This window comes from Carcharhinus amblyrhynchos, chromosome 6 (assembly GCF_965287045.1).
Source record: "Carcharhinus amblyrhynchos chromosome 6, sCarAmb.v2.hapA, whole genome shotgun sequence".
In the NCBI taxonomy this organism is placed as follows: domain Eukaryota; kingdom Metazoa; phylum Chordata; class Chondrichthyes; order Carcharhiniformes; family Carcharhinidae; genus Carcharhinus; species Carcharhinus amblyrhynchos.
Genome location: NC_137329.1, coordinates 84,535,055 through 84,655,154, shown reverse-complemented (window position 1 = coordinate 84,655,154; position 120,100 = coordinate 84,535,055). Strand labels below are relative to the sequence as shown.

Here is a 120,100-nt window from a genome sequence, read left to right as displayed (position 1 = left end):
AAGGATGTTTGAGTGAATGAAATTCATCTTGTGGAGGGAAGATTTAAAACTGAGGTTCATTCAAATGTCCATGTGTTCCGATACAGATTACAATGAATTGAGTTCCAGATATCATGAATTTAGCCACCTTGGTTGAATTTGGATGCATCTATTCATTTAAAAGAATTTGCATATGTACGCTGTAATTGTTTGACAACACTTATTGATCAGGGAAGTTGGTTTGACTGGGTGTGGTAGCACCTGCAGTTTTGTAGGTCATGGTGATAATTCTTGTCCTGTGATAAACTGGTCTAAATTGAGCCTGCTCTGCCAAACAACATAATTGTGGCTGTTATATATGGATATTATAGTGGTGGACATAGCTGTTTTCAGAGCAGTTGACCTAGATAATAAGGCTGGCACAGTGGCTAGCACAGCTGCCTCAGAGTGCCAAGGACCTGGCCTTGGATCATTATCTATGCGGAGTTTGCACATTCTCCTTGTGTCTGTGTAGATTTCCTCCAGGTGCTCTAGTTTTCTCCCATAGTCGAAAGATGTGAAGATTAGGTGGATGCTAAATTGCTCCCAAGTGTCCCAAGATGTGTAGGTTAGGGGGATTAGCAGGGTAAATATGTGGGGTTATGGGGATAGGATCTGGGCAGGATGGTCTGTCACAGTAGGTGCAGATTTGATGGGCTGAATGCCTGCTTATGCACTGTAGGGATTGTACGATTCTTTGATTCTATGGCTGCACCCTCCTCATACCCCTTGTTGCCTTTAGTGTCCAGAAATTGATTTTCTTCTTTGTTTTTTGGAAGTTTGGAAAAAACAATTTCCTTGTTCACAAAATTTCCTGATTCCTTCTCAAACTCCCTGTCCCCCTTATAAATTGTTTTCCCACTTATTTTTATATCTTCAGTAAATTTGGCTACAATTTGGACCCTTTGTCCTGGTTATTAATATAGATAGTAAGTGGTTGATGCTCCAGCACCAATTCTTGTGCCACTTCACTATTTGCCTGCCAGGTAGGGAAATATTCACTTTCCCCCATCTATTGCCAACATCATACACTTTGCGAGTCAAGAATAGGAAGGACAAGGCGCCATAATAGCTTATTTCTTGTCTTAAAATCATATTTTCTTAGAACAGTATATAGTGAAACTGATCAGAGATTGTTTTATATCTGGTAATATTGAGATAATATTAATTAATAGCCCCATAGTAAAGGATCCTCTGGAAGATCACATGATGGAATTTAACATTCAGTTTAAGGTAAACACTTGGGTCTGAAGCTTGATGATTAAGCTTAAGTGAAATAATTGCAAGAAATTAAAGTGAACTGGGTAAATAGTTCGAAAGGTAAGATAGTAAATAAACCAGTGGCAGACATTTAAGTTTTTTTTCATAACTCTCAAAAAATTACTCCATTAAGAAAGATAGACTCTGAGAAGGATAAACATGGATTACTGAGGAAATTCACGAGGTCATCAAATGAAAAGAAAAAGCAAACAATGTTGTGAAGATTAGTCATTGGTCAAAAGATTGGGAAACCTACCAGGGATGATGAGAGGGTAAACTGAAGAGAGTAAACCAGTAAGAAATATGAAAATATGCAGCAAGATCAAGAACAAACATATAAAAGGAAGAGCAGCTTAGTAAACATTGGAAGCCTTAGAAGACAGGACTGGGGAACTATTAACAAGACACAAGGAAATGGCAGACACTGCATACAATTTTTCATCTTCACAGTTGAAGGCACAAAGTGTATCCCAATAATAAAAAAAGGACAAAAAAGCAGGAATTCATAACAATTATCACTAGCAAAAAAAACTAAACAATCTATGTCAACTCTGTATGAATGGGAAATTATATTTCACAAGTTTAGCAGAGCTCTTCTATGAAGTAACAAGCTCAGTGGTGTAAAAAATCATTGTATAATATTCTCATAAAATCCTTAGAAATGTACTGACAATTATAGGAATAGTTCTCTATCTCTGTCAAAGGAAGCCTGCAAAGCAGATGCCTGAGCTGAATAACACAGGACAACAAAGGGCAGGACATGTCTCTGCCAAGGACAAGACTTTAGCACAGGGACTGAAACTAGATATTGCCAACCCAGATAAGGAAGGGTGACATCATGACCCATATGTTAACCAACTCTCTGAAGGTTAAACAGAGGTCCCAACAAGTGGTGAGCCACAAGATGACTCAATGGGTTTCCAATAGAAATGGGGGGATTACATTGAATATTTACATTGAATTACTAGAGATCATGGTGTTGGGATTAATATATTAGAATTTGAGAACTGGCTACCCAACAGAAACAGTTGGGATAAATGCATCATTTTCAGGCAAATAAATTAGTGAGTGCCATAAAGATCAATGCTGGAGCTTCAACTATGATTTAAATGAAGGGACTAAGTTGTAAATTTTTTTTTTAAATTCTTTAACAGGATGCTGAATAAACTAGGCTTGTACTCGTTAGAGTTTAGAAGAATGAGGGGAGATCTCATTGAGACGTATAAGATGATGAATGGGATGGATAGGATAGAGGTGGAGAGACTCTTCCCGCTCAAAAAAGACAGTAGGACTAGGGGGCACAGCCTCAAGATAAAGGGGGGGCGGTTTAGAACGGAGTTGAGGAGGAACTTCTTCACTCAAAGGGTGGTGAATCTCTGGAATTCTCTGCCCGTTGAAGTGGTGGAGGCTGCCTCGCTAAATATTTTTAAGAAGCGGGTTGATGGGTTTTTGATAAGAGAGGGGATTAAGGGTTATGGGGAGAGGGCGGGAAAGTGGAACTGAGCCACGACAGATCAGCCATGATCTTATTGAATGGCGGGGCAGGCTCGAAGGGCCAGATGGCCTACTCCTGCTCCTATTTCTTATGTTCTTATGTTCTTATATGTGGGCATTGCTGGCCAGACCAGCATTTATTGCCCATCACTAATTGTCCTCGTGAAGGTAATGGTAAGCTGCCTTCTTGAACCTCTGTAGTCCATGTGCTGTACGCACACCCATGGTGAAGTTTTGGGATAAATTCGAGGATTTTGACCCACTGACTAAATATTTTTAAGACGCGGTTTGATGGGTTTTTGATAGGAGAGGGGATTAAGGGTTATGGGGAGAGGGCGGGAAAGTGGAACTGAGCAGCGACAGATCAGCCATGATCTTATTGAATGGCGGGGCAGGCTCGAAGGGCTGGATGGCCTACTCCTGCTCCTATTTCTTATGTTCTTATGTTCTTATGACAGTGAAGGAATGCTCATATAGTTCCAATCAGGGTGGTGTGTGGCTTGGAAAGAGCTTGTAGATGGTGGTGTCCCCTGCATCTGCTGCTATCGTCCTTCTAGGTGGTAGAACCCACTAGATTGGAAAATGCTGTCGAAGGAACCTTGATGAATTGCTGCAGTGCATCTTGTGCATGGTACATATTGTTGCCACGATGTGAAGGGAGTGGATGTTGAAGGTAATGGATGGGGTGAAGATACAGAAAGTGGAAAGCAATTTATAAAGAGGGCCAAGGAGATTGCAAGGGAACACATAGTATTACTGAGAAAAGACATTATCAAAACTTTTTATCTTGTACCCATTAGGACAATCGCAAGAATACCAATGTCAGGGAAAACACCAACATTATACCTTATATGAATAGTTCTAATTGGTTGGCAAGTAGACTGTAATTGGTCAAGGTGTCACCATGGAGAATGCACCAGTTGATGGTAATTGTCAGTCTAGATAACTTGACTTTGATCAAGGTAACGTTCTGTGGAATGAACCACCGAATGGCTGTCACTTACTTTGTTTAGCTGAAACAGATGCAACGAGTATACATATTATGTGTCTGCAAAGAACAGAGCCCTGTATGTTAATATATGTGACTTCCAGTGCACACAAATGTTCCACACTGCAAGGATGACTGACAATCTTAAATTCATTGTCAGCATAATTTCTAGCACAGTGGATTATTTAACAAATGCTGTCAATCAATTGCAGAATTATCTCTAATGTTGGATACTGCTTTGATTGGATAATTAAGTGGGCAAACATTTGACAGATGGAGAATGGGGAAAATATGAAGTATCCACTTTGGTAGGAAAATAATTAAATATTATTTAAATGGAGAGAAGATTGCAGAAAGATAAAGTAATCTTGGCATCCTTGTCGCTGAATCACAGCTAGCTGTGCGAGTTTTGCAAGTAATCAGCAAGTCAAATGGCATTTGTTCTTTATTGCAAGGTAACTGTGGCAAAATAGAGAGGGCACACGAGATTCCTGGGATGAAGGGGTTGGACACTGATTGGGAGGGACTGTTAGCTGGCAAGTCCACGGTTGGCAAGTGGGAGGCTTTTAAGGGCAGACTGAAAATGTTGCAGGAGGCATGTTCCGGTTAAGCGGAAGGATGGGAAAGGTAGGACTAGAGAGCCGTGGATTACAGGGGGTATCGAAGACTTGGTGAGGAAGAAGAGGGAGGCGTATGTTAGGTCGAAACAACTGGGTACGGAGAGTGCGCTGGAGGAATATAGAGAGAGTACGAGGGAGCTAAAAAGGGGAGTTAGAAGGGCGAAGAGAGGGCGTGAATTGGCTTTGGCTGATAGGATTAAGGAAAATCCAAAGGCATTTTATTCCTATATTAGGAGCAAGAGAGTAGTTAGAGGGAAAATTGGTCCTCTTAGGGACAAAAGTGGGGAGTTATGTATTGAGCCGGAGGGAATGGGGGAGCTCCTGAATGAATACTTTGCGTCGGTATTCATGAAGGAGAGGGGTTCGGTGTCGTGCGGTGTATTGGAGGGAGCTGTGGATCAGTGGCAGGAAATATCTATTACGAGGGAGGAAGTGCTAGGGCTTTTAGGGAGCGTAAGGACGGATAAAGCTCCGGGGCCTGATGGTATTTATCCCAGGCTGCTTAGGGAGGTGAAAGATGAAATTGCTGGGCCTCTGGTGCAAATCTTTGTCTCTTCTTTGGACACAGGTGAGGTCCCAGAAGACTGGAGGGTAGCAAATGAGGTACTGCTGTTTAGAAAAGGTAGTAGGGATAATCCTGGAAATTATAGACCGGTGAGTTTGACATCGGTGGTAGGGAAATTAATGGAAAAAATACTTAGGGGTAGGATGTATGAGCATTTGGAGCGTTGTGATCTGATTAAGGATACGCAACATGGCTTTGTTCGGGGGAGGTCTTGCCTTACGAATCTGGTAGAATTCTTTGAGGGGGTGACAAAAACGGTTGACGATGGGAGAGCCGTTGATGTCATCTATATGGATTTCAGTAAGGCGTTTGGCAAAGTCCCTCATGGTAGGCTGGTGGAAAAGATTAAGGCGCATGGGATACAAGGACAGGTAGCTAGGTGGATTGAGAACTGGCTGGGCAATAGGAGACAGAGGGTAGTTGTTGAGGGGACCTTTTCGGGCTGGAGGCCAGTGACCAGTGGTGTGCCGCAGGGCTCAGTACTGGGACCTCTCCTCTTTGTAGTATACATAAACGATTTGGAAGAGAGCGTAAGTGGTGTGATCAGCAAGTTTGCGGATGACACCAAGATGGCAGGGTTGGCGGATACTGAGGTGGAATGTCAGGTGATACAACAGGATATAGATAGGTTGGTACATTGGGCAGATAGGTGGCAGATGGAATTTAATCCTGACAAATGCAAGGTGATGCATTTTGGGAGGAATAATGCAGAGAGGAGCTACGTGATAAAAGGTAGACCGATTAGGAGTATAGAAATACAGAGGGACCTGGGAGTGCAGGTTCACAAGTCTATGAAGGTTGTGACACAAGTGGAGAAGGTTGTGAGGAAAGCTTATGGAATGCTAGCCTTTATAGGAAGGGGTATAGAGTATAGGAGGTGCCGTCTAATGCTTCAGTTGTACAGGACGTTGGTTAGACCGCATTTGGAGTACTGCGTCCAGTTCTGGTCACCTTACTACCGGAAGGACGTGGAGACCCTGGAAAGGGTGCAGAGGAGGTTTACCAGGATGTTGCCTGGCATGGAGGGACTGAGTTACGAGGAAAGGTTGGAGAAACTGGGACTTTTCTCCTTGGAAAGACGGAGATTGAGGGGAGACATGATAGAGGTATATAAGATACTGAAGGGAATAGATAGAGTCAATAGTGAGAGACTGCTCCCTAGACTGGGTACAATTACGAGAGGTCATGATCTAAGGGTGAGGGGGGAGAAGTATAATTTGGATGTGAGAGGAAGGTTCTTCACGCAGAGGGTCGTGGGGGTATGGAACGCGCTACCGAGTAGGGTGGTGGAGGCAGGAACGTTGGACTCGTTTAAGGTTTACTTAGATAGACACATGAGCGAAACGAGGATTGAGGGTTATAGTAGGGGGTATTAAATAGGGTCAGTGCCTCGGGAGACACCAGAAATGCAGACTTGTATGTTAACGTTTTTGTCTTTTTATTCCGCAGGTGGACGTCCACCTTGTTGTCAAACAAGGGGCATGCACATGATGGGTCGTGCGTGGGCTGCTCTTGGAGGTTCCGGGAGTGGCTTAGTACTTCGTGTCGGTGTGTGTGCTTGATCCTGGACCGGTAGACGGGCACCACAACAGCTCGGTGACTAGCACTGCTAGCTGTGCAGATACATGGATCTGGGCCTGTTGTCTGTGGGAGTTTGCGCATTCTCCCTGTGGTTGCGTGTGTTTCCTCCGGACGCTCCGGTTTCCTCCCACACCCCAAAGATGTGCTCTTAGGCTGATTGGTTTTACCAAATTGACACTATTCTCCCCTGAATCTGGCTAAGATAGGGGTTCTACTCGCAGACACGCAGGGTAGAGTAGGTGTAGGAGGATGCGGCGGCACAGGCTCATTGGGCCGAAGGGCCTGTTTCCCGTGCTGGGTTGTTCTTTGTTGCCTTAAAAGGGAAAGGTCAAGCAGATTGGGCCTATACTCATTTGAGTTTAAAAGAGTAAGACAGAGGTAATCTTATTAAAACATGTAAAACTTTGAGGGCACTTGCTTGGATAGATGAGAAAACATTTCCCCCTCATGGGATGAGTCTGGAACTAGGGGCCATAGTTTCAAAAAAGGGGTGCCCTATTTAAATCTCTCCGATTCCTATTTCTTATAGCTGTTGAGTAAGACTATAAATATGGTAAATTTGTTTATAGTTATTGGTAGTTTGCTGTACAAACCCACCCCACAAACTGGGCCAAAATCAATCAAGTTCACTACTTAACTCTCTTAAGTAGCAGTCAAAAGAGAGTTGCATCCATTTCACTATTCTCAATTCAAAGCCACATGAAAAGTTAGTATATATGTTGGTCTACCAATCTCTATTATTTATTTAGTTTCTGGATAAATCAGTGTGAGTTGTATACTAAATGAGGTAAACATTGTCATTTAGGTAATAATACAAAATAGAATGAATGGTGGTTAGCACGGCTGCCTCACAGCACAAGGGACTCGGTTTCAATTCTGGCCTCGGATAACTGTGTGTGGAGTTTGCATGTTCTACCCATGTCTGCATGTGCTTCCTCAGGGTGCTTCGGTTTCCTCCTACATTCCAAAGTTATGCAGGTTAGGTGGATTGGCAATGCTTAAAAAAATTGTCCCTGAGTGTCGGGGCATTAGCAGGGTAAATATGTGGGGTTACGGGGATGGGGATTGGTTGGGATTGTTGTTGGTGCAGGTTTGATGGCCAAATGGCCTTCTTCTGCACTGTAAGGATTCTATGATTCTGACTTTACTCTTGTTGAAAAGTATCCACTTGTAGTTTTATTTAAGAACACAAGATTATTACAAATTATATTGCCATTCTATATACTTAGATTGTTTTAATCGAGTTCTTGTTGGACACACATACTCAACACAAACCTGCAGTACTTTGGCTCAATTGCTGGATGGTGTGGTCCATAGAAAGGTCACAATCAGAGAGTGTATGCATGCAAAGAGGAGCAGTGTTAAATGAGATTTACCTTGTGCAAGTACTTTCCATCAAATACAGTTATGTGGAAAATAGTTAAAACATGAAAAATGGTTCTATTCTCTAGAATTGACATTCTTCACTTTGATATGCGCAAACCAATTAAATGTGACAGAGGCAATGCCACTGAGCCACATGATAGTGATGTTTCCAATCTTTACTTTCTTCCTCTTTACACAATCTGATGCCTCAGCCAGTTCTATAAACACACTCTAGTGGTTTCCTCACATTTCCTCTGTATTCACTAAATCATGTTACATGACAATTCTGCACCATAGCAAGTTTTTGATGATTCTGATGCTTTGTTTGTGTTCCTTTCAGATTTCCTAATGGCACAATAAACTCATACTGCTACTTCAAAACAGGTTTGATTCCCTCCCCCACCCCACTCACCCATAGAATTTTTCCAATTTTTCAATGGTAGTTATCAATTTTTTGAAACCACTCAGCAACTACTAGTCCACAGATGTACAATTAGAGAAGTAAACAATGAAACCTAGCCATGATGGCCACTTGTTAAATTACTGAATGCAAATTTCAAACTGCGTAATTGGTACTTTTACACTCAGGGGTTGGCCACTTGTGACAAAGTCTTTGCTGTTCATTCCCCTTTGGAGTTCATTATTTCCATGAAACTCCCTTGTAACCCAGCCTAAGGATAATCATGTATTAAAATTCCAATCTCAACTTTCAATCTCCACTTTAATTCACTTTTTTGATTTACGGTAATATTCTCATTGGTTTAATTTGGATCTTTCCTAGTACACAAATGTATTTTGGAAGTTAAGAAATGGTCTATTCGGGCATTTAGCTATGACTTGAGGATGAAAACAACAATCTGTAACATTACAGTCCTTAAAATGCACTTGAGAACAAAATTAACCTTCATGACAACAGTTCTGCCAGTTAAGAAGCTAACATCCCCATAACAATCAGGTAAGGAGTGAACTGGCTCTCCTCTATTCAATCTATCTGGTCACAATAAAGGTTTAAGTTTAAAAGCAAAATACTGCAGATGCTGGGGCTCTGACAAAGGGTCATCTAGATCGAAACGTCAGCTTTATTCTCTCTCCACAGATGCTGTCAGATCTGTTGAGATTTTCCAGCATTTTCAGTTAAAGATTTACATTTGGAGCCAACTTTGGACAGACAGAAAGAGCAAATTTGTTCATCACTATACTCAACAAAAATAAAACATGTCATCTCACATAAGTATCAGAGCCCAATAAAAAAGTTTCAATGTATAGTTAAATGTCCTGAAAGCATAGATTGTTAAAGTTTGTAGCTGATTGGCAAGTTTTGTATTCCTGCATTTGGATTAGCTAGTTTCATTGATGCTGTCAGATGTAGCAAATGTTGCAATTATGAGACACATATTGTAAGTTTCTAATAGTTGACTTCTCAAAAGGTGACACATACCTTTTGTGCGAGGGAAAGAGTGCAAATTTTCAGCCTGTTAACTCTGCTGAAAATCTTTGTATTTGTGTCACTTGCAATCTCTCTGCAGTTTGATCTGTTATACTTCACCCATTGTGTACTTCCAAGGGTCCATTTGTGGCAGCCATTGTTTCAATGTCTCTTCCTTAGACAGTGATAAGTTTCATGTTTGTTTGCTTTTCATCCTCATCTTAGAAGGTGGCCTTGTAATTTAAGTTGTTTGTTCTGTCGCATTTCAAATTGCAAACATTCCAGTCAGTTAAAAAATTATATTTTCAAAAATAAAGTGGTATTACCAAGTGAAACCCCAGTTTACAATTTGTTGTGATTTAAGGCATAATAGGGTTCAACTGATATTCCATAAGAAATTTATCAATAATGTGTGGGTCCCAAGAAAGGGCAGGAAGCAACTGACACTAATGTAATGAGAGGATAATCACCAAATTTCAGTGGAATAAAAGGTTACTGCCCTCCAGTAAATACCATGGATCTGACATTTCCCATGTATTTCAGTGGAGTATTATGATTACCAACATTAACAAATCCCTTAGAAATCTGCCTACATTATGTGAATAAATTAATAAAACTTATAAATGGGAGTCCAATGATTGAAGTCATACCATAAGATGGTATTATTTATCAATGGGACATTCATCACAGGCCTGGAACATCACTGCAGGAATCATCAGTCAAAACATTTTTAACTTAATTATATTTCCTCCATCATAAGGTTACAAATGAAAACATTAATTTAAAGGATCTTGTACAGGACAGTTTTTCCAAGGTGACCTCCTTTAGGATATCTTAAAATAAAGATGGTTTTTATAGAATCCTTAGTGAGGAAGGAGACCATTCAACCCATCGAGTCTGTACTGACCACAATCCCATCCAGACTCTACGTATTTATTTTGCTAACCCTCTGACACTAGGGTCAATTTAGCATGGCCAATCCATCTAACCTGCACATTTTTGGACAGTAGCACCCAGAAGAAACCGACACAGACACATGAAGAATGTACAACTCCACACAGGCAGTGACCCGAAGCCAGAATTGAACCCGGGTCCCTGACAAAGCAAGGCAGCATGCTAAACACTGTGCCACTGTGCTGTCCTCTTTGTCAGACTCAAAAGAAATAAATCACAACTCTTAAAAATCCCAACAAATACAAAGCAGAATTTAGTAGGGACTTTAAAATCAGGGGAATTTTGCTACAACTGGATTAAGTTCTGCAGATGTAAATTCCTCTAAACAGACATGATAAACACATGACCTCCCAAAAAAGTAGTAGTCATTTGGTAGTACAAAATTTGAGTATTGCTGAAAAGACAACATTTTGGTCAAAGCTTTTCACCTTGTAATGATCGGGACAATCGCAAGAATACCAATATCAGAGGAAACAACTTCATTTGCATGGCAAAAAGAATGCTGATTGTCAGCAAGTGGCCACTGATTAGTAGAAGTGTTGCCATGGAAAATGCACAAGTTATTGATGACTGATGGTCATCAGTTATTTATCAAGCATTGTTTGAAAATGAATCCCATTACCAATGTGATGCTAGGTATGTAAGTGATACATCCTAAACATCTATAAACAGCATGTCCCTCGCACTGTTTGCAACAGGTTAGGTACAGACCAGCCTGTACTTGCGAAACTCAAAAATGTTCAAAATTAGATGCGATTCTGCAATTCGACATTTACTATGTAAAATTCATCGTGCTAAAAATCAGACTGACAACCATTTTAAGATCATCTGTTGGGTTCACAATTTAATGTATTTGCATGTACTGGTAGATAATATAGTGCTGCATATTGCAAGTAATTTGTGTTACATGAGAGTCAGGCAATGAACATGTCCAACAACAGAGAATCTGTTGTTGGAGGATGTGTCTAGCGCGGTGGACAGAGGGGAACTGGTGGATGTGGTGTTTCTCGATTTTCAGAAGGCGTTTGATAAGGTGCCGCATAAAAGGTTGTTACAGAAGGTTAGGGGGCATGGAGTTGGGGGTAAGGTGTTAGCGTGGATAGAGGATTGGCTGTCAAATAGGAGGCAGAGAGTAGGTGTCAATGGGTGCTATTCGGATTGGCGGTTGGTGACTAGTGGAGTGCCCCAGGGATCGGTGCTGGGGCCTCAGCTATCTACCATTTATATAGATGATCTGGAGGAGGAGTTGAGTGTAGGGTGTCAAAATTTGCTGATGACACAAAGATAAGTGGAAAAGCAAATTGTGCAGAGGGTGTAGAAAGTCTGCAGAGGGATCTAGATAGGCTGAGTGAGTGGGCGACGACCTGGCAGATGGAATACAATGTTGGCAAGTGCGAGGTTATCCACTTGGCTGGAATAATAGTAGGAGGGACTACTATTTAAAGGGCGAAAAGCTGCAGCATGCTACGGTGCAGAGGGACCTGGGGGTCCTTGTGCATGAGTCGCAAAAACCCAGCCTACAGGTGCAGCAGGTGATCAGGAAGGCAAATGGGATGCTGGCCTTTATAGCAAGGGGGTTTGAATATAAAAGTAGGGAAGTTTTGCTGCAACTGTACAGGGCACTGGTGAGGCCGCAGCTGGAGTACTGTGTGCAGTTTTGGTCGCCGCACTTGCGCAAGGATATGTTGGCCTTGGAGGGAGTGCAGAGGAGGTTCACTAGACTGATACTGGAGTTGAGGGGGTTGAACTATTAAGAGAGGCTGAATAGACTGGGCTTGTACTCATTGGAGTTTAGAAGGATGAGGGGGGATCTTATTGAGACGTATATGATGATGAAGGGGATGGATAGGTTCTTCCTGCTCTGAAAGGACAGCAGGACTAGAGGGCACAGCCTCAAGATAAGGGGGGGTGGGGGGTGCAGTTTAGAACAGAGTTGAGGAGGACTTCTTCACTCAAAGGGTGGTGAATCTCTGGAATTCTCTGCCCGTTGAAGTGGTGAAGGCTACCTCGCTAAATATATTTAAGACATGGGTAGATAGGTTTTTGGTAGGCAAGGGAATTAAGGGTTATGGGGAGAAAGCGGGAAAGTGGAACTGAGCCACTTCCAATCAGCCATGATCTTATTGAATGGTGGGGCAGGCTCGAGGGGCTAGATGGCCTACTCCTGCTTCTATTTCTTATGTTCTTATTATCTAACCATCGGCCTTTTACATTCAATGAAATTACCATTGTTGAATCCTCGACCATCAACATTCTGGGGATTACCATTGACCAGAACCTGAAGTTGTCATACAAGCTGTGGCTACAACAGCAGGTAAGATCATAAGAAATAAGAGCAGGAGTAGGCCATCTAGCCCTTTGAGCCTGCCCCGCCATTCAACAAGATCATGGCTGATCTGAAGTGGATCAGTTCCACTTACCCGCCTGCTCTCCATAACACTTAATTCCCCTGTGTATCAGAAATCAATCTACCCGTGACTTAAATATATTTAGCGAGGTAGCCTCCACCACTTCAATGGGCAGAGAATTCCAGAGATTCATCACCCTCAGAGAAGAAGTTCCTCCTCAACTCTATTCTAAACTGCCCCCCCCCCCCTATTTTGAGGCTGTGCCCTCTAGTTCTTGTTTCCTTTCTAATTGGAAATAATCTCTCTGCCTCTATCCTATCTAGCCCCTTCATTATCTTATATGTCTCTATAAGATCCCCCCTCAGCCTTCTAAACTCCAACAAGTACAGGCCCAATCTACTCAATCTCTCCTCGTGAGCTAATCCCCTCATCTCCGGTATCAGCCTGGTGAACCTTCTCTGTACTCCTTCCAAGGCCAATATATCCTTTCGCAAATTAGGGGACCAAAACTGCACACAGTACTCTACTTGCGGCCTCACCAGTGCCCTGTACAGTTGCAGCAAGACATCCTTGCATTTATATTCTATCCCCCTCGCGATAAAGGCCAACATTCCATTCACCTTCTTGATCACCTGCTGCACCTGCAGACTGAGTTTTTGCAATTCATGCACAAGGACCCCCAGGTCCCTCTGCACAGTAGCATGCTGCATCTTTTCACCATTTAAATGATATTCCATCCTACTATTATTTCTTCCAAAGTGGATAACCTCACATTTGCCAACATTATGCTCCATCTGTCAGGACCTCGCCCACTCACTCAGCCTATCCAAATCTCTCTGCAGACTTTCTGCGTCCTCCATGCAATTCGCTTTTCCACTCATCTTCGTGTCATCAGCAAACTTTGTTACCCTACACTCAGTCCCCTCCTCCAGATTGTCTATGTATATGGTAAACAGTTGAGGCCACAGCACCGATCCTTGCGGCACTCCACTAGTCACCAACTGCCAACCAGAAAAGCACCCATTTATTCCAACTCTCTGCTTCCTGTTAGATAGTAAAAAGTGACAACACCAGGTTTCAGTCCAACCGATTTATTTGATAGTAAATTCACAAGCTTTCGGGTTAGCCCCTTCGTCAGGTGAATGGAGAGTTCTGGCCTCAGACAGAGCATATAAAGCACAGACAGTTTACAGATTACTGATTAGAATGCGAATCTTTACACCTAACCTGCTGTTCAAGTCTTAAAGTGGCTAACAATGTGTGTGGAAGGAGCACTGATCACAGGTTAAAGAGATGTGTATTGTCTCCAGACAGTACAGTGAGTGAGGTTTTGCAAACCCAGGCAAGTCACGGGGGTTACAGATAGTGCGACATGAACCCAAGATCCCTGTTGAGACCGTCCTCATGTGTGCCGAACTTGGCTACCTGTTAGACAGCCAATCCTCAATCCACGCTAACACTTTACCCCCAACTCCATGTACTCTAACCTTCTGTAGCAACCTTTTGTGAGGCATCTTATCCAACGCCTTCTGGAAATGTAAAGACACCACATCCACCGGTTCCCCTCTGTCTACCACACTAGTCACAGCTTCATAAAGATCCAGTAAATTTGTCAAACACGACTTTCTCTTCATGAATCCATGCTGCATCTGCTTGATTGAACTGTTATTTTCTAGGTGTCCTGCTATTTCCTCTTTAATGATGGATTCTAGCATTTTCCCAACTATGGACCTTAAGCTAACTGGCCTGTAGTTACCCGCCTTTTGTCTGGTACCTTTTTTAAACAGCGACATGACAGTAGCTGTTTTCCAATCTGCCAGCACTTCCCCAGAGTCCAGTGAATTTTGATAAATAACTACTAACGCATCTGCTATTACTTCTGCCATTTCTTTCAGAACCCTGGGATGCATTCCATCCGGTCCCGGGGACTTGTCTACCTTGTCTACCAAGCACTACCTCTTTAGTAACAGTAACTTTATTAAGGACCTCATCTCCTACCAATCCTCTATCTTTAATATTCGGTAAGTTATTTGTGTCCTCCACCGTGAAGACTGACACAAAAAAAACTTATTTTAAGTCTCAGCCATTTCCTCGTTTCCCACCATTAAATCCCCCCTCTCATCCTCCAAGGGTCCAACATTCACTCTAGCCACTCTCTTCTTTATATATTGGTAAAAACTTTTACCATCATTTTTTATATTTAGAGCTAGTTTAGTTTCATGCTCTATCTTTCCTTTCTTTATCGCTTTCTTGGTCATTCTTTGTTGTTTTATAAATCTTTCCCAATCTTCTAATTCCCCACGATTTTTAGCTGCTCTGTACGCATCGGTTTTTAATTTAATACTCTCCTTTATTTCCTTTGATATCCACAGCTGGTGATCCCTTTTCTTATAGTCCTTCTTTATCACCGGAATATATTGTTGCTGAGTACTGAAAAAAAAATCTCTTTAAAAATCCTCCACTGTTCCTCATCTGTCCTACCAACCAGTCTGCGCCCCCAGTCTACATTAGCGAATTCCGCCCTCACCTTATCATACTCCCCTCTGTTCAAGCACAGGACACTGGTTTGGGATCCTGCTTTCTCACCCTCGATCTATATCAGAAATTCAACCATATTGTGATCACTATATGAGATGAGGAATCCTGCCATGAGTATCTCATTTCTGGACATCCCAAAGTCTATCATTTGCGAGGCACAAATCACGAATTTGATGGAACACTCCCCACTTGCCTGGATGAGTGCAACTCCAATGACAATCAGGAGGGTCAACATTACCCAGGACAAAACACCCACTTGGTTGCTACCCCTTTAACATTCACTCCTTCCACCACCAATGCAGAGTGGCAGATGTGTGTACCATCTACAAAATGCAGTTCAGGAACAGACCAAGGCTCCTGAGATAGCACCTTCTAAATTAACAACCACTACCATCTAGGACTAATGTAGCAGATACATGGAAACACCACCATTTAGAAGGTCCCATCCAAGCCATCTTGACTTGGAAATATATCATTGTTTCTTCTTTGTCACGGTGTCAAAATGCTGGAACTTCCTCCCTAACAGCACTGTGGGTGTACCCACACACAGGCTGCAGCAGTTCAAGGCAGCTCACTACCACTTTTGCATGGGCAATTAGGGATGGACAATAAATGCTGGCCTAGCCAACACCATCCACATCCCAAGAATAAAAATACACAAGGCCCTGTTCTTTGCAGGCAGAAAGTACATGTTCACATATTGTCCCTGGGTCAGCTAATCAAATAACAGCTATTTGTTTGTTCATTGGTTGAGAGGTAAGTTTTTAGGTGTCCAGATCACCAAAAACCTGTCCTGATCCCTCCCTTGGTAACACTATAGTTACAAAAGCCCACCAATGCCTCTATTTTCTCAGAAGACTAAGGAAATTTGGCATGTCAGCTATGACTTTCACCAACTTTTACAGATGCACCATAGAAAGCATTCTTTCTGGCAAATCATACAACTAGGGCTGCAGATAGGGCTTTAAACTAAGTAGTGGCTGGGGAGGGCTCAGTCATATGGAGAATTAGAAAATCAAAGTTAAAGGAGAGTGTAGAAATGTAGATTAATGTTGAAGATTTTCAACTCATTAAAGGAGCCGAGGGCTCAGCAAGATTAGTAAAGTTTCAAAACCACGTAATAGAGTACAGAAGGTGGCAGGAATCTAACCTCAGGCAGAGCAAAAAAGGTGACAAGTATGAGAAGGGAGGTGGTCAATGCAGGACTGAGGGTGTTGTACCTAAACGCATGTTGTATACGGAACAAGGTAAATAACATTGAAATTGGCCGGTACAATGTTGTGGGCACATAGACGTGGCTGCAAGGGGATCAGGATTGAGATCTAAATATCCAAAGATATGTGCCCTATCAGAAGGACAGGTAGGTGGGCAAAAGGGACAGGGTTGCATTGTTAGTAAGGAATGAAGTTAAATCGATAGCAAGAAGTGAATAGCACCAGAGGGCATAGAATCTCTGTGGGTAGAGTTGAGGAATCACAAAGGTAAAAAGACCCTGATGGGACTTGTGTACAGGCCCCCAAGCAGTAGCCAGGATGTGGGGCAGAAAATAAAACTGGAGATAGAAAAGGCATATAAAAAAGGCAAAATTACAATAATCATGGGGGACTTCAATATGCAGGTGGACTGGGAAAATCAGGTAGGTAGTGGATTCGAAGAAAAGGAATTTGCGGAATGTCCAAGCGATGTTTTTTGGATCAGCTTGTGACAGAGCCTACTAGGGAACAGCCAATTCTGGATTTGGTAATTTGTAATGAGGCAGACTGGATTAAGGAACTTAAGGTGAAGGAACCCTTAGGGAGCAGTGACCGCAATATGATAGAATTTACCCTGCGGTTTGAGAGGGAGAAGCTGGAGTCAAATGTAATGGTATTACAATTAAATATAGGTAACTACAAAGATAAGAGGGAGGAACAAGCCAGAGGTGATTGGAAAAGGAGCCTAGCAGGAAAGATTGTGGAACAGCAATGGCAGGAGTTTTTGGGAGTTATTCAGATGGCACAACAGAGATTCATCCCAAGGATGAGAGAACATGCTAAGCAGAGGATGAGGCATCCATGGCTGATGATGGAAGTCAAGGACAGCATAAAAGCAAAAGAAAAAGCGTAAAAAGTGGCGAGGATTACTGGGAAGCCAGAGGATTAGGAAGCCTTTAAAGGTGAGTAGAGGACAACTAAAAAAGCAATAAGTGGGGGGAGAAGAAGAAATATGAGTGTAAGCCAGCTAGTAATATAAAAGAAGATAGGAAGATTTTTTTTCAATATAAAAGGTAAGACAGGGGCAAAAATAGGCACTGGGCCACTGGAAAATGAGGCTAGAGGATAACAGAAAACAAAGAAATGACAGAGGAACTGAATAGTTACTTTGCATTAGTCTTCATGCTGGAAGACACTAGTGCGATGCCAGAGCTCAAGGAGAATCAGGGGGCACAGGTGAGTGTAGTGGCCATCACTAAGGTGGTTCTGGGGAAACTGAAAGGTCTGAAACTGGATGTCACCTGGACCAGATGGAATACACGCCTGGGTTCTAAAAGAGAAAGCTAAAGAAATTGTGGAGACAATGGTGGCAAACCTTCAGCAATCACTGGAGGCAGGGAGGGTCCCAGGTGACTGGAAAGTAGCTAATGTAACACAGCTGTTAAAGAAGGGAGGAGGGAGCAGACGGGAAATTATAGGCTGATTAGCTTGACTTCGGTCATTGGCAAGATTTTAGAGTCCATTATTAAAGATGAGATCGTAGAGTGCTTGGAAGTGCATGATAAAGTAGGACTGAGTTAGCACACTTCATCAAGGGGAGGTCACATCTAACAAATCTGGTGACAAGAAAGTTAGATAAAGGAGAACCAGTGGATGTAATTTATTTAGATTTCTAAAAACCCTTTGACAAGATGCCTCATAAGAACATAAGAAATAGGAGCCATCTAGCCCTTCGAGCCTGCCCCGCCATTCAATAAGATCATGGCTGATCTGTCATGGCTCAGTTCCACGTTCCCGCCCTCTCCCCATAACCCTTAATCCCCTCGCTTATCAAAAACCCATCAACCCGCGTCTTAAAAATATTTAGCGAGGCAGCCTCCACCACTTCAACGGGCAGAGAATTCCAGAGATTTACCGCCCTTTGAGTGAAGAAGTTCCTCCTCAACTCCGTTCTAAACCGCCCCCCCTTTATCTTGAGGCTATGCCCCCTAGTCCTACTGTCCTTTCTGAGCGGGAAGAGTCTCTCCACCTCTATCCTATCCATCCCATTCATCATCTTATATGTCTCAATGAGATCTCCCCTCATTCTTCTAAACTCTAACGAGTACAAGCCTAGTTTATTCAGCCTCTCCTCATAGCTCAACACCCTCAACTCCGGTATCAGCCTAGTAAACCTCCTCTGCCCTCCCTGCAAGGCCAAAATATCCTTGCGTAAGTGCGGCGACCAAAACTGCACATAGTACTCCAGCTGCGGCCTCGCCAGTGCCCTATATAGCTGCAGCAAGACCTCCCTACTTTTATATTCAATCCCCCTCGCTATGAAGGCCAGCATCCCATTAGCCCTCCTGACCACCTGCTGCACCTGCAGGCTGGGTTTTTGCGACTCATGCACAAGGACCCCGAGGTCCCTCTGCACCGTCGCCTGCTGCAGTTTTTCGCCACGTAAGTAATAGTCCTTCCTACCATTCTTCCTACCAAAGTGGACCACCTCACACTTGCCAACATTAAATTCCATTTGCCAGTTCCTGGTCCATTCGCCCAGCCTATCTACATCCTTCTGCAGACTCTCCACACCCTCTGCACAATTTGCCGTTCCACCAATCTTGGTGTCATCAGCAAATTTCAACACCATACACTCCTTCCCTCCTCCAGATCATCTATATAAATGGTAAATAGCTGAGGCCCCAGCACCGACCCCTGGGGCACTCCACTAGTCACCAACCTCCAATCCGAATAGCACCCATTAACCCCCACTCTCTGCCTCCTATTTGACAACCAATCCTCTATCCACGCTAACACCCTACCCCCAACTCCATGCCCCCTTACCTTCTGCAATAACCTCTTGTGAGGTACCTTGTCAAACGCCTTCTGAAAATCAAGACAGACCACATCCACCGGCTCTCCTCTATCCACCGCCCTAGACACATCCTCATAGAACTCCAGTAAATTTGTCAGACACGACTTCCCTTTAATGAAACCGTGTTGCGTCTGCCCTACCAAGCAATTCCCTTCAAGATGCCTCGCAATTTCCTCCTTAATGACGGATTCTAACATTTTACCTACAACAGACGTTAAACTAACCGGCCTATAATTCCCCGCCTTTTGCCTGCCACCCTTCTTAAACAACGGCGTAACATTAGCTGTTTTCCAATCTTCCGGCACTTCCCCGGAATCCAGCGACGTTTGGAAAATAGCCACCAAGGCATCCACTATCACCGCCGCCATTTCTTTCAGAACCTTTGGATGCATTCCATCCGGTCCTGGGGACTTGTCCACAATCAGTCCCTCCAGTCTGTCGAGCACCGCCTCTCTAGTAACAATAATGTCATTGAGACCCTCCAGTCCTACCACCTTTCCATTGCTAACACCCGGCAAATTATTCACGTCCTCCTCCGTGAAGACCGATACAAAAAAGTTATTCAAGACCTCAGCCATTTCCCCATCCCCTACCACTAAGTCCCCCCTCTCATCCTCTAAGGGTTCAACGTTCACCCTAGCCAGCCTCTTCCTTTTTATATATTTATAAAAACTCTTGCTATCCTTTTTTATATTAAGCGCTAGCCCAGCTTCATAGTTTCTCCTACCCTTCTTTATCAACTTGTCAATCTTTGTGACATTTAAACCTCTCCCAATCCTCTCCTCGCCCACTACTCTTAGCTACTCTAAACGCTTCTGCTTTTAATTTAACACTTTCCTTCACCTCCTTCGTTATCCACGGCTTATAACCTCTCCTCCTACAGTCCTTTTTAACCATCGGAATAAATTTCTGCTGAGCACCAAGAAAGATCTCCTCAAAGATCCTCCACTGCTCCTCAGCAGACCTACCTTCCAACGCGCTCCCCCAGTCAACATTCGCCATTTCTTCTCTCATCCTACCGTACTCCCCTCTGTTCAAAGGACGCGTGTCCGGGAACCCACTTTCTCCTCCTCCATCTGCACCAGAAATTCCACCATACAATGATCACTCTCCCCAAGAGGATCCTTCACCACAAGGTCCCTAATTCTACCCGCCTCATTACATAACACCAGATCCAAGATAGCTCGCTCCCTCGTCGGCTCCAACACGCACTGTTCCAGGAAACTATTCCGGCAGCATTCCAAGAACTCCTCCTTGAGCCCACCGCATCCAACATGGGTCGACCGATCAATATGTAGATTGAAATCCCCCATAATTATCGCCATTCCATTCCTGCACGCTGCACTTATTTGCACGTTAACAGCCCGCCCCACCTCCAGATCATTATTTGGGGGCCTATAGACGACACCCAACAGCATCTTCCTCCCTTTGCTGTTCCTAATCTCCACCCACAACGATTCCACTTCCTGCTCTTTGGTTCCTATATCATCCCTTGCTACCACCGTGATGCTATCCTTAATCAGCAGAGCTACGCCTCCCCCTTTTTCCTCCCGCCTATCCTTCCTAAACACTTGATACCCCTGGACATTCAGCTCCCAGTCCCTGTCACCTTGCAGCCACGTCTCTGTAATGGCCACCAGATCATATCCATTTGTGCCAATCTGTGCCACCAGCTCATTCACTTTATTCCGAATGCTTCATGCATTCAGATAAAGTGCCTTCATCCCAGCCTTCACCTGGACCCTATTTGCCAGAATGCCACCAACCATACTCACGCCCCCTACTCCCTTTATTATTGGGACATCCTCGGCCTCTTCCCTTACCTGTACCCTCTCCTTAACTTTAGGCCCCGTAATGTCACCTACCCTCGCACCCTCCCCCCGCACTTAGTTTAAAGCCCTGTCTACAGTCCTATTTACACGATTCGCCAGGACTCTGGTCCCAGCACGGTTCAGACCAACCCCATCCCACCTGAACAGGTCCCACCTACCCCAATACTGATGCCAATGCCCCAGAAATTCAAACCCATTCCTCCCACACCAATCCCTGAGCCGCTCATTCACTTCCTTAATCTTATCAACCTTACGCCTGTCTGCACTCGGTTCAGGCAGTAGCCCAGAGATAACCACCTTGTCGGTTCTACTTTTTAAATTCCATTCCCAGCTTTTCATAGTCCCTCCCCAGATCCTCAGTTCGCATTTTGCCTACGTCGTTGGCACCCACATGTACCACAACGACTGGATTCTCACCCTCCCACTCCAGGTTCCTCTGCAGCCCAGATGCGACATTCCGGACCCGAGCACCAGGCAGACAACACACCCTTCTGTGCACTTTGTCATTGTGACAAAGGACAGTGTCAATACCCTTAACCCCACTATCCCCAATTACTACGAGGTTCCTTTTCACCTTCTCTTTGCCTATATCCTGCATCTGCATCACTGTACTGTGTGCAGTTTGCTCACCAACCTCACCTCCCTCGTTCTCGTCCAGACTGGAAGCAAGAACCTCAAACCTGTTATGCAGATTGAGAGGCTGAGGCATCCGCTCCCCACCCTCCTTCCTCCGCTCAGCAGCCCCCTCTTGTTCCTGACCCTTAGAGTTAGCCAGTCTAGGGGGGGGTGGATGTCTCTTGCACCCCATTGACAATGGCACCCTCTCTCCCCCTGATGAGCCTCAGTGTCTGAAGCTCAGAGGCCAGCTCATCTACCTTGAGCTGGAGCTCCTCCAGCAACCTGCACTTACTGCAGACAGGGTCACTGGGAAGGACCCTGGGGTCATAAGAACATAAGAAATAGGAGCAGTCCTCCTCAACTCCGTTCTAAACCGCCCCCCTTTTATCTTGAGGCTGTGCCCCCTAGTCCTATTGTCTTTTTTGAGCGGGAAGAGTCTTTCCACCTCTATCCTATCCATCCCATTCATCATCTTATATGTCTCAATGAGATCTCCTCTCATTCTTCTAAACTCTAACGAGTACAAGCCCAGTTTATTCAGCCTCTCCTCATAGCTCAACCCCCTCAACTCCGGTATCAGCTCCTACATCATACAGAAACAACACATCACATGCCCCTCTATTATTCACTGTAGTAATATTGAAAATTTCAACACGAACTTAACTGGCCCTTTTTCTCCCCAGCCCTTTTGCTCCTAAGCCCTAGTAGCTCACTCTGCTTCCCTCTCACTCCGCTGCCCGCTGTCTACACCAGGCCTCCTTTTAAACCTGGCGCTGTTTTAAAGCCTGCTCCCCCACAACTCCCTGCTATCCACTCCCTTAGAATTCTTAAAGCGGTAGATACAGAAAGCCCGCAATAATGCTTTTAAATGATTTAAACAGTTCTACAAGGTAAGTTCTTACTATGAAAGTGCTTTAAACTTATTTAAACAGGTTTTTAACAGGTAATTTCTTATCTGTCTCTCTGCTCCTTCACTCGTCTGCTCCAGCAAACAATGGCAGGCATAAGAGACTGTTAAATAAAAGCCCATAGTGTTAATGATAAGTTCATGGATAGAGGATTAGCTGACTGGCACAAGGCACAGAGTGGGGATAAAAGGATTGCAGCCAGTGACTAGTACTGTGCCTCAGCAATTGGTGCTGGGACCACAACCTTTCACAATATACATTAACAATTTGGAAGGAGGAGCTGAAGGCACTGTTGCTAAGTTTGCAGATGATACAAAGATATGTAGAGGAACAGGTAGTATTGAGGAGACTCGATGGGTCAAATGGCATAATTCTGCTCCTGTGTGTTATGGTCTTTCTGATCATATCACAGCTTGGTATGGCTCCTGCTTTGCCCAAGACAGCAAGAAACTGCAAAAGATTATGAATATAGCCCAATCCATCATGCAAACTAGCCTTCCATCCATTGACTCTGTCTATACTTACCACTGCCTCGGCAAACCAGCCAGCATAATTAAGAACCCCACACACCCCAGACATTCTCTTCCATCTTCTTCTGCCAGGAAAAAGATACAAAAGACTGAGGTCACATACCAACTGACTCAAGAACTGCTTCTTTCCTGCTGCTGTCAGACTTTTGAATGGACCTACCTTGCACTAAGTTGATCTTTCTCTACATCCTAGCGATAACAGTAAAATTACATTCTGCACTCTCGTTTCCTTCTCTATGAATGGTACGCTCTGTCTGTATAGCATGCAAGAAACAATACTTTTCAATGTATACTAATGCATGTGACTATAAAAAATCAAATCAAATCAAATCATTGCTCAGGACATGCCTTGACCAGAGTCAGCCTGCCTAGGTTAAAATTTCAAACAATACTTGGCAGTCAGTCACCATTAACTGGTGCATATCCAAGGCAATGCCTCTGCCAAATCAATCATACAGTACAAAGTCGTTGTTTCCCTAGGCATTGGTATTCTTGTGATGTCCTAATAAATGCAAGATGAAAACCTTTGACAAAATGTCTTTTTCAGCAATAATAAAATTTAAAAACTGAAGTAATGCATTTTGGAAGATCCAATGCACATAGGAATTATAATAAATGGTAGAACTCTTAGGAATATTGACAGGCAGAGAGATCTGGGGGCACATGTCCACCAATCACTGAAAGTGGCAATGCAGACAGATAAGTTGATCAAGAAAGCATGCAGCATACTAGCCTTCGTCGGTTGGGGCACTGAGTACAAAAATAGGCAAGTCATGCTGCAGCTGTACAGAACCTAGTTAGGCCTCATTTGGAATATTGTGTACACTTCTGGTCACCATACTACCAGAAGGACGTGGATGCTTTGAAGATGGTACAGAAGAGGTTTACCAGGATGTTGCCTGGTCTGGAGGGTTTTAGTTATGAGCAGAGGTTGGATAAACTCAGTTTGTTCTCACTGGAATGGCCGAGGTTTACAAGATTATGAGTCACATGGACAGAGTGGATAGTCAGATGCTCTTTCCTAGGCTGAAAAATCAAGTACTGAGGGACATAGGTTTAAGGTGTGTGGGGAAAAGTTTAGAGATGCACGAGGCTAGTTTTTTTTTACACAGAGGGTGGTGAATGTCTGGAATGCACTATGCTGGGAGGAGGTGGGAGCATGTACGATAGCAGCATTTAATGGGCAACTAGACGAATACATGAATAGGCTGGGAATGGAAGGATACGGACTATAAAGGCATATAGCTTTAGTATAGGTAGGCATCATGATCAGCACAGGCTTGGAGGATTGAAGGGCCTGTTCCTGTGCTGTACTGTCCTTTGTTAAACAAGAACTATTAGAAGTCCGAGAACCTTTATGTACCTACAGATAAGAAGTTATTTATTTGAGTACCTTTGTTGTAAATGTTGGATTGCATTAGGCTCAAATGTAACATTTTAAATGAAGCACATAACACAACTGGCAAGTGTACAAATATTGCTCAGTGCAAGACCAGTGGAGTTTAAAAAGGAAACAACAAAGTCATGTTGGTCACTAGTAAACATATTTATTAGAATAAATAATAGTTAATGTTTCTTAAGCCATGCATACACTAGGACATTTGTTCTTTCGCAGGACTATTGTCTCAAACTCCCAGTTTCTTTTCAACACCCATGTGACCCAGTACTGGATCTTTAAATGGCTGGATCACCTTGGCAATCAGTTAAGGAAATATTTTTAAATAATGCATGAAAAGTCTGTTAAGACTTGTGATTGTAACTATATTTCTTTTTTTAATAAGTAAAGGTAGGAATTATAAAATGGGAAATTTCTTTCTTCTCAAAGACATCAGATGCAATACCTGTAACTTGCTATATATTTTAAGAAAGAAAAACACAGTTTAACTTGTGTGCTATCAAACTGAAAGATATTAATACTTAGGAAAGAAATTCTTAACATCATAACTACTCTCAATGAAGTAAAGCACTGATTAGCTGCAGAATCAAGTTCTGTTATGCAGACACCTGTAGTTAATCCAAAGAACAAAACAATGTTTTCCATAATCCATGCAAGGTATCCTAATCCATGAGCAGGACTTGCTGTTCAGCATCAAATTGCATTCTTGTCAATTCACACTTAATAGGAACTAATGTACATTGCAACTGTCTGAACTCAGTTGGGGTTAGATTCAAATCCAGCTCCTAAAGGTGGATCTACAATTTCTTGACCTGCCACACAATCCCTACAAGAATGGTATACTTAAAACACCTTCCTGCAACACACGGTACAGCTAACAATATACCAGAATATAAATGAGGTTTTATGGAATATTGCCTGTCATATCTCAACAATTCTGTTACAACCTTTGCCTTTTTTTTAGAAGAGATTTGTACTTTATTTCTTAAACACCTAGCCATTTGTCCGATAGCTATATTACTTAAAGACTGGACTTGGACATCAAGCTAGAATCCTATGTTACTGACATTTACATTCTAATGACATTGCCTACTTTAAGAACGAGTAGTCTCAATCACAACACCTGGAGGGGAATAACCTTGACAATCCCTCTCCTATGTATGTTAAAGAGCACCCCCTAAAGTAGTGCTTAAGGAACTGATCTCACTTTTATAGAAATGGTTGCCCATGGACTCCTAGCTGGAGTGCACAAGAAGAACAGCAATAGGAAATTTAGGTGATTGCTACAATATGATGCTCCCTGAACAATGACAACACAGTGGATTCCAAGAATACCACTATGTTGACAATGATAGCAAATGTATCTTACCATGATAATGGAGTTTGAACTGCTTTAAACTCCAGTAACTGTTGCACTATTGTACAAGGAAGTTTGCTTAAAATGGTGCAATGCCAAAATACTAAAACCATATTGCAATACCATGCGATCTGTTCTATCTTTAGAATACTTCAGTTAGTCTGTTAGTGATAATGGTTCTTGTGTTTATTGCACTGAGATTTGCCCAGCAAAGTCAATTAGAATAAATTACAACTTGCTACACTACAACTATAATTAACTTTCTAAACAAAAGGCCAACTTTTTGCTCCATACTGCTTCATCTCACCTCGAGTGAGGTGAACTACATAGTCCAATTATTTCCTGCATAAAATCGTCAAAACTTTGATTATTACCAAACAGCTCAGGGTGAGGCAACTCAGTTGTCAACACACTGTTTATATGCATTAGTACCAATGCAGAAATTGTGAAGGGAGCTGTCAAATGCATCTTTGGAATCTGACAGGTGCTTCAGAAGATTTACAGTGAAATGGAGCTGCTACATCACTGTTACAAGATAAAGATGCAAATGTGCAGTTAGAGTCCAAGTTATAATCAAGATTATTGTTTAAATTATCCATTTAGAAAGGGTGATTCAATTTGAAATACACCCATGTCTAAAATTCTATTAATACTAAACATATTGTATTCGATCTTAAATATGAAAAGAACCATCTAACTTGCCTTTTTCTGGTAAGTCTCATTAGAACTGACACTACCCTGTGTAGAAGAACAAATATAATTTACACAAAATGTTTGGTTCAAATTGAAAGCAGATTCTTGGAGCTCACTTTGCTGCAATTTTCATTACCAGCTAGGTTTAGTTGCAAAAATTGCATCATGCTCTTGATGCCTGAAGCTTTTACATTTTACAGTGTTGGTGACACAGTTTCAATGATTTATCTACCATTGCTGTGAGACCAATGTTAAATTTATAGCCTTGCTACGAATTTCTACAGAATATACTGAATCAGTTAATAATTATTTCTAATATAAAGTTAAGGGTATTCTGAAGAAATTCCGTCATGTTACAACTACAATAAGGTGACCCATGGTCTAATTCTGGCAAGAGTGATCTTGTTCTTATATACTAGAATTAGGTAAACCGCTTGATAGGTTGGTTCATTCAGATCTTTGTCAATTAGGACAGGCCCATGACCTAAAATTAGCACATTGGGCCAGAGAAGAAGCAGAAGAGCACGGTGGCATCATTCAACCAAACCGGAGATCAATGTGGTCAAAGGGAAAACCTTCAAGTGGCTGAAGTTATAAAGGAAGACGTGGTTGGAGATGAGAAGGAATGTTATATTAGGTCAGCAGGTTCATCAGAGAAACATCTTGGAGGGCAAACATCATCAGCCACTTCTTCAATAACTTTCCCTTCATCATAGTTAGGATTAGGGCTCAATGATGATTCTGCGGTATTCAGCTACACTTAGAACTCTTTCAATAAATAAAGCAGCCCATCCCAGTCTGCAGCATGATCTAAACAACAACCAAGCAAAGCTATCAAATGGCAGATAAAATCTGAACCCTGTAAATGACAGACAGCAGCAACATTTGGTCAGAACCAAGACGTACAAAAAGTCCCAAAATGTTTCATGAGGATTATTCAAAAAAAAGACACCGTACCAAAGGAGTTATGTTAAAAGTAGGCAAACAAAGGTTTGATCAACAGAATGTGTGTTAATGAGGGTAGTAAGGGAAGGAATGTGGGGATACAGAGAGGGAATTCGAGGGACTTGGATGTAGGCAGCTAAAAGCACAGGCACCATTGTTAATGGTGGGGAAAGGAAAAATACACAAAAGTCTGAATTCCCAGGACTGCAGAGCTCAACTGGGAGATCAGGAGCCAATGTTGATCATCAAGCACAAGGGTGAAGAGGGCTCAATGCTAAACAGAATGAGTTTTCAATTAGGAAAAATCTACAGAGAATGAAACGCCCTTTTGACAATTGGCATTTTGTGGGCCTCATTACATTAGACTAAATAATAGTAATGTTAGAATAACTTGGGTCATTTACATATTGAAGAAATTGATTCCTGACCATTACTGAATTGTATTTATAGGCTTGCAAGGTGAAAGGGAAAAATAAAATCACATTATCAATTGTTCCAGGAAGGCAATTCAGTGCAAAAGGAACTCAGGCCAATGTGTACGCTTCTTATGATACACTGGTCAGTGATTGCATCATTATAAAATTATCCGCATCCTTCTGAGAAATAGTAGTCAATATTACACTTAACTAATTAAAGGAAACTTCAAGTTAATGCAAGACACTGCAAGTTATAACCATAGAGATTTCTAGTTACATCTATCTGGCACCTCAGTTGATATTATGCAATAACAAAATACTTGCTTTGATAAAGATATTGAGAAAGTGAGAGCATATACATTGTCTAGATATCAAAACAATTAATTATGTGCAAGTACTGGTAGCAAACGCAAATGGACGTGCTTGTAAACATTTTTTTCTCAATGTTCAAGTGCCAGTTACAGTCCAAGATTATTTTACTGTCTGCTCATCTGTCTGGATTCCTCACATTTATTGCCCAATTATAATTTCAAACGAATATCAAGTTATGAACAAAAACATTAATGCATTTGCAATGTTTTCTGAAAATATTCTTGCACCACTGAGTTTGCTTTGCAAGAGTTCTGTACAAAGACGTGAATCTCACCTTTTGCCACCTCAGTCCCCACTCTTGTGGGAGGATGAATAAAGTAGGTGAGAAGTATTGAGATCAATCCATTACAAGCAATTGCATGTATCCTGGATTATGACTCAAGAGTGGAGCTGTGAAATCTCTAACTCAAGGCCTTAAGTAACTGAACAGGTCACATTGCCCTAATGCTATCCCTGGGTTCAATGGTAACATATTTGTGTTCCTATGTACATGAGAAATAACCACTGGCTTTCATCAAACATTTTAGCAAAAATTTCACATTTCAAATGAAGGTTAACTTCTTTCCGACAAAGTCATCAAGGGAAGGATTTTGGCCTTGCTGGCATCAGACATCTCAAGTAAGTACATTGCATAATTAGGTGCATCAAGCCCTCCAATTAGAAAACTAATTTTCAAAACATCTCTGGTGACAGAAAGAGTTTTGCCTCTAGATACACTCAACACCCTGAAACTTAGTGGTGTTCTGCAGAGTGTAGATGTTTGGGGGTTGCAGGGGGGTGGGTGGAGGTGGTATAATTTTCAGATCTACTGTTAAATTTTATTTATTCTCACAGTCTACTTGTGCTGCAGTGCCACCATCTGTTTGAAGGAATCATTAGCAGTTCAGTTTCTCATTTTCCTCAATAGTACTTCAAAGCACCATATGGAGAAGTAAAATCTTCACAGAATACAGAATTCAAGTAGTCAACCAGTAATATTTGTACTCAATATACAGCTAATTTATGTCTTCCATTGCATTGTAAGGAACAGATTTGATATTTTTCTTTAAGCTCAGTCTTTTATGTACCTGCATTAATATATTAAGTATATATTAACATATTAAGATCTATACAATTTAGAACACTGCAATAGTAACCAGAGCATTTGTCAGGCTTCAATAGTTATCATGAATGCTAAATAATTAAAAAAGAAATATACTCCCTTTGGTGAAGTCATTATTTCCAAATTATTCACTTTTCCTTCCATTTAATTTTGATGACTGATTTTCAACAGAATTATTTGTCTTTTCCCATTCAGAACAATGCGCTTACTTATCTCAGCCTTCTTGCTTCCTGCGCTCATCATTTTCCAAAGAATAGATTACACAACTGCTGGAAACTCTGATCTTGTGTGAAGGCCCTTTCCTAACACAACACACAAATTACATTTGTTATATAAATAGTACTGACTGAATCACAGTGCAGAAGAGCAGTATTAAGGAATCTCAATTCGCAGTAAAGCTGTATAGAAGTACAACTGGCTGAGTTCTCAATCTCAGCTACACTGCTGTAAAGAGACATTTGAACCCAGCGAAAAGTGTAAGACCTTTGCATCTCTCAATTTGTCAGTAAATGATTAAATGGAGGACAGTCAACCCAACCCCTCAGCTGTAAGGATGTAGTAGACTTCTATATTAAATAGCATAGCGCACGACCAAATCCATGGCTGCATTGTTTACTCAATTCCAACTGACCAAGGAGTAGGGGTTGGGGGCAGATATATATAAGCAAAGTATCATGATCAAAAAAATGAAAAAAAAACTTTTGTCATAATTACATGAAGAAAACAATGTTGCAGGAGAAATAATGACTTCATTCACAAAGTACGATTTGCCTTCAGTGGTTTTGAGGACCAGTGCAACTTCTGCATCAAATTGATGTCGGTCAGCCTGCCACTTTCTTCAGTAAATTAACTATTGTAGAGTTGTAAACAATTCTCCAACTCTGATCAATATTCACATTTACAGGAACACTGCTGCCCATGTTAAGAAAGGTGTAAGACTGCTCAAACCTCAAGGTCACAGGCAAAAAAAATTATACATTCTATCCTGATTATAACGTGTCTGAGAGCCAAGTGGCATGCATGGTGTTGCAACACTCACACTACAGTACAGCATAAAAAGAAACATGAAAATAAAACAGAGTTGGGTTTCACTGGCCGTGTAATAGACAGCATTGTGATTGAAACACTTAAGGCAAGATGGGTACATTGAGTTAAAAACCAAAATGGTTTCAAATGTAGGAGGAAATGGACTCAGATGTACAGAAAACCTTCTTCATATAAAAACAGTCACAAAATGGTATTTTCTATGTTTTAAAAGACCTAAAGAAACCAATACTGTGTTGTGGACTGGGCAAGGCACAGGTGTATGGGAGTCAATCCTGCTAACTGCCAGTGATGTTTCTCCCTGAGCACGTCTTGGTTATTCCGGCAATTATTCCACGTGCTTGTATTTTGTGAATAGATTGTAAAGCACCCTCAGCGTTGACTTCAGGTCCAAGTTTACAATATCTGATGAGAAAATATGCAACACACAGTGAAAGTTATAACAAAGATAAGCACTGCAAATTCACAAAGAAAGATCAAAAAATGATCTGGAAAGGAAAGATCACAGGTTAGTTGTTTTGCACACTGCAGAATATCCCCAGGGAATGGAAGAATGCAGGTTTGATCCTTCCTACTTAATTGCATTCTAATTTATATTCTTGGCATGTAACATACATTGAAAAGAGTGAGCTTACAACTGATGCCTCCACAAAAAGAAAAGAGTTGGGGAGTCACAACCAGATGCCGTATCATTTTTTGTAGTTAACAGAAAACAAGCATCACAAGGAATAAAACCAGCAGTGGCAGGTTTTTGGTCCATCGGGGAGTTTGCTGTTTGCGCAGAGTGCAGTATCAAACAGACTAGCTAATAGTTATAACTTGCACGCAGCCTGAAAATTTAAATATCAAGCAGCATGAGATTCAAATCTAACCATGCAGTGAAATCTGATGAATGCCTGAACTGATGTACAAATTAATGTTGTACAAACTCCATTCTGTAATCAGTAACTACTGCCATGTCCCATTATTTCTATTTCTTTGGCAATTTGACACTGGCCTCAAATTGTGCTTGACAGCTACAAATATTAAAGAATTGTTCAGTTGATGTGAGATCTGTACTGAAAATTGTGCTTAAATTCAAAGGTACCTTCTGGGCGAGCCTTTGGTTTCTTAAGTCCTCCATCTTGCATGAGCTCAAAGGAAAAAGCTACATTGTGAGCCTACAAAAATAAGTATCAGTCGGGTTAGTCCACATAATTAAATGCATCAAATTGCAGTTTAAGTCATCAAAAGAAATAAATTCTATGAAAATAAATCACTGATCAACATGTAATTCACAACTAAGTCCACTCTGCACCTGTATATAGCTCCCAACTCTCATAGTGTTCGCTGTGTGAAAAGTGAGACCCAGTGAAGTTGTGTTCTACCTTCATAGAACCCTATTGAATGCAGCTTCCTTTTCCTTGAAGGAGTCTACATTCCCTTTTCAAATTTCTACCTGTAAGCTCTGGCAGAGTACAAAATTCTTTACTTCCTCTGAATGATAGGTGCCCTGATGAAAGAAACACTTCTAAAGTACACTTCTAAAGCCTTTCTTATCAAGAGTTGGTAGGAACATAATCCACTGTTCCTATCGCCACACTATTCATTTAATTTAGGTATCAAACTAAACATTTTGCAAATCAAAATTGAGGAGTTTCCTTCGTCAACTGCACATCTTCTCAACTCAAGTCTGCATCAATTTAATTGGAACCCAACTCTATTTGAGTTTTTCATCTCTTCCCTTATCTCTTTTTAATTTTTTTCACTAATTTCACTGAATCTATCTTTCGTAATTCTATTTTGTTTTTCAATTCTGGTCTGTTGAATTTAGTCACTAATGGTCTGCACCTCCTCAAGCCCTAGGTGCCTAGCCAATAGCTGCTGACTTTGCATTAATTCCTTGCATGCTCTGCTATAGCTGATAAATCATCATTTCTCAACTGCTCTAAGTCTGAGCATTAGATCCTTTGCTTTAGCAAAGATACTCAGATTTTCCAACAAAATATAGCAAAAGCAAATGTGAAATCTTGTCTATTTAAATGTTGGAAAGTTTCAGCAAAGTCATTTCAATCTCTCTTAGATCAGATCATTCCGGATTCAAGCCTCCAATTTTGTTAACAATCCCCGTGGGAATTCATAACCCAAATTTACTGAACAAGAATTGACATTCAATGGCATTACTATCACTGAATTCTTCCACTATTAACATCCTTGGGGGAGCAGGTGTTTACCATTGACCAGAAACTGAACAGGACTAGCTATATAAATACTGTGTCTACCAGATCAGGTCAAAGGCTAGGAATTCTGAGATTGAACTCACCTCCTGACTGCCCAAAGCCTGTCCACAAATACAAGGCACAAGTCTGGAGTTTAATGGAATATTTTCCACTTGCCTGGATGAGTGCAACTCCAACTGCACTCAAGACGCTTGACGCTATCCAGAACAAAGCAACCTGCTTGACTGTTACCCCTTCCCCAAACATTCAATCCCTTTACCAGCGACAAACAATGGCAACCATGTATACGATTTACAAGATGCATTGCAGGAACTCAGCAAAGTTACTTAGTCAGCACCTTCTAAACCCATGATCACTACCATTTAGAAGGACAGGAGCAGCAGTTACCTGGGAACACAAACATCTGAAGGTTCCCCTCTAAGGCACCTTCTCAAAGGCAATTAAGGATGGGCAATAAATGGTGGTCCAGCCAGTGACACCTATATCCCATTAATGAACTTTTCAAAAATGGAACATACCTGTTATCTTCACCATCTTAAATTAATAAATGCTCACCATTCTCAGGTACATTGATTTTATGCATTTAAAGAACTAACCTTCTGTTCAAAACTTTCTGGTGTCAGATAAAAGTTGTAGAGAGGAACAAAATAATCTTCAAGAAGTCCCATTAGCAACACTAAGTATACACCATCTGCAAACTGATATCAAAGAGGTATATTAGAATAATAGCACTTCTGCTTTTTAAACCAAAGAGCTAATTAAAATCACCCCATAAATACTTATCATTCTAAAAATCAGCACAAGTTATCTGATTAATATGGAACAGAAATGAACAGCAACAGAATACTGAACAATACTGGTTGTGGAAGTGGGGCTCAAATTGGAGGGTGACCTATATTAGCTGTATAGAATGGGTGCAAAGCAGTTTACAGTCTATGGATAGCATTCTGGTCAGACAATACCATGACTACTGCATCCAGTTCTAGGGCCAACACAGAAAACCATGAAGTCAGTGCAGGGAAGAACCAGGATGCCATTCCAGTCACCAGATTGCACCATGAAGAATCTCAGGAAACTTGGATTTTTCAGCCTTGAAAGGATGTAACTGAGAGTTGGTCAGATGTAGAGGTATAAAGAAAATAACAAATTCTATGTGGAAATGCTAATTCTGAACATTATTTCTCTATACTGATAAGAGAAAGAGGAACAGCTTCAGATTATTGAAAGGCAACTAAAGATCAATATCAAGAAGTTTGTGTTCACAAAAGAAGTCGTCAACACTCTAAAAAGACTTCTGAATAGAACAGAAGACAACATAAAACCTTGCCTTCACTGAATAGCTAGATAATTCAGAGGGCCTTTTGGGAAGGATGCTCCAGGACAGTCAAAAAGGCCACCTTTACCTACATCAATCTTATGAAATTAACTTTTTTGAAATATGTAATAAACGCAAGAGATATTCACACTGGCATGAAATTTTCCTGATGCAGCATCATTTGGTTCAAAAATTGCTTCTATCGTATTTACTTGAAGCATTCCATAATATCTAACCAAACTAAATCACGAGACTTCCACAAGATTATTTGTAATTTTTGAGAGTAGGGCTGGCTGACAGGCTGGAAGACAGTAAAGAAAGACTGAACTCAGCTGTTGCCTCAAGGAACAGCAGACAGGTTGGGAAGCTGTGACAGTGGTTCCAATAAAGATGGAGATATCGATTTAGAAATTAGGTTTATTCACTTCAATATGTGATTCATAAAACATAAATGTTACCCATCTAGCAATTTAACTAAGTGCCAGTGGTACAGTAGAGGACAACGTGAATGGACACTTTAACTAAACCGGTTCAAAATGACACTTTAGACATCGACAACAAATATCATAAGGTGAGCCTCATATAAATCTGCTCTGCATGCCACTTCAGACACAAAATAGTGGGTTTGTATTTGCTGGATTTTGCCCTTTATGTAGCTCCAGCAGTAAACATTATGACAGAGTGAGATTATAAATGAGCACAACAGTTCGTCAAACCTCTGACTTTAGGATGAGAGAAAAGTGATAAGTCAGCCTTACAGCGATTGTGTTTACGAACAAAATTTAAAACAGTTTGTCAAATACTTTTTTCCCATCAAGCTGATGCCACATAATGGACAACAGTGTCTACCAGCACATCCAGGGCTTTCCTTCAAATTTCGAAGTGAAATGAACAATTACCACAGTCACAACTGTTTGTACTCTATCAACATAGAATCACCAAGAAATGGCACAGAATGAGTTACAGGTCTGGACTTTAAGAGTTGTTTTGTAAGATATTTTCAAATGAGGATCATAGATTGCAGGCTCTGATACATAGGGCAACTAATGAGCAAAACTGTTTCTCATGATTAACAAAGCAATTATAAATAATGTGCACTATATTGGTGATAAATGCTCTTCTGAGTAATAAATTACAGTAAGTGCACTGCTTTACAAATGAACTGAAAACATTTCTTAAATATTTATACCTGTGTTTCCAGTTCTGTCACCTCCAGGTTGAGCTTGTTTAGATGTTTATTAACAAATGTGATAAGTGACTAGGAAAATAAAATCATGAAAAAGTTAAAGCTCATATCCATTTTCATACCAGTCAAGCATCTCACGAACTGGTGCGTAGCTGCAGCCAGAAGAAAATTATTGCAAAGTTTCATGATAAAAATTTAAATAAAAAGCATGCGAATTTTGTTGGCCACAATTTGCCCAAATTATACACTAAATGGTGAGATTATATATGTGGCATTTCATAAAACTATTGGATTAGGTTATATACTTTGATATGACAGTTTGCAAAGTACCATTTAAAAGAAGCATTGCCCCAAGTAAGAACACTGTACATGAACCCCCTTTATGTTCTTTATTCAGTCTCTAACAGGCTCCTATCTATAAAGTGTATTCATGTATTGAAATACACCTTTGTTCAGTTTTGAAAGCAAACACATAGGCAAGCATACTCACTAATATGCAACAAGAAAGATTTATACAACACATACTTCTAAACCATTTGGATTTCTGGCTTTCATAAATGACTAAAATTCACTTAAGTAAGGTATTCAGCAATGAGAACAGAGAAGTTATAAGTCTGACCCTTGTCTGCATTGCTTTAGCTAAGTGGAACACAGTAACCCTGTGTATCTCTAGATAAGGAGGGAAGCAAAAGAAATGGCCAAAGTGATCACTTCTGCCTATCTTCCAGTGACCTTCTAGATGTGATGATGATAGGCTTTACTGCCTAGACCACCCAACAATGTTTATCTAAAGCTTTCTTCTTAAACCAAAAATAAATTCCCAATTAAAATTACATGTTTATTTGGGGCTTCACAGCTAAATATTTAGTCCTTACAAACTCACTCCTTTGCAGGAAACATCATTGCTTATTCATATTATGGATTTATTAGTGTGTAATAGAAAAGGATCAAATTTAACTTTTGGCAGTGAAAGGGTTAATAAACACACAAGTTTAAAAATCGCACAAACTGCTATGGTGTTCCTGTAAAATCCTTGACAGAGAAGCACTAAGGCCATTAGTCTGGGCATAACTCATTAAATCAGATATCTATAGCTAGGAGATAGGGAGTGACCTGTGAGCTGGGCTATGATAATTCGTAGAATGATGTAGTAAATTTTCAGGCTGATTGATATTATATTGATGCAAGCTAAAAGTGATTGCGATTGGTTTATGCCAATTACTTGTAATCAACTTTGAAAACTATAATTGCCTATGTATCTCAGAACACACCACTCTGACTAGCTAGAAATGTGAACTGTAGCTTTTCAGCATCCTTGCTATAGCCTGCATTAAAACAGCTGTTAAAGAGAACTCTGTGACTTGTCTGGTTACCCAAAGGGTAAAGATATGATCAATTATTGTAATCAAAGCCTGCAACAAGCAATTATAGTAAACTGACATTAATGGATGAGCTGTCCAAGCTATTTTTAAAATTAATTTATGGGATGTGGGAGTCATTGACCATGCCAACATTTTTTGCCCATTCCTAATTGCCCTTTAGAAGGTGGGGTTGAGTATCTTCTTGAACAGCTGCAGTCCACGTGCTGATAGGGAGGGAGATCCAGGAACTTGACTCAGTGACAGTGAAGGGAATGGTGATATATTTCTAAGTCATGATGTTGAGTGGCTTGGAGGAGAACATCCAGGTGACGGCACGATCACACGTCTGCAGACCTTGTCCTTCTAGATGGTGGTGGTCGTGGGTTTGGAATTTCCTGTTGAAGGAATGTCAGTAAGTTCCTGCAGTGCATCGTGTAGATGGTACATGCTGCTGCTCTGCATTGGTGGTGGAGGAGTGAATGTTTGTGGATGGGGTGCCAGTCAGGTGGACTGCTTTGGTGTCAAGCTTTTTGGAACTGTACTCATCCAGGAAAGGGGAGAAAATTCCATTGCACTCCTGATCTAATGACTTGAAGATTGTGGACAAGCTTTAGGAAGACAAGAGGCAAGTTACTCACTGCAGGATTCCTAGTCTCTGACTTACATAGAATCCCTACAATGCAGGAGACCATTTAGCCCATTGGGCCTGTACCAACAACAATCCCACCCAAGCCACACCTTGTATTTACTCTGTTGATTCCCCTGACACTTTGGTGCAACTTCGCATGGGCAAACAACCACAGGGCGAATGTGCAAAGTCCGCATAGACACCGGAGGCCAGAACAGAACCCGAATTCCTGGCGCTGTGAGGCAGCAGTGCTAACCACTGTGCCACCACAGCATTTATATGGCTAGTCCAGTTTAGTTTTTGATCATCAGTAGCCCTCAGGATGTTGATAGTAAATGAGAGGAATTGTTTGAGGGGTAGAACAGCCCTATTGTCAGTAGATTCTGCCACCAGCAATTAAAAATTAACAAGAGGGTATTAATCACATTTTAGCCAGTCTGTTAATCGCAAGTTAGAGTGTTATTTCAGAAATTCAGACATTTCAAAATCCATTTAGGAATTTACCTTCTTAACAACACTGAGCTTATCAGGTGCGTGGTCGAACAGTGTATCAAATGCATCTCGCTCTGAAATAATAAATGAGAATGCAATTGAGTTATTCTAATTTAGAAACTTTCAGTCCAATTTTCTCCTTATTTATTCTCTCTCTGGGATATGGATGCAGCACCGGGCACTAATTTTAAAACTCATTTGCTCTATATGGCCTGTTCATTCCAGCGCACGACCCTTTTTACTGTGGGCCTGCATACATGCATTACTCATTAAAAGGAGGCAGCCTGCGCAGTGCCTTTTTACATAGTTCCTATGGAGTAGAAATTGCTAGGCATCCACTGGGATCTCATCCAAGTGTCACTATTCAGGTGTGATCGGGAGAGTCAGAAACATAGTTAAAATTTTTCTTCATCTGGTAACATGTGCATTTTTGTTTAATCAAGGATTACTGCAGAGTGACCAAGAACTGGAACTCTCAATTTTAACCCTCCCTAACCCAGGGAAACAAAATTTTAAAATCCTTACATGGGCTTTGATAAGTGCAACTCACTTCCCAAGAGTGGAAATCAAACCTGGAACCTCCTACCCTGTGTGACTCTAAGGTGGAGAATTAACTTCAATGCAAGTGAAGGGGCTGTTGCGGAGAGGTTTTGAATGAGGAAAGGCTGGATGAGTGACCCATTATTGTACCCCACAAGAAGTTCTTGATTTGTGCTGTACTGTCAGGAGGGAATGCAGATTGAAGGCTGCACATTAAACGAAATAGGCTGGTAGGTCAATGATCATTCAACTATGTACATACTGGAGCAAGAGTGACACTGATTTCAGTGTGACAGTAGGCTGGATAATTGACCTCTGACAGAGAAAACATGACTGCCTCATCCAGTACAGCAAAGTTTTATTTAATTCTTTACTGTAATAGAAGGAATCTATTCTCCAAGATATCACTGCAGGAATTCTTTAGTGTCCCAGGTCCAGTCATCTTCAGCTGCTTCATCAATAACCTTCCTCCAATATAAGGTCAGAAATGGGAAAGGTTGCTTAGAATTAGCGTTCAGTACCTTCCCCTACTCCTCAGATTTGAAAGCAGATCCCGCTAATTCACAGATAGACCTGGACAACATTCTGACTTGGGCTGATAAATGGCAAGTGCCACTCTTGCTTCAGTATGTACATGGTTGAATGATCATTGACCTACCAGCCAATTTTGGTTAATGTGCAGCCTTCAATCTACATTTCCTCCTGATGGTACAGGACAAATCAAGAACTTGCTGTGTAGTACAATAATGGGTCACTCATCCAGCATTTTCTGATTCAAGAATGTCAAGCTCTTGACATTCAACAACATTAGTATCACTGAATCCACCACTATCAATATCCTGCGCATTACCATTGAACAGGAATTTCACTGGCCTAGCTATGTAAATACTGAGCCAGTCATGCATTGGGAATTCTTGTGGTGAGTAACTCACCTCATGACTTTCCAAAGCCTGACCCCCACAACAAGGCACAAGTCAGGAATATGATACAGTGCCTCCCAATTTCCTGGATAAGTGCAGCTCTGGCAACCCTAGAAGCTAAACACCATCATAGACAAGACAGCTTGCTTAAATAGCGCCTAGCCACTGCCTTAAACATTCACTGCTTCCACCACTGGGTACACAGTGACAGCAGTGTGTACCATCTACAAGATGCACAATTTGTCAAGGCCCTTTGACAGCACCTGCCAAACCTGCAACTCCTACTATCCAAAAGGACAAAGGCAGCTGACACATGAAAGCATCACTGCCTGCAATTCTCCTCTAAGTTACTCACTATCTTGACTTGTGACTATTGTTGCTGTCCTTCACAGTTTCTAGGTCGAAATCCTGTAAACCCCCTCTAATTGCGCAGTGAATTGAACTGCATCACATGGAATGCAAGGCAGTAGCTCACCATCACCTCGCAAGGGCTTTTAGGGACGGCCTTGCCAGCAATGCTCACAGCCCCAGAATAAATAAATCAAAAGTAACTCTGGCCTTTTTCAAAAAAAGGGAATTGAAGACTTACGTATTTATTCTCATCATTTCTATTTTTATAGAGCCAAGATACCACATTGATATTCTGCAATCCTGTACATTAATCAGCTCTGGTAAGAAGACAGTGGAGGACTTCATATCTCCATGATGGCTGCCATCATTCTCCTGGGGTTGACAACTCATATTGGGGTATATTTGCACAGGTAACTGATAACTTACACAAGTAAACTCTTTTGGTGCAAATCTAGACATAAAAAGTGAGGACAGCATTATAACTGAACCTACTTCTGTCATCCCCTACCCTGAACTCACATACATGCAGTTTCCAGCAGAGGTCACTAAGCAGCATCAAGAACGTGAACTTTAGCGGAGATCTACTTGGGCAATTGCTGTAATCACACTCCTGACTTCCCCAAATGAGATCAAATCATACAGCATGGAACAGGCTGTCCTGCCCCATACAGATCTGTACCACAAAAATGACTGCATGTGCCCACTGTGTGATTGGGAGAGCTTTTTTTTAGTTCAACGAGAACCAGGCAGTTATACCACATTACTGTGTTATAGACTGGCTTGCATTTAGCTTGTGGTATTTTCTTCAAAATGGTCTATACATGATTAAAGTATGTTACTAATCTCTATGGTACATCTCTAGTCAGGCTTGCTCCTATAGCAAGACTTCTTTTTAAAGAAATCCTACCTACCACCAAAGTCAGGGCTCCTCATGTAGTTCTTTGATTTGAGTGTTAGTGAACATCTGACTTAAAACTCCAGCAATTTAAAAAAAGACTGCCTTTCCAATGAGGATACAATGCCACAATGCACTAAAAAAATCAACAGAATAAAACACAACTATTTGGTGCTTCCCATTTTTTGTGCAAGGATCGCAAACTCATTGACTTCTTCACTTACCAAATCTCCCCATCATCATCCTGCAATACAGAATAAGACACACCAGTTAAGAATTAGAACCAAATAAACAAATGATTTAGCCGTCTTTCACTTATGTCAGAATTAGGGTCAACTTTTAAAGACTTGCGAATAAGATCAAGTTAATAGATCTAACTTTGTCCTAATCAACAAAATCTGCATTATTCAGAAAACAATGACAATTGGGAGAATAGGTGCAGTTGTAACATGGAATCAATTAAAACTTGGAACCAAACACAGCCACTGAAATATTGAGAATGGATTATATATTGTCAGCACCTTTCTAAAAAATACTTTTGACGCTTTTTCACATCATGCCACAGGGAAAGGGGGAGATTAAAAGGTGTTATTAATGTTTATCTGTGAAAACGATATGTAGAGAGAGTGGACTCCTTATTTTGGCGCACCAAAATATGGAAATACATCCATATCCTTATCTTAGCCATCTATCATTTGTATAATACAGCTGTCCCCATCACTTCCAGGCCCGACATTTCAATCCAATTCAGATTGATGGGATATTTTCTCACTTCAATGGCTCTAAGTGCAGTTAGTTTCAATTTCTCATAAGCGCAGGGCCGCAGATCATATCTGAATATGGAAGGCAGTCTCACTGAAGCAAACCATACAGATTGCTGGTGAAGAAATTAGAAATGGCACACAGGCGATGCAGACTGTTTTTATTTGAAGCAGAGTACAAACAGCTGCAGTCGACATCAGACAAGCTGCATCTAACCTGGGGATGCAATTTGTTATTGAAATGACCTTCAAGCATCTGACAAATTTGCTTCAGTGGGATCTAGGAATTCATGTCCACCCATTAGCTGCAGATAATGCTCTTGTCTGGAGTTGAGCATGCTGGATTGACTGCCAGGCCAATTCTGTACATCAGTCCTTGTTAAAATAAATACAGTCACTTCAGCACACGTGCAAGTCATCCAGATAGCTAACTTCAGAGTGGCTGAGGAGGGAAGGAAATCTTCCTGACATGAAAATTTAAATTTATCAACTGGTAAAACTTATCTTTATGATACCTTCTGAAGAATGTCAGTCAGGAAAGGTGGAGGGGGACACATTGTTGTCCTTTAAACAAAAGGGAGCCCATTCACAACAATGCGAAAGAAAATGTTTCTAAGACAACCTCAAATCTCCAAGAAGGTCTGCTTTATTAACCTCAAAGCATGGGAATCTGATGCCCGACCACGACTAAAATGGTGATTCATCAAAATGGTGTCAAGTCCTTCAAATCTCACTGAGAGAGAACAGTGACACAGACACAGAGAAAAGCAACAACCTGGCACTACCTCTTCTGCCTGACAACCAATATCCTCATTGTCAGAGAGATGGGGCTAATAAACCATTTGCAAAACCACAGTCAACAACAGCATCTCACTTCCACAAGAAAGAATCAGCTTTGACTGCTGATGCATAGATGGGAGAAAAATGTGGTTCAAAAGAAGAAACAGGAGAGAAAGGCTCTCCTGTTTTACTGATTAAGTGAAAACTTGAAACAAGCTAGCCTGCAGCAAACAAGCTGGGCTGTTAATCTGGTCATTATTCTCAGCAGATAGTTAACACGTTCACATGCTCTATACCCATATCATAACTGCTTGAGAACTTTATCAACTTCACTAAAAAAAAGATGGTATTAAGAGTTAGGGGATACTGACCCACCAGGCAGTGGATGTCAATTATAGCAGACATATTTGGTTGTCGGTACATGAGTGGTCTGTCAAGTCATGACCCTGATAGATAACAAAATAATGGAGCTTTTTCCCAGCTTGTCAATTCCACTATTGCCATAAAATTATTGGGGGCAGGGGGGATAAAGAATTCCAGAGGAATTTGATCCTCCATTTAAATGATTTGTACATAGTTGTTTCACTTTTGCTTTTATTTTTTAATAAATCCATTCAGCACTTTTTGTCTCAAGATATACAATCTATGTTGGCTGTGCCACAAAGAGATTCAGAGTAGTTGTTGCCAATGAAGTTGCTGGGAGTCTGCTACATTATTTCTGATGCAAGAAATTTTGAGATCGCCCAAATCTCCTTGAAATATTATTTCAACAACTTGGGGATGGTTTCAACAATACAAAATGAGTCTAATCTTTAAACAAATTCAACTCCTAGTGGTCATAGTGCAGCTTATGTTTTTTTTCCTTAACTATTCTACAGCATTTGATTTTTATTTGGGACAAATGGCAAATTTGACTTACTCTGTTGTGCTGGTGAACTCTTCTGTAACATGTGATGTTTGAAGTATGCCCTCCCGTTTCTGGAACACAGTAAAAAAAAAAGTCAATTAACCAGCGGCAAATTCAACTTAACCTGTTCAAAGTACACCACACTTCTATATCATACTCAAGTTGACAGTTTGTAATGAAACTATTAATGCAATTACACAATTTTAATACAAGTACTGGGAAGAGGAAATCTTCCTTCTGTAAATGAAAATGTTTCATTGTTGGAACTACCTTGTAATTTTTAAATCTAAATTTAAAACTAGATTTGGGATCAATAAATGTCTTGTTGTATTTTTTTCCCTCTCCCTAATACTTTTCAAGCTCTTCAGAATTTCCAAGAACACAAGTGGTTTTTGTTCCATACCTCACCTTCAATGTAACAATTAGTCAGCATGTGAAACCTCTCACCAATCTACTTACAGGAACTGGTCTACATGGTTTTGTTTCTGGAATACAGCAGTCAGTGGGGGAAAGGGGGGAAGAGAGATAACTAAAAACTGCCAAAGCACTAATTTTTCAGTGAGCAGTTAAATAAAATTTCTAACTGACTTTTGTTTCTTATACACCCAGTCTGCCACTAGATTTCTTATTACAACAGAATTAGGCAGCACAATGGCACTGGACAGCACAGCACTTAGCACTGCTGCATCACAAAACTAGGGATTCAGGTTTGATTCCTGGCTTCGGTCATTGCCTGTGTGGAGTTTGCACATCCTCCTCGTGACTTCGTGGGGTTCCTCCAGTTTCCTCCCACAGTCCAAAGATGCGTGCGTTAAATTGACTGGCCATATTAAATTGCACCTTAGTGTCAGGGGGATTAACGGGCCAGGTGCATGGGGTTGTAGGGATAGGGTCTGGGTGGGATTGTGGTTGGTGCAGACTCGATGGGCTGGACAGCCTCCTTCTGCACTACAGGGATTCTATGATTCTATAAAAGAATTTTAAAAACATATTCTATGAATAAACCATTGCCACAGAGTACTGCAGAGTTGAAATATCTGTTAAAACCTGGATTTGAATTTGGACCTGAAGAGATTAAACCACTATCAGTATGGATTTCTTCGTCAGGCTGCCGGCATGCTATTCAGGGTAAGAAGTCTCACAACACCAGGTTAAAGTCCAACAGGTTTATTTGGTAGCAAATGCCACTACCTTTCGGAGCACTGCTCCTTCGTCAGGTGATTCGTCTGACCATACAAATAGGATCAGATGCTCATTCATCCATCTCCACTACTTCAAAGCTATTTTTTGTTTTGCATTGCTTGTCCTTCCATTTTTTAACCAGAGTCCTGTTTTATTTTTAAATTGTGTTTAATCCCTTTTCAAGGATAATATCCCCACAGTGTTTTCCCAGTTCTGGCTGCAGTCTTTATAGTACTTGTTCAGATCTACAAATCCCTAGGGATCAAGCTAGAGGTGACAATCCTATTGGTTGTCAGTTATGGTCTTCTGATCAAGTATTAGCAAATCTGCTGGCAGGTGATGAAGGTTCTGCAGCAAGCAACAGTCACTTTGGAGATGGGGTCTGCTTTCTCCTCATCCTGAATAGCACTGATGTGGAGATGCCAGCGTTGGACTGGGGTAAACACAGTAAGAAGTCTCACCACTTCTTAAGTGTTTCTAGGGTTCTAGGAAGAGATGCATCACTGGAAACAGACTGAAGAAGTATATTTCATAACCAAAATACTGCAAGGACTGGAAATCTGACAAAAATAGAAAATGCTACGAACATTCAGCAGATCTGGTGGCATTTTGTGGAAGGAGGAACAGAGTAACGTTTCAGCTCGACGAACATTCATCAGAAAAGTTAGGAAATGTTACAAATTTTAAGCACATGAAAGAGATAAAGGCGGGAAGTATTAAAAGGGGGAGGTTTGTCATAGGGTAGAGGATAGGAGAAATTAAATGACAAAAGAAATGTGACCAGAGAAAGTTTGAACAGCAGACTGATTGTTAGGAAAACAAAGGTAGTTTATACTTGTATGGGTAAACATCAGAATAAAGTATAGTTTTAAATGGGTTCAATTTAATGTTTCTGTGCCCACAAGGGTAAAACCTATAGTTAGATTCATGCTGGACATATGTATCTGTGGGGGTTGGTTCAGTTCCAACTGTGCTTCTATTGCTTTTAGAGGGGTCTATGGCATGAAGAGTAAATAAACCAGCAGTAGTTGCTTGGAACTGGGGACCTCGTTAGATAGAAAAGCTTTTATGTTTTAGTTGGATATATTGCAGTTGAAGTCAAAACACCAGGCAGTGAACATCTCTCACCTTTGCCAGAAGAAGGACTAGACAGAACAGAGGCTGGCTTCCTAAAGAACCAGATACTTTCCAGATAACCAAGGAATTGGGAAAGAAAAAAACTTAAGAAATTGACCTTAAGAAAACAAAGGCCTACTGTATTGTACAGAGCAACTCAAGGAAGAGTAAACAAAGTGTTCTGATTAAAGAGACCATTACAATAACTAAATTTAATGTGGGAAAGCAAACTTTAAAGGTAAGTCAAATGTCTGATGCTGTTTTAAAGTCTGGGAATCGAGAGTTAAAACAATTGTGAACAGTTTGTACAGCAGTCAAGACAAAGAAATCCTAAAGGATACCTGGATACTTGATCCACTGTTAAAGCATTGTTTAAGAGTCAATTTGAAAACTTGGACTAGATGTTGAAATGCACATCACTAATGGAAAGCATTTTGTGAAAGAAGATTTTAAAGCATGTTTTGGGAGTGGAGTTTAGAAACGCTTATGGGACAATTATCTGGGGGGCATTCTGAGGAGAAATTCACAGAAAGACATTCACTTGGGGTTCAGAGCAGACGTGAATTTGACCACAGCCAATCTGTAAGTTTAAAGAGACCTTGTGTTATTGAGACCATTGAAGTTTAAGATGCACTTTGTAATCCGTGTTCATCTCAAAATCTGTGTGCATCATGTGTTAAGAGTAACGGATTTTTTTTTGTTAAAACTAATTAGTGGTCCTGTGACTCTGTTCCTCCAAGTTTCGTTAAAAAAAGGGTATTTGAGCCAGGGTTCCACTCTGAAATCTTTCCGCCTAGTTATATGAACTGGGATCGTAACACTGATAAACGGCTACTGTCCCGGGATCAAAAACAGGAGAAATTTTAAAAAACTGCAAAGAAAAAGGAAACAATAGGGCAGGGAATTGTTGATCTCATTGTTCAGCCCAGTACGTTGAAAATGCCCAATCAAAAGCCATATTGAGCTTCTTTAGAACAGGGCAGAAGGCTAAGGACAGGAGAGATCAGCACAAAAGACACCTGGAAAATTAAAATTTCTCAAGGTCCTTCTTGCAGACCGAACAGAGTGACAGCAAAGCAGTCACTCAATTTTCATTTGATTTCCCTAATCTAGCACACACCGCATTGAGTGGCAAGTGCAGGGTACAGGTCGCCGTCTCCTTATCCAGAACAACCTGATAACCAGGTCCAATTCTGGAAACTACAACCCTCATCAGGAAACATTCTCCATCATATAAAGGATGATTCGCTGAATACTAAGGCTAATGGGCTGGAAGGTGAGAACAAGAGGAATCCTATGTTTCTGTGAGGGAGGGGAAGAGATGAGAAAAGGAGTGCAGAAAATGGAACTGACGTAATCAAGGGCTTTGTCAACTGCAATGGGAGGAATCCTTGGTTGAGGAAAAAGGAAGACTGACCACAAGTGTTGGTATGGAAGTCTTTTTCGTCAGAACAGACGTAATGAAGGTGGAGAAACTAAAAGAATAGAATAAAGCAGGGTGAGAGAAAATGCAGTCAAGTTGGAAGTTAGTGGACTTAGTAGTATTTGTAGATTATCTCTGTTTCTGGAATAGATTGGGAAGTCAAGGAAGGAAGGGAAGTTTGCCTATACAAACAGAGAAGGATGGAAATTGGAAACAAAGTTGATGAAATTTACAAATTCTGGTGAGAGGTAGAAACAGTACAGATATAGTCATCAATGTACTTGAAAAAGAGATGAGTCTGGGGCACGAGTATGACTGAAACAAGGAATGCCCCTCATAGCCCGTAATTCAGATATCCGTTGAACAAAATTAACCACGTTCCCTTGATTTCATCATAAAACAAAGTTTCTAAGAAGAGCTACTTGCAACCTCAGGTTTGTTTTCTACTATCAGCACATGTACTGCTGTAGAAATTTCAATCCCTTCAATCTCAAATGAGAAATCAAGACTCTTGGGAACTTTCCCAGTTTTGAGAGATAACTTTCTTCATTTTCCACAACAACTGTTCGGTATCACAGAATGCAAAGTTAAATCAAGCAGCCAAGTGAATAATTCAAGAATCTATATGTATCAAATTGTCTTGAAAATTGATGGTTCACTTACCCGTACAACGACCACCTGCACAGAGACATGCTCTGGCAATCTGATGGGCGCTCGGAAATGCATAGCTAATGCCACGAGAAGGTGAAGAATAGCCACCATGTTTTTTGTATGGATCGCTGAAAAACAAACAAATTTATTGAATAACCACAAACCTAACTATCATACAACTCAAGTTACATCAAGAATACAGCATAGAAGCAGACAATTAAATCAACCAGTCCACATTTGTCTTTTCACTCCACGTGAGCCTTCTCCCACCATAGCTGCAACCTAACCATTTCTCTTCTTCTTCTTGGGTTTAGCGAGCCTCACATAAAATGCATCCATTCTATTTGCCTCACCAATTCCTTACACATGCCACATTCTTACTAATCTTTGAGTAAACAAATTGTGCCCAAATTTCCCATTAAATTTATTAGTGACTATCTTATGGCCCCCAGTTCTGTACAGACTTATAAGTGTAAGCATTTTCACAAAGCCAGTGAAAAAGGTTTTACAGGTGGGTGTAAAACCTCTATCAGATCATCCCAAAACTGTCTTTTGCAGCAAAAAAAACCCTCAACCTGTTGAGCCTTTCTCAATGAGAGAATATACTTAATTTTGGTTTCAGAGGCGTGAATCCTTTTGCACCATCTCTAATAGCAATATATCCCTTTTTATAATATGGAAACCAAAACTGAGACAGTAATCCAAGTGTGGTCTAACCAAGATTCAAAACATGTTTAACATAACATTTCTGCTTTTCAGCTCTAGCCCTTTAGATATTCATTCCAGTGCTTGGATTGTGTTTTTATGACTTTATTAGCCTATGTTGCTTTTTGGATTTTTGTATCTATACCCTTAGATCTCTTTACCATTCCACCTCATATGCAGTATGTTGTTTCCTTATTCTTCCTATCAAGTTGCACCACCTCACACTTGTCTATATCAAAATGAATTTGTCAAATGCATGCCCATCCTGCTAGTTTAAGTCTTTCTTTCCTTCATTTTCATAACTACACTTTCCAAATTGGAGTCATCTGTAAATTTTGAAATTATACTTCCGGTTCTAGTGTCCAAATCATTAATATAGGTTGTTACCAACAGCAGATAGCCTTAATCCCTACACTCTCATTTTAGTCAGCTAACTATCCATCCTACTACATGTTTTTTTAAATTCATTTTTTGGGATGTGGGCATTCTGATTAGGCCAGCATTTATTGCCCTTCAGAATCCCTACAGTGCAGAAGGAGGCCATTTAACCCATTGAGACTGCACCGACTCTTTGATGGAGTATCTTATACAGTCCCTCTCCATTGCCCTTCCACGTAACCCCACAAATTCACCAGGGCTAATTCATCTAACCTTCACATCTTTAGACACTAAGAGACACTCTACCATGGCCAAACCACCAAACATTGTGTTCTTTGGATGAAGGTGTTGGGGGTGAGCTGTCTTCTTGAACTGCTGCAGTCCCTGAGGTATAGGCACAGTGCTGTTAAGGAGAGAATTCCAGCATTCTAATCCAGTGACAGTGAAGGAATAGTGATGAATTTCCAAGTCAAAGTAGTGAGTGACTTGGGAGGAGAACCTTCAGATGGTAGTATTCCTAGGTATAAGCTGCTCTTATTGTTCTAATGATGGGCAATCTACGCTAGTGAGTGGACCACATGAGTGGCCCTCCTCCTCCACAGTGGATCACAAAATTCAAATCAGACTTGTTCACTAACCATGACGCCATGAATAAGATTAAATATATTTAATACATGCTAAATATTTCATAACAAGTTATATATAGAGATTTCATTTATATATTAATAGAACGATCAACTTCAAATGGTAGAAACAAAATAAATATTTACACTTGAGACAGTTCTCACTGTCAACATTGTGTTCTATCAATATGCACCTCACTTAAGCTGCCCTTGCTTTTCGCGCGTATCACATTCTGTTATACTGTTAGGGAATAAAGCTACGCAGATGAAAATCAGCAAAATGTGGCAATGCTGTACATGAGTAACAGTCAACAAAATGCTTCATGGGCTCCATTCAGAACCCAGATGGGCCACCTGTGGCCCCTGAGCTACAGGTTACCCACCATTGTTCTAAATGATAGTGGTCCCTTAACTCCATAAGCTCCAACCTTACTCTTGAGCCCATTGTGTGGTATGTCATCACAGGCCTTTAGAAAATTAACATATATTATTCTTCAGCATTCTCTTCACACCTCTTCAAAGAAATCAATAATGTTTATCAAAACATGACCTTGCCTTCTGACAATATTCGTCAAGTCAAAAATGATAAAACTTTTCAAAATCTGATAAGAGTCTCTGCAAAATGAAATACACCAGTCAATTCAAATGCAGCATTAGCAGCTGCCATATGGAAAACCTACAGCCTAGAGCATCCTAATTATCAACCAAAGAATTACATACTCATGCATACAAACTCCTTAAGATGAATGAGGAAATCTCCAACATAATTTCCCTGCATGATCATCAAATGTATCAAAATAACTTCATTGGAAAGCAAGTAAACAATACTTATGTTCAGAAAGAAAGAAAAATCTACTTTAGTAAAATACAATGATCCACGTATCAACGATGATTCTTGAAAATACATCTTTATTTAAAAAAAAAGCTCTACAAAAGGAAATCAAAATTCAGCCCTGTGATTAAAAGATATTTACTTTGTCTATGTTACCCGCTAGGAGATCAGCCACTCTTCATGCTGTGATGCAACAGGGGAGGATCTCCCATTAAGTGATATCCGAAGGAACAATTTTCTTAGTTCATTATACAACCAATGAGCACTACTTACGTCACTTCATACTCTGGTTATAATTACTTCTCAATCAACTCACAAACAAACTGTCTGCCATTGACATAAGGAATGAAGATGGCAGCCACCTTTATTTATGATAGAGTTCATTGCCCGCCAGGGAACAAAATCTCTTAACTACTGATTGTTGACATAACTACCAGAAGAGTAAAATCTCTGCAGTGAATTAACTTGCAAGAAAAATAAGCACAAATCAATGGTCTTTTTAAATTCAGACAGAATGTGAGAACAGAAAGACTTTTTGGGGGGGGGGGGGGTGTGGCAATTCTCCCAAAAAAATTCACATTGTCGAATTTGCATAAAACCTGGTGTAAATCTACACTCTGAGCACTACAGAGTGCACTAGCGTAAATCACACAAAACAGTGGGCAGGGCCTATTCCCAAAGGAGAGGCCAGCAGTGTAGCGCAGAGTGGGCCACTGTGCACGTGCTAATCTGTCATGCTGAAATTGGCGCATGCGCAGTAGCCCTCTACTGCCAGTCTCCCGATCAGTGGCCAGCTCGATCACTAGTCAGTCCCACAACCCCCCCCATTGCTGGCTGTCCAACCCTCCCACGGCCTGCTCGCTGGCTCTCCAAACGTGGCAGTGCCAGTGGCCAGGCTGGCACCGCCAAGGTGGCATCCCCCCCACCCCATGGCCACCAACCCTTGGTGGCCCCCTTCACTCCAGCAGGATTGGACACCACCATCCTGCAAATGGGGCGCTATTGGAAACCCTGTTGGAGTGAAACACTCTGGTTGGGTTGGGTTGGGTTGGGTTGGGTTGGGTTGGGTTGGGTTGGGCCGGGCCAGGAGGGGGGGCAGGAATCTAGCACCTGGAGACTTATGGAAGCTGTGATGTCCGGCGGGAAGTCCGTGAAACAGCCTCCGCTTGAGTCTTCCAGCCAGCTGCACTACAAAAGCATTTGTAACAAAGCAAAAGAAATTTTGGTTATGTCAGCTTTCAACAGAAAGGGAAGTACAAATGCACATATTCACTTCTGGGGGCTTTAAGCTATGAGCAGTAAACTGTCTGTAAAAAGTGAGTGAGGGGCAGCTGTAATGGGGCACTGCTTAATATCATATCAGTGCATTACATCAAAAATTGGTAGGATATGTTTTCAATTCTTACGACTGTTGGGAAGCTCTACTGAGCAGAAATCCGACACTTTCCCGCAAAGGAGCAGAATGAATAAGTGGAAATATCTTCATGTCCTCATGTGCTATTTTTGAGATAAGGAACAAAACTATCTAGGGTAGAGCGGGAGTGATCAGGAATGGAGAATGCCAATTCAAAGAAAAGTGTGAGCAATGATATGAACAAAAATAAGCATAAGCCAGAATTACTGTAATGCTGCAATACTTGGACAGATTAACACACACCTTATCATAGCTATTCCAAGCATAGTAATCATTATATCCTGTCAAGTTAATTGTATTATTTCATTAAGAAATTTTTAACAAGATTTGCTCAGGAATCCCATTAAAAATAAATCTAAAAGCTTTTTAAACTCCAGTAAAACTAAAACTGACTGGAAGAAAGTACTATTAAGGGCAATGGTCAAACAGCTTTCTCAAGTCACTGCTGGCCTTCTTTTCAATTGTCCTTTATGCTTATTTCAATACATCAGAGAATGAATTTAATGGACTCTCCATGAATAGTTAGAAAGAACAGCACTCCACAAGCATATCAACTAATAGGCACAACTTCGCTTTTTCACCAAAATCCAATTTGTCTAAAATTAGAGATGAAGTATTCAGTATTTAGTTTTATTGAAGGGAATTAGTCATTTTGATGTTAACCCGTACCCAACTTTTATGTAATGTAAAAGTGGCATTTAAACATTTGCAACCAAAAACTTTTCATTGGTTTGTTACTGCCTCAAGTTGGCCTTGACCAAAAGTTTACAGCAAAAACAGATTTAGCACACTTATACTCACAATCAACACTCCATTTGATAGCCCATCCTTGAGGTCGAAGCAGGTCATTCACAGTTTCCAACACAGTCTGAAGCTTCTGTTTCTGCCCAATCTCTGACTGTGTCACCTCAGCGACATTAAGCTTACGATTTGCAAGTTTCTCTTTATGTGCACAAGGAAGAGAGAAAGTTGAATCTTTAGAATGCTTCTGCCATGAGTAAAACCTGTTGATTTCACGTTTTTAAACTAATACAGTACTGTTTACTGACCAAAACTAAGTTTGCAAATGTCTTGTATAGCAAGCTGTTTAACAATGTTACAAATGATGCAAGCAGAAAATGGTTTAAGAGTCCACTATGATCTTACATAAAATATTCAGGATTAGTGACAGGTTCTGTTCAAAGTTGATAGCGGCAACCTGAGATCACTTTTACTATTAAGTTCAGGCCTTTTCAGGTATAGTTGTTCTCCAAATGTAATCTGTCAGAAAGGTTGCAAAAATAATTCTAGGTAAAGTGAGGTGATTATTATCTTGAACCACTGCAATCCTTGTTGTGATGAGGCTGCTTTGAGGTAATGATAGGAAATTCCAGTATATTGACTGAACAATGATAAAGGGATAGAGGTGAAGGACGCAGGAGGTAGGTCTCAATGACAAAGAGCTCAAAGAAAAGGTAAGGGAATGTAGGAAAGAAATTAGAGAATGTTGGATGCTCAGACTAGAGGAGAGTTTAAGTTTGAAGGAAGTCTAATCAAGTGGGAAAGGGAAAAGAGGGAAACAATAAAGGCAGCTGAAGGGGAATCTCAATCGTAGTAAGGAAGACCTCATCTCCTTTCATTCGTTGGAAAAAGCAAGGGCATTTAAAGAGAGGGATAAAAGCCAGCGGTTACCCTTGTTTTCCAAGATGATCCTGGACTTGGAGCTGATTTTGGCAGAGGAAAGCAATAGCGTTTGATGCAACTTAATCAATAATGGATGCCTAAACCAACTGTGTCCCAGAAACACTCAAATCTGCTCCCCTTAAAATGGAACAAATGAAGATTTGAGGTGGGGGGGTGGATTTATGTCAGTAAGTACAACTGGGATAGGAGCTGTTTTGCTGGTGAGGAAAACAGTGTAGTTGAACATTATCAAGTTTTTGAACAACTGAAGTCATTATGGGCCATGAATGGACAAAGGGTTGGCAAATGGCAGTTTGAAAGCATGGTTATAAATGATAGGGGAGAGCATTTTTCCTTGTATAACTGAAATGCAAGTGAGGTTGGAAGCAATTAGGTGGATGTGATCAAGGCTGAGGGATTGGAGAGGCCATGAGTGATAGAAAGGTCACAGTGCCGGCCCTATATAGAAGTAGGACAGTTCATACTTAAAGGATAATGTTACAGTGGATCAGGAACAAAGCAAATTCAAAAGAGAAGGGCCATGAGGAGAATTACTTTTTGTTAGGAGTGGCAAGACCTAGGACGTGTAACTGGAAAAGGGTAATGGAAGTGGATTCCCTAAGTAAGTTTAAATTGGAATTGAAAACGTGCTTAATAAAGAATGTGCAGAATTGAAACTAAAAAGCAGGGGTGTGCAATATAGCAACTATTCATAATGATGGGCTGAACAGTCACCTGCTATGGTGCAAGTGTCGATTCTATGAAATAGGGCTTTTTTTTCTGGGAGAAAGATAGATTTATTTATTTATTTTTATTATTGACACAATAAACTGATTTGATCCTGGCAAGGGACACAGGTTAAAAATGAAGTTAAGTCAGGTTGAATCTTCTCATCAAAGAAAAATAGAATTGTGGAATAATTTACTAGGAAGTAGTCAGTACAAATGGATTGAATAGATAATTATACGTGTATCTAGAAAGAAAAAAATTAAGCAAAGTGGCAAGATGCAAGTCGATTGATGAAAAAAAACACCATGTTTGTTTGGTCTAACAGCTGTTGTGGATCTCTAAATGATGCAATTGTATTCTTACCTAACAACTTCTGCAGAACCTGTCCATCGTACAAATCTTCTTCAAGAGTCTTCACGATTATTCTTTCTTCCACAAGTACATCATTAATCCAGTCAATTAGAACCTAAGAAGTATTATTATTGCTTCATAAATTAACAGACTTATAAATTCTGACGTTGTCTAAGCCTAATGTTACAACCAAGGGCTTTTCATAAATGGGTATCAGTCTGTTGGTGGATCCCAGCCTTTCCTAGCACCTCCATAATCACCCATCTATAAAGGGACTAAAAATAATCATGGTATTACTGATGAGGCGTAATCAAAGTTATAAAAGAACATCATAATGTTTTTTGTTTTACATGAGGCGGTTCGTCTTTGATACAGCTTTGTAGCATGTTTCATGATCTGCTAAAGTCTTGCAAACTTCTAGGTCACTTTCCAACTTAAACTTTAGTTCAGGGCATTGCATGGTATGCACATGGTATTTCACCACTGGATCAAAATCTGAGTGCAGTCTTTTTTTTCTGATCCAAGATTCAAACACCAGCACCGTTTTGTGCGTTATCTGCAAAGTTGCTGACATCTTTATTTACATTATTAACTAAGGTGGTGAAGAATAATAATCCCAATACAGATTCCACTAAGGCTCCACCAGCAACTGCTCTCCATGAAGATCTAGTACCAATAATAAGAAGCATGTATCTACAAGGACACAATTAATTTCTTATTTACTCTAGGGCCTGTCTGCCAATCCTATTGGTCTATATTTATAAATTAGTGCATTAAGTGGTACACTATCAAAAGCTTTTTAAAAGTCCTGCAGAATCCTTATAGCCTCAAAAAGTACAATCAAGTCATGATTTTTTCTAGATTTATTTTTTCAGTACAGGAACACCTTTTTTTTAAAAGAAAAATTAAACTAAACCATACATTATTGTTAACCCAGAAAATCTGAGGGAATTGATTCAGACCATGATCAATAGGGTACAAACACCAAATGCAACAAAATAGGTAATAAGCAAATTGCCATGGAATTCATCATGCAGTATATATTTTGTATATGTTTGATTTGTACAAGTTGCATCGGGCTCGGTATATAATAGTCAAATTAAGGACAAGGTCATATTGTGCTTAATTTTAAGTTACCAGAGAAATCAGCATGTAGTACACATTTTATTCAAGCACTTCACCTTTACAAGCTCTTTGAACTTAGCCTCTTCCTTCGAATATGGCTCAATCATTGTTCGTTCCTCATTCTCCTCTATAATTGAAGACAACAGAAAATAAGTGGGCAAGAGTTAAAACAGACAACCCTTTTTTAAGAAATTGGATTTTTAGTGTCAACACCAAAAAGGGAAAAGATTCACAAATAACTCAATGCAAAAGAAACCGAGACAGTTGAGAACAGACAACGACTTAAAAGTGAAATAAAAACCTGAAAACGTGATACTTGTATTATATAGATGATTTTTTTTGTATTAGATATTCAAGAAAACTGTAAAAATATACAAACATTAGGAAAAATGAATTAGCATTTCTTAATACCTAGCATGGTGTCCTCAGGGTGAATGTCTGTGGGTGTTGGAGACAATGGAGCATTGATGGCATTTTTACCTTCTTCTTGTAAGTCACTCACTAGTAAAGAAGAAAACAGAATAGTAAGACTGGAGAAAAATAAATGTCCCACCAGTCCTAACAGAAAATTTAAAACAGGCAATGTTATAGCCCAAAAAAGCTGGTACCAATGAATGGTGACAAACTTCCTTTTTTTTAAATAGATACAACAAATCAAGTGCTGTGCAAGAGAACCTTAGCTGCTATTACTGCCTTGCTGCTTCTTCAGCCCACTTGCAATGTTGACCATTTGACTTTATTCTGTGATATACATTATGTAAGGGCACTCCCCCTCCCCCATTATTATATAAACAGGCCCAATGGGACAACAACAGCAACAAACATGTGACCACTTTGTGAATGTGCATTACACCATCTTCACTGGGTAAAACCCCAGCATACCAATTTAAGATTTCCCTCTCAACCTTTGATAAAGTGGGTAAAAAGCCCATTAAAATATCTAAGCTTCCAACACAAGAGAAAAGGTGAATTTATAGAAGGTCCATTTTGAATCCGGCACTGCGTGAATTCTACGGCTAGGTCATCGAGAACTGAAGCTGACACAAGTTTCAAATTTATGCAAACTTGGCTCCTGCTGGAAGCGTAAGTGAAAATTTGGTCATATCATATTGCTATAAAATGGATACACTTTCATTATATCAGCTCTCAATCTGTATTTGAGGTTTTTTTTTAAATCCCAGGTGGAAACTATTAGGACAACAGATCTGAACATATTCATCAGTCAAATAGTAGTACAGCAAATATTACTTTTATGATGAGAATCAATGTTCACAGCCTGGCTGTGGTTCTTTGCAAACCACTGCAGCAATGTTCTGTACACTTAGAACTGCGTAGCACAGAAAACAATTTTAAACCTTGAAATTAACAGCAGTTTCACAGGTTAAAAATAGAATAGGATCTTCTAGAGCTGGTTCGATAAAACCCTTGATAGCTTATAGTATAATAGTATCTTCAAAACAGAATCTCATATTTTACTAAGTTTTTAAATGAAAAATCTTTAGCCGCTGGTCGTGAAAGAATTTGCAGTTCATGGACTTGATACTTCTAATTAATGCAAAATATGCAGGGGCTTTATGGACGAGAAGACAACATTATAAATAGCTACACCAACTCACTAAATTAATAATGAGTGTAAAATTCCTGCATTAACATCACATGGCATACTATACAGGAGGACTTTTACCAATTGTTGATTTCCAACCACCTGTCACTTGAAAAAACTGACCGACTGTGGCACCAAACCACTACTAGTTAGACTTCTAACATTTACTGAAGTAAACAATTTCATGTTCTGATAAATCTCTCTTGTGTGAGCGTTCTATAATAACTGATCAACTCGTTCATGCCATTGCAGCCAAATGAATTATATCCAAGATGATTAAAATGAGTGGTGTGACTAAAATTTACTAAAAGCTTTCTTTGGCAGATAGAGAACTGCTAGTTTAACAGATTTTTTTAAATAAAGAAGTTACTTTGTAGCCATGATTGCTAATGACATGAATGTAGTCTCAAACTCAGCTGTTGCTCTTGCTTGGACTGTAAATGGCATAAATACATGTAATCAGAGTGCATTCACCTAGCATTAGCAACAGTTTTGCTCTCCATTCATCATTTCGCATGCGGGCTCAGAACAACAAATCAACTCAGAACAATCCTTCCTACCTTTTTTCTTGCCCTTTTTTGTCCCGCACAAGAGCCCTGCCATTTTTTTTAAATTAACAAACAGCTATATATCAGAGCTGTGTAGTGTGCCAACCCAGCTGCGTGAAGAAGAGCTGCAGCTGGGCCAAGTATGAGCTGCTTAACCAAGCACCACATGTGTCATTTCTATCATTGTGACAGGGCTGAAAGCAGCAATCTGGCAGCGATAGGCATACACAATGATCACTGGCATTATAAGCAGCAAGGACACAATCAGCATTCACTAACAAATCCTTCCAATATACCTGCTCATTTTGTTTGAGTGACTGCCATGAATACTGAAGCAGAATATTTCCAGGTACACAGTGCACAGCGTACAAAATGAGCCAAATATATTCTAAATGGAAAAACAATTATAGATAGAATACTGTCTGATGATTCAAACTATGAACCATGACACTCACTAGTTGTCTACACAGTACAGACAGTTATTGAAATGAATGTAGATGATACAGTACTGATCAGCTTTATTTGCAGGATTTTTCTAGTACATTTGATGCCACTTAATGTAGGTATCTTGCCCAATTTAAAAAGATTGTACAATTATTCCCTCGGGTCATGGAAGCAAAGTTCCAGAATGCCAAAAATGAGACAAAGAAATAATGTGCAATAACATGTGTTTTATAGTTTTGAAACATATATTTACGGGAAAATCGGCATACATTTAAGCACATTTTTCTGTACCCTGTAGTTTTCCCGATTCCCAAATTTAATTAGAATACTAGATTCCATGAAAACAACCTGTAGCAGTTTAGATCATGAGGTATTGGTAATATGAATATATTCAGCTTTACATTAGTGCCTTTGAATTTTTGGTAAAGCAAATTCATTGGGGGAGTAGAGAGAAGGGACATGTCTATGTCTGCAGCTGAAGTTTAACAGCAAATGTGTTTTATTGTGGAACATTTCCATTAGGGGGATTTTCAGGCAGCTTTGTTACATTATTCAATATATGTGACAGCAGTATAACAGTCCTAACAGAGCTATATGTGCATTAATTATGACATAATTACAGAGACTGTTAACAAAAACAGCTACTGAAATACTTATCAACACTAACTAAACACCTCTTTATAAAACCACTGTTTTTTCCAGTAAAGTTGCAGCTTACAGTGCTGCTACTAGAAATTACTTTTAGGTAGACTACAGTTTGTAGTCAAAAATATAGATTCTGCTAATGTTAGGGAAAGATCAAGAAAAAAAAGGCTACTTTCTTCAACAGAATGAACTTAATCAAGATTTTATTTTGAAAAGATGAAGAATGAATCACTTGGGAAGGCAACAGACTTTATATCACCCGTGTGTGTGTGCGCACATGTGTGTATTGGGGCATAGGAGAAGAGTGACAATAAGAATCACAACTGAAGAATCAATTTAAAAAAAAAACAGGTAAGAACAGCCAGTAAAACTAAGGTTAGGGCTGAGATTTTGTGCTCCTGTTCGCATCAGGCGTGAATGGCAATGAGAGCACAAAGTTTGACATGGCCTAAATCACATTATACGCTAGCAACAAGACCCACCCGTGATTGACCCAACCTACTGCCCCAACATAATCCATTCATATTGGCGCGCTGTAAATTACCACTGGCCCCCCCCCATTGAGTGCACCTGGCATTCAGAGCCACCAGAGGAGTTCAGGTGAGTGGATTGTTGTTCCATTTTTACGATTTTGTATTCGACGGCCCATAAAAGGGGCATCCCAACCTTTAAAAACCAAAGTTGCTAGTGGGGCAGGTTCTCCCAGCGCTACATTGTGGGACCAGCCCCTGGGACTTTCCCCCTCAAATTTCTCACAGCACAGCTGGTGGCTTTAATGCCACTTTCCACCCTAGGCATCCAAATTGTATTGAATGCCTACAATGGCTGAGAACTGATAGATCAGAAAAGATAAAGCTCAGGAAAATCCTCTGGAAATATTTAAGAGCAAAAAGGTCAAAGAGTAGATAATCATCTACACCTAAAGTTAGTGCTTACACCAAAGATACAAATGTAGCTCAGGAAGATATGGAATATTTATGTAGCTACGAGAGGGTGATGACTGTGTAAGAAGGGCAATAAGTACTACTTGTATCAGTAAATTCGAGAGAGTTCTTTAAGGCAAAGGAGGTACCATGGGGTATGATATCTCCTTGACACTACAGTTAACCAATTGGCCTGCTATGACTTTTTCATTTCTAAATTTTGCCACATTTCTGTTTAGAAAAACAGAAAACTCAATTTCATTAGGATGATGTTGCATGAATGCTGGGATGATGTATTATAATGCAACTCCTGTGATCATACTGCATATTTTCCAGCCTGATCTGGACATTCATTTTAGCCTTCTTGATTTGCCTCCCACCCAAAAACCTAGCCATCAGCATAGCGCTACCATAGTTTCTGCATGTCTGTTAACTGTCATATCACAAGTCTGTACCAAATTCCAGATACAGAAACTAAGTACTAAAGCAGTGCAAAACTGAAGAAAATTTCCAATCCTGGCTGTATGCCAATTACAATCATTTCAAAATCCCTCACTTAGGGATCAAAGAGGATGGGTCAATGCAGGACAGTTCATACACAACTATGATGGGTAACACAGTGACATTGTTAACAGCAAAAACTTTCTCACATTCCTCACACGTACTATTTACATCAACTAGGGAGCATGCTTAAAAGAATCCATGTGAGTGCATCTCTACTGCTGCGAATATTATCCCAAAATAGAGAAAATATTGTCAACATATGCATAGAGAATAGGAAAAGCAGAAAATCATAATTTTCAGTTATTATCTGCACCACACACCCACCTTTGTAAGGAAATGTGTATGTAGAAGTGAACAACTTTTCTTCAACAGTAAAATGATATTGATAATGGAGTTTGAATTGATGCAACTCCAAAAACAAGCTGACCATCAGCACTCTGTCCTGTTATACTGAGCCATTTACCATTCTCAATTACAGGGTACAGAATATAGGACGCCATGAAGTCTGCACCAACAGTGCAAGGGTCAGCAGCAGAAAATGAACTGGTATCATGGGGAGATAGGAAGGGAATAAAAATGATTGGCAGCCAGTCAAACATTATATTTAGTTTTACAAGAATTCAGGTCAAAGCACAGAACATCTCCACACTAGCTTCAGAGTTGCACTGTGGGTCATGATGACGGCAGAACAATGTTTCTTCCTTTTTATTTTCATTCTCATTGGTGTTTTCGGTGTTGAAAGGAGATGACGAATGACTGAACACTATACGTGGAGCATTTTTAAACTGACATAGATCCCACAATAGCACAGTGGAATACTGCCTAGATTTTTGAGAGAGACAGATTTGAAATTGAGAAGTAGAGGGAAAATAACCTGACAGACAATGGAAAAAATATATAGCCTGTGAAGAAAAGGTTAGGTTGAAGATGTTCCCAATTTTAATTTGCCCTTAATAGCAAATTAGAAAATATTACTTTGCCCTTAGTAGCAAAACAAGAAACATGATTGTAAACATTCTAGGTCTTTGTCATAAGAAAACCAAACTATATTTCATGATGACTATCATAGCTAACACTTCAATATCATGAATACACTTAACTATTCTCCTCAACAGAGAGATTGCTGGGGGTGGGGAAGGAAAGAGCATCTGCAAACTAATGCCTACCATAATGATTTTGCTCAAACATAACAGCAATGCTAAAACTCCTGCAAATGTGAGGTTCTGCCTCCACAAAAGATACAACCATGAAGCAAAGATACTGCATAACGAATAACATGATGCTAAATGTCCCAACACCCAAGATTGGGGAAGAAATGCAATTTAAAAAGACAGGCACTATTACATTTAACTGCTTAAAATCAAGTACTCAAATCATTTGTGCGGGCTGTATACAATCATTTTAAATTTCACATGCCTGTAATATACAGTGAAATAAATTTATATACTTGAGACTTAGTACCAAACATGCACCTTAAAATTGCACTGTGGAGTTAAGAGAAAAGCAGTGGCAGTGATAATATCAATGGACCAGGGTTTAATTAGAATTTACTTAATAAATCTGGAATTCAAAAAGTTTCAGTAATGATGACCTTGAAACCATTGCCAAATATCACAAACTAATGCCCTTTAAGGATGCAAATCTGTTGCCTTTATCTGGTCTGGCCTACATGTGATTTCAGACCCACAACAATGTGATTGACTTTTAAATGTTCTCTAGCCTAGCAAGACAGTCAGTTGTATCAAATCATTAAAGAAAAGTCAATGCTATCAGAGGTTTTGGAATGGAGACTTCAAAAAAAGTGGCCAGGCAGGAACTGTTGAAGAGGACAAAATAAACTTGAACACCTTTGTAACTAGTGAAGTAAGGATCAACAAAATAACTATTTCCAAAACAAGTAACTATAGTCATAACATTCATAACTTGTGCTAAAACTATTTCCTAATTTAAACAAGGTGGTGGCAAAGTTTAATTACTGAAAATTTGCTTTTTGTTTCTTGCAACATTAACTTGATTATTTACTCTTCCAAAATTTGTTTAGCATGAGACTGATCCTAGTCTACTCTACTTTCTTCACAGGTAGCACTTGATGGAACAAGTAGTTGATGTGATAAATGGTTCCTAGTTCATTATCATTTTACCTAGGAATATCAGAAGTGAACAATCTCAAATCTGAAAAGTCATGGCAAGATCTAAAAGAACAATCTGAGATAAAGAAACCAACAATAATTACAATAAAAAAAGCAATAGTGAATGTAGTGTTCAATGATTTCTATTGTTCTTCCTGCCCAATAGTAATGCCATAGTCAGCAAATGCGTGAACCATTTAGCGTACAACTATCTGGTTTTTGGTTAGTAAATGTGTTATAGGTCTGATAAATACTGGTGTAGGCACTCAATATTACAATAAAGCTATTTCTTGAAGGAATACTCAGGAGATAGCTGGCCAAGATCTTCAATTATGCTGTTGGATTCAGGCTAATTTCACTCAGCATTAACATAATCGTTACACTGGCTCTTGGAGAAACTTGGTTAGGAATTAAAAATGCACTGACAGTCCACAAAACAACTGGCAAATTACTGACCCAAAGTAGAACTTGCAGTCAAGCAAGCAGCAAATAGATGGCTATAGGCATTGACTGATGGAAGCAGTTAACAAACCAATAACTGAATTCGCCGTAAGCAAATCTAATGGCTACAAACTCAAAGTTCTGATAATGTATGGTACTGGAAAGATGAAAATGTTACAGTATATGCTTGCATACAGCAAAACCACTTGTGTTAATAGTTCAATAACAAATATGCTAAAAATCATATGCTGCACATGCTTCTCAGTCTCAGACATTTCCTACGTCACAATTTGATCACCCTGAAATGTGAGAGTTTAGATAGGGGTAAAGCTTATTTGTGTCTAGATGTTTAAATTAGTTAGCACACTACAGGCTTCCCAATACTAGGGAGCACAGAATTGCACTACCTCCAGGCTGATCTGCAGCCTCTCTCTCACAAGGTTGAGCTTTTTGCATCTTTCTTCAGAAGCTTACTCACAGTCCTGTCTCAGTCCTTCTTTCAATCAGGCCTAACCAAAAGGTTCTGTTGGCAGCCTTGCTACTCTTTTTTCCTGATTGATTACCTTTCTACAGTCTTGCTGTTCAGGCTGCATACCATATCTGTGGCATAGCTTTATGAGACCTTACCAGTCCCATCTTACACCTCCTCAAAACTCAACATGTGGCCTGCAGGTGTCCGCCACTATCATTTCAGTACTTGTGGCCTTGTCACTGTATCTTCACTCTTTCACTGTCAAGATCTGACATCCATCATTATGAAGTGCTTTGAAAGTTCAAAAAGCACAATTCAATACCAGACTCCTGGACTACCTGGATCTACTACCACCACAACAGGTCCATGGCAGATGCCATTTCCCTGGCCTGCACTCAACCTTGGAATACCTAGAAACCAAGTATACCTTTGTCAGGTGCCTATTTATCGACTACCGCTCAGCCTTCAACACTACTTTTCCCACAAAACTAGCCTCCAAACTTCCGTGGCCGGGGCCTCGGCACCTCCGCTTACGACTGATCCTGAATTTCCTACCTCACAGACTACAATCAGTAAGGATAGGCAATAACACCTCCTCCGCTATCATCCTCAACAATGGTGCCCCACAAGGCTGTGTTCTCAGCCCCTTACTCCTTATACACCTACGACTGTGTGGCCAAATTCCCCTCCAATTTGATTTTCAAGTCTGCTGATGGCACCACCGTAGTGGGTCAGATCTCAAACAATGTCGAGACAGACTACAGGAATGAGATAGAGAATCTGATGAACTGGTGCGTCAACACCAATCTATCCCTCAATGTCAACAAAACAAAGGGGATTGTCATCAACTTCAGAAAGCGCAAAGGAGAACATACCCTCATCTACATCAACGAGGACAAAGCAGAAAGGGTCAGGAGCTTCAAGTTTTGACCACCAACAACCTGTCCTGGTACCCCAATGTCGACACTATAGTTAAGAAAGCCCATCTACACATCTACTTTCTCAGAAGACTAAAGAAATTTGGCATGTCAGCTACGACTCCCACCAACTTCTATGGATGCACCATAGAAAGCATTCTTTCTGGTTGTATCACAGCTTGATATAGCTTCTGCTCTGCCCAGGACCACAAGGAACTACAAAAGGTCGCGAATGTAGCCCAATCCATCACAAAAACCAGCCTCCAAACCACTGACTCTGTCTACACTTCTCGCTGCCTCGGCAAAGCAGCCAGCATAATAAAGGACCCCGCACATTTTCCCTTTCACCTTCTTCCTTCGGGAAAAAGATACAAAAGTCATGAGGTCACATTTCAACCGACTTAAGAACAGCTTCTTCCCTGCTGCTGTCAGACTTTTGAATGGACCTACCTTGTATTAATTTGATTGTTCTCTACACCCTAGCTATAACTATAACACTACATTCTGCATCGCCTCGTTTCCTTCTCTATGAATGGTTTTGTCTGTATAGCACGCAAGAAACAACACTTTTCACTGTATGTTAATACATGTGACAATAATAAATCAAATCAAAATCATGTAGCACTAAGATAGGATCTAACTTGTCTGTCTAAATTTAAAAATGTAATTATTCTGATTAATGAATTTTGAGAGGTGAGAGGAAAACAACAGGAAAAAAAAGATACACCAACAATGTATTTTGACATTTGCATTAATCAAAAATATTGAACTCTGAATGCCAAAGTCTCTAATTATCAACCATATGTACCCATCTATAAGATGCACTGCAGCAATACACCAAGTCTCCTTATACAGCATCTTCCAAATTTGCGATTACTACCACCAAGAACAAGGTCACATAGGAACACCACAGCTTGCAAGTTTCCCTTCAAGCAATTTCCAACTATACCGCCATTGCTTCAGTGTTACTTGGTGAAAAATCTGGAATTTCCAAACAGCACTGAGTGCACTTGCAGTACTGGACTACAACTGCAGTGCACAGTCAACTTCTCAAGGGTAATTCAGGATGTACAATGAACATTGGTCTAGCGAGTGAAGTCCACATCCTTTGAACGAATAAAAAGAGGTATCCAAGCTATTTCCATGTATATAAATTCCTCCTAATTCATGAGCACTTGTGCACAGAAGCAAACAGTTTCCATAGCACACATCCATCCTCTTAAGCCTTTACATCAGTTTGGAGAACTTATTGGGTTTTCTCTTTGCCAGGAAAATAAAGAGTTCTAGCCAACTCAATGCTTCCTGACTGTTCTTTAGAAGTTGTAAGACTGGTGCACGTTAAATACAGGATGAGATCTTGAAAAGATTTAAAGATGAGAGTGAGAATTTTAAATTTGAGACAATGTTCAGATTTGAGTTAACAAAAATAAAATTTACACAGAAATCAGGAACTTTTTCACAGATCACTCAGTACACTGAATGGCTTTCCAGTTTGAATAGCAGAAGCAAAAATCCAAAATCATTTAAGAAAAGGCTGGACGCTGCAAAAAGGGAATTTAAATTCTTCTTGGATGTATGAGCCAGAAGGGTAAAATGGTCTTTGTCATGAAGACATGTTTATATAACTATAGATTATTAATTCATTAATAGGAAACTTGAATTGTACTTTAAAAAACTTTTGAAACAGACGGAAGTGTTTCAATCTATATCAAGATGTCTGACATTAATTTATATTATCATCTTTTCCACATTTCAACCCCATAGAGAAGATACTGCAAGTCTGCAAAACCACAAGACAATGACAGCCCTGTCCCCTCAAATTTGTGAACAACCTTCCTTACTACCCTATCAACAAAGCACCTGTGAAAGCTACCTACAATATTCAACAGCTATAGACAAAACCATTCAAAGGTTAATTGCTTGGACAAAAAGACCTTGATGTTTAAGATGGATTCCAGACAGATATCGAGTTATAATTAGAACATGTGACGATGTTTGAACAAATGACAGTTGGAGAGATATTACCAGCCCAAATCTTTCATCTGGCTTAAGCACATGGAGTTCTCAGAAGAACTGGACCAGCAGTTGAGCTAAGTAGATCTCCTGCTCCCTCTCTGTTTCCACCCAACTAATAAGCTCATTACAAAAATTAACTTCGGCTCCATTCTGCTGCAGGCAAGAGTTTTTTTTAAACAAAGAATTAAATTCCACAGCAGCATCACCAGAAGGATAGAAAACCCAGATACATCTTTAAACTGCTCCAGACCACTGGATTCTATCTGCGGCCAGGAGAAACTCCAAGCTACACTGATTTAAGATTGATTCACATGAGGAATACTAGGGCAGGTGACCAAAGCGTGGTCAAGGACATAGATTTTATGAAGTCTCCTAAAGCAAGAAAGAGAGGCAGTGAGATTTAGAGGGGGAATTCCAGAGCTTAGTGTCATGGTAGCTGAAGGACAACTGGCAACAGTGGACCAATCAAAATCAGAGGTGCGCAAGAAGCTAGAACTGGAGAAGCGCAGTGACTCGCACAGCTGTAACTCTGAAGGACATTAGCGACAAGTGAGTCCATAAAGGGACTTGAAAACAATGGGAATTTTAAAAGCAAGGTGTTGCAGATCAGGAGCCAAGGTGAAGCGACAAATTGTACTGGGCACAAATTAAGATACGTCAAAATTCTGGAGATCAAATTTATGGTGGGTGAGAAATGGGAGGCCAGCCAGCAGAACCTTGAAATAGTCAAGTCTAGTAGCAGATGAGTTGAGGCAGAGGCGAAGAATAGCAATGCTAGAGGTGGAAGGAGGCTCTTTTGATGGGGAACTTATATGTGGTCGAAGTTTTTTCAGGTCAAATATAATGTCAAAATTAAGCCTCTTTATGCTCCTGTACAAAAAGATAATGTAGAAAAATGACAAATCCAACAAATAAAAGCAATTTACTGGAATTGCTATGGGTCTAAGAGAAAGATAAATTAAAGTTCATTTGGTTCTTTATCTTCTATTTTTGCCGAAGTGTCTACATGTGAAAATTGCTTTTCAAAAGCAATCAGACATCCTGTATATTTTCAATATTTTCTATCTGTATTTTGCTGGCAGTTATTGGTAATGTTTTATACAGAAATAAGTTCAGTTTGCTATTGTAGTGCACTGCCATCTACTGGATTGTCGAACACATTAACTAACATCAAATCAGATAGAGATGCAAAGTCACAAAACATTTCAAACAGTATACTTACTGCCCGTTATAATGACTTAACAGAGTTTGATTCATTCATTCTCAAGCAAGCATTATACTTTGATGTCTAATACTTGCGCTCTTATGTGGTGAATGACCCTTTTTTTTGTGTAGACAAGTCAAGCTTCAATTAGTCCCAGTACTTAACTGTCCACTCGGTTTAATGCTAACAACGTGACAATGTAAAATTCTGACCTTGGGGAGCCTAGCCATTAATACCAAACATGCAAGTCCCAAGAACAACTGTCTTTACTGGTGCAGTACAAAACTTGATTATGACTAAATATTAAAAGGTGCCCATTAAAAAAAAAATGTGGCTTTATTCCATAGAAGCACAGAATCTCTATATGCAGGAGACCACTTGGCCCATATAATCTGCACCAACTCTCCAAAAGAGCATCGCCATATCCTAGTAACCCCATGCATTTACCATAGCTAATCACCCTAACCTTACACATCTTTGGACACAAAGGGGCAATTTAGTGTGGCCACTCCTCCTAACTGCTAATTCAGGAGCACCTAATCAGAATCACAAGCTTTATTTGTCAGATAAGAGATATAGAGACACAGGAAGAAAACTTATTAGAACAGTGGTGGCCATGAGTTGCATGCAACTCTTCACTTGTACTGAAAAACTGGCTAATTGTGCTTTGGATTGAACCGGAGGCTGATTAAAATTCTAAGCTATTCTATTCACAGCACAATGCAGATAGATTGAGATAGGGAGAAAGACATTTTAATAATAGCAGATGGTGTAACTTTTCATATCTAATTTATTGCAAAGCAAGTCAGTTGTATTGTGAAAGCAAACAGAACCTTTATTTGAATGAAATGGATAGAGGGGAGGACAGATACAGATTTAGGATGAACATGCGTAGACATCTAGCCTCTTAACACCAGCCTCAGGGGGAGCAGGTGAGCACAAAGTGGAATAGATGGAAAGTTAAAAGTGAAGAGACTGACAAGAGCACCAGGGAAGATATCTTCAATGCACCTGAAGAGTTTTAAATTATTGTCCCAAGTCTATATCAGGACTAAGTTAGATATGTGGTGGTCATTTGAATTCAGTTTATTGAGGACCTGAGGACGGATGACAGGAGGCCAGATTAATAATTCTATCCTTTAGGTTTTTCTATTTGTATTGCTCGACAATATGGAACTTAATTTTTATTATAAATTCCATTTTAAATCAAATTAGAAAAAAGTCAGTTAGTCTACCCAAATTCCTTGACGCAGAATCCAAAACCAAAATCTTAATTCAAATTATTGATGACCATTTTTTAAACCCTGATTGTACTGAATACACTTCAATCTATATTCTCCTACAACATGCATAATTCCACAATAAATTGAGCAAGGTCAAAAACACTTCCTTTCTGAATTTCCTTCTCATGAAATTAGTCTCAGTATCACTCCAATACCCAGAACAAGATCTAAAATATTCTGTGGGGGAAGTTGCAGATGTGAACTACTTAGTTATTCTCATGAGAAGCCAACACAATTTTATTAGCAGTAAAATAAGAATGTTAAAGGTTACTGAACTGCATGCGAAAGCCTAATATTGATAGAGATTCAGCCATTACTACACCAAGGTGCTAATTTTAGCTCTACACTGGAAGGTTAATTTAGGTTCTTCACATAATTGCAAATAGCAAATTGCTTACTATGTAAAATAAAATATTAAATACATGAAAGAAGAAAAACCATCTTTTTTTTAAGGAAGTAATTCAACTTTTCCATGGACAGTAAGATATTTTAAATAATATGTCAAACATACAAACAAAAATAGCTGGAATAATGCAGATCAAGTTGAAACTGATCAATCTAATTACTGACTTACTCACTTTTGTTTAAGATTCTTTCTTCAAATCAGACACGCCAAAACAAGTGAATTGGAGTGGATCAATAGTAAATAAGCAGAGACAAGCTTAAGTCCTGTTATTCCTATGTTGTGCAGGAGACCAAATGAGCGTCCTTGTGTCACATGGTGGTCACAGTGTAAAATTATCTATTCTTGCATGTTATGACAAAGATTAGGGATTTACCAAAAAAAACAGAACAAACAAAATCATCACGAAAAAAGGACAATGAAACAGCACAAAATGAGGAAGAGATCACTTTCATATCATATCAAAAATATGCAGAGAGGAAACAGATATCAATAACACAAATACAACATGCAATTATTATCTTGTTTTTGTTAATGGAAATGCAGACACATTATCAGCTTACATGGACAAAGCTGAAACCAGTGGATGTTTCCATACTCTTCAAAAAACTTCAAGCACACCCATTACCAGTTGACCTATCACATATTTTAACACCAGCATCAAGAACATGGCTTTTACAGCTCAGGAATGCTTTAAAAAAAATTTTCCCTGCTTTAACTTCAACCTGTTGCAGTTTAATTGGCATGCAACATTTGTTAGTTGATAGATGCATGGATATAAGCATCTTTCCATCAATTGTTAAGGCCCAGGCTTGAAACTCTAGGGTGTTTTATGAAGTTAGTGTACAGCCAAACTTTTACACTTGATTTTGCATTAGGGTGAGCATAAGGTGTTTCACTCCAGGTGTAACTCAAGTCATCCACTAAGCAGCTTTTAATCAAAAAAAATTACGTTAGAATGTAACAAAATGAATTAATATAACTTTTACCAATTAAAATACAAAGATATGGCAAAGTATAATCCTTAATAACTAGCTATCTCTATTGTTCCAATTTAAAGCCATACCCTATAAACGTAAAGCTCTTCTGTAGAACCAGTCAGCACAGAAACCAAGGATACCCATGTGATGCCAAACCCTCAGCTCAACACTTCTGGACAGAGAACCTGACAGCAATCTTCAGAGAAGGATACATCCTCAAAACAGCAAAACCTCAGAGAAGCAAACCCAGCCTCCAGGTCTTAGAGACTAAAAAGGATTCCTCTCTTTCTGCAGCTTCCAAAGCAGAAGATCCACTCTCAAACAGCAGAACCACCAAGAAAGAAACTTATCTCCTGGCAGATTCTAGTCTTCAACTTCATAGAGGGAGAAAGTGAGACACTACTGATCATATTCTATATAAGCCCAGCTTTCTCGTCACATGACCATACCTGTCAATCCCAATTAAGCCCCATTCTGCAAAATCCAAGGGGAAAACAGCAGAACAGTATTATTTCAGATTAAAACCAGCATTCTAGTCATTAGAAAGAATTATGCTGCTGCAGCAACAATACAGGGTGCCAGCAGACAGGACGCTTCGAGTGCATAGAATGGCTATAACAGATCCTGCACAAGAAAATGGCTCAAATACATTTCTTAAAGGTACAGTACTGTCACACAATATGCCTCTTTCCAACTTCTTGATTTCTTCCTCATGTCTACATTCCTTCATCACTTCTTTAAACTGCTTCAATCAATCATTCAACATATGGAGGAGGGCTAGCATAACATTTATCTCCATTTTTATTAATGCTTAATATTTTGACTTTGAAATGCATACATGCTGATCTTTGATCGGTGATTATGAAAATATACCAAATGTAAAATGGAAATAAAAAAGTTAGCATACTTAATTATACTCACAGGCCCACAAAATTAAAAAGCCACATAACCATGCTGCACCTTGTAAATGTAATAAATTTCCCTTCTTCAACAAAACTGCACCAAATTTTCTTATAAAATATGCAATTCAATTGAAAATAAAACTATTACCTGATGTACAGACCTTCTTTCTCAAAGCAAAGTATTCTTCAAAATACGTTTTACTGAGCCAATCATTTCCTAATAGTTCCATCACTTCCTAATATATTCCTGCTAATTATAATGACAGATACAAACTTCAACGTAAATTCAGCATATAGTCACTGCAGCAAAACGGTACATTTTATTTTGAGATGACCCATGTGCTTTGGGAAACATTTATTTTCTTTCTGTGCATGTCCCTTTAAGACAAAAGTGGTCCAGGAGCATTCTGAGAGAGTTAATTGGTTTCCTGATTATATCATTCAATTTCAAGAAATGCTTATGTAACCTGGATTGACATCAGGGTGAACAGCTAGGAAGCAAGGCATAAAAAGGAAGTGGGGTTGAATCATCTGGTGTTTTCTGTTTGGCAGTTCAGCATGCACTGAGAATTCCTGAAGAAGAAACAAGCAAATTTCTGTTCAGAACTGAACAGTTTTTCAATTGGCAGTTTCAATCAGATTCTGGTAGTGAAGCAAGTCTCCAAGAGTACAGCTGAGACTGTATTATGGTTGGAAAGTCAGAATGTGGAAGATAAAGGTGGCAATGGTTTGCAGATTAGAGAAAACCCACTACTGATGTCTCAAATCTTGCCAGAACCCACTGACATTCAAAGAGTTGGAGAAAGAGACTGAAGGGATTCTGTGACATCAGAATTGTTGTAACTACATAAGAGTAAGTTTATAGGTGTACACATTATCCAGGTTATTCGGATGGAAGATGGCTGTCAGCGAATGTGTCACAAGTGCCAAATGTTTGGATAGGAAGTAACCCCATAATCCCACATTTGTGTGGGAAGTAATATGGATGCTTGTGGCTGTGAGGCGTATTCTTATATCCATCAATTCTTGAAATTTTTTTTCCTGTTGATTGTTTGAATTATATTGACTATAGTTGGTTTGCTACAGTAAGTTTTAAATTCCATTAGCGTTGTGGGGTTTCCTTCTTTTTACATAGAAGTTATCAAAGCGATCATGAGCTGGAGCAGAAATCTGGATAAACTGGAGTTTGGGCATGACAGAGTTTGTGGCAAAAATTAGAGAAGATGAGTCTTGAAGGTTATGCTTGTGGTGAATGAGACAAGTAGTGAGGTGGGTATTGTTGCAAGGGATACAAAAATTTTGGATGGTGGATAGAACAGAGGATTTGTTATTTAGCTCAGGATTGAGAATGATTTAGAGGACTCTGAGAAATCTGAATGTAGAGCGGAGTGGACTCTGGACTAAAAAAGGCAAGATTTTCATTGAAGATTTCATTGAAGAAAATGGCAGCAGTTTGGTCCCCAGTGGAAATCTGAGCATGTGAACAAAAGCAGCATAACTGGGTTATGCGCACCCTTAGAAATTCCAGTTTTTATTTTCATTCAAACATTTTACCTGCTCAGTACTTTTTCAGCTTACTTGGCACTACTAAATTTTAGATATACTTTAAATGCTAACTTTCAATTTTAAGCAATTAATTATCCAGCAACTTATGAATAAAGCAATTTGGCTGCATAAAAATTTTAATAGAATCATAGAATCCTACAGGAGGAGCAGGAGGAGGCCATTTGGCCCATCGAGTCTGCACCGACTACAATCCCAGCCAGGCCTTATCCCCATATCCCCATGCATTTACCCTAGCTAATCCCCCTAACACTAAGGGACAATTTAGCATGGCCAATCAACCTAACCTGTACATATTGAAACACAAATAAATAACGAATTTAAAAAAAAATAGAAAAGCAGAACTTAATGTTCAGAATTTAATGATTGGATGTGGACAGGTTGTGACAGACACTGATAATAAGGGTGGGGTTAAAAGCTAGGGGGCAGTGCTGATGCATTGTTTAGTCAATTGTGATCAGCTTCCTAGTGCATGCACACATGAATGTAGCTGGAAAGCTTTGGTTCCCCTATTCATTGCAATCACTTCCTTTTTTATTAAAGGGACAAACTAATTTGCAAAGAAAGTTTGCTTACTAAAACTTAATATATAAAACTCTGGTCTATTTGGTCATCCACACTGAAAATGCTTATTCCAACAGAATAACTACAGCAATGTTTCATTCGTAATTTGGCTAAACAATGCATCAGCACTGCCCCCTAGCTTTTAACCCCGCTCTTATCATCAGTGTCTGTCACAACCCGTTCACATCCAATCATTAAATTCTGAACATTAAGTTCTGCTTTTCTATTTTTTTATTCATTATTTATTTGTGTTTCAATAAAATTCTTATGAAGCCAAATTGCTTTATTCATAAATTGCTGGATAATTAATTGCTTAAAATTGTAAGTTGGCATTTAAAGTATATCTAAAATTTAGAAGTGGAGCATCGGGAGGTTATCCATGGGCTTGCAGTACAGCGAAATGCTGAGGTGACCGTCCTTGATGGAGATGCGTGTGTTCACGAATGCAACCAATTCCAGAGAGTAGTCCATGGTGAGTCTGATAATGGGATGGAACTCGTTGATGTCATCACGTAGTTGTTTCAAGTGATTGTTTGCCATTGTCCAAAAGGAAGAAAATGTCATTGATGTATCTAGTGTATAGCATCGGTTGAAGGCCCTCTGTGGTGAAGAGGTCTTGTTCAAACCTGTGCATGACGGTGTTAGCATACTGAGGTGCGAATTTGGTCCCCATGGCTGTTCCATGTGTCTGGATGAAAAACTGGTTATTGAAGGTGAAGACATTGTGGTCCAGGATGAAACGGATGAGTTGTACAATTGCATCTGGAGATTGGCCGTTGTCATCCCCTACAGACAAACCCTCTGTTCTTATGAGAGCGTTTTTCAGCATCTGCAGGTGTCTGTTGCAAACCTCCTCATCTGACTAGATTCTGTGTATACAGAGGGCTTGTCTGTAGGGGATGGTGTTGGGGGCGACAACTGCCAATCTCCAGCTACACCTCATCCGCTTCATCCTGGGCCACAACGTCTTCACCTTCAACAACGAGTTCTTCATCCAGACACACAGAACAGCCACATGGAACCAAATTCGCACCTCAACATGTCAACATCTTCATGCACAGGTTCGAACAAGACCTCTTCACCACAGAGGACCTTCAACCGATGCTAGACACTAGATACATTCATGACATTTTCTTCCTTTTTGATTCATGACGAACAATCTCTGAAACAACTACATGATGCAAGCAACAAGTTCCATTCCACCAAACTCACTATGGATTACTCTCTGGAATCAGTTGCAATCTTGGACACACGCATCTCGGTCAAGGACAGTCACCTCAGCACCTCACTGTACCACAAGCCCACGGATAACTTTACGATGCTCCACTTCTCCAGCTTCCACCCTGAACATGTTAAAGAAGCCCTCCGTATACACAAGGTCTGCTCAGATGAGGAGGATTGCAAGGGGCATCTATAGACGATGAAAGATGCCTTCATAACAGCAGGATATGGTGCTCAACTCATTGATCGACAGTTTCAACAGGCCACAGCGAAAAACTGCACCGACCTCCTCAGAAGGCAAACATGGGACACGGCGGACAGAGTACCCTTCATCGTCCAGTACCTCCCCGGAGCAGAGAAGCTACGACATCTTCTCTGGAGCCCTCAAAATGTCATTGAAGAAAACGAACATCTCGCCAAGCCATCCCTACACCCAGTTCTTGTCTTCAAACAACCACACAACCTCAAACAAACCCTTTCCACAGCAAACTACCTAGCCTTCAGCAGAACAGTGACCACAACACCACACAATTCTGCCACAGCAACCTCTGCAAGATGTGCCGGATCATCGAGATAGATGCCATCATCTCATGTGAGAACATCATCCACCAACTGGGATCATGCGTTCATGTCACACTATCTGTAACCCCCACAACTTTATCCACTTTGGTAGGAACAATGGTAGGAAGGACTACTACTTACAGGGCGAAAAGCTGCAGTACGCTACGATGCAGAGGGACCTGGCGGTCCTTGTGTATGAGTCACAAAAACCCAGCCTGCAGGTGCAGCAGGTGGTCAGGAAGGCAAGTGGGATGCTGGCCTTCATAGCGAGGGGGATTGAATATAAAAGTAGGGAGGTCTTGCTGCAACTGTACAGGGCACTGGTGAGGCCGCAGCTGGAGTACTGTGTGCAGTTTTGGTCGCTGCACTTGTGCAAGGATATTTTGGCCTTGGAGGGAGTGCAGAGGAGGTTCACAAGGCTGATACCAGAGTTGAGGGGGTTGAGCTATGAGGGGAGGCTGAATAGACTGGGCTTGTACTCGTTAGAGTTTAGAAGGATGAGGGGAGATCTCATTGAGACGTACAAGATGATGAAAGGGATGGATAGGGTGGAGGTGGAGAGGTTCTTCCCGCTCAAAGGACAGCAGGACTAGAGGGCATAGCCTCAAGATAGGGAGGGGGGGGTGCCGGTTTAGAACAGAGTTGAGGAGGAACTTCTTCACTCAAAGGGTGGTGAATCTCTGGAATTCTCTGCCCGTCAAAGTGGTTGAGGCTTCCTCACTAAATGTATTTAAGACACGGGTAGATAGATTTTTGGTAGGCAAGGGGATTAAAGGTTATGTGGAGCAGGTGGGAAAGTGGAACTGAGTTACTTCAGATCAGCCATGATCTTATTGAATGGCGGGGCAGGCTCAAAGGGCTAGATGGCCTACTCCTGCTCCTATTTCTTATGTTACATAAGAACATAAGAAATAGGAGCAGGAGTAGGCCATCTAGCCCTTCGAGCCTGCCCCGCCATTCAATAAGATCATGGCTGATCTGTTGTGGCTCAGTTCCACTTTCCCGCCCTCTCCCCATAGCCCTTAATCCCCTCTCTTATCAAGAACCCATCAACCCGCTTCTTAAAAATATTTAGCGAGACAGCCTCCACCACTTCAACGGGCAGAGAATTCCAGAGATTCACCACCCTTTGAGTGAAGAAGTTCCTCCTCAACTCCGTTCTAAACCGCCTCCCCTTTATCTTGAGGCTGTGCCCCCTAGTCCTACTGTCTTTTTTGAGCGGGAAGAGTCTCTCCACCTCTATCCTATCCATCCCATTCATCATTCTTAACTTGCCTGAGCTTGCAAAATCTCTAACCGTCCTGGCTGGTGACAATTCACACCTCTTTAGCCTGTGCTTAACCCTCTCTCCACTCACATTGCCTGTACTTGTAAAGACTTGATTATCTGTAAAGGCTTACATTCCAACCATTACCTTGAAAATTGAGTTTGTGTCTATGTATGCCCTGTTTGTGAACATAATTCTTCACTCACCTGAAGAAGGACAACACTCCAAAAGCTTGTGCTACTAAATAAACCTGTTGGACTTTAACCTGGTATTGAGAGATTTCTTACTGTGCTTACCCCTGTCCAACATCGGCATCTCCACATCTGGGCAATTACACACAGGGTCTTTGAGATGGGATGGCAATTATGTTCCTTTGTCTTTACCAGACTTATCAGTCTTTGGATGCTTTTATAAGTTCACTGTCTGGAAACATGGGGAGGGTGTCCATTGTCCCTTCAAGAATCACCCTCCAGCCATTCCTATCAATAGCTAACTACACATTCTCAGCCATCTCCAGGATTTGTGTCCATTTTAAAATACAGATCTTTTCTTATAGTCTAATATTTGTGTATAATTCCATTTTTGTCTCCACTGTCATAACAGTTAGCCAATGGTATTAACAGATACAAGTCATTGTGAATATATGAAGTTAGATCACAGATGATCATGAAATCATTGAATACTGGAAAAGGATCAAAGGACTAAATGGCATACTCCTGTTCCTACATCCAATAAAAAAATAAAGCTCATCCTTGGGTTTATTAATAGTTTATGAAAACAAGGAAGCTGTATTAAACATTTACATAACACTGTTTACGCCTGGAGCACTACAGAATATTCAATTCTGGGCACCACACATTAGTAGGGATGTCAAAGCCTTGGAGAAAATGCAGCAGACATTTACCAGAATGCTACTAGGAATGAATAACCTCTGCACTAAGAAGAATGAGGTTAAAGGAGATTTATAATGTTCAAAATCATGAATTGTTTTAATGGAATAAATAAACAAAAACCACTTCCAGCAGCAAGGGCCAATAAAGGATGCAGATGGCTTATGGGAGACAGTGGCATAGTAGTAATGTCAATGGACTAGTAACCAGGGACATGGGTTCAAATCCCACCACAGCAACTGGTGCAATTTGAAGTTAGTTAATAAATCTTGCATATAAAGTTAATCTCAGTTTCATGATCACCATTACTAGCATCAACTGTTGTAAAAACCCATCCGATTCACTCATTTCTTTTAGGGAAGGAAATCTGTCATCCTTACCTGGTCTAACCTACATGTGATTCCAGATCCACAGCAACGTGCTTGACTCTTAACTGCCCTCTCAAATGATGTGGCAAGTCACTTTGCTCAAGGGCAATTAGGGATAGGCAACAAATACCGGCCTTACTAGTGACACCCCACATCCATAAAAGAATAAAAGTGCTTTCATTATTTTTTTTCTAAAAAATAGGTTTTTTTGGCATAGTGAAATGCTGTGATCTGAAAGGGTGGTGGCAGTAGATTCAATAGTAACATTCAAATTTATCCATTTCACTTTTGAAGAGAAAAAATACATTGATTGGAGAAAGAGTAGGAAATTGGGATTGATTGGGTCGTTATATCAAAGCACTATGCAGGCATGATCCAAGTGGCTTCCTTCAGTGGTGTATCATTCTAGAAGAAGGTGCACTGGACACAATTTCAGCTAATAAAGAAAATCAGGGGTATGGTTGCATGTGGAATTTACAAAGTGGGGGTGGAATTAGGAGATGGGGGGGTGGCGTTAAAACCTCATACTGAGTCAGGAACTACAATTTTCAGAGGAAACTAAAACGTTCCCTTACGGGAATAAGTATTGGAAAAGATGGCCTATTATATTTCTCAGAAATATCTCAAAGTGCTTCACATAAAATGAAGTTCTGTAATGTACACTCACCATTGTTATGTCGATATATCAGGTGATCCCAAATAAAGATCATGTCAACTATTTGTGTAACTGAAGTATTATAATCAAGATATTTCTTTCTGGTTTTAAAGAAGGAACTTTGTTAATTAAATATACTTTACTGATCATAGTCTGAGAATTGGTATTTTTACTGCAAAACTGAATAGAACCACCAAACTATTCCTTGAAGAACTTTTCAGCAATTTATGCACTTTATTCCTGGTAACTTAAGCCCCTGTTGGCAGCTCTTACACAGAGTTGGTGAATGGTCAGTATTTCTAGCTCTAATGATATTGAAAATATTTTTTGTGTTCGTTCTATTATAGTTTTATGCTCGAACAGTTATTCTAGTCAGGTGACATCCATTACAAACTAAATTATGAAGAGTATTCATTTAAATATAAGTAAATTGAAAAAAAAATGGTGTAAGCTGCTCTAGTAATCACTATGTGAACATCAAACTAAAGTAATCATGCAGTAACAGCCACATAATCTCTGTCATTTCTACTTTCTACCTTTTAATAATCTTTCACCTGATCCAATCTTCAAAGTTTTCATGGTTTTCCTATTATTCTCCACCCTCTACTGAAACATCCTCCCTTTCTCCTCAGTAGTCTTTGCACTGAGTGACTCCTCATCCTTGACCATTTTAATTTCCACCTGATACATCTCATTCCATTTCTTCAATTTTCAGTCTCCCTTCGATGAAATTTACTCTTCCAATTAGTTCTGGCACCTTCTTACCTAAATATCACACCTTAAAGATTTCAATTGCTAAGTCATTTCTTATTTTGTTGAAACAATTCACCTCTACGTCTAGATCATGCACTCTATCTGTCCTTTGAAAAAAAACTTCTCCTTACTCCTTTTCCTCTGATATACCATTTGCATTAAACATTGACAGCTTCTTTGATCCATTTGACACAATCTTACCTCCACTTTCAATGCCACAATTCTCTACAAATCTGAGAAACTGCTGTGCACGTATGAGACTCACAGTGAGCCTGTGGGACTAATGACTGGATATCACTGCTAAATTTGATTTAACCAAAGCCGTCACTCCACCTTTACAGTCAAATCCTTCAATTACTATTCATCACCATGGATCATCTCATCCAATCTTCCCTCATCTCCTCAAAGGGATTTTCTTCTGGTGATCAAGTTTGTCTAGAATGGCACAGAACTCCATCTCATTCAACATTTACATGCTGCTCAGTGATATTACCCATAAGTAGTGTCAGTTTCTCAATTTGATGATCATTTGAAGTTCTACCTCTTTACCATAGTCTCCAATATAATTGTCACAATAACAATATATTTTGTGTTAGTAATCAATGTTTATAAAAGGTGTTTATATACAACTCATAAATTTTCAAATAGCATACTAAAAAATCATGTCTATCTAATTCATTGCATTCTTAAGTCTATGTCAAATGGAGGAAATGAATCTTACGTGACAGTGCCTTTCATATTCTCAGGACATTCCAAAGCATTCTGTACCTAATTGAAATGTAATCACCATGATTTTTTGGAAGATGCAGCAGATAACTTATATCCAACAGGATCCCACAAAAAGCAGAGATAATACACTAGTCTAAATCTGGAAGCCTTTGATTTAACAGGATATTAACAAGGTACCTGAAGAACTCACACTCTCTTTGAAATAATACCAAATGCGTCAACACAAAAAGATGCCGGGGCTTGGATTAATATCTTAACCAAAAGATATCAACTCCAACAATGTAGTAGTATTCATAATTACACTGAATTTTCAGCTTGGATTATGTGTTCCAGTCCAAGAGTGAGTCATAAGTTTGCAACCTCCTGAACTAGAGACAAGAGTGCTTTTTAGTGTACCTAAACACCTTTGGTCTCAAGTATCAACTATCCCATTTGAAGCAGAGGACATATGTTAGAATTCTGGATTCCCCTCACCCCACCAACTCTTTTGTCTCGAGCCACAGCTAAAGGGGCATTTCCATAAGCAGACTAAATCTTAAATAAATCCATGTCTTCATACATGTCTGGAGGAATAACACAAGACACGACTCTGAATTACCCACAGTTATAATACAGTGCACTAGAGATTAAAATAATCATCAGAAATGGTCATACAATTACAATGGAGCAAACAATAACTGCCCAAATTATTTAAAATTGAGCACAACACTGGAGACAACACCAGTAACTGGAAATCCAATTCTTAAAACGATAAAGAATGAAACAGTCTACAACAGGCTTTAACATGGCCTCTTTAGCATGAACTCCTTATTGTATCTGCTAATCTGACAGAATTTTGGGCAAAACAATCGCAAATACACTGTCAATAGCAAGACTGACTGACAATAAATCAACTTCATAATTGAAATGAAATGAAAAGTAAGCAGCTGGGGCAGATAATATTTTAAGACCAGAAAGAGAGATTCATTCATTCCTCCCCTCAGCATTTGGGTTTGCATACATCCTACTTTAAAAAAGACTTTCAGCCAGCAATCTTTGACCTATGGGGTTTAATGAGATTGAGGGTTATAGATAGGTCTGTAGGTTGGTAGGTGATGATGTGATTGGCGCAACTTGTGGGCCGAAGGGCCTGTTTGTGCTGTAGTGTTCTATGTTCTATGTTCTACTTCATTTTGGAACACTTACCAAATAAGTTAACCTAATCTTATTGACAACATGGATTGTTTAGATATTGTAGCTAGCCATTAACAAAAGCCTAAGGGAACCTTTTAACAAGATGTTTATCTTAAATCAATTAGAAAGTATTTGATATATAAGCATAGTACGAAAACAAAAACACCCAGTTACAACTCCTTCACAAAAATTTGAATCTCAGAAGAAATTCAATCACATAGTTTATGAAGTTATTAAAAAAGTTTCAACATTGATTAGTAGGCATTAATCCAATCTGATATACTATCCGCTTGTTCATTGTCCATCGTCATCGATGAGGACCTCGACACCATTAGTCATTTTGGGGCTGGTTGCGGTGTGTCCGAAGATGACTAATCAGGCCAATTCGGACATGGAATGTCCTGGCACACATTGGACAAATTTGTGTAGATACCGTAGTTGCTGGTGGCTCTGGACTTGCGCAGCTCGCACTTAAATTGTGCTTCAGCAATACACGTTGCTTCGTGAGCTTGACAGCCTTTGTGGATGAGGCAGCGCCAGGTAGGGCGGTTTTGTGCCAGCGTTTCCCAGGTGGTTGTGTCAATGTCAAGTGACTTCAGGAAGGCTTTGAGCGTGTCTTTGAAACATTTCTTCTGCCATCCATGCGAGCGTCTTCCAGTAGAGAGTTCCCCAAAAAGGAGCTGCTTGGGTATGCGCTCATCTGACATACGGAAGACATGACCTGCCCACCAGGTCTGCGCTCTCATCAGCAGTGTGTGGACTGATGGTAGACTTGCTCCAGAGAGAACTTCAGTGTCTGGTACTTTGTCTTGCCATCTGATGTGTAATATTCTGCAAAGACAAGTCATGTGGAAATACTTGAGCTGTCTTGCATGCCTTCAATATACAGTCCACGTTTCACAGGCACACAGGAGGGTAGTGAGCACCACAGTGCTGTAGACCTTCAGTTTTGTTGCTGGGCTGATTCCATGATGTTCCCATACTGTGAAGCGCAGTCTACCAAAAGCAGAACTTGCCTTTGCTATCCTGCAGTTAACTTCTGCATGAATAGTCACTGCTTGGGAGAAGGTGCTGCCAAGATAAGTGAACTGGTCCACTGCCTGTAGTTTCTGCCCTTTGATTGTGATTATGGGTCCTGTGTACGGTGCATGAGGAGTAGGCTGGTGCATGACTTCGGTCTTTTTAATTTTGATGGTGAGTCCAAAGTTGTCACAAGCCGTGGAAAATTTGTCCATACTGACTTGCAACTCTGGCTCTGAGCCAGCATACAGGGCGCAGTCATCGGCAAAGAGGAAATCTCTCAGAACAGTCTCTTTCACTTTGGTAATAACTTGAAGTCTCCTCAGGTTGAAAAGCTTCCCATCCACTCTGTACTTGAGGCTGATTCCAGCAACACTGTCCTGGAAGGCATCATTCAGCATGGCAGTAAACATCATGCTGAACAGTGTGGGTGTGAGCACACAGCCCTGTTGAAGCCATTGGTGACTGGGAATGCCTCAGAGGATTCGCCACCATCCAGTACTCTGGCCATCATGGAACTGGCGTACCATCTGAATGAACTGGGGGGGAAACCGAACTTTGACACGGTCTTCCACAGGCCTTGTCGGCTTACAGTATCGAAGGCTTTCACGCGGTCAAAGGTTGTGTCGAGCTCGCAATTCTGCTCCTGATGCTTCTCCTGAAGTTGATGTGCAGCAAAAGTCATGTCAGTAGTCCCACGACCTTTGCAGATGCCACACTGTGACTGTGGAAGCAGGCCCAGCTCCAGATGAGTGACCAGACGATTTAGGAGGACTCTTGCGAGGATTTTTCCTGTGACGGAGAGCAGCGAGATTCCTTGGTGGTTGTCGCATACTTGCCAATTGCCCTTCCTCTTGTAGACGTGTATGATGGAAGCATCTTTAAGTTCCTGAGGAATGGATCCTTGCTTCCAAAAGGACTGGAACAAGTCGGTAAGCTTCTTGATAAATGTTGGACCAGCAGCTTTATAGATCTCTGCGGGTATGGCATCTGCCCCTGGGGCTTTGCCACTGGGTAGCTGGCTAGCAGCTTTTGTGACTTTGGCTACTACCGGTGGGTCATCCATGGCGCTGTTGATATCAAGCTGGGGAATCCTGCCTATTGCCTCATCATAAATAGATGACAGTCAGTTGGGGACGGCTTCAAAGCGTTCGGCCCATCTCTGCAGGATCTGAGCCTTCTCTGTAATGAGAGTTGTATCATCTGTAATCAGGAGGGGGAACTCCCGAGAGACTGAGGTCTGTAGAAAGTATTGACGGCTTCATAGAACCGTTTCAAGTCTTTTCTGTCAGCGAATCCCTGCATTTCATCTGCCTTGGCGCTCAGCCAAGCATCCTGCATTTTACACAGTTTATTCTGGACAGTCTTGCAAGCACTGGTAAAAGCATTTTTCTTGGCAGCTGAAGATGGGTCATTCTGACAGGCCCAATGAAGACAGTGCTTTTCAACAAGTAGAGCCTGTATCTCCTCATCAAACCAAGCATGCTGCTTGCGGGTGGAGGGCCCGAGCATCTTCAGCGCAGATGTATGGATAGGATCCCTGATACGTTCCCAGTTGTCCTCAGCGCTGCCTGCGAGGTGTAAGTCAGCAAGCTTGATTTCTAAGTCTTCAGCCAGTGCTGAAGCTATGCTGGGGTTCTTTAGCTTGGCCGCATTGATTCTTTTCATGACCTTGCTTCCTTGTGGTCACCTCTTGGGTCTGATGCGGAGCCTCATTTTGGAGACAATGAGCCTATGATCTGTCCAGCAATCAGCATCACACATGGCCTTGGTTACTCTGACATCCTGCCTGTCTTTTCTCCTGACAATGACATAGTCAATAAGATGCCAATGCTTACAGAGGAGGTGCATCCAGCAGGTCTTGTTACGTGTAGGCAGACGGAAGACTGTGTTGGTGATGTGGAGGTCATGTGCTGCACAGGTCTTCATTAAGAGTAGGCCGTTAATGTTACACTTGCCCACTCCATGCCTCCCAATGACTCCCTGCCAGATTGCAGAGTCACACCCTACTCTTGCATTGAAATCGCCAAGCAAGATCAGCTTGTCGGTACTGCTCAATGCTGATAGTAGGGCATCTAGTTCTTCGTAGAACTTGTTTTCAATTTTGTCCGGGTTGCTCATCGTGCTGATCAGGGTGGCTTGACTTCTGTTCTGCAGCAGAAGCTGTAATGTCATAAGCCAGTCGTTCACATCCTTGGGTAGACTATCAAGTTTCCGAACAAGGCGACTTCTGATGGCGAATCCAACTCCAGTATCACGACACTCATCGCTGCCACGACCGCTCCAGAAAAAAAAAGTGTATCCATCTCCAGTTTCAGTCAACTGACCTACGTTGGCAAGACGAGTTTCACTCAGGGCTGCAATGTCAATGTTGTACCTTGCAAGCTCTCTGACAACTAAGGCTGTACTTCTCTCTGGTCTGTCTGCTGTAAGGTTGTCCAAAAGCGTGTGCACGTTCCAAGTGCCAATGGTGAGCGGTGTCACCTTGTGTTTTATTTTGTGTGTTCGACCGCAAGATGGGATCCCCGCCAGCCATGGTAAACTGACCAGGGTGTAGTGAAGCAGGCAATGTTTAGGGAACCTTTTCTAGCCCCTTCCCCATGCTATGGAGGCAAGCAGTGTGTTCCTGGAGAGGACTGCTCAGTCGCCCAGGTAGACGCAGAGTTCCACTGCTGCTTCAGTCAGTGGAAAATGACCATTAGACCTGAGCCGCCTGTGTGCAGGTCCGTGACTACAGCTCCCACTGTATCCTCACCTGCTGCTTCGTCGCTCACCCATCGCCACAGGACTTCAAGGGTTGAACAGGACTCTGATGATGGTGTCGAAACTAGTGCTTGATTTGGATTAAAGTGAGGGAGAGTTGCGCAGCGTCAGCATCACTCTCTCTTCCCAATTCCCATCTAGATCCAGCAACAAGACAAGAGTCAAGACGGCTGGAGGTGGGACTAGGCACAGTGGATGACCAGGGCGTCTTCTGTGTCTTTACCTGCTCTTCGTGTTCCACAAGGCTTGCAGAAACCGCCTTCTTGACTGTTGGACCTTCCATTGGTCTCTTCCGCTCAATCCTCCGGACTCTGTCTTCACATGCTGGGATAGACATCTCCCTATCTCACCGAGGGTTGAGACCCATCGGGTACCCTCAACTAGTTTAGCTGGCTTCTCGAGGCCATTGCCCAGGGTTTGGCGGCTGTCGCATGCAAACAGCTACGAGGAGCCACAGGTGAGAGCTGAGTGCCAGGTGGGGACAAAGGATGGACAAACCGCCCTGAAAGGGTGCGACATGTTCCCCCACCAAAGGGGAGTCCAAAGGACGCAACATGTTCCCCTTCCTGACACCCCATCCAGCAGACAGTATTCTTAAACTGCCCAGCCATTTGGTAATTTATCATTGCTTCCAAACTTCTTTCCTACAGCAATTGGAATTTTCACAACTATACAAGTATTTTCACAACTATACAAAGGTACAATTTCTATAATAGAATGTACAGTACAAACAGAGATTATACTATATCAGGAGCATGCAACAATAGAAGGAGTTGATATGTTTTCTCTATTAATGCAGAAATGGTACCAGTACAATAACATAGTTGAAGTCAAGACATTGTTTCAAACATTACAAATTCAGGGTTTCTCCCACTCTCAGCTCATGTAAAAGGATTGTTTTCTTAAACAAAGCCGCACCCATGGTGATCTGAAATATTCTCTTATGCATGCATCCAACAACTTAAAAGTACAGGTTTGTGCAGAATTAAACATTGCATGAGTTTAATGATTAAGACTGGCTCTAAAGATACAATTTTCAAAAATGCATTAGTTTTGGACTGCTAACTTTTGGCAGGTGTAGGTGGTCTTGTTTTAGCATATATTTGTTTTGCTAAAAGTGAGGGGGGAATTAGAGAGGTTTACAATCTTATTTTCAGTCTCTGTGGGGATATGCAAATAGTTGTATGTTGTCAAAATGTGATGAAATATAACTCCTTTTTACTTTTATTGGCTTTATGCTTTGATAGATTTTAGTTTCATATTAAGGCTGCTAGTCAATACACTTATTATTTCAGATTTCTCATCCATTAGAATTAGAGAAAGTACATTTTAAAATCATGGTTTTATTTACAGCTAGGACTCTTGTCCTCAAATTCCTGGGTTGTATCAACCATGGAAACAATAAACAAACTGAAAAAAAAACTCCAACTCAAACTAAAAAGCAAATGGGGAAGTACAGTGCCCTTTGCTCGAATACAGAACTTGCTGAGCTCTTGGAAAAATTCTTCTGCAGTTCTGGTTTTTGGTGTCTATCCGAGAAGATTTACCAGACCGATACTTGGAATGAGTGGGTTGTCTTATGAAGAAAGGTTGTACAGGCTAGCTTTATAGAGTTTAGTAGAGCAAGAAGCAACTTGATTAAAATATGAAATCCTGAGTGGTGAATGTAAAGTGGATGTTTCCTCTTGTGGGAGAATCTAGAACGAGCACTGTTTAAACATAAGGGGTCACCCAATTAAAGTAGAAATAGAGGTGAAAGGTGTTTCTTCATGGTCTTGAGTCTTTGGAGTCCCTTCCTGAAAAAAGGGTGGCATTAGTGGCTTTGAATATGTGCAAGGCAGAGGTGGATAGATTTTTTGAAGCAAGAAGGTGATACATTATCAGGGGTAGGCAGAATGCAAATTTGAGGTTACCATCAGATCAGCCATGACCTTATTGAATAGGCAAATGGCCTACCCCTGCTCTTGTCCTATGTTTATACGGTTTGGGTCATTCTTAGCATATAAGGACTAGAAAGAAACTATACAGATTAGTATGTGACACAAAGGAATGGGGGATGGGCCATATCTTCTATCCAAAAGGCAACATTAAATTGCCTAACATGTTTTCACATATTGTTTATAAATTGTTGCTTAAATATTGATACGTTATACATTATATTAATGCTTCAATAACATGATAACTTAGCAATAAAGAGTCAGCTTGACAGTCCAAAGGAATTTGAAATTTTTCACAATGGGAACTAAATTTATTAATACTAGTGTATCCTAGACTGGCTCATTCACCATATTACCTCTGATCTGTCCAATAATTGGAAGATCGGAGTTTATAGCTCATGTTTATTAAATATACACTAATTAAATATCTTTACTTGGTGTAGTAGTTTAAATTCAGGTGTTTAATATAAATATTGCAGAATTATATCTTTTAAAAGTTTCAGATGAAGCAAAACATAGACTCTCAGCAGGATGGGATCCCTTCTTTGTAACCATCTTGGTATTTTGTACCTGTCTTTACAGTAGACACAAAAGTATACTAAAAATAGGGGGCAGAGATTTGTGCAACTTATTAATAAATAAAGAAAAAGGATTTTAAAAATTATTTTATGGAAAGCATCTCTGGCCAGCATTTGTTCATCTACGTCTAATTTGCCCTTGAACTGAGTAGCTTGCTCAGTTTCACTTCAGAAGGCAATTAAAAGTCAACCACATTACTGAGGGTCTGGAGTCATACATAGGCCAGACAAGGTAACGACAGGAGATTCCTTTGAAGGGACATCGGTGAACCAGATAAGTTCGCATGAAAATCACTGATGTGTTCATAGGATCCATGCTTGTTGGTGAAGTCTTTTCCTTGATGAAAGAGTTAATTAATTTTGCTCAGTGTCACCACTCCTCACATGCAGTATCCCAACTTTCCTCTAATAATATGTTCACATACCTATCACGCATTTCCTTTAACAATATAATTGTCATTAACAAACCTTAATATAATGACAAGACAGTGGCAATCATTACTGAGTCCAGTTTTCAATTTCAGGTTTCATTATTGATTTTTTTTTTAATACCACCAGCTATATGGTGGGATTTGAACTCATCTTTAGAACATTAACCTGGATCTTTGGGTTATTGGTCCATTGGTATTACCACTACACCACCATTTCTTCATTAAATGTTGAAAAAAAATCACCTGGACTTGATGGCCTAGATTCAAAAGAGATGGCTGCAGAAACAGTGGATATATTGGTTGGAACTTTTCAAAATTCCCTAGATTCTGGGGAAGGTCCAGCAGATAGGTTGCAAATATTAACACTATTATTCAAGAAAGGCAGGAAGAGGGAAAACAAAATTGCAGGCTAGTCAGGTTGAATTCATTATTAAGGTGGTGTTAACTGGACACTTAGAAAATCATTATATAATTAGGTACAATGAGCATGGCTTTCCAAAAGGCAAATAACATTCGACAAACCTATCAGAGTTACTTGAGAATGTAACCAGCAGGGTAGATAAAGTGGAATCAATGGATGTAGTATATTTGGACTTCCAAAAGGTATTCCGTGAGCTGTTACATGAAAGATACCACAAAATATGGGCTACTAGGGTTGGGAATAATTTTTTGCATGGGTGGAGGATTTGTTAATGAACGGAAAGCAGACAGCAGAAATAAACGGGGCTTGCGACTTAGTTAGAATGTAACTAATGGAGTACTGCATGGATCACTACTGGAGCATTAGTTTACAAAATTTGTTGACTGAGGGTAATGTATTCAAATTTATTGACAATACAAAGCTAGATAGGACAGATCACAATTCCACCAAGTCCTATTCCAATGAACCCACATATTTACTCTGCTAATCTCCCTGACACTGGGATCAATTCAGCATGACCAATCAACCTAACCCGCACATCTTTGGACTGTGGGAGGAAACCTGAACACCTGGAGGAATCCTCAGACTTGGGAAAAAGTGCAAACACTACACAAGCAGTGACCCAAGGCTAGAACTGAACCTGGGTCCCTGGCGCAGTGAGGCAGCAATGCTAGCCACTGTGCCACCATGCTGCCCAGTTACTTTGTTAATGTGAATAAAAAAAATCAGGATGATTTAAATATTAATGTGAATAAAAAAAAACAGGATGATTTAAATGTTTTAAAGTGAGCACATAGGTACAACAAGTAAATTGCACATTGGACATGATTGCATACTAGAATGAGAAAGTTTTGCTATAATTGTACAATGCTTTCATGAGACCACAAGTTGAGTAGTGCAGATATACTTGGTTTTCTTCTCTGTCAAAGGATGTACCTTGGAGGAGATATAACAAAGATTCACTAAATTGATTTCTTGGATGAGGGCATTGGCCTAAGAGGCTGATTAGAAATTTCCTATGTTCTCTGGCATTTAGAAGAATGAGATATGATCTCATTGAAACCAAGATTCTGAGGTAGTTTGATAGTTTGGGTGTCAGTATTGAAGTGGAAATGGTTGAGATCAACGGTGATGAAGCGTAAATGGTTGCGAGTTTCAAGTTAGGTGTCTGGATCATCAATAACTTATCCTGGTCCCTCTATGCTGGTGCCACAGTTAAGTCCACCAACGTCTCTACTTTCTCAAGAGGGTGGGTAAGGAAATTTGGTATGTCCACTATGACTTTTGCCAATTAGCATCCTTTCTGGATGTATCACAGTTTGGTATGGCTCATACTCTGACAAAAACCTACAAAGAGCTGTGATCATAGCCCAATCCAACACGCAAACCAACCTCCCATCCATTGACTGTCTTTAGAATCATAGAAACCCTAAAGTGCAGAAAGAGGCCATTTGGCCCATCGAGTCTGCATCAACCACAATCCCACTCAGGTCCTACCCCCATAACTCTATACGTTTACCCACTAATCCCGCTAACCTATGCATCTCAGGACACCAAGGGGCAATTTCAACATGGCCAATCAACGTAACCCACACATCTTTAGACTGTGGGAGGAAACCAGAGCACCTGGAGGAAACCCACACAGGCACGGGGGGAGAATGTGCAAACTCCACACTTGCCGCTGCCTCAGAAATGCAGTCAAGATAATCAAGGACCCCACGCATCTCAGACATTCTTTTCCACCTTCTTCCATCAGGAAAAGGATACAACAGTCTGACAATACATACCAAACAACTTATGACTAGCTTCTTCCCTGTTGCTATCAGACTTTTGAATGAAACTATATATTAAGTTGATCTTTCTCTACACTCTAGCTATGACCTTAACACTATATTCTGCACCCTCTCCTTTCCTTCTCCCCTATTTACTCATTGAACGGTATGTTTTGTCTGTATGAGTACCCAAGAAACAATACTTTTTGCTGTTTCCCAATACATATTACAATAATAAATCAAATCAACAAGATTGCTTCCTTTGGTTCAGCAGTTAAAATGGGGACACTTTTAAGAAAACAGTAGGTCATTTAAAGCAAGACATGAGGAAGAACTGTTTCACTTGGGCTCGTGAATTTTCAGAATTCTCCACCAGAGAATTTGGTATTGTCAAGTTTTTGATATTTTGCTTATTGACTCATTCCTGTTCTTGTTAGTGATTTGAACTTGCGTTTTCCAGTTCAACTGAAGCCACAAAGGCTGCCATAATCACACCTGGCGCAGGCAGTTTATACACATCATGGAAAAAAATCCTTTTTTAAAAATCCCAGATTTTTTTTCTCAAAAAGTCAGGTACACATTAAATCATAGCTTCCAGCAATTGTAACGTTAAATGCTAATTTTCTGCAAAAATAGATAGATCCTAATCAAACACAGGCAAATTAAAACATGATGGGCTATTTATCCAAAATGCTAATTCCATTTCTCTCCACAGATGCTGCCAGGCCAGCTGAGTTTTTCCAGTTTCTTTGTTTCTAACTTAAGCTTGGTCCTGTTTGTCAAGTGGTAATCTTAGACATTAACGTTTTACAAATTTAAGCCTCGATCCTATAAAACGATCAATCCACTTCCTTCAAAAGGCTGAATTTGATTATCCATCGTTAGCTTTTAAACTTACGAAAAAAATCTACCGACAGAAACAATAGTTCGTTGTTTGAATTTACCAACATGATCCAGGTAAAACCTCCAAATGAGATCTTTAAATTTTAAAATCATTTACAGCAACTCAAATTCCAGTTGTCAGAGATTAACAAATTGTAGAAAAATAATTTTCTTTTTAAAATAAATGTTAAAATACAAAGGGAACATGAGTTTTATTAAAACAGCATTATTTCAATTTAAAACATTCATGGGAACAAACTGGAAATAGGGTAACTCTTTAAGTGTACAGAAAACAACTTGAGGGGTATTTTCAAGCGGATGGGGGAGGGGATTAATTTGGCTTTAGAAAGTGGTTTAAAGATTAAATAACACGGAGGCACAACTTTAATTAAAATCTGAAGCGAGTAAAGCACGAATTGAAGGTATTTAAACTTCTTTTTACAATTGAACAAGAGGAAAAGGGAATCACTGTTTTGCAGACCGTGTGGATAGTGAGAGGCTGTACTACCCCAACACCCCCCACCCCGTATCCCCATTGTCCCTGTCTACACCCCCAAATCCCCTCTCCTCACCCCCTTCACCCCCCCCCAATCACAGCCCCTCGCATCACTCTTCCCCAAATCATTGCCCCTCTCCTCCCTCCCAGTCATTGCTTCCCCCATTATAGCCTCTCTCCTCACACCCCCATCATTGCCCCTCTCCTCACCCCCTTTCCCCCCGCCCGGCCGGCGGCTCCTCACCTTCTTTGGCCTTTTTCTTCCTCACCAACGTCCCTCCCAGCTTTCCCAGGAAGGATTCGTCCTTCTTCATCCTGCCGGCTGCCTGGCTGTTCTGGGACCGGAGTGGTGTGGTGGCCATACCGCTTTGCTCTGTTACTCTAACAGCAGCAGCACCATTCCGCTCCCCCTGTGGGAACCGCAAGCGACGGGATGTGGTCAACCGCCCCCGAACCGCCTCCACCACACTCACAGCCCGCTCACATTCCGAAAACAGCGCCCTCTCCCCGCGCCCGCAGCCAGCGCTGCTGATTGCTGCTATTAAAATTCCACCCTTGTCCCCTCAGCCTCCCACTCTCTCCAAACAGAACATTCCCCTTAATCAGTCATTCACCAGGCACAAAGCAGAATCCCGACAGTGCAGGAGGAGGACATTCGGCCCATCAAAGGAGGGAAGTGGCAGGCACACCTTAATGAGTAGTCTCACCTTACTGGCAAGGAAGTCCATGAGCTCCGTGAACTTATGGATGGAAGTACGGAAGTAGTAGCTACAGAAATGCTTTGGTGAAAGGGCTAGGGGCCAGAGGTTGACCTTTTGAAAGTATAGTTTTAAGTGAATTCACAGAGATCTTTTGCCCAAGGGCGGATATAGAAATAGGGTTTGTAGGGGAAGGAGGACTTGGGTGCAGAGCAACACAAAAAAAAGTAATCAGCTGTTCTTAATTATAATTGGCACAATAGGAACACAAAGCCATGTATAATGGCTAAGCTAAGTGTTGCCCCAAATATAAGGGAGTTTACATGGAGTTAGATGTGAAAGAAGGAAGAGGATGATAAGCTCAGGATCATGTGAAGAAATGGCATTTAAAATCATAGCACATAAGTTGCTTGTTGCAATAGCTGAGGAAAACAAGATGTCTCGGTGAGAAATTTGCCGTTGTACTTAAGAATGAGTATTTAAATGAGAGGTGAGAAATAAAGTGTAATACTCAAAGGATTATATACAGAGGAGTCAGAGACACACCAAGGTGTAATTTTGGTGAAGAGCACCATATTGCCACAGCAAGAGTCTGGACCAGACAATTGATGACACGTATAGGCAGGTAGGGAAGCTTCTTTTATGAGAAGGGATCATCACTCCTGACCAGGTTTGCATCAAGACCATGATGTAATTACCCACAACAAAGGCATGAATGAAGTTAGCAACTGAATGGAGAATCTGGAGAGTTTTGCAAAGGGGGCAATGATAGCTGATACATCGGCAGAGTATATTTATTTTGAGTTCTAATTCTTCTTGAGACTTTTTCTGGTTAATAAAACACATCAAACTCATATCAAATTACAAACAACTTTATTATAATTTTGATAAAGTACTGGTTTTGGCTTTCAATAATGAAACACAGGTTGGTTGCTCCTTTCCAAGAAGGCATTATAGAAACCTTATTCCTGCTCCAAACTGCACACCATCACATATCCTGTACAGGATAAATAAAAATCATTACAATGGAATTTTTTCCAGTAATATTCAACTTTAAATGCATAAAATTTGCTTTCTCTGACTGAAGCTGATAAAATCCGGTTGTGTATTTCCAGTATTTCTAACTCTAATTTCAGACGTCCAGGACTCGTCTTATCTTTGTTTCTATATCTGGCACCCTACGTTACTAGAATTAATACAGCAAACTGAAAGGGAGCTCATACCTCATACAAACTATAATTATACATATTACAGTTGCATTCAGTGGAAACTTCTTCTAAGGAGAAATTAATAACACCAACCATACTATTTTATACAAGGTCGACTGCACTGCAATGTAATATTATCAAAGCAGTAGCTTAAATTTACACAATGAAGAGGAACATTATCAGAAGATATTATGTTTTAAAGCAATTTAAATCTGTTTTCCCGCTTTCACAGATTCCTACAGAATACCCATGGTAAAATAATTTCAATATGATGATGCAGATGATTTAAAGATCCTATCTACTAGTCTTCAAATATATTATCAAACACTAATGCATTGGTATTTAGACGGATATGCATGTTGATTTCTGTACAAGCATCATCCAGAGGAGAGTTATAATTATCCCAGAAACTTTTAACCAGGTATCTAGTAAATATATTTATACCAAAGTATTTAGTTCAATGTATTCATATCTTAAATGTTCAGTTATCAGTAAATTAACATGTTCATACTCTTTTTCAAGTATTAAAAAACAATTGATGAAATTTTACTCAGCTCAATCCACACACGAAGTATATTTAAATAATCCATTATTAATTACAAGTACATTTTGAAAAACTTTGATCATAAGACTAAGTCAGGAGGTACTTACCTATCCCCACTCTGTACACCCATTGGAATACAATAGTTGAGTTCCAATCTGGCTATGTTTCCCAGCCTTAGAACAATCCCTGTCCCGTAGGACCATCGAATGCATTCTGCCAGCTTCTGCAGGTGTGCATTAGGACCATCACCTGAAAAATTGACCCAAAGTGTTCATGGACACATGAAACAAAGAACAGTATTTTCAATTAAACTGCTTTTCTAAAATAACATTTTACAACAAGTGATTTTTTTAAAAAAAACTTGGTACTTTAAAAGTAACTTAGATGTAGGCTCACCCTAAAGGAAATATTATACCCTTGAAAGTCACCAAAATCACAGCTAGAATTTTGCAGGGAGTGAAGAAACAATTATCCGATGATCGTGACCAGCATGCTCCGAAACAAAATACTGCATTCAGACCTAAGCCCCAGAAGCAGATGTTCAAAATACAAATCAGAACTATGACTAACGCCTAATTTTTACCAGAAGGGACAAGGGCCTACATTTCAGATTAATGAAATTTGTAACTGTTATTTATACTATCATACTTGAGACATTCATTCTACTAGTAAACAAAGACAAAACATTTGATTTATGTTTCACACAGAAGAAACAGGATGAACCATCAGCAGGATAATTCTGCTAATTTATGTCAGAGAAATATCTGAAAAAAAACTGAAAAGCAGCAGCCACACATGGACCAAATTTATCTGCCATACCATAATTGAGGTTACAAAGGTTGCCAGCATTCAAAAAGAAGTGGGTCCTGAAAAGGTCTCCAAATCCCCCTTGGCCTGGACGGAAAGGCAGAGGTGTGTAGAAGTGCAGCCCTGCAGCCCAGTATGCTTCACCACCAAGGTAGTCCCCTTACACAGTGAAAAAAAGAGAATCAAATGTCATTACATCACCTATACTATATACATTTAAATGCAAAACTAATGGAGCTTCTGAGTTTAAAAGCTATCAAGTATTTACATAGAATGGGAATATATATCCCTTTCTAAAGGCATAAACAATCACCTAGAATTATTACTATTTTTGTTCATGTGACAGTACAAAACGTTTTATTCTCTCTAATTCCCTTGGTCTCACAAACACTCTTATTTGTGATCTAAAAAACATGCAGGTAACGGCAGCCCAGATATAATCATTCAGCGGCATTTTCAATATGCTGCATAATTTTATCAGTTGCAAGTGCATTGTTAATATTTTGCATGGATTTAAGATCACTAGCAATTTTTGTATTCTCTAAATGGACTCAAACTACATGTTTTTACTTAAAATTCCATTAAGACAGATCACCACCTGCCCTCTTGTTTTCTCCAGGATTACTTTTTATTTTAAAAAAAGTAGAGATAATCCATGAAACTATTTACAATTGATTATTTTTCTTCATTTATTTTGTATTATTTCAGAAAATAATTTTTCTTCTCCACTTTGCAGGTGGTAGATTAAAGATGAATCAGTGACTATAGCACTAACAACATATTTGTAGACCATCAGGTGAGATAGAATGGCTTTATGGAATCTTGCATTTTAAATATTCAAATTTTGTTTTACGTTAATAATTTCATAATTGAACATTTAAAGGTAGTTTTTCAAAATATCTTTGATAAGATGTCGCATGACAAAAGATTAGGGCATACAATTCAGAGGACAAATAACTTTATTTCAAAATATATTTTCTGAGAGAAAGCAGAGTCATTCAGATTGGAGCATGGTAAAAGAAATATTCCACAATGCAGGAACCATTGCTATTCAAAATTTACACTGTTTGGCCTTTGAAATATGGATTGAATCTTCCATGGGGTGGTAATTACAGTCCGGTTGCCACTCCGCTCCTTTTTACTTTAGATTGAACGGCACACTTATCTGGATTTCCAAACCGGGCCTCCTCATAAATGTGTAGTGGACTTGGTTCTGGAGTCCTTCCAATGCAGAGCAGCATCACCGGGGAAATTGCAGCCACACATTCTTTTTTTACAGCAGTAGCTGCCATAAACCAGAATGTTTATAGGTCTTTTGTTTCAATGCTGAGAAGCCATGGAGAAGGCAATTGAATGAGGTGAGTAGGTAGGTTGAGTTGGGGTGGAGTTCATGGTCAGTTCGGTAGGGAGTTGAATGGTCAGATGGAAGTGTCGTCAGAGTGAGGTTGGTATGTCAGAATGGGGTGAGCACTGAACGGTGCCCGATATGCAGGGAGTGAAAGTGAGGTGGGGGTGTGAACATTGCTGTGGGTTTTGAAACTGATTTATTCAAGAGTTTCATTGGTTTCATAGCTACAAAAACTTCCAAGTAGATCCGTGTAAAAACCAGGGTACATATAGGGCAAACAACCTGAGTCCAGACGGTTCTGCCAATCACAGAGCAAACAGGGTAAATTGAGCAACCAAAAATTTAAGTTTCTCACACAAGTACCAATGGAGCCTATCCATATCTTCTGGGATATCTGTCTGGACACCTGAGGATCTGGACCATTAATTATCAAAATCTGCAGATGATACCAAACTGGGGCTTATAGTCAGCATTAAGGAAGAGTCTTGCCTTCAAACTACAAGGAGGTGGGGAATTAAAACAATAAAAAAAAACTCTTTGGAATGGACAACACTAACAGGTGTTATGTTCACCTTTAAATAAATGCAGGCATAAATGCAAACATATATACAGACAAACACACATTATACCTTCACTCTGTGGTCCAATACTATACATGCTGAATCCACGGACAGTTGTTGGCCCCCCAAGATAAAATCTGAAAATGAACCAATTTCAAAGAGTCAATGTTCAGCTATTTCATCATGTTCCAATCATCTCTTAGTGAAGGAAGCATTTGGCAATGGGCTACATCTGTTCAAAATATTTTAATATAAAAACAGATTTAGATTTAATTTTTCCTTCCCTCATTCAGTAGTACTGACAGGAGAGCAACCATTTCAAGTTATTTGCTAATGCATTTTAGTGACTATCTGGAGATTCACGACAGCAAAGTTTATTTATTAGTGTCACAAGTGGGCTTACATACAATGAAGTTACTGTGAAAATCCCCAAGTCGCCACACTCCGGCATCTGTTCGGGTACACTGGGGCAGAATTTAGCATGGCCAATGCACCTAACCAGCATGTCTTTTGGACTGTGGGAGGAAACCTGAGCAGACAACGGGATAATGTGCAGACTCTGCACAGACAGTGACCCAAGCTGGGAATCGAACCCGGATTTTCCAGTCAATCCTCAATAAACACTCCTCCTATGTTCCTAAAAACAGCATGCTAAATGGAAATCCATTTCATTCCATTAGAAAACAAGGGTGGGTTACATTTCTGTTGTGCAATTTTTACATTAAAAATTTGCTGCTTTCAACTTAACCGACTCAAATATCCACTTTTTACTCCTAACTTACTAACTCTTTCTGCTCATTTCCTGCTTCCCACATTCCATTTGCAGCTTTCCTCCCTGATCTTACCATTTGTTGCTTCCCACCATCCATGATGCTCCCCTCAACTCACAGGTCTTCTCAATCCCTTGCTCACTTACAGCCCCTCTCACATCAAGAATTCAAGAGAGTGAAGCAATGTTTTTATTAAAAGACAATAACCAATGCCGAAATGAGAATGGAGCAAGCGCTATTCAGTGAATATCATTAATTTACAAACTGCACAGAAAAAGAAACACACTTTGAAAATGGGTGATACTTTTCTTTAAGAAGCTGACTAATCTTCACCCAGTATCTCAGAGGAAAGCCTACTGAGACTGGAAATTTCATGGATAATTGTGGAAAACTTGCACTTCGATGATACAATACAACAGCAAAGCAAAGTCTCATTGCTTAACAGTTAACCTGTGATTAAATGATCAATCTGATATTCTATTAAAAATGCAACTTCTGCCCATTGTTTTTGTAATTAGCTAATGAACCAAAATATAAAGTTTTGATCTGTAAGTGACCATCACACCTTGTGAAGAATGAGAACTTTACTAATCACGTATATTAGTACCCCAAAAGAAAAGACAAGCAGAAAGAAAATATGTGAATATTCAACTCTTAAATGAATTCAGCATACCAGAGGAGCCCTTAAAATCCCAAACATCTTCAATAATGCTCAGGCAATGAAAGCTTGAATAATCTGTATTTGAGATCCAATTTGTTCCACAAATACAAATGCCAGGAATAAAGGAAATAGTTTGTGCTAATTCTCCCTTCAGAACACAAATCAATCCTCCCCCACAGTGTTCTTATTTAGTACATTTAGCCAGTTTAGGCATTACAGATGTACAGGGAAATTCTATTTTTATGACAATCAAGATGAAGACTGGATACTGAGGAATGGAATGAGTTTTGGCACCAAGCACCCAAGTATTCCCAAATATCTGGAGTATCTAGCATTAAATGAAGTTTACGACTCCCTTCTATAGCGTTCAATAAAAATAATTTAGTTTCACTGTCTGTATTATACAGAACCTGAAAAATCAATGCACAACTGCATTCATTTACCCCTGAAACAAACACTTACCTGTCAGCAATAGAGGATGGCTTATCTCCGATTGGTACTAGAAGGCCACCCCACAGGGAAGCTGAGAGAACCTATCGGGGGAAAAAAACTTAGTAGATCTTTACATAACCACAAAGAATTATCCACACTCTAATCAATGAATGCATCAGCAAAACAGCTGTAAAAATCATATTCAGCCCAGTTCTTTTATTCCATCAGAAAATAGATAACAGCTTTTGTTTTCACATGACAGGCAAACTAGGAAAACATTTTAAATGACCAATTATAGTTGCTTTTGAATTACATTAAGATTCAGGAGCTATTCTCATGTGCCTTTGGCAAATTTATTTTAGGTTTGGGGTTCAAATGAAAATACTGCTTTTATTGATCAATAGTTACTGAAGTTATTTTATGAATTTTGCACAATTTTAACCAACTGCACCTACACTTGTACTGCTGATCACCATACGTCACATCCATAAACACAGCAATAAGAACTCCGGAATGACAAGAAGTCAGCATCTAAACGGCAGTTTTGAAATGAATCTCCTTAGGGATTAATGTATTTTAAATGAATAATATTTTTAAGTATCATTCAATCTGCACACACTATTATATTTGCCTTTTAGCAGTGCAAACGTAGACAGCACAAACCGCATTCATTCAAGGCTGCATTATACAGGATATATTCACTCCAGCATGAAATCTTGACCTAGATTGAACATGTCCCAGGAAATGGGTCATGTTTTAACCAGATCTAGCTGATAAAGATTAATTAATGAGCTCTTACACTATCCCACAAGAGGCTGCTGTTGAACTGCAGCTCAACGTCCTCCTTCAAAAAGCTCACGTCACCTCCAGTGTAACCTGCCAGTTCCTGTCCAAAGGAAGAAATGGTATGCAATAACACAAGGCTGCTTCTTAAGAATAAGCACAATAATTATTCTGGCTTGCAGTATATCTACAGGGCAGAGGCACCATTAATATCTTCAAATATAGTAAATGTTCTTTGGTAAATGTTACATTCAAAGCACCAGAGATGAGAGATTGTTTTTCAATAACATGTTTCGAATGAAATAGATGTGATAAATTTGCTTAGTTTTCTTGTGTTAATAGAAAATGCAATGTTATAACTATTGAGAGATTAAGAATTTCTGCCCATAACATTTTAAAAATTTGTTCAGGGAATGTGAGCATCACTGGCATTTAACAGTCAGCCATCTTGTTGTGTAGATCTGGAGTCACATATAGGCCAGACTAGGTAAGGAGGGCGAATTTCCTTCCCTAAAGAATCCTAGTGAACCAAATGGGTTTGTTACAACAAACAACAATGGTCATCACTAGATTTTCGATTCCAGATTGAATTCAAATTTCACCAATTGCCATGATGGGTTTTGAAACCAGGTTCCCAGAGCATTACCCTGGGTCTCTGTATTACCAGTCCAGTGGCAATACCACTGCACCACCTCCTCTTCTCAAACATGCAGCATTTTTCAAAGCATTAGGATCTTCAGCAGCTACACCAAGTAGGAGTCAAGGGCCACAGTCTGAGATGAGAGGGGGAATTAAAATAAGTATATATGGGGTATGGTAGCATAGTAGTTACATTACTGGATTTGTAATCCAGGGCCTGGACCAATAGGAGTACAAATTCCATCGTGGCAACAAGGGAATTTAAATTCAATTAATTAAATAAAATTTGGAATAAAAAGCCAGTATTAATAACAGGGATCATGAACTACTAGAAAATCTCAAAATCAAGCAGATTCAGTTGGTTATAGAACATAGAACATTACAGCACAAACAGGCCCTTCGGCCCACAAGTTGCGCCAATCACATCCATACCTACCAAGCCATAGAACTATCTGTAACTCCCAATCCCATATACTCATCCAGGAGTCTTTTAAAAGACCCCAGCGAGTTCACCTCTACCACCACCAACGGCAACCAATTCCACTCACTCACCACGCTCTGAGTTAAAAACTTACCCCTAACATCTCCTCTGTACTTGCTTCCCAACACCTTAAACCTGTGTCCTCTCGTAGCGACCATTTCAGCCCTGGGAAATAGCCTCCGAGAATCCACCCTATCTATTCCTCAATATTTTATAAACCTCCATCAGGTCGCCTCTCAACCTTCGTCTCTCCAGGGAGGAGACCTAGCTCCCTCAACCTAAGGCATGCCTCCCAATCCAGGCAACATCCTTGTAAATCTCCTCTGCACCCTCTCAATAGCTTCCACATCCTTCCTGTAGCGAGACGACCAGAACTGTGCACAGTACTCCAAGTGGGGTCTGACAAGGGTCCTATAAAGTTGCAGCATTACCTCCCGACTCCTAAACTCAATCCCTCAATTAATGAAGGCCAGTACACCAAATGCCTTCTTGACCACATCCTCCACCTGCGAGGCTGATTTAAGAGTCCTATGGACCCAGAACCCAAGATCCTTCTGCTCCTCAACACTGCTAAAACTCCTACCCTTGATAATATACTTCTTCATCCCATTGGTCCTGCCAGAATGGACCTCTACACATTTATCCACGTTGAAGTTCATCTGCCACTTCTCTGCCCAGTCTTGCATCCTATCTATGTCACGCTGCAACTTCTGACATCCCTCCAGACTATCCACAACACCACCAACCTTCGTATCTTTACCTGTTCTGCCCTGTACATGACCCCACGTCCAGAGCAATATATTTGACTCTTCACTGCCTTTAGAAATGTCCTAGTGAGCCACTCCATCTGCTCAAGATGGTCAATATCACCTCCTGAAGGACAATCACGGATAAGCAATAAATGATGACCTTACCAATGAGGCTCACATCCTGAGAAGTTATTAATAAAAAGCACCCATCACAACTAAGGCGTTTTAGTCAAGTAAATCCTTTTGAAATGTAATTGCTGTTGTAATGCAGGAAACTATTGCAATTCAGGAGGTTGAACTTTTAAAATTGGCATAATTTCTGTAGGTTCCACAATAAAAACTGAAACAATTTTCTGAAAATGATCTGCTTTAAATTGATGAAAATTGGAATGTGTCTTTTTTCCTTTATACACATTCATTCTTTAATTCACTTGCATTGCCAGCACACCCCTGCGTTACCTGGTTTATTCTAAGCAAAGCGCCACGTTTGGGGAGAATTGCTGAATTCCGCGTGTCAACAGTCATGGTGTGCTGTGAAGAAAATTAATAATGCAAATGAGTCTTCCACAAGTAATATAACTACATGAATGCACAACTAATACAATAATGTATTTCCACCAGGTTGCTACAAAAAAGAGCTCAGTGAACCATAGTACTTAGAAATAAAATTAATGAGAACTGAGCCTCTTTGAATTGACCATTTAGTTCATTACTTTTTGTGAGATGGTATTTGGACAGAATGCTATTTTATTTTATACACAAGTCACTGCACTTCATTCAGTGTGAAGTGCTTTGAGGTGTTTTGGTAACATAAGGCACTATAGAGTTTTTAATCACAAATAGTAAAAGGCAGTTGATTTCAGCACTGTTACTGCTTTAGCTAAAAATTCACATCATCACCTAATGACCCAATTCAAAAAAGACTGCACTATAAATGAACCATTTCAGGTGGATTTTATTGAAAGTTCTTCAGATCCACAAGCAGCAGTCTACTTCAAGTTCCCTGTAGAAATTAATCTTAGAGTTTTTGACAAATTATTCAACTGAGATTCAGATTACTCCTTTTGTGCCGAAGGATGAAAACCTGAATCGGAGTCTAAAATAGTAATTAACTACACCAACCGGATTTTATGCATGTTTTTTAAAAAATTCTTGGAGATTTTTCTGATAGAGATCATAACTTTGTATGTCTTTCATTACCATATTACTCATTATTAACCAGGAAATGGAGGTTGGAATCATGTCACCTTTCAAAGCAAAGGGATGGAAGCATAAGATTATGTTTATTATGATTATTGCGTAGAGTCCACAAATAAATGTCTGCAAAAACTTAGTATCATAATTACAAGTGACAGAAAATGCTGGAAAATTTCAGCAGGTCTGACAGCATCAGTGGGGACAGAATAGAGCCAACATTGAGTCTAGATGACCCTTCTGACCAAGAGTCATCCTGACTCGAAACACTGGCTCTATTCTCTCCCCACAGATGCCGTCAAACCTACTGAGATTTTCCAGTATTTTCTGTTTTTGCTTCAGATTCCTTCAACCACAGGATTTCACTTTTATCTTATTACAACAAGTGAACCTGACTCAGATTAGGACTTCCATAATCAGATTTGCAGTAAAGGAGATAGCTAGACGTAATATATGCTAATAGAAAAAGCCTCAATTGGTTTACTTATTGTGAATAAGTGCACTACTGTATTGTGAAAAGCCATCATGGCCAGGTATTGATTACTAGCATGAATGCAAAATAGTTTGTAATATAATGGTGCAGAAACGTTAACATTAGAGAAAACGGGAACTCACTTGGCAGCCAGTCTAAGATGCAAAAGCTGAATGGGGCAGATTAAATTCTGCAACAACCTCTAACTAGAGTGACCAAAAATTAACAAGCAACATCTGTAGTAATTGAAGGTTTACCGAAATTGAAGATTTGAGAGAGTGACCACTTTCCTCCCGAACAGAAAAAGATGCTGTGCGAGACAGAGAGCCTAGCTCCCTCCAAACTCCCTCCCATTTCAGAGTGTGATTGGTTTTCCATATTGGAAACTACAAGGAGAAGACAGTTAGTTCCTTACATCAGTGTGTCAAGAGTCCCATATTATAGTACTAAAGAAGAAAAAAATACTTTATTGTTCTGGTTCTCAAAAGGCTCTCAGCTCAACTAGCCTTTATAACGTTCTGAACAACACACGTTAAGATTGCAGTTAGTTATGATTTAAGAAACATAGATTACACCTTGTGTACAAGAAAATGGAGAATGAGTCACATAGAATCATCTCATTCTTACAGTGCAGGAGGCCATTCAGCCCATCAAATCTGCACCAACCACAATCCCACTCAGGCCCTATCTCCATAATCCCATGTATTTACTCTACTGGTCAATATATCTCAGTCTCTTGGGATAGTATACAGAAAGTAGACCAAATACTTTATTTCACAATAGTTCAGAAAAAGAATTCTGATGTGGTATCTCAATAGTACTAGTTTCTCCTTAGTCTGTGAACATAGCACACAAGATCCTTCTTGAAAATAACCTCCACTTTAAAATACAGGACTGAGTTTATGATCAAATATGCAAGAATCTACATCAGGATCTTCATGATATTTATAAACTGCACCATGGTAGGTCTAATCTCAAAACTACAATTGATTCAATCTCTCCATCAGTTTATTTAATAAAAATCTATTTACCAGCAGCAACAATACATAATGCTTACTTAAAATAAACAATATCTATACACTTCCAAAGTTAAACATGAGAAAGATGAATCAGAACAATTAAATAACAAAGTACTTCACACATACATTATATTCAGTTGAAATCCCTCTATCAGTCTCGCGAAGCGAACTCCAGGGAAACTGTCCAGTTACCTTATACAAATTAATGGCAAAACTAAAGAAAAAGATACACATATTACAAATGTTCAAATGTTTCATTCATATCACACACTATTTACTTTGTTTGAATGCAATTAAGTTTCATTGATATCTTTAAGTATCCTTTTATTGGGCTGCAAAGTGGTTAGCATGGTTGCCTCACAGCGCCAAGGACTCGGGTTCAATTCTGCCCCGGGTGATTGATGTGGAGTTTGCATGTTCTCCACGGGTTTGTATGGGTCCTCCAAAGGGGTACAGTTTGTGTGGATTGGCCATGCTTCATTGCCCTTTAGTGTCCAGAGATGTGTAGGTTGAGTGGATTTGGTCTGGCGAGTGTGCAGGGTTGCTGGGATGGAGTAGGAGGATGGGATGCTCTTTCGGAGAATCAGTGCATTCTCACTGGGCCAAGTGGCCTCTTTCTGCATTGTAAAGGATTTTATTTTTAAAATTTCCAGCCACAAAATAGCTAATTTTTCAAACTGAATTATATAGTTTCACCCCACAAAGTAGGGAACAATGTTTTATTCATTATAAGTATTTAAGAACATTAAACAGCAACCCCTCCCATTTCTTAGCACCCAATCCCACCTTGCACAAAGCACTATCATTATGAATCTAGTTAGTGACAAATCTAAATTGATGAATGCTTATGTGTTTATAATTGTGGTGTCTTTGAAACAAAATAAGTGACAACACAATCCTTCTTGGATTGAAGCAATTGGACAATAGATAACTAATGATCATGGAATATGTTCAAATAATAACTACTTTCCAATCCAAGGGATACTGTGTTCATTTACACAGAATGATCAGTGCATTACATTTTTTCTTACATTAAAACAAAGGGCTGAAATCCAGCCAGCTGAACACAAATGGCAACTGTCTTATATTTAGGGAATAAGTGAATTATGAGTTAACACGATTTACCTTTCTTCGCCATAATTAAAATGACAGTATTTCTCAATCTCTTTCTACAGTTATTTCATAGATGATACTAAAGAAGTTGTCAGCATTTATCATTAAACATCTATCTCATGATGGTGCTAAGCAACGCTAAAGAAAAAGACACAGAAACACAAAATACTGCGGATGCTGGAATCTGAAACAAAAACAGAAAATGCTGGAAAATCTCAGAAGATCTGACAGCACCTGTGGGGAGAGAATAGAGACAACATTTTGAGTCTGGATGATCCATCTTCAGAGTTCTGACAACAGGTCATCCAGACTTGAAATGTTGGCTCTATTATCTCTCCACAGATGCTGGAAGACCTGCTGAGATGAAAAAGACATACATTGGCTGAGTCAGAAATTCCCAAACAGATACAGCTAGTCTCTGAATTATCTAAATAGTTTATATTTACCTGACATTGCCCGTTTCAAAATGTGAGTTTTAATTTAGCAGTTAAACATTACTATCAAGGCTGTCCAAAAGCAATGGAAGACCCATAAATCTTTCAAATGTTTTTGAGCATAAACATGGAAAAAGGAAACAGTATTTTTTTCTTCATATTTGCAATGCCCAGGGTCACAGTGTGTGCAAGTGAAAGACAAAAACTCCCAAAGAGTACACACTGTTTCATAGCCAATTTATTGAAAAAGATACAAACAAGAACAATGAAAATATAGACTTATGCAATGCCTTGATATTTTTATCCTTCAGAGGACAAACTTTTAACAATCCTGTTAAGGTGCCAGTCAAAACGCCAAGGTACATTATGAAGCCAGACTAGACCCCATCATTTTTTCCATTTGGGCATAAACGTGAAGGAACGATGCTTCACTTCAGGAGTAATTCCACTAACAAATTAGGGATTTTTAAAAAAAAATCAAACAAGCGATATTAAGTTTATTTATTAGTGTCACATGTAGGTTTGCATTAACACTGCAATGAGGAGACAACAGACACAGAAAAAAAGAGAACGCCTCATCTTTTTAATAGCTCCAGTCACCAACTCACTTTTTGAAATGAAGGTGAAACTATTTTTCTGCTGGAAGTTCAGCTCCTCCCATTAACCTAATATCATATGACTCCATCAACCCGACCCGAAATCCTAGGAGAACTTGAGTAAAAAAATTGCATTTCGCCTTCAACAAACTAGCACATTCCTAGCTAAAGTGAGTTATCCTGCTTTCTCAGCATCTGCTGCCTTACCACCAGACAAACCAAATGCTTGCAGAAAAACAGAACCTTAAAGCAGTTCCCCCTCAGACATAAAATATATCAATAGCACAGAATCATCACAATCCAAATGATACACATACACAACTGAACTTATTACTGCAGGTATTTAAAACAAAACACAGCCAAGGTCTTTATTCAGCATTTTCCATTGGAACAATAGTTGCACTCACGTTTGATGAGAACAGGATGAAGCATGATTATAATATTGTGCCAATTCCACACTGCCCTAATCAAGACATCAACATTCCCAACCAAGGCTTACACTAGATTGGTACTCATTGAACTGGACCATAGTCAGGAGCTAAGGCTTGTAGAAAAGGAAGGGTGAAAATTGATGAGCAACAAGGAAAACGAACAAGAAAATAATGGTCCAAAAATTCCTTTAACAAGTCAACAAATTATGACTGCCTTTAATCAGATGCAAGTGCCCATGCATAATATCGATACCATTTAGCGCTGCAAATTGCTAGAAGTGCAAAATGGAAACAGTGGTAGCACTATCCACAGCGCCTCGAGGGTCTGAGTGAAAACAACAGGCATCTGCTAATATTCTTAGCCAATCCAACTAAGGATGGTGAAATTAACCTAGGAGCTGAACGAGGAAATAATTTAGAATGGTAAATATCAAATCAGGTGAAGGAGAATAGAAGGGGAAAGAAGAATTGGATTAAAAAGAGAAACGGACACAGTCTTAAGAAGAATTTGAATCTCCAACAAAAGAATCTGAAGCATGAAACGCCACAGACGTAATAATTAATTTTCTTGCCAGATATTGCCTGGCAGTAACGCTTATCACAACACTAACACGAGTGTTTATACTTGACTGAATGTCCTGTGACAAATTTATTTCATATCTACAGTACAAGTACAGGAAAGAGCCAGACCATTAGATGCTATTTTTGAACAGCAGAGCTGCACATCTCCAGTAGCAATTTCTCAATTTCCATCTTTAATTGTGTATCTGCTCTCACCCAAATTTGTCATTATTTAGCTGCTAATGCTACAAGTGCCTTTGCCTCACCATACTTTTCACAGCAACTTTGGATTAATGTTTGCATTACGGGATTTACATTATATCGTACCCCTATCCTTCCTAGAGAGTAGTTATACTGGAGGTTGCATTTTCTGCATAATATCTATGAGGGCCCTGGACTATTCTGGAAAAGTACAAAAGAAAATGGACATCTTCACTAGAAAACTAGTAATTTATTGCACCAATGTTGAGTAAAAAAAATGCACAAATTAAAGTGGCCAAAAACATTATTTTTCAAAACAAAACCTTTCTGAAGATAGTTGACATTACTTTATTTTGGATGCAGCAAGACCATCATCTCTGCCTTTTTTTTCACATGGAGAAAAGGGATGAACAACTACTTACTTCTTGTCAAAATTTCCAGGCTGTGGTTTGAAGTATGACAGGCCATAGGACGTCTCCTTTGTTCCATAGGAGAACTGGAAAGTTATCTTCTCTGCTCGACCAAATAGATTGGGCAGCTTTAGACCCAAAACCTGTTAACAAAAATTAAAAATTGGGAACTGCAATTGCAGTTGCACATCATACTCACTGGACTTACAAAAGGTTATCTTACCATACTTCCTTCATTATTCCCAACCATAGTGTTGTAGCTCCCAGTTAATCGTCTCATTTCCTTTACTTCAAAAATTACATCCAGTCCCTCTGCCAGTGCCTCCTCACCTTGAACGTCAAGAAAATGCATTAAGAAAATAACAACTTGAAGCTGCTGCAGCACCACAGGTTAGTGCATGAAACCTTGGGAGTGGTAACACAAGTCCAAGCAAGGCATTTTTAAAAACTGAGCTTTTGAGCTCTAACACCATTTTAAGAGTTCACAACATACATTGCATTTAACTTCAAGAGAAGGAACACATTTCTCAAATCTTCTGCCACAACTTATAACAGATCAATGGAAATAATTATCTGCCCTCCTGATAAGCTGGGGGTTCAGTATCATAAGAATGGAATAAATGACAGACAGTGTTGAGATGCAACCAAACAGATTATTAAACTAACAAAAATGCTTTTGTGAGAAAGTAGCAAAAGGCTGAATTGGAGGGGCAGGGTAAACAAACAAAATAATTAAGGATGTAGCCACTCTCAGACCTGCACTTTTGAGGAATCATGTTTGGCTGAACTCAGCTATAGTGATATGTATGCTGAATCATCACTAAACAATTGATGGTTACATTAAAAACATTTGAGAATTACCATGGGCTGTATCGATCAGAACGTCCACATTTCTGAAAATTCCTAGGCGAAGCAGCCGTTCACGGGCTTCATGAGACTTTTTCATAACCTTTTTTCAGAAAAGATTGACAAAATGTTAATTTTTTTTGTTCTATCTCCCCTACTGACATAAATGACTAGTTTACAAAGTTGTGAGATTCAACTCTGCAGTGCCACCTGCAAGACTTAGTAAGGCTAAGTTTCCTTCTATTTGGCTGTCATGTCATGGATTAATTTTGGAAGGGTGGGGGGGGGAAATCAACTGAATTCAAAAGATTAAAGTAGCTTTTGAGAATGGCACACGTTGTCCGGTCAAGAAAAGTGAAGATTCAAGAAAGGTCATCTTGCTAGGTGAAAAATCAAGAGTCAGAATAATAATTTAAGATGAATCAATAATCCTATAACCAATAAGATGGGGGAAAGGTAGCTAAAGGAGCAAAGAAACAGCTACAGAGATCTATCTGACCCATCAGTTCAAATTCAAGTTGTTGGTACAGAGCCTGGGTTGATTCTGTTCCAACTGACCTTGAAAATCTTTTGCTGACCTAATAGGAGTGATGACACTGTACTTTTGTACTTGTGCATGAAATGCCATAATGACTCTACAACACTGATTCGGAATATACACTGTGACAAAGGCTAAAAAATTCCATTCAGTTCTCGAAACAATTTACTTAATGGCAAGAATGCCAAACATCAAACTGCTCTTTGCGATTCATATAACGCTTTTTTCAGCATTCCTCTACTTGACACATATCTTGTGACTGTACAATATACTAATAACATGTCCATAAGTCATTACAAGTGCACTACTCCAGGTATATCATTATATATACACTATTCAAACCTGATTATAGTTCCATGCAAGTCTGTTAAGATGTCAGCCTTGGCTGTTTTGGTGTTTTTCTGCCTAAAAATGCGTCAAAGGCAAAAAAACTGTTGCAGCTTGCATCACTTACATAATTGTCTAATACAGACAAAAGAGTCCAAAAGGCAACTAAGAAGCAAGAGTTTCAGCTTCTAATAGCTAGCACTGATATTGAAGGGGTACTTGTCTCTATCATTTTGCACTTTAATCTAACCAGTCAAGATCATTAAATCACTATGTAAGGAAATCAAGAAGAGGCCAATTCTGCAGTACCAGTCAGTATAAAACATGAAGAGCTACTACTTGATCATAGAATCATAGAATTCTGCGGGATTTGGTTGGGTAAGCAGCCGATTGCACTGTCATTGGAAGAAGCTGTTATTAATGGCAATGATTTTGTAAGCGAACTGGTCACTATTAAATTGGCAATAGCACAATTGATCTTCATCTTTATTAATAATCTGGATGACAAGACAGCACTGAGGAAAATGTCACAAGGTACAAAACAATTTGGGAACATACTAGAATTATAGTATCCCTACGGTTCAGTGGAGGCGATTTGGCTCATGTCCACACTGACTCTCTGACAGAGCATCCCAGCCAGGCCATCTTCTCTGTCCTATTCCTACAACCCCACATATTTATCCATGGCTAATCCATCTGACCGTGGCACACTAAGGGGCAATTTATGATGGCCAATCCACCTAATCTGCGCACCTCTGGGAGAAAACCTGTACACCTTCAGATAAACCCATGCAGATACAGGGAGAACATGGAAACTCCACATGGATAGTCACCCAAGGCCAGAATTGAACCCAGCACCCCAGAGCTGTGAGACAGCAGTGCTAACCACTGTGCCACAATGCTGCCTATATCTTGAATGAAGATTAGAAGCAGGTCTTTGGAATTTAATGGGTAAATGTCTATTCCATGTCATTTAATGAAGCAAAATGCATTTTTATGCATGTGCTACAGAACATCAAATGTTATGTCTATCCATGCAGGATTGAGAACTTAAAGCTGTTGAACAGGGGAAACGCCGAGATTTTACAGTGTATGAATCTCCCAAGAGTCGCAACCAGTGCCTCGAGACTATTAATTATTTCTCAGGCATTTTTCTCAAACATTATGCTCAGGGTTCTTATTTTCAGTTGAAATACAAGCCATGTTCCCTCAAAATTTGACTAACTGTTTAGAGCTGAACTCTGAAAAGTCCAGAGCCTAAAACTTAATGCAAATTTGTCTTGTAATTTTTATATGCACACTTACTTCAATAAGATTTTTAGCTTTGAATACATCAGCAATTTCATATATTAAGAGATCATCTTTTGTTCTGCTGATTCCATCAATGTGCACGTGCTGAACAATCACCTAAAATGAGAAAGACAATATAGCATGACCACTAATCCAACTTGGAAATTCTTCCAAATTAATAAAAAAAAACAAACACAAAAGAGGTATTTCCCTTTCCTTCACCTTGAGTTTAAATCTTTAGAACAGAAACCCAAATATGACCTATTTTACGGAGCTTGGGGAGAACAATAAGGGCCAGGAATTATTAAGCAAGGTGTCCCATCTTGATCAATTTCAGGAACTTAATGCGTTGAAAGAGTCAAACTGGATATAATGACATTTCATTAATTAGTGGTTTATTGTACATTTAATACAGTATTTAAAGATGTGCCGATAACAACCACCAGTCTGGAATCAAATTAAATTACAGTGCTAACAAATAGCCCAAAGGAGCAGTTTGGATCCTTCAGTATGGTAGATGAAAGCCAATTGGCTGTATCTACCAATAGTGGCGGTGATTTTGTGTGCGTGCGCGCGAAGGTGCAGATGAATACATACTTCCCCACTTCGGTGTACAATGAATATTACAATACACAGTTTTATGTATGACGAAGATGGCAAGACAGGAAGATTTAACAAGCAAGACTTAACAGAAATGTCATTTACCAAAGATGAATCCAACTTCATGTATGTGCTGCAAGAACACGAAGCAGGGTTCAGAACTTAAAGCTGTTGAGCAGGAGAAAAGCCTAGGTTTTATAGTACCCAAATCTCAGATTTACAACTCGTGCTGAAAGCAAACAGACAGTGAGGATGTATAGCCAACTTCACAGGGTTGCAATGAGCCCCGCATTTTCACAATGATTTGCGGACCAAACTCACAGCTTATACACTACTTCTATGACTTGCAACAAATCATGATTCATGGGATTTGCTGATCGCCTTATCACTTAGTCTGCAGTTCATTGCACAGCTGACATCATCACCAGGTGATGGAAATCACAGACAAAAATCTCATGTTCTAATCATCACAACGTTCAACACAAAAAAAATCAAATAAATAGTTTCTCACCCTTTTATTTTCTAGAACCTCCTGTTTGGTTTCAGGTTCCACTTCAACAGTTTCTGTTTCATCCAGTGAAGGGGATAGATCCGGTCCACTCACAGGAAGCGGCTCCAAGCTCTGAAAGATTTTGGTATGTTTTTCTTTTAATTTGTAGAATTCTATTTGCAAAGGTGCATATTTACTGGGTACAGTAACACACAAAAAATGAACTCAAATAGATCCAGCTCATTCTTAGAATTTTAAATAACTGTACAGTTTGGTTCTTCCCTCTTGGCCTGTCTAGGAGGCATTTGGATTCAATGAGTAAAATAAATTCTGATGGATCCAATGCTCCAAACCGGTCTCCTATTCTAAAAAGGTCTGGAAAGATAGCAGCTCTCAGTTCTAGAAAATATCAGCCAAGAAGGGTGACAATGGATCAATCAACAGTTGATTTCCAAAATTTAAGAGAAGAAAAAGAAGTCTAAAAGTTATGATTGATTGTGCAAATATAGTGAAGTTTTCCAAGAGTTCACCGTTCTTTTGTTATTTGGCTGGTTGGAGAAGGTGCAGGTCTGAGATCATACGCTGAAAAGGTATGCATAAACAGGCAAGCAAAATAAATTTAAATTTAAAAATTGCAAATAAAAAACACATGTTAGATGTTTGCATCTTATTAGCTGTGTATTAATAAAAATAATAAAACATTTATTTCAGATTTCAAAGCATTCATTCTATTCAATACTACAGCAAAACCAGTCACTATTTTGGCAACAGCTACATGGTTACATCCTAGGGAGCAGGATAAACTTCAGAAAAGTCATCTTCCAGTCATTTATGTCTCCCAGAACTGAATTCATGGCATAATTTTCCAAAACACGTAGGTTTCCTATGTGCACTTTCATTTGTATGAAATGCATGATCTAGGGAGTCTAGAGGGACAAAAAAAAATCAAGGGCTAACATACATGTCTGTTAAATATATCCTTGTTTCTATATATGGTTTATTCTCTACATATGGTTCATTCTCAAGACATGTCTCATTTATGCAGAAAAGTAAGAGGGTGTCCTAGTACTCTGGCCAATAGGAACAGTAATGTAACAGGAACACAATCAAACCAAAGTCATAAGACTACACAGAGCTAATCTGCCAGCAACCTCTCAAAGTGATTAACAATGAATAATAAGCCATACGGTTGACTCCTAAATTCCCTCTGAAATGGCCAAGCAAGTCACTCAGTTCCATCAAAACGTTATGGAAAACAGCCCTATGGATTGCAGCGGTACAAATCACCGACTCACCACCACCTTCCCAATTATAAATGGGAAATAAATTGGAAAAGGGCAGAACATTGGCACAGCGGTTAGCACTGCTGTCTCACAGCACCAGGGATCAATTCCAGCCTTGGGTCACTGTCGATGTGGAATTTACACATTCTCCCCATGCCTACATGTTTTCTCCAGGTGCTCCAGCTTCTTCCCACTGTCCAAAGATGTGCAGGTTACGTTAATCGGCTATGATAAATTGACCCTGATGTCGGGGGATTAGCAGGGTAAACATGTGGGGTTAATGGAATGGGGCCTGGGTAGGATTGCAGTCAGGGCAGACTCAATGGGCTAAATAGTCTCCTTCTGTACTATCCATGTAATAATGTAGGCCCAATTGCTGCATTTAACACTCATTTAAGTGCATAATCTAACCTGCATATCTCTGGAATGTGGGAGGAAACCCACACAGATACGAGGAGAATGTGCAAATTCTATGCTAAATTGCTCCTTAGCTGGTGGATTAGCAACATAAATTCATGGGGATATGAGGAGATGATGGATGGGATTGTGGCCGGTGCAGACTCGATGGGCTGAATAGCCTTCTACACTGTGGGGATTTTATGATATAAGAAATCATTGACTTGACAATGATGCTAATATCCCAAGAACGAAGTCATGGAAGAAAAAATGTAAACATTAGTCACATCCCAACAACCTTTAAAGATGCCTCTTTATATTTGAGAACATTGGTAAATTTTTCTTTTTAAGGTGTGCATGAATGTGCAATTTCAGCAAAGATCTGTGTAGATATGTCAACTGAATGAGAAAACCCCGCGACGTTAGCATCCAGCGCTGGGAGGAACTGTCAATGCTGCGGACCCTGTGAGAATCTCCCGGCTTCCCCCTCCTCCCAGCAGCCAGGCCCCGGGCCCTCGGGTCACTCCTTACCCGCGCATGGACGGTGCCCATGGTGTCTCTCTCTGCCGCTGGGCTCCAGCCAAAGCCCAGCCTCGCTCAGGGAAGCTGGCTGCCTGTCCGGCCCACCGGCCGCGGAGCTCTGCCGCTCTACCGGAGCTGCCCCTCAGTTCACTGATTGCTCCTCACTGACGGCGGTCACAAACCCGCAAGGACGCCGCCATCGCACACCACGTGACCGTCCCCGCTGATTGGCTAAAAGCGAGGAGGCGGGTCCGTAATAGCGACCAATCAGAGTGCTGGACAGGATGTCAATCAGCGGAACCCTCCAATCAGAGGAGACCGAGGTGAGACTGGGAGGTGGGGTCAGTGGCTCCAGGCCTTTGTTTTGGGTCAATTTATGTATCTGTAAACGAACTTTTATTTGTCAATGCTTTTATTTGTCACAAGTAGGCTTACATTAACACTGCAATGAAGTTACTGTGAAAATCCCCTAGTCACCACACTCCGGCGCCTGTTCGGGTACACCAAGGGAGAACTTGGAAATCATAGAAACCCTGCAGTGCAGAAGGAGGCCATTCATCTCATCAAGTCTGCACCGACCACAATCCCACCCAGGAGCTACCCCCATTTTGCTACATATTTAGCCGCTAATCCCTCTAACCTACGGATCTCACAACTCTAAAGGACAATTTTGTTTTAGCATGGCCCACACATCTTTGGATTGTGGGAGGAAACCAAAGCACCCGGAGGAAACCCACGCAGACATGGGGAGAACATGCAAACTGCAAACAAATGGTGTCCCAAGCCGGGAATCGAACCTGGGTCCCTGCAACTGTGAGGCATCAATGCTAACCACTGTGCCATCCTGCTGAAAAAACTAATTTCAACAAAACCCAGCATACACATAGGGCCCAATGAAGAAATGATTAGTTTTTGCTGAAGATCCAGATCCTGATTTTTTTTTAATATTGGAAGAGAGGGCAAATTGATTTTTTTTTAAAAAATTGTGGATTGTTTGATTTACCATGTTGATTGTTGTCTATTGCCTCAGTTGCTTTGGTGAAATTTGTCACAGTTGTCAAAATGTGAGCAGAGTTTTCAGAGCAGGTTGTTGGAAGTGGATTTGGCCTGAAGTCTTCTCAGTGGGAACTTAAGCTCTTAACAGAGAGAAAGCTAAGACTTTACCTGTTAAAAACCTGTTTAAAATAAGTTTAAAGCACTTTGTTCTTTGTAGAACTGTTTAAAGCATTTACTTATTGTATTTACTGCTTTAAGAATTGTGAGGGAGTGATTATCAGGCAGTTGTGGCCCATCAGCTTTAATTATCAAGTGTCCACACGGTGAAGCCTTACATTGTTTGCTGGAGCAGACGAGGAAGGAGCATCAGAGAGAAAGCTAAGACTTTACCTGTTAAAAACCTGTTTAAAATAAGTTTAAAGCACTTTGTTCTTTGTAGAACTGTTTAAAGCATTTACTTATTGTATTTACTGCTTTAAGAATTGTGAGGGAGTGATTATCAGGCAGTTGTGGCCCATCAGCTTTAATTATCAAGTGTCCACACGGTGAAGCCTTACATTGTTTGCTGGAGCAGACGAGGAAGGAGCATCAGAGAGAAAGCTAAGACTTTACCTGTTAAAAACCTGTTTAAAATAAGTTTAAAGCACTTTGTTCTTTGTAGAACTGTTTAAAGCATTTACTTATTGTATTTACTGCTTTAAGAATTGTGAGGGAGTGATTATCAGGCAGTTGTGGCCCATCAGCTTTAAATCAGCGCCAAGTTTAAAAGGAGGCCTGGTGTAGATAGCGGGCAGCGTCGGAGCGGGCAGCGGAGTGAGAGGGAAGCAGAGTGAGCTATTAGGGCTTAATATCAAAAAGGGCTGGAAGGTAAAAAGGCCAGGTTGAAAGAACAAGGGAAAAAAAAATTTTTTTTTTTCAAAACTACTACAGCAAAAAACAAGGAAAAAATTTTTTCCCTAAACAAATTATATTGAATAATGGAGGGGCATGTGATGTGCGGTTCCTGTATGATGTGGGAACTGGTGGACCCCAGGGTCCTTCCCAGTGGCCATGTCTGCAGTAAGTGCAGGTTGCTGGAGGAGCTCCAGCTCAAGGTGGATGAGCTGGCCTCTGAGCTACAGACACTGAGGCTCATCAGGGGGAGAGAGGGTGTCATTGTCAATGGGGTGCAAGTGACATCCACCCCCCCTAGACTGTCTAAATCTAAGGGTCAGGAACAAAAGGGGGCTGCTGGGAGGAGGAAGGGGGGTGAGGAGCGGAGGCCTCAGCCTCTTAATCTGCATAACAGGTTTGAGGTTCTTGCTTCCAGTCTGGAAGAGGACGAGGCAGGTGAGGTTGGTGAGCAAACTGTACACGGTACAGTGATGCAGCAGGACATAGGCAAAGAGAAGGGGAAAAGGAACGTAGTAGTGATTGGAGATAGTGGGGTGAAGGGTATTGACACTGTCCTTTGTCACAATGACAAAGTGCACAGAAGGGTGTGTTGTCTGCCTGGTGCTCGGGTACAGGATGTCGCAGCTGGGCTGCAGAGGAATCTGGAGTGGGAGGGTGAGAACCCAGTTGTGGTGGTACATGTGGGTGCCAGCGACGTAGGCAAAGTGCGGACTGAGGATCTGGGGAGGGAGTATGAGAAGCTGGGAATGGAATTAAAAAGTAGAACCGACAAGGTGGTCTTCTCTGGGCTACTGCCTGAACCGAGTGCAGACGGGTGTAGGGTTGACAGGATAAAGGAAGTGAATGGGTGGCTCAGAGATTGGTGTGGGAGGAATGGGATCGAATTTATGGGGCATTGGCACCAGTATTGGGGTAGGTGGGACTTGTTCGGGCGGGATGGGGTTGGTCTGAATCGTGCTGGGACCAGAGTGCTGGCGAATCGAGTAAAGAGGACTGTAGACAGGGCTTTAAACTAATTAGGGGGGGGGAGGGTGCGAGGGTAGGTGATGTTAGGAGGTCTACAGTTAAGGATAGGGTACAGGTAAGGGAGGAGGCTGAGGATGTCCCAAGTGGTGGCGTTACGGCAAATAGGGTCCAGAAGAAGGCTGGGATGAAAGCGCTTTATCTGAATGCACGAAGCATTCGGAATAAAGTGGATGAGCTGGTGGCGCAGATCGACACAAATGGATACGATCTGGTGGCCATTACAGAGACGTGGCTGCAAGGTGACAGGGACTGGGAGATGAATGTACAGGGCTATCAAGTGTTTAGGAAGGATAGGCAGGAGGAAAGAGGGGGTGGCGTAGCTCTGCTGATTAAGGATAGCATCAGGGTGGTAGCAAGGGATGATATAGGAACCAAAGAGCAGAAAGTGGAATCGTTGTGGGTGGAGATTAGGAACAGCAAAGGGAGGAAGACGCTGGTGGGTGTCGTCTATAGGCCCCCGAATAATGATCTGGAGGTGGGGCGGGCTGTTAACGCGCAAATAAGTGCGGCGTGCAGGAATGGGAAGGCAGTAGTTATGGGGGATTTCAATCTGCATATTGATTGGTCGACCCATGTTGGACGAGGTGGGCTCGAGGAGGAGTTCTTGGAATGCTGCCGGGATAGTTTCCTGGAACAGTGTGTGTTGGAGCCGACGAGGGAGCGAGCTATCTTGGATCTGGTGCTATGTAATGAGGCGGGTAGAATTAGGGACCTTGAGGTGAAGGATCCTCTTGGAGAGAGTGATCATTGTATGGTGGAGTTTCTGTTGCAGATGGAGGAGGAGAAAGTGGGTTCCCGGACACGTGTCCTTTGTTTGAATAGAGGGGAGTATGGTAGGATGAGAGAAGAATTGGCGAATGTGGACTGGGGGAGCGCGTTGGAAGGTAGGTCTGCTGAGGAGCAGTGGAGGATCTTTAAGGAGATCTTTCTTGGTGCTCAGCAGAAATTTATTCCGATGGTTAAAAAGGACAGTAGGAAGAGAGGTAATAAGCCGTGGATAACGAAGGAGGTGAAGGAAAGTGTTAAATTAAAAGCGGAGGAATTTAGAGTAGCTAAGAGCAGTGGGCGAGAAGAGGATTGGGAAAGGTTTAAATGTCAACAAAGATTGACAAAAAAGTTGATAAAGGAGGGTAGAAGAAGCTATGAAGCTGGGCTAGCGCTTAATATAAAAAAGGATAGCAAGAGTTTTTATAAATATATAAAAAGGAAGAGGCTGGCTAGGGTGAACGTTGGTCCCTTAGCGGATGAGAAAGGGGACCTAGTGGTAGGGGATGGGGATATGGCTAAGGTCTTGAATAACTTTTTTGTTTCTGTCTTCACGGAGGAGGACGTGAATAATTTGCCGGGTGTTAGCGATGGAAAGGTGGTAGGACTGGAGGGTCTTAATGACATTACTGTTACTAGAGAGGTGGTGCGTGACAGACTGGAGGGGCTGATTGTGGACAAGTCCCCAGGACCGGATGGAATGCATCCGAGGGTTCTGAAAGAAATGGCGGAGGTGATAGTGGATGCCTTGGTGGTTATTTTCCAGACGTCGCTGGATTCCGGGGAAGTGCCGGAGGATTGGAAAACGGCTAATGTTACGCCGTTGTTTAAGAAGGGTGCCAGGCAAAAGGCGGGGAATTACAGGCCGGTTAGTTTAACGTCTGTGGTAGGTAAAATGTTAGAATCCGTCATTAAGGAGGAAATTGCGAGGCATCTTGAAGGGAATTGCTTGATAGGGCAGACGCAACACGGTTTCATTAAAGGGAAGTCGTGTCTGACAAATTTACTGGAGTTCTATGAGGATGTGTCTAGGGCGGTGGATAGAGGAGAGCCGGTGGATGTGGTCTTTCTGGATTTTCAGAAGGCGTTTGATAAGGTACCTCACAAGAGGTTACTGCAGAAGGTCAGAGGACATGGAGTTGGGGGTAGGGTGTTAGCGTGGATAGAGGATTGGTTGTCAAATAGGAGGCAGAGAGTGGGGGTCAATGGGTGCTATTCGGATTGGCGGTTGGTGACTAGTGGGGTGCCCCAGGGGTCGGTGCTGGGGCCTCAGCTATTTACCATTTATATAGATGATCTGGAGGAGGGAACCGAGTGTAGGGTGTCGAAATTTGCTGATGACACCAAGATTGGGGGAAAGGCAAATTGTGCGGAGGGTGTGGAGAGTCTGCAGAAGGATCTAGATAGGCTGGGCGAATGGGCCAGGAAATGGCAAATGGAATTTAATGTTGGCAAGTGTGAGGTGGTCCACTTTGGTAGGAAGAATGGTAGGAAGGACTATTACTTACGGGGCGAAAAACTGCAGCAGGCGACGGTGCAGAGGGACCTCGGGGTCCTTGTGCATGAGTCGCAAAAACCCAGCCTGCAGGTGCAGCAGGTGGTCAGGAAGGCGAATGGGATGCTGGCCTTCATAGCGAGGGGGATTGAATATAAAAGTAGGGAGGTCTTGCTGCAGCTGTATAGGGCATTGGTGAGGCCGCAGCTGGAGTACTGTGTGCAGTTTTGGGCGCCGCACCTGCGCAAGGATATTTTGGCCTTGGAGGGAGTGCAGAGGAGGTTTACTAGGCTGATACCGGAGTTGAGGGGGTTGAGCTATGAGGAGAGGCTGAATAAACTAGGCTTGTACTCGTTAGAGTTTAGAAGAATGAGGGGAGATCTCATTGAGACGTATAAGATGATGAATGGGATGGATAGGATAGAGGTGGAAAGACTCTTCCCGCTCAAAAAAGACAGTAGGACTAGGGGGCACAGCCTCAAGATAAAGGGGGGGCGGTTCAGAACGGAGTTGAGGAGGAACTTCTTCACTCAAAGGGTGGTGAATCTCTGGAATTCTCTGCCCGTTGAAGTGGTGGAGGCTGCCTCGCTAAATATTTTTAAGAAGCGGGTTGATGGGTTTTTGATAAGAGAGGGGATTAAGGGTTATGGGGAGAGGGCGGGAAAGTGGAACTGAGCCACGACAGATCAGCCATGATCTTATTGAATGGCGGGGCAGGCTCGAAGGGCCAGATGGCCTACTCCTGCTCCTATTTCTTATGTTCTTAAGACAAATATGTTTTTGCTTTGTCAGTAAAGAGCATCAATCAACCAGGGTAAAACTCAAAGTAAAGCTGAATAATTGTTCTACTGAGTTAACACAAAGTGGTAGAGAGTGCCCTCTTGCTCCAATATGATTTATTATTGCCATGGGTATGTATACATATGAAGTCTCATGGCTTTGGGTTAGAAATAGGCAAGGAAACTTCCACCTAGTATCCTCCTTTGGCTGATGAATCAGTACTCTTCCATGTTGAACAGCAGTTGGAGGAAGCACTCAGAGTCACAAGGATACAAAATGTAATCTGGGTGACGGATTTCAATGCCCACCACCAAGTGTGGCTTGACAGCAACATTACTGATCAAGTGATCAGGTCCTAAAGGATATAACTGCTAGACTGGGTCTGCAGCAGGTGGTGAAGGAACCAACAAGAGGCAAAACGTACTTGACTTCATCCTTACCAATCTGCCAACTGCAGATTCATCTGCCCATGACAGTATCAGTAAGAGTGAACACCACACAATCCTTATGGAGACAAAGTCCCACCTTCACATTGAAAATAATCTCCATCGTGATGTGTGGCACTATCACCATGCTAAATGGGACAAAATTCAAACAGATCTAGCAACTCAAGACTGGCCACCCATGAGACACTGTGGGCCATTAACAGCAGAACTGTAATCCAGCACAGTCTGCAACCTCATTGCCTGTCATATCCCCCAATCAACCATTACCATCAAACCAGGGGATCAACCCTGGTTTAACAGACAGCGCAGGAGACATGCCAGGAGCTCCCCTAAAAATGAGGTGTCAATGTGGTGAAGCCACCAATCAGGACTACTTGCATGTCAAAACAGCAAAAACAGCAATGATAGACAGAACTAAGCAATCCCACAGTCAACGGATCAGATCTAAGCAAGGCAGTCCTGCCACATCCAATTATGAATTGTGGTGGACAATTAAACAGGAGGCTCTTTGGCTATCTGAGGAGTTGCAAATGATGCTGAACTTTGTGCAATCATTGGCAAACGTCCCCACTCCTGACCTTATAACAGAGGGAAGGTTATTAATAAAAATGAGGAGGAGGCTCCACAAATATCCCCATCCTCAATGATGGAGGAGCCCAGTACATCAGTGCAAAAGATAAGGCTGAAGCATTCACAGCAATCTTCAGCCATAAGTGCCAAGTGGATGATCCACCTCAGCCTCCTCCAGTGGTTCCCAGCATTCAGATACCAGTCTCCAGTCAATTCCATTCAATCTACGTCATATCAAGAAACAGTTGGAGGCACTGGATACTGCAAAGGCAATGGTCCCTGATAACATTCCGGCAATAGT

At 40.4% G+C, this 120,100-nt stretch overlaps 2 protein-coding genes across 5 annotated transcripts; both read right to left on the bottom strand.

Annotated features, from left to right (window-relative positions):
• Window positions 1-24,631: 24,631 nt before the first annotated feature.
• Window positions 24,632-90,842, bottom strand: parvb (parvin, beta). 4 transcript variants are annotated; one of them, XM_080190834.1, is made up of 13 exons: window positions 90,669-90,842; window positions 55,378-55,467; window positions 55,023-55,093; window positions 53,854-53,956; window positions 51,901-52,041; window positions 47,160-47,275; window positions 42,788-42,846; window positions 40,552-40,571; window positions 37,634-37,695; window positions 35,144-35,212; window positions 33,236-33,337; window positions 31,508-31,580; window positions 24,632-30,825 (listed from the first exon to the last, which is right to left on the bottom strand). In XM_080190834.1, the coding sequence occupies exons 1-13, from the start codon at window positions 90,784-90,786 to the stop codon at window positions 30,749-30,751; spliced, it is 1,101 nt and encodes a 366-aa protein (XP_080046960.1). In that variant the 5' UTR covers window positions 90,787-90,842; the 3' UTR covers window positions 24,632-30,748. The 4 variants fall into 4 exon arrangements, with proteins under 4 accessions (XP_080046960.1, XP_080046961.1, XP_080046962.1 ...); XM_080190835.1 differs by lacking the exon at window positions 90,669-90,842 and adding an exon at window positions 59,958-60,078; XM_080190836.1 differs by lacking the exon at window positions 90,669-90,842 and adding an exon at window positions 57,130-57,218.
• A 1,136-nt stretch (window positions 90,843-91,978) lies between these two features.
• Window positions 91,979-113,043, bottom strand: samm50l (sorting and assembly machinery component 50 homolog, like). Its single transcript, XM_080190831.1, has 15 exons — window positions 112,837-113,043; window positions 110,648-110,758; window positions 109,552-109,653; window positions 107,397-107,484; window positions 106,759-106,865; window positions 106,548-106,678; window positions 102,916-103,003; window positions 102,028-102,156; window positions 100,564-100,635; window positions 98,252-98,338; window positions 97,483-97,553; window positions 95,659-95,726; window positions 93,694-93,840; window positions 92,982-93,123; window positions 91,979-92,119 (listed from the first exon to the last, which is right to left on the bottom strand). Exons 1-15 carry the CDS (start codon window positions 112,855-112,857, stop codon window positions 92,074-92,076), a joined length of 1,410 nt encoding a protein of 469 aa, XP_080046957.1. The 5' UTR covers window positions 112,858-113,043; the 3' UTR covers window positions 91,979-92,073.
• Between the last annotated feature and the right edge of the window lie 7,057 nt (window positions 113,044-120,100).

Coding starts and splice junctions, on each gene's coding strand:
- parvb (XM_080190834.1), bottom strand. CDS start 90,786: ATGGCCACCACACCACTCCGGTCCCAGAACAGCCAGGCAGCCGGCAGG. Junction 52,042..53,853: donor GGTTCTGCAGAAGTTGTTAG/GTAAGAATACAA, acceptor GTGCACATAAAG/AGAAACTTGCAAATCGTAAG. Junction 37,696..40,551: donor GATGATGATGGGGAGATTTG/GTAAGTGAAGAA, acceptor TTATTATTTCAG/AGCGAGATGCATTTGATACA.
- samm50l (XM_080190831.1), bottom strand. CDS start 112,857: ATGGGCACCGTCCATGCGCGG. Junction 95,727..97,482: donor CCATCCTCTATTGCTGACAG/GTAAGTGTTTGT, acceptor GTTCATTTTCAG/ATTTTATCTTGGGGGGCCAA. Junction 93,841..95,658: donor TATTGGACCACAGAGTGAAG/GTATAATGTGTG, acceptor TCACTGTGTAAG/GGGACTACCTTGGTGGTGAA.